The 136,888-nt window shown below is 38.0% G+C and overlaps 3 protein-coding genes and 1 long non-coding RNA gene across 5 annotated transcripts; 1 reads left to right on the top strand and 3 right to left on the bottom strand.

Moving 5' to 3' along the window:
* Positions 1-2,932: 2,932 nt before the first annotated feature.
* LOC5578358 (SET and MYND domain-containing protein 4) lies at positions 2,933-9,927 on the bottom strand. The gene is made up of 6 exons (XM_001656879.2): positions 9,368-9,927; positions 9,094-9,289; positions 4,030-4,608; positions 3,819-3,971; positions 3,244-3,757; positions 2,933-3,187 (listed from the first exon to the last, which is right to left on the bottom strand). Exons 1-6 carry the CDS (start codon positions 9,666-9,668, stop codon positions 2,981-2,983), a joined length of 1,950 nt encoding a protein of 649 aa, XP_001656929.2. The 5' UTR covers positions 9,669-9,927; the 3' UTR covers positions 2,933-2,980.
* A 2,450-nt stretch (positions 9,928-12,377) lies between these two features.
* LOC110675636 lies at positions 12,378-13,399 on the bottom strand. The gene is made up of 2 exons (XR_002499669.1): positions 12,761-13,399; positions 12,378-12,703 (listed from the first exon to the last, which is right to left on the bottom strand). It is a non-coding gene; the product is annotated as an uncharacterized LOC110675636 (long non-coding RNA).
* Positions 13,400-15,298: 1,899 nt separating this feature from the next.
* Positions 15,299-24,391, top strand: LOC5578359 (SET and MYND domain-containing protein 4). The gene is made up of 6 exons (XM_001656880.2): positions 15,299-15,693; positions 17,664-17,859; positions 17,929-18,214; positions 18,271-18,423; positions 23,572-24,085; positions 24,145-24,391. Exons 1-3 carry the CDS (start codon positions 15,381-15,383, stop codon positions 18,068-18,070), a joined length of 651 nt encoding a protein of 216 aa, XP_001656930.2. The 5' UTR covers positions 15,299-15,380; the 3' UTR covers positions 18,071-18,214; positions 18,271-18,423; positions 23,572-24,085; positions 24,145-24,391.
* Positions 24,392-34,415: 10,024 nt separating this feature from the next.
* Positions 34,416-99,933, bottom strand: LOC5578360 (aquaporin AQPAe.a). 2 transcript variants are annotated; one of them, XM_021844839.1, is made up of 5 exons: positions 99,757-99,933; positions 46,917-47,126; positions 46,755-46,835; positions 36,305-36,380; positions 34,416-36,150 (listed from the first exon to the last, which is right to left on the bottom strand). In XM_021844839.1, the coding sequence occupies exons 1-5, from the start codon at positions 99,844-99,846 to the stop codon at positions 36,140-36,142; spliced, it is 468 nt and encodes a 155-aa protein (XP_021700531.1). In that variant the 5' UTR covers positions 99,847-99,933; the 3' UTR covers positions 34,416-36,139. The 2 variants fall into 2 exon arrangements, with proteins under 2 accessions (XP_021700531.1, XP_021700530.1); XM_021844838.1 differs by having other exon boundaries at positions 36,315-36,380.
* Between the last annotated feature and the right edge of the window lie 36,955 nt (positions 99,934-136,888).

The following is a 136,888-nucleotide window of genomic DNA, read 5'->3' as shown; positions in this document are numbered from 1 at the left end:
CGGCCGTAAAAGCTACTAGTGCGACAATAGGGGACTGTCTACTAAGAAAACACCGACCCTACACGAAACACGAATAATTTGAAAAATAAAATTCCACCAAATTTGCTTTATTTTCACGTTTTTCAGAAATTCCCGGGATCCCGGGATTTCCCGGGAAATGGTAATTTTATTTCCTGTTTCCCGGGAAATCGAATCCCGGGAAATTTGAAAACTCTAAAGATTATGGCCATTCGTAGCACACACTTCCAGCACAGCCTTCCATACCGATACACCTGAAGATCACCACAGCAGACACAATCGCAAATCGACCACGTTCTGATTGATGGACGGCACTTCTCTGACATTATTGACGTCAGGACCTATCGTGGCGCTAACATCGACTCTGGCCACTATCTGGTGATGGTCAAACTGTGCCCAAAACTCTCAGTCGTTAACAACGTACGGTACCGACGGCCGCTCCGGTATGACCTAGAGCAACCGGATGTCGCAGTGGCATACGCGCAGCACCTCGAGGCTGCATTACCGGAAGAGGGTGAGCTGGATGAAGCCCCTCTTGAAGACTGCTGGAGAACAGTGAAGGCAACCATCAACAATGCAGCTGAGAGCAACGTCGGGTACGTGGGACGGAACGATTGGTTCGACGAGGAATGTAGGCAGAATCTGGAGGAGAAGAACGCAGCGCGGGCGGTCATGCTGCAGCAAGGGACGAAAACGCCGCCTGGAGGAGACGGAGTGCGAGGAGATGGAACAGCTGTGCTGGTCTCAAGAAAGACGCAAGTTCTATCAGAAGCTCAACGCATCCCGCAACGGCTTCGTGCCGCGAGCCGAGATGTACAGGGATAAGGATGGGAGCATTTTGACGGACGAGCGTGAGGTGATCGAAAAGTGGAAGCAGCACTTCGACGAGCACCTGAATGGCGCTGACAGCACAGGCAATGAAGGTTGAGACAACGCAGGAAATACTTTCGTCAGTACTGCGGAGAATGGAAACCAACCAGCCCCCACTTTGAGGGAGGTTAAGGATGCCATTCATCAGCTCAAAAACAACAAAGCTGCTGGTAAGGATGGTATCGGAGCTGAACTCATAGAGATGGGCCCGGAGAGGCTGGCCATTTGTCTGCACCGGCTGATAGGCACAATCTGGGAAACAGAACAGCTACCGGAGGAGTGGAAGGAAGGGATAATATGCCCCATTTACAAGAATGGCGACAAGTTAGATTGTGAGAACTTTCGAGCGATCACCGTTCTAAATGCGGCCTACAAAGTATTATCCCAGATCATCTTCCATCGTCTGTCACCTGACGGCCGATCGACAACGGACCAGATCTTTACTGTACAGCTAATCCTCCGAAAATGTCGTGAATACCAGGTCCCAACGCATCACCTTTTCATCGATTTCAAGGCGGCATACGACAGTATCGACCACGTAGAGCTATGGCAAATCATGGACGAGAACAGCTTTCCCGGGAAGATCACGAGGCTGATAAGAGTGACGATGGAGGGTGTGCAAAATTGTGGCGGTTTCAGGCGAACATTCCAGTTCGTTTGGATCCCGCCGGGGACTACGACAATGTGATGCACTTTCGTGCCTGTTCAATATTACGCTAGAAGGTGTTATGCGGAGAGCCGGGCTCAACAGCCGGGGTACGATTTTTACGAGATCCAGTCAATTTGTTTGCTTAGCGGATAATATGGACATTGTCGGCCGAACATTTGAAAAGGTGGCAGACCTGTACACCCGCCTGAAACGCGAGGCAGCAAAAGTTGGACTGGTGGCGAATGCGTCTAAGACAAAGTACATGCTAGCTAATGGCGCCGAGCGCGACAGGGCTCGCCTAGGTAGCAGTGTTACCATAGATGGGGGATACGTTTGAGATGGTCGACGAGTTCGTCTACCTTGGATCCTTGCTGACGGCTGACAATAACGTTAGCCGTGAAATACGGAGGTGCACCATCAGTGGAAGTCGGGCCTACTATGGCCTCCAGAAGAAGCTGCGGTCAAAAAAGATTCACACCCGCACCAAATGTACCATGTACAAAACGCTCATAAGGCCGGTAGTCCTCTACGGTCCTGAAACGTGGACGATGCTCGAGGAGGACCTGCAAGCACTTTGAGTCTTCGAACGTCGGGTGCTTAGGACGATCTTCGGCGGTGTGCAGGAGAACGGTGTGTGGCGGCGAAGGATGAACCACGAGCTCGCCCAACTCTACGGCGAACCCAGTATCCAGAAGGTGGCCAAAGTTTGAAGGATACGATGGGCAGGGCATGTTGCTAGAATGCCGGACAGCAACCCTGCAAAGATGGTGTTCGCTTCGGATCCGGTTGCTACAAAAAAGCGTGGAGCGCAGCGAGCTAGGTGGGCGGATCAAGTGCGTATCGATTTGGCGAGCGTGGGGCACAACCGAGGATGGAGAGATGCGACCACGAACCGAGTATTGTTGCGTGAAATTGTTGATTCAGTGTTATCTGTTTAGATGTTAACTAAATAAATGAAATCAACACGATTTCTTCACAAGAAATGATCTACTATTAATTTCAAAGAAACAAGTGAGATTAGAATCTTGAAAAAAGTTGGCAAATTCGTGAATATAACTATCAAAGTTGCCCGCGCGCATTTCTGACTCGCCACTAACTTGGGCCTTAGGGAAAGAATGCTTATTTTTACATACGATTTCCATTTTCTTTCGGCGGTGACTGTTTGTGGAATTTTGAATACCTTATACAGAAATTAACATTCTTTAAGAGAAAGCACTTCACAAATTATGAATATCTTTTGTGCAACGCGTCACGTTGATCAACCAAATTCGAATTTAGGCAAAAATTCAAAATGCTTTAATACTACGTAGGTATTTTAGTGATGTTGTTTTTTTTTTTGATATTACCGTAGACGTTTAAAGCTATACGCACAACGACCAATTCAAACTTTCCAAAAAAATTTTAACGTCTATTTTTTATTCAAACAATTACAAGAGAAAACATTTACTTCTTACTAACCATTCTAATGAAACGGTTTCCGAATTCCAGCATACAAGATCGCAACCCCTGCTGGCACAAATGGTAATCTCGATATGGCGGCACTAAAACTTCATCCAATGTATTCATCATTTCCACGTATTTCTTGAGCGCGAATTCATATTCGCCGGCTTCGTGTAATTTAGTGGCCGATTTGAAGAGCATATCCGTATCCTAAAAATAAAAGTAGCTATTGAAAAAAATCTTCACAAGTAGATGCTTAAACTCACCTGTAACGATTTGAGTCCCTTCATGATGTTCGTGTGTTCGCCACACTCAGTGCACTGTACCATGAACTCGTTGATCTCGGCGGGAATTTCCAGAACGTTGGAGCAGTTCTTGCCTCCGTCGCATTTGAAGCGCAACACATTGGAATCCATGTCGGCAAATTTGAGCCAATCTCCCGCACATGCTCGACAATTGCACGTGAACTTATACTGGTTCAAAAGCGTACTGCGGCGTTCTTCACGGGACACTTGAGTAAACAGGGGTCCGTAATTTTCCGCAACCATCGATCCAGCTGGGATTCCTTTTACGGTTCGAACACATACCGAGTTGCCTCGATAGTAACGGGTTACACCGGGCTCACAGGAGTGATTGAACAAGGCCAGCGTTGGGTAAAGACCACCACCGATGAACGTTGATTTTCCGATATCACGTTCATTCTCGCGCTGAAGTTCGGAGATTTCGTGAGCGTTGTATTGCAGAAATTGCAAGTTATGCAACAGTAGTCCTCCAATGAAGCTGTAGGAATAAGATTAATGCAATTCTCGAGATTTGATTAAGATCTTTCATTTGAACTCACCTTTCTGATTCTTTAGATTTATAGTAACCTCCGAGCGATAGACAAGCGTTCAGCAATGTTGCCATCAGGGTTCGCTGGAAGTAATCTTCAGGTGATCGCTTATCTTCATGAGTCACTAGTTTGTACACTTTTCTATAATCATCGTTGTTCAATCTAGAATATGAGAAATTGCTGAAATGTAAACTTCTTGACCTAAATCTTGTTAACTCACTTGTCGGTAACTTCGCTAGTCAAACCATCAAGTTCATAGCGCAGACCCACGAAATACTCCTCAGTCTTTTGTGTGATCATCCTCAGAGCCATGTGGCAAGTAATCGATGCTCCTGACTTCCAGAAAATCGGCAAGAACCCACATTCATACCGATGATAGCTGGAATTCGCCTTCTTCTCGCACGCTTCAGAACAAAATATGACATCGGAGCATTTTGGACAACAGACTGGTATCGTTACACGCTTGAAGCACGTGCTGCAGTGAGACAAACTGTATTCTTCCAGCAGTACGGAAACGTGAGGCTTCTCCAGCAGGATTATCGTATTGGGCTTGAGGTCCGTATTGGTCTTGGCGAAGCGGCCCTCGTCTTGACTGTAATCAAAGTACAGTCCTTTCTCGACGTAGTGATCGGGATGTGGCGGGTTTTTGGGAGCTGCGGTTGCCTTCTTACTCTTTGCCAGCTTTGCTTCGGCTTCGATGTTCTTCGGGAGCAGTTTGATCATAATTTGGGCATCTCGCTCCAGCTTCTGTCGACGTTCCAGTGGAAGTTTGCATTCGTCCAATGCCGGGAGAGTGTCTCTGAAAAGAAATTTATAGAGTGATTTAGTAATAAGCGTATTAGAATGGTATGCTTTTTTTATTTAAAATATGAAAAGTCACTTGTTAAATGATATATATATATATATATATATATATATATATATATATATATATATATATATATATATATATATATATATATATATATATATATATATATATATATATATATATATATATATATATATATATATATATATATATATATATATATATATATATATATATATATATATATATATATATATATATATATATATAGATATATATATCATTGATAGTTTGTGTGCCTGCAAAGAACTCCATTGAACATGAAACGGTGCAGATGGAAATGGAAAAATCAGACGAAGTGAAGCTCAGTGAGATGAAGCAGCTGTAACGGTCTCTATAAACACGGTAATTCTAGCGGAAGCTCAACGCGTTCGCAAAATCTTAGTATCGCGAGACGAGATGTGCAGCGATATGGATGTAAGCATGTTGATTAGGGTGCGGCTTATTTTTCAAATGTTCTCAAAATCAAAAATTCGTATGCTCTACTGAATTTAAATCACATTGAAAGAGAAACCTCAAAATTTGAGCCAAAAATATTAACATTTAGAGGTAGCGCAAGCGTCTTGAAGGTGAATTTTCAGGTTATAAAAATGACTTTCAGTGAAGTGCACATAACTTTGTTATTTTCCAACCGATTTTAAAACTTTTAGCATCAATCCCTTCAAAATTAAATTTATGAAAACTTTGTAAAACACAAAATTTGTCTCAAATTAGTTTTAGTTTCAGTTATAAGTAATTTACTCCAATTTTTTCCTCATTTTACAAAAAAAATCATCTTTGTTTGACCTTAACTTCATGATTACTCAACCGATTTTAAATCTTTTTACATGCTTTTAAATCTAATTCAATTGTTTTCAAACTGTTCATACATCACATTTCACTAAAAAAATGTCTTGACCAAGTTATTCAGCAATAACTGCACAAGTACATGATTTTCCAACGAAAAATGCATTTTTTTTTCAATTTTTTTCCAGTTAAATATTATGTCTAGAGCTGAAGCTGGTTTTTCTCATTTGTTAAACCTTTGAGTAGCACTTTGCAACAATTTTTAAATAATTTTGAAACAAAAATATGTTTGCATATGGTAAAAAATATATGCACTATTCAACTCGCAATTAAGGCAAGATGCTTTATATATTTAAGTTTTATAGAAAAAATGCAATTTCCGGCGAAAAAACCTATATAATCCAAAGAAATTTGATTTTTTAATTAAAAACTCATGTTTTTGGGTAGTTTTCGTTGAATTACTAAACAATTTTTTAGAAAGATGTGCTGTATGAACAGTTTGAAAACAACTAAATTTTCTTCAAAAATATGTTAAAAGATTCGGAATTGATTGAGTATTTAAAAAGTTATGGTTAAACAAAAATAAATTTTTTAATAATATGAGGAAAAATTTGGATAAAATATTTTTAACTAAGACTAGTTTTGATTTTAGACAAATTTGATGTTCTACTAAGTTTTCATAAATTCAATTTTAAAGATAATAGTGCTAAAAGTTTAAAATTTGTTGGAAAATAACAAAGTTATGATTACTTCACTGATGGTCATTTTTTATAACCTGAAAATTCACCTTCAAGACGTTTGCGCCACATCAAAATGTTAATATTTTTCGCTCAGATTTTGAGGTTTCTTTTTTATGTGATTTAAATTCAGTAGAGCCCACGAATTTTTGGTTTTGAGAACTTTTGAAAAATAAGCCGCACCCTAATGTTGATTGATGAACATTAGGATGTCCCATTTTTTCCTGACCCTCATAGATTTCGCCACCCCCATGAAAAACTGTTGTCTTTTAAGGCTGGTTTGCTACTGACAAGAAAAGGAATCGCCCATCTCGATGCGTGGAAAATTTCTTCCAAGAAATGGTCAAGAATATCACATTTTTCTGATCGCAGTACGCAGTTGAGAAGAAATGTCACTTCAAAGGGGGCTCTCTGTAGGAAATTTCTTGACCCATTCAGTCAAGGAATTTCTTTACTTTTCTTGAGCGAAACAGCATGCTTAGCTTTAGTATCTACATATTGTGTACGAAGTTTCAGCTTATTACATAGCTATTGCGAGAATCGCATTGACTATTGCGAAAAACATAATTTTGCTATTTGAAGAGGAAAAACTTGCATGAAAGTATGTTGTACGCAAGAAAATTACTCTAAGTATGCGGTGGAAAATTGTCGGTTGTCAACAACAAAACATTCGGTACGTATTCAAAGAACAGATTTCGAGAAAATGCATGATTTTTATTGATTTACCTAAACATGGGTATAGGAGCAGCACTTCGTGAATACCTGAATGGTGTTGAGAGCATAGATAATGAGGATCGATAGAATGGAGTCAATTTAGCTAGCGATAGAATATTCAAACGCTCAAGAACAATTGGTCGGTGTTCAGACAGACTTGACTAGATGATATTTTGGCCTTGCAAATATAAGTCAAGGACTCTGTCAATTCTAATTTTTCCGATGATATTTTGATACAGATGTTTTATCAAACAGATAAGTTGCAGTATTGCAGCAAATAATGCCAATATTTTGTTCTTCCGAACGCTTGGGGTACGTTTTTCTGATATCATTCAAAAATCACTTGGTTCAGTCTGCCTGAACACCGACCAATTAAGCAGCTGATACTATTTCTGTTCGGGATGAATTACTACTGCCAGTTATCTTTTGTGGTATATGTACCCGTATCCTTTGTTTTGTGTATGTCGCTCTACTCCATTACTATTGAGAAATAATGAAGAAGTCGTCTTTATCTTTTTGCAAAAAGCCTTTTTAGAAAAATATTCTGCTATTTAAAAAAAAATTGAAGAAAATAGTTTGTCACCATTAAACTCTCATAATCGCGCCGCTTATTCAGGTTTGGCCACTAAGCTGGTTGAATGATACTGATTTTGACCATGCATCGGTTCTCTACCCGAGCAAAGTCCAACATCAAAATGAAAGCAAGTTGAAAACATATATTGTTTTCAGCATCAAGTTGATATCATAATTTGATATCAATTTATTAATGAAATATTCGATATCATATTTTGTTTTCTTTCTGCTATCATTTAAAATTTTTACTTATATTTTCTTTTTATTTATTTATAAATTTATTCGTGCTACATGTTTAAATACTACGAGAATATAAAAATAAAGCATTCATCTAGTCGCAGCCATGTTTCAATATCAATCGAAAATATGTATATCTCAGCGAGTTCTCAATTTGCTTTCAATGACAGCAGAAACTGTTTTCAATTTCCTTTCACTGACAGCAAAAAGAGTTTTCAATTTGATTTCATGGGAACATTTTTCTGCTCTCAGTTTTGATATTTTAACCGTTAAAACGAGCAAAATGACAACAAACTGAGTTATCTAAATCCGCGACAGCACAACATCAAAATTAGTTTTCAATATGATCTCAAGCTTTGCTCGGTAGCTTATCAAATTATAGTTTTCACTTATAAGGTCCTAAGTCGTTTTTACAATAGACGCATCAGACATTTTTGTTCCCTACCTCATTCCAGAAACAAGAAGCTTATTTAAGAAAGAGGAGGTCTACTACTCCACTGATTCGGAATCGTTTACCTCCTAGATATCAAAATATAGGTACTTTAACTCGGAAAAACTTGTCTCATGAATTGAATCCAGCCTCAGATGCTGATTGAGTTAGACCTCCTCATCATTTAGGACGAATAGGTGGGTCCTGGTGGCTTGTTATTCTATCATACTCTTCCGATCGTAACATATAAGTATTAAACATTTGATGAACATTTAGAAATTTTACGACAGGTTTTTGAAATACTGAACAAAAATTTACTAGAATCAAATTTGGAAACATGCAAATTTATGTTTGAAGAAATTGATTATTTAGGAAATACATTAAACAAAAATGTAGAAAACTCAACAATACACATACCGTAAAATGGGGTGAAGTTGATCACTTTGGAGCGATTCTGTTCTATAATTCCTAGTAGGATGCATGTATTCCCATCCATATATGTTTAAAACCTGTACTGGTTGAATAATTATCGAATTATACAAACGCAATTTCAACAAAATGCTAACAGACCTACTAGTTATCTAAAAATTAAATCACCCCAGATTTCTTCGAATAATTCGTCAAGGATTTTCTTCAATGATAGCTCCTCATATCCCTCCAAGAATTTTTCGATTATTTCTCATTATATTCCAATAGAGATTTTTGAATTTTCAAGAAATTTGTCCAATAGTTACTCCAGGAGTTATTACCGAAATTGTTCCTGACGCCACAAATGTTTTATAAATATAAATGCTAAAGGCAATCTTTGAAAAATCCAAACATAAAACTGATCGCTTGAAGACAAACGAATAAGCAAAGCTGCTATTTGCTTAAGCGCCTCAAAAACAGAATATGGGAAACGCAGAATTAGTGTATTCCGTCGATTGTTCTACTTACTTGAAACACTGCAAAGCTTTGACATGGTCCTTCTTGCCCAGATAACACCTAGCTTTGCGTTCCGTAAGTTTGTACATAAGATCCTTCGGGTAGTTGTGATCGATTGCTCGTTGAATGTCTTTCAAAGCTTGATCGTACTTTTCCAAATGATAGAGAGCTGCAGATCTATTCGCCAGTATGATCGCTCTTTCCGCTTCTAAAATTGCATAGAAATGAGTCAAAGAGAATACGATTGTGAGGTTATGGATAGAATTTTGATCGAACAACCACTTACCATTGCCTTCCGGCGTTGCTAGATAACATAAATTGTAATGAGCCAAAGCTTCGGTCCAGCTTTCCTTTTGGAAGGCCTTATTACCGAGATTCTTGAATTCCAACGATCGCTCCAGATTTTTTCCCTTAAACTCACGTGCCAGCTTCAACTCGGTGACGATCGATTTCAGTGCATTTATAAACTCGAAACGCTTCTCGTCGCTTTCTAGTTGGGCAAAATCGTTGAACTCGTTCTGGCCGATGTTTTTGCGCATATTTTCGCAATACTTTTGGAAGAATCCATCCTTCTTGTAGGTTTCCATTTGAGCGGATGAAAATTCAGCACTTTACACAAAAATGGCGACCGGGAAAATCTTCCACGCAGAACCGTATGCGGTGAAAATGTAACTAGGAATGACGAAACAAAACGTTCACCGGATTTCGTGAGTGGTTTCGTGATATTCACGGCTAGCGAAGTTTTCCGAACAGTCACGTGTACGTCCACACGAAGATTTGTTGTAGTTCATTTGGTGCTGTTTGGGATGTTGTTGCATTCTAACGATGATTATGTTTTGACTTGGATGCGCATGCGCTTTTATAAAGTATTAAATAAATTATGAGTAGAATTATTTGAAACAGAATAAAAACAAGAAAAATATTGTAAGATTTTGTTCGTTAATAGCCACATCTTACATAGTTACAGAAATTTCCAAAAATCTAAGCGAAGTAATAAATTAAAATACTTTATATAAATCGCCTCGTAATTCTAAACAAGCGTTTCGTGCATAAATTTGCGTTGCAAACAGTTTATACGCCGGGTGCATTCCAATCGTGAATAACACACGATCACATCTGGTTGCGCGCGCATCCTTTCGCAACAAATCTCATTCACAAGCCCGAAGTGAAAATCAAGTATGTACAAATAACGTAATAAATTACCGTTTTATAAATAGGTAGAGGAAAATAGAATGGGAGCTATGAGCGTAGTCAGGACTGCCACCAGGGAGAGTTTACCCAAGCAATCAATAGTTCGGATTGTACTTAAGCAGTGAACTCTTAAAATTACTTTTGGTATAAATCTAGTTTCAGTGAAACTTTTTCGCTGATTAAGAGTACACTACGGAACTTGATTATCATAAGAGTAATTCGTGAGCTTGTCAACAAATAGAAAGTTCAGAACAAGTTTGAATTGAACTTCTTTCTTACTTGAAAGTACCGTCGAACGGGGTGATCTGCAACACATTGTAATTTACAACCAAATTTCGCAAGAAAATTAATTTCAACTCGGTGCTTCAATACGTTTGACACACAAGTCATATAAGAGACACTATTAAAGCTGTTATCATAAATATTTTTATACATTAAACATAATTTTTTAAAATGTCTTAAAACTGATACTGGATGGATGTTCAAAATCGTGAACTAAAAACATGAGATAGATTTAATTTACAAAAGTAATACTCTACATGGTGTTTCTATAACTAATAAGTGATGATGTGACGAATTTTATTTTACGAAATTGTAGCAACAAGTTTTTAATAAAAATCCTTTTTATAAATATGTACCTATGCGGGGTGACTTGCAACACTTTATTTTCAAGCAATTTAGAGTTTTATAAAAGTGAAAAACTTTTGTGTTAGGTCTACTTTATAACCAAAAGAGTAATAATTCACCAATCAGCAACAAACACTCATTAAGGCCGTACGGGACATCATCATAATCACCCTATCCATTTAAAGAGGCAAATCCCAAGAACCACTTCATATATCTATGCGAAAATGTATCACTATGATTCTATATATGTAGTGCACAACCCAAAAAAATTTCGGCTTCATCGGTTCACTAAAACTCGAGATTTGCTTCTACAAAGTTTTGATGATAATTGTTAGAGTGAGACGAAAGATAGGGAAAATAACACATTGTAAATAAATACATTGTTCAATTAAGATATTGGACCTTGATGATTTAACACATATTTTTCCCATACAAAAATAGCTCAATTATTTTCTTACAAAAAGGTTTTCAAAATGCATATGTACTGTTTCGAATGCTTTAAATAAATGAAAAATAATACTTAACAAGTGTGACTAATAAAAAATATCAACATTTTGTTGGCAAAAACTAAATTAGCATTGAGCGTTGCAAGTCACCCCGCATAAGAACATTTAAAAAAAATCATCCTTTTGATGACTTTTGATATGACAAAATAATTCGATTCAATCTTCTGTCATCCCGTTCTGTAGGTGGGCCGGCCATTAAAAGTTCCAAAAGGAATTTAGATTTTTAGATGATGTTTAGATCATGGTTTTGGTTGATAGAAGTTGAAAAGTGTTGCAAGTCACCCCGTTTGACGGTAAATATATATAGTTTGCTAAGTTAAACGAACTTTATATAAAGTTCGGTTAATTACCTACCGTTTTGTCTCAAATTCCGAATAGACTCATATTCCGAACACTCCGTTTTTGTATGATGATTCGGTTGAAATGTTTCGCTCAAATATGTCATCAAATAACAAGGAAATGGCAGTTATTTCCAATTCAATTTTAACGTCTTACATTCTATTTTATACCTCAGGAGTAGTGATGATTCCTTAGTTCGAGACCAGTTAAACTAGCTTAGATAAATTCATACATTTCCTCCCAAGGATGCTGAAGGGTTCATTGGCACCAAACACATTCCATGTTTTCAAGTTTATAGGTGCCTAATGATTGTTACTATTTGGATGCTAATTGTTCTAATTCATTTAATTCAAGAAAAATAATAAGAAAAAGGAACTACACTAGAAAACTAAAGAAATTAACACTAAGAAAAAACTTCAAAAAACTTCAATTTAAAATTTAAAAAAAAAACTAATTAATCAAGCAAATCTTTGAGAACTATTTACACTTTAGCCCGCTCAGGGTCTATCCGGGAGAATCGTTTAGGGGCAGACTCACAACCCACACTTGCTTCGCGACTTAAATTTAACCACCACGAAAGAGAGAAAAAAAGGGGAATGCGTCCCAAATAATAATGCTGAACCACTAATAAAATTCTAATTTACACATGATTTATTTTAAAGGGTAAGGATTTAAGAAGGTATGAAAGGAATGCACTACAACTTCACCTGCGATTTGTCGTTGCTGATGGGAGTTTCGGTCCAATAAATGGCTAGTGACTTGGCTTCCTTGCCGGCGGTCGATGGATGTCGAGATGCCAGCGAGGCTTTGCGTCTCCGGAATGTCTTCGAGACCCGTCCTGTTCGGTCCTCTCAGGTTCCCTTGAGTTTCTAGTGGGACACTTGGCACTTATCACTTCCTATTTGATCTGCGGTGGGGTACAGGTGTCTTCCACTCGCGATTAACTTTTAACTTTGTACCTGAGGATTTTTAGAAATCTAAAATATCGGACGATTTAAACTGTTAAACTTTGTTACCGAAAAAGATCCTTTCCTGGGCCTGCATATCCTTTTTATAGGACTTGATGATGCAGCAAAACCAAATCTTAGAACATTTCCCGGGAGGGATTTGTTTTCGCACAGTTGGTACCGGGCGCCATGCATCAGTGCATATATGGTTTGGGAAGGATTTTGATGGTGGGATACCAGGGGTATAGTAGGATGGGTATGAAATTCAAATTTAAATTGTTTCTATTTACAAATTCATTTTTTATATAATTCATTTTTTTAATATTAAGGGTAACTGGTATCTTAGGATAAGGATTATAGGAATATTATTTACAAATTAGGTTATTTATATTTAAACTAGAGTTAAAGCATAATTATTTACAAAAAAAGGGAAAAAATATAACAAAACGAAAAAAGAAAAATACAAAATAAGCAAATGCACGATTGTGACCTATCACATAGGTAACATGATGATTTGGAACTATTTCATTTTAATAAGTGTCAGTTTTGCATATAAATATTCACACTTTTTGAAGGTGTAAGCAATACAGTTGGAAATGTCGATGCTAAACACCACTGGTGCCATGCCTACATGTAAACTATAAGTGTTTAAAATGTTGTGTAAACTTTAGTATGAACTGCTGAACTCATTTTTGATATCATACAGCATAAAAAGTATAGTATTTTGCTCATAAAATCGTTTATTCTCAAATAATGTTCTTATTTCAAGGGAAATTGCCTATATTTAGGCGTATTAGACAGATTTTTAAAGTTTGATTTTGCAATAAAATGATCAAATACTAGAGTTGTAAGATTTTTGACATCATATTCTGATTCAGGAGACCCAAATTTAGTAGATAGGGAAATTTTTTACTCTTAAACCTGCTTTTTTATATGGTGATCAATTTCGCCCCAGTGCGTCATTCTAATTTTTTTGATATGGGGTACTTCACTGTTTTCATTTTGCTAGGGATTTTGACGTTTACTGGCCTTGTTGTTTACAAATTTCAAGGTAGAGTGAAAGAGAGAGGAAGACTTTTGTGCAGAGCCCTATTAAAACTATTTTAATAATATGTTAAATATTATTTCATGAAAAATCTATTACATGAACAGATAAAGATCAATGGAGTACTGGTTTTGCCGAAATTTATTTGACAATATTTGAATTCCGAAGAAGAACACAGCAAAAAGTTATAAAATAGTGATCAATTTGCCCCCGGATTACGGTATTCACAATACGCCTAAACGACTGACACCACTAATCGCACGGCCACGAAGCCCACATGAAAGTTTAATAATCATGAGATTACACCGTGTGCACTGAGAAATAAAAATAGTCACAAAATTACTAAAGTTTATGCATTAATGACTATTTTCTATCTGCCTCTCTTTCATTCTGCTGTGAATTTTCACACTAACTGTCATTTCGACTGGGTTCAGGCTTAGCGATGCTTCAACCAGGGTGAATTGACAAATAGGAATAAAATTCCCTGCAGGGTAAAAGAGAGGCAGATAGAAAATAGTCATAAATTACTAAAATTTAGTCATTTTGTGACTTCCCGCGTTTCTGAGTGTGTATACGACTCGTAAAAACTGTTTTTGTCATCCAACAATGTCGAAAACATTATATGGCAAAGATGATTTAAAATCACCTCTAAATTTTCAAGAGCACAAATCTAGAGGACAAAACAGTGGTTTGAAATTAAAATTCTATCGCAACCAACGAGTTATTAATCGATCAAATTTTCAGCGTGATCAAGTGTTTTGTTATTTAGATATGACTTGGTTTCGTATAATTTAAAGCGTATTTTAATGCGAGCATTTGAAATATTTCTAGGCATTGGTACAAATTTTCAAAACTGTCGCGTGGCACCTGATAAGGATTCGCACTTCAACCGCTGATTTAGAGAGTATGTTTGCTTAGATCGATGAGAAAATAGCAGAAATAATCGTCATTTAATTTTCTATAAGGAATTATTGGATAAATATTTGAAGGAATACTAGGCAATGTTTTGTAAGGAATTGCTCCATAGATTCTATGGAGCACTCCGTTGAAGCTTTTCGTGAGGAATCGCTTTATAATTTTGGGAAAAAACTTACAAAATTCTAAGAGAAATCTATTCTGAAGTTTTAGAGGAATCCTTGAAGTAAAATTTTTGAATGAAAGAATGACTTCTTGCAATTACTTTGAAAATAACATTTTGGCAGTGTTTTCTAAACATTTCATTGATGGTAACCTTTATTTCTGAACGAGTTCAAACAGGAATGCATGAACAATTTGGAGCATGAAAAAATCTTGGAGAATATGTATGACAATTCGTAAAGGTGCCATCCTAGAAGAATACTTCAAATAATCTTTAGAATTTCCCCAGTAGGTATGTTCTTCGTCACAATTCCTGAGCTGAAGAAACCTTTGAATAACTCAAATTTCATTTAATTCCTGTTGCAAAATTATTTCCATCGGTCAGGGGGAGCAACGCACTATTCCCCTCTCCGACGCTGCTACCAACTGGCTACGCCCATGCTGGTAGCGGTTTAAAGGGAGGAAAAGCGTGCAGAATTTGCGAAAATTTTCTCATTTCATTCAAGCCAACGCAGCGATCGGAGGCGTGCGGTAGTAAAGTCAAGTCTGTTCAGTTCGTCGAAAAAAATGGAAATTTGCGAGGAAAGCGGATTTTTCCACGAAGATTTTTCAAAGTTTCGCAGCGATATCAGTGATAGTGATATTCGGGCGTTTTCCCAGCTGGAGAATGACGAACAACGCGTTCGATTTGTCCACCAGATAGTTGAAGATCGTTACGGTGGGAAACTGTGGAATCCTGTGCGTGAAATTGGCATTGGCAAAAGCCTGTCCAAGGCCCTGGATGCCAAGGAGCGGGGAAATAGTGCGTTTCAGTACGAAAAATGGCAAGAATCGTTACGGTGCTACAATGACGCGTGTTTGCTGCTGCCATCGAAAAATGGTGAGTGTTATGAATGGCTGACGAGAGGAGTGACCTTGGACGTCGTTCAAACAACAATTTTTGGCACTGACCGCGTATTTGTGGCGTGTGCTAATTTGTGTATCCCCAAGTTTGTAGGGGGATTCAGATGAAATTAATGGTAAATTAACAGATGGGGAATTTGTAAAGAGCCGACAGCTTGGTGCAAGTCGATGATATATGGGATACATACTGAAGATGAAATACGACACACTTGCCTGTTCGATCCGATTTCTGCGACAAGTGCTGATGACTAATAGAGTTGGATTTGTTTTCGTCCTCATTCATAGCTATTTATTATGTGGCAGATGAGGTGCTACACTTTCGTACTGAATGTTGGAGATGATGTTGTAGTGAAGGGAAAAGTTTCTCACCACTTTTTTGTAAAACTGTTTTTTTTTATTCTGTGTTTAAATATGACAACATTAGGAATAATTATTTGATTTTTTATACTTCGCTCTGCTTTGCCGTGAGGTTGCCAATTCCAGTATTCCACCTGTGGCTAGAGTTCACTGGCATGGAGCGAGCAGTTGGTAGCTTCCCCTCCAATCATAGACGAGCAGATAAAAAAGACCTTCCGTAGTGGCGATGACTCTACGGTGCTGTGAACGTCTGTACTGGAACTTCTGCAAACTAAATACCCGGAACGCATACACTGTTACACATACGGCTCTCTTTCACAGCGTGGAGTAGGTATCGGCATCTCTGGCGCTGATCTGAGACTCTGTCAAAGTGTTCGGTTTTCTCTGCCGAAGCAGCGGCCATCTTTTATGCAGCCATCTCACCAGCAAGTGCTCCAATCCTCATCATCACAGGGATACAGGGTATACGAGCCCATACTCCAGAGACAGTTACCTTTACCTGTGTTCCTGGGCATTGCGGTATTCAAGGAAATGTGGCTGCAGACCTGTTAGCAGGTACGGGACACGAAATGTCTCTTTTAACCCTTTCCGTTCCATCCCCAGACGTAAAACGCTGGATCGCTAAATCCGTCAGAGACTATTGGGCCCACGAGTGGCACCAAAATACTGCGGCTCAGCTTCGGAAGGTAAAGGGAGATACTTCTAGTTGGGAAGAGCTCTCTTCGCTCCGCGATCAGAAAATAATTTCGCACCTTAGGACCGGACATACCCGTTTTGCCTATTCTTGTTTACGTTCGAATGCACTTTCGATCGAAAGTCACTTCGCATTCCCGTTCACGCCAGCAAAATCAAGTGGGCCATGGATTCGTTCGAATAGGATTCGATCGAAAGTTGGATCCGCCGCAAACAAGAATAGGGGTGTATAGCTTTGATGGCAGATCTTTCCGTCAAGAGTGTGAACAATGCGGTGTACACAACTCAGCGGAACATGTAATCTGCCACTGCCCTCTGTACGGACACCATAGAAGCACCAATAACATTCCCGGAAGCATCCGCGATGCCCTCGCAAATGACCCCGCATCATTGGCGGCCCTAATTTGCTTCCTAAGGAAGCCAAACTCTACTCTCACACGTGAAGACTCTACAACCTGATCCCAACTCAATCCACGTCAGAGAATACCTAGGTTTGGACGATTGGTGGGCTCCCTGAAGACCTCTTCTTCGGGGGTAAGTTCCATCCAATTAACGTAACTCCTAACGCAACCAGTCAATATTTGATTTTTTTGATAAATTGACTAAAACAAAATGGCGGTCGGATAAATTTTATATGAGGAGTCAAGGTCCGTGAAGAAACATCAGAATACATATCTCTGAAATCAGGTGGCTAGTGATCGAAATCGATACAGATTCTAAAAATAGAAGGGTGTTTTGAAAAAATCGAGCAAAAATATGGAAACCAAAATAACTTAACTAAACATGCTGCCGGTAGAGGGATTAAGACACGTTAAGATATTGTATAACAAATCATTTATGAAAAACGCCATAACCATCAACTAGTAAATAGGATTCATGGAAGCATCGTTTTTGCAGACTTGGAGAAAGCCTTTATTCTGGCCAACCGATCAGCCGCTTTATTTCATCTCAACAAGTTTGACCTGGCCCTATGTGATATCGAACTATCCATTCAGCTAAACTATCCCGAAAACATGCGATACAAGCTTATGGAACGTAAAGCCCAATGTTTTGCAGCACTGAAAGATCTTCCATCGGCCCTAAAGTACTACAGGTTTGTACCAATATCATTTTCATAAATTGAAATTTCAATTCAGTGTCATTGAAACTATTCAAATTGCAGAGAAACATTCACCGCTTTACACGTGAGCAACCTCGGAGGAGAAATGCTTGAAAAACTGATGAAGGAAACGCACAAGATGATTGTCAGCTTGGATGTGCACATTGCCGATGTTAAGAAGTATCTCTGGGCACCATGCTTTTGAATGTGGGTTTTTGTCGTTTCTGAGGAATTCCGGAGCAAATGTAGTTTCCATGCTGGCGCTGAGGATAGTGTCTCAAAAATCGGAGAAATATTTCTATGAACTGCAGGATGAGTTGGACAATCTACAAAATGATTTTGTGGATAGGTTTGTTCGATGAAATTCAAATTATAAATGAATAAAACATTTTACGATCTTTACAGCTTGTTATTTGACGATTATCGTAAAGTTTATAATTTTGTAACACACGGTCAACAAAGGAATGCTGAAGATTACTTGAAATGGACGGTAATGTCAGTATTACTCAACACAGTTTTAGTTGCTGCGGGTTTTAGTATATCCGGATCACTAAAAGGGTAAGGTTTGTCGTAAACTAATAATTACCATAATTTCACTCTTGAGTGTAGATGGCATCGGCATTTGATGGTCTTAGTTAAATAAATGCAGGGCGATCTTGTTTTGCATGTAGACTAACACGTTTTTATATTTCTTCACACATACCAGTTCCTAGCAGACTGACCAACGCGAGAGGATACAGTTTGCTGGAAGCTCTAGCGAAGCTCGACGTAACACTAGAACATTTCGCAAAAACGGTAGGGAATCCATCATCGATGTGACCTTTTGCAGCGCGTCGCTGATCACCAATATGAATTGGAGAGTTAGCGAAGAATACACCCACAGTGACCATCAAGCGATCTACTACTGCGTTGGCCAGAGAAGTTGTGCAGTATGGCAGAGGAGGAATGGAGAACGTAGGTGAAAGACGAAGCATTTCGACAAGGATCTTTTAGTCGAAGGAGGGCTGACAGAAGTGTTGGCGAGTGATTGTGACGCAACTATGCCGAGAAAATTGGAGCCAAGGAATCAGCAGCGTTCTGCATACTGGAGGAACGACAGACTCAGCACCCTTCGTGCAGCCTGCCAGCCAGAAGACGCCGGGAAGGTGGTGCCGGGAAGCTGACGCAAATCCCTAGGGCAACGCCTATCGAGTAGTGATGGCAAATATCAAGGGCCCAGTTACCCCAGCTGAAATGTGCCCCGACAAACCGAAGGCGATAGTGGACGGTCTCTTTCCTACGCATGCTCCCACCACGTGGCCGACCATACCGTACGCTGACATAGATGAAGATAATGCCTGGATCAAAGTGTCTAACTCCGAGCTGATAACAGTTGCGAAAAGATTGAAGCTGAACAAAGCTCCCGGACCAGATGGTATCCCTAACGTAGCGCTAACGGCAGCAATCTTGGCGTTCTCAGACATATTCATGACAGCGTTGCAGAAGTGTCTAGCGGAAGGCTGCTTCCCAGACAGGTGGAAGATGCAGAAGCTGGTGTTGCTGCCAAAACCGGTAAAACCGCCAGGAAATCCTGCTTCATATAGACCAATATGTTTGCTGGATACTCTTGGCAAACTTTTGGAGAAGGTCATCATCGGCAGGTTGACGAAATACACGGAAGGCGAAAACGGATTGTCGGTAAGGCAGTTTGGATTCCGTAAAAAGACTTCGACGGTGGATGCTATTCGGAAAGTCATCGCGTGCGCGGGGAAAGTGTCCAAGCAGAAGAGGAGAGGCAATCGATACTGCGTTCAACAGTGCCAGTTGAGAGGCTATCGCCAAAGCACTACACAGAATGCGGGTTCCCGAATATCTGTGTAAAGTTTTGCAAAGCTACTTTCAGAACCGGGTAGTTGTTTAAGACACAAACCAGGACGGAGGTCAACGAAAGTAACGGTGGGAGCTCCACAGGGATCCATACTTGGTCCAACACTGTGGAACATGATGTACGATCGAGTGCTAACCTTGTTACTGTCGAAAGGAGTCGAGATCATCGGGTTTGCAGATGACGTTGCGATAACTGGCGAGACTGCGGAGGAGGTGGAGATGCTGACTGTGGAATCGCTAGATACCATTGAATCGTTGATGACTAGAGTCAAGCTGCAGTTGGCTCATCACAAAACGGAGGTGGTGCTGGTCAGCAACTGCAAAGCGGTTCAGCAGTTGGAGATCAACGTTGGAGAACACGCAATCCCATCGAAACGCTCTCGAAAGCACCTTGGAGTAACGGTCGACGACAGGCTAAACTTCAACAGCCACGTAGACTATGCCTGCGAAAAGGCAGCGAAAGCAGCTTATATCGTAGCTAGGATCATGCCCAACATTGGAGGAGCAAGAAGCAGCACGAGGCATCTTCTGGCGACCGTATCATCGTTTATACTGAAGTATGGAGTCCCCGGCTTGGGCTGCAGCGTTGGGAACCAAACGTAACCGAGATAAGCTGGCAGGTACGTTTCGGCTCATGGCTATAGGGAGGCAAGTGCCTACCGCACTATATCGTTGGAGGCAGTTTGCGTTATCGACGGAATGATCCCCATCTGCATCACTCTGGCTGAGGACATCGCCAGCTACCAGCAAAGAGACAGTAGGAATGTGAGGAATACTATTGGCTTGGACACTAATGCCAGGTGGAAGCAGGAGTGGAATAACTCGGAGAAAGGAAGGTGGACTTACAGGCTCATTCCTAACGTGTCGGTGTGGACAACCTGGAAACATGTTCGAAACATAAACCACTGCGATCAATATTTGATCTATTGTAGTATATCCCGTGTCCTTTCTATATGTGCATGTCGTGTTACTTTTTTACTATCGAGAAGTGATAAAGTATTCGGGAAAGTATTATGGCGCCATTGCAGGGTTCCGTTTTATAAACCCTTCGAAGAGTGTGGTGGGTACACTTTTCGCAGGCGTGCTCCTTTATCAGTCCAAATTCGGCACCTTGATAAGAAGTGACACCGATATTGTCCATGCATCAGAATCCTAGTCCTTACTTCTTCAAACTAGAGAACTAAATAAATAAAAGATTACAAAACAGATTGATTTTGACTCATTTTTTTTTCTTGTCTCAAGTCTCGGCTACTGGAAAACCGAGACTTGTCATTTTTAACAAGGTTTAAAATGCAACGAGAACTGATAGTGTTCCTTTGATTACTATAGCATTCTGTCCTCTTCGTTTGACGCAATCAGGACTAGGATTCATTGGTTGATTTTTACCCCATATCGCACCACGAAAAGGTGATCTACCTGCGTTATGGGCAAAAGTTAACTTCTTCTTGACCCAGTTTCTGTCAAGCCATGGATGCTTCCGGAAATACCTGCACAGATTCGGACACGCAGAATCTGCACATTGTCCGACCTGTCCAAATATCGAGGAAACACCCGAGAATGTTATATTTGACTGGATTCAGGAAAATACGACGCGAGATGATGCCAGAAACCACAAGCGTCCTAAATCCGGACAACGTCGTGCAGAACATGTGCTAGCACGAAAGCACCTGGAAAGCGGTGAACAGGGAAATAACGGCGATTTTATTGTTGCTTTTAAGGAGATGGCATGAAGACTCAAGAGCTCCGGGTCGCGATCGGAGTACGCTAGATTCTCCGTCGGGGACTAGACCGAGTAGAGTGGGCGAAGCGTAGTATCGGTTAAAAGCCGTCGGGCGCCTCTAATCCGGAAGTTACCCTCCAACCGGAATTGCAGAACCGACCCTGGCACTTGACCGACCACCGTCGAGTCGGAGTAGGCTGAGTCCACCGCCGGGGTCTAGCTGAGTAATTCGCAAAACAGCACCGGTAAATGGTCGTCGGGACGACTGTGAACCGGAAGTTTCCCTCCACCAGAATCGCAGGACCGACATCGGCATCTGCCCGGACAGCTTCGGAGTAGGTTTAGTCCACCGCCAGGGCTAGTTGAGTAGATCGCGTTGTTGCACCGGCAAATGATCGTCGGGGCGCCTGTGAACCGGAAGCTTCCCAGCACCGGAATCACAGGACCGACCTCGGCATTTGCCCGGATAGCATCGGTTCCGGAAGTTCTTCCGCCGCCTGGGAAATTTTTGTCGGAGTAGGATAGATCCACCGTCGGGGTCTAGGCCGAGTAGCATCGATCGTCATAACCCAGTTTTGGGTCGTTGGAGCGCCAGTGAACCGGAAGTCATCCTCCAACCGGAATCGCTGGACCGACCTGGGCATCCAACTGGTCAATCAGGTGAACTCGACCAGCAGCAACGGAGAACGAGTTGTCGTAGAGAAACAAGGTGCATATGAGCGTGCAGAAGAAGTTTAACAGGGCTCTGACGTGAGGTCAGCCCAAGGGAACTATGCGTCGCACAGAAAGATGTTCAAAGCCCCGGCGAGATCTTCAACCGTCAATTGGGCAAAACGAGTAGTCACAGAGACACCGTAGAAATGTTGTAGTGAGCAGCGTTTTTGATGACATTTAGCGGAATTTGGGGCAAGTGTGCCACCTTAAGCAAATTGTTCTCTAACTTTGCTTGAAGCTTATAAAATCCACCAATTTAGCCTCATGATGATAGTTTCACATCTTTTCATAACCACTGTGCCATTTAAAAAGTAAATATCTTCAAAAAGTATTAGTTTTGAAGCTTCTCAAATATCATCCAAAATAACCTATTTTTCGACACTATGGGGCAAGTGTGCCAACCATATGGGGCAAGACGGCCACCGAATGAAAATCGCATGTAATTCTACTTGTAATGGAATTTTCTTTATTTCCTATTAATATTACTTACAAAGCAGACGCTAATCGATAATTTAAAAAATAATTTAAAGTTTACCGTAATAAGGGGATGCTTTATAACAAGGTACAAAACATGCGTAACTCACTATTACTCAATTCTAATAACTAAAATGGTTATTTTTGTCTCCATTCACTACAATATATGTATTATCATTATATTACGGCGATTATGTATAATATTACACTAGATCAGCACTAAATAACGGTAAATATTGATGTAGATATGTAAAACGGTACTCCATAAGCCAAAATAATATGTTATTATTGAATATTTTGAGAAAAAATCATTTTGGGGGCAAAAATGTCAGTTATTCCTCTACTATACTTCAGAAACTACTACTGGTGTCTCATTTTGGTTTATTATTATGATTTTGTTGTTGATGTTCACATTTTTATAAATTTCACTCCATCAATTTGCGTTTACCAAATAGGTGGCACACTTGCCCCAATAAGTATAGATTTCAACCAAACTGAATTTCGTGTGTAAAACTAAATATTTTTTTCGTTCAAATGCCACAATAACTTACACATTTGAATAGTTTCACAATGTACAGTACGTTAGAAAAATCTGTAAATAACTTAATCTGAGGTCAAAACTTCAATGGATTATTATGAGTAACGGTAAAAAACCACGTGTTTTTGGCTGCCAGAAAAACGGACGAAGGCAAAAATTGGAAATGTTCTTGTTTCTACAAATAATTCCTTTGATTTAAAAGAAAATTGTTTCTAGAAATATCACAAAGTCATCAAGTAACGGCATTTTTAACAAAATAAGATCGTCCTGGATATTTACGGGTTAATGATATAGCCATGGTTTTATCCATGGCCTGTATGATTTTATAATATTGTATTATTTAATTTAATCTCCTTGCTTTTTATAAATTATAAATAATAATTTATTCTTTTAGTTTCCTCGGAAAGATTTTGCTGCATAACCTCCAAATCGTAACGTATAATTCTCACGAAATTTCCGAACTGCAGCGCAAAAAACCGAAGGATTCAGGATTTTCGGTCTGCATTGGAGCTGGTTTGTATCCCACGCTGGTGCTGTTCAACCATTCCTGTGATCCTGGGATAACTCGATACTTTGTGAGTAATGCGGTTTACATTCGAACAATCAAAAACATTCCAGCCGGATCGATGGTGGCGGAGAACTACGGGCAGCTGTATACCAGAGCCGGGCGTCGAGAGAGACGAAAACTGCTGGCAGAGAATTACAAGTTCGATTGCTGCTGTCAAGCTTGTGAGGAAGATTGGCCATCTCTGCACGAAATGAATCCTATGATAAGAAGGTTTAAATGCGGCGCAAATGAAGGCTGTAGCAATGAACTGTTATTTAAGCTAAATTCTACAGAAAATGAAATGGAATGTAACAAATGTGGGGGATTGACTGAAGTCAATGCCAGTTTTGAAACATTGAAGGTGAGTTCGATCCACAATATTTTGGTATCATGACAACATTCTAATCTTTTCGCTTTCAGCAAGTGGATTTCCTAAACCGGTACAATGACGCAGCTCGCATGTACTCCCAAGGAGATTTTGAACGGGCACTTTCTAAGTACGCTGCCCTGATTAACTCGCTGGATGAGATATTGGTGCCGCCTTATATGGAATATCATCTCTGCCAGCAAGGAATTCGAAGGTGCTCACTGGAATTGGGGAGTAAATTTACTGATCCGAAGTACACTTAATAAAATTGCTTCAAACTCCAGTCTAAGTTTTTGCCTATTCCTGGTATTATTAGTAATCTGCTTCTTGGCATTACGTACCAACTGGTACAAAGCCTGCTGCTCAGCTCATGAGCACTTCCACAGTTATTAACTGAGTGTTTTATTTGCCAAAGTTGCCATTTTCGCATTCATATCGTGTGGCAGGTACGATGACACTCTGTGCCCAGGGAAGTCAAGGAAATTTCCATTACGAAAAGATTTTGGACCGACCGGGAATCGAACCCAGACACCTTCAGCATGGCTTTGCTTGGTAGCCGCGGACTCTAACCACTCGGCTAAGGAAGGCCCCTCCCTCCTCATCTCACCTGAAATGCTTCGTCATTTATGGACGTCCTCTAATCGATACATCTGAAGGAAACACTGACTTCGAAGAAGGTTCTCTGAAATTATTCTCAAAGATCTATATTCCTAGGAGAGTCGCTGGATTTTTACTTTAAGGAAACCATGCTACACATTTTGAATTTTTGTATCGCTTTTTCCTGAAGGAAATCAATATACCGTTTTGACTTATATTCCGAATACTTAAGGCCAATAGTGACTTCAACTGCACCTGATAGGCAAACATTAGTAGATATTTATGAAAATTTCGATTTGTTCGCAAAACTCAGCTGTTAGCTGTTGGGTGTGCTGATAATAATGTTGATTTAGATAATGTTAGTATTATTTTTACGTTAAATTATGTAACAACGTTTTAATTCAAATGCCAAACACTGTCTCATATTCCGAACACCTTAATTCTAATTTCGAACAACCAGAATAAATGGTATTCAAATTAAAAATTTCGCAAATAAATTTATCTGAGCTAGTATTACTGACCTTGAACTAAGGACTGTTTATTTTATAAAGTGGGCACCTTGTTCAAGCTATATCTTTTTTATTCATTGATAAAATCATAAGCGGTTTTCTATGCATCGTTCAACTATTATTCTACAATGTTATGAAAATATAAAATCTTACAAAATGCTTTTGGTTGAAGAACTAAATAGTTTACCCAAACACTCCTCAGAAATCCTCATTTTTATGAACAAATTGTATGTTGGCATCTTTTATTATTCTACTAAATGTAGAGCTCAAGAAAAATCAATAATATTCCACTAAGTCACTATAGTGATTTATCCTTTATGGCCGAATTTTCTCAACCACGTAGTCTCAATTTGATAAATGTAAGTAACTCTAACACCAATGTACCAGTTCTGTCTGAACCCTCCTGGAATGCTGCTCTTTTGGCTCCCTCTCTACCTGAATCAATTTATGAATCAAAGAGCAAGTTGCATTACTTTGATTATCAGAGTTTGAAATGTTTACTCAAAAAGCATTCAACAAATTTCATCAGTATTGGGGTTCACAATGCTCGGAGTCTGATTTGTAATGTTGAGAATTATCGTGAATTGATAGGAAATTCAAATTTAAGTGTTTTGGCAATTGTTGAAACCTGGCTTAAACCATCTCACACTAATAAATCAGTGGAACTTGAAGGATACACACTGACAAGATCTGATCGAAATAGCAAAACAAAATCTAGAGGTGGAGGTGTTGCGTTCTATTTGAAAAAGAATGTTAAATTCTCAGTCATTGCCAAACCTGAAAATGATAGTGAAATTGATTATTTATTCATAAAATTAAAGCACGTTCATTTGGTTTGTGGAGTTGTTTACAAACCTCCTGATGTGAATGACTCTAAGTTGGAAATAGTATTTAAGCTTCTGTCTGAAATTTCCTCCATTGAGCCTAATGTAATGTTGATGGGAGATCTGAACATAAACCTGGAAGCGAGCAACACATCTAAAACTTTGAATTTCTTTGAAAATTTGAATGCTTTGTCTTTTAAGTTGCTCCCGACGTACCCTACATGTCACAAATCTGATTCTTCATCGACTATTGATCTTTTTTCCGGCAATTGTACACACAACGTGAATAATGTTTATCAATCGTCGGCAGGGGGAATCAGTGACCACGATTTTATCTGTCTTGATTATAAATTCAAAAGTTCAAAAGCAAAATCGGAAGTTTATTATACACGAGAATACCACAAAATAGATACTGATTTGTTCATATCAGATCTCCGTGGTGTTGCATTTGACCAAGTGTATAATTGCACCAACGTTAATGAAAAACTCCGTTGTTTTACCAAACTATTTGTTTCAATTCTTAATTCGCACGCTCCTCTTAGAAGAAAATTAGTTACGAATCCGACTAGTCCTTGGATCAATGGTAACATAAGCCGACTATTCAAAAATCGATCAGACGCATATGAATGCTGGAAGCGGGATAAAAGTGATTCTCAAAAATGGAAAAATTTCACACGCCTTCGCAATCTTACCAATCGTGAAGTTGAACGCACCAAAAAAGAATTTTTCGCCTCAAAGCTTAGTGCTGATCTTCCCGCGAAACAGCTTTGGAAAAATATCAAACGACTGGGGTTGAAACAAACAAACACTACTATTGGAGGTGGTGATGTATGTGCCGATTCATTGAACACATTTTTCGTATCCCATAATGTTCCTATCTCGTTCAATCCGAATAACAATTCTTCTGAACTCGAACCAAACTTTTCCTTCCGATGCGTAAACAATGATGAAGTCCTTAAGGAGTTCATTTCCGCTTCTTGTGATGCTATTGGTGTTGATAACATTCCGTTAAAAATTCTGAAGATGTCCCTCTGCGTTACATTACCTTACATTACAGATATTTTCAACTTTTGCATTATCACTTGTGAGTTTCCTATTGACTGGAAAGTGGCTAAAGTCATACCAATTGGTAAGATTGAAAATCCTGTATCAGTAAATGACTACCGTCCCATAAGCATTCTTCCTGCTCTCTCTAAAGTTTTTGAATCGATTCTTACGAACCAGCTCAACGAGTACTTAAGCCAGGAAAATCTGTTATGTCCATTGCAATCAGGTTATAGGAAAACATGCAGTACTGTAACTGCCTTGATAAAAATTGAAAATGACATTAAAGAAGCTCTAGACAAAAAAAATGATTACCATAATGGCCCTTCTGGATTTTAGTAAGGCATTTGACACCATAGATCATCGACTATTATGCAAAAAGCTGAAAAATATTTTCCTGATAGATAATCTTTCCATTAATCTGTTAAGGTCCTACTTACAGAATCGTGTCCAGTATGTTGAATTTAACTTCCAACAATCTGAAACGATTAATGTAGAAAGTGGAGTCCCTCAAGGGTCAATTCTTGGTCCGATACTTTTTTCAATGTATATAAACGATTTGCCTTCTGTACTATCCTACTGTAAATTTCATTTGTATGCAGACGATTGTCAATTATACAGTTCAGGAAATCATAAAAATATTTCTGACATTGTAAACCTCATTAACATGGATATACGTCGCATCTTGATATGGTGTGAGCAAAACGGATTACAACTAAATGCAAAAAAGACGCAAACTATAATTTTTGCAATTTCTCATCGTAATAGGCTGATTTTCATCACGCCAATCTGTCATGAAACGGCCTACTTTTCTGCACTGAAGTACGCTGTGCGGGAATAGTCATTACCTAACTGAAACCGGTGCTGTAATGATTCATTACGCAACGCTTTCTCATTACGCAACTGTTTTGAGTTGCGTTATGAATCATTACACAACAATTTTTCAGAAATTGTGAAATGATGGTGAATGCATCCCGATATAATTTCTGATACCCTCAAGTGCTCTTCTACGAAATTGCAAAAAATGTTGTACGTAACTCGTTGCAGAACTCGATTTTTACAGCACTCGTCGTAATTATCCTACTCGGCAAGCCTCGTAGGATAAATTTACGACTCGTGCTGTAAAAATCATCATTCTGCAACTTGTTCCGTAAACTACTATTTCCGCACCAAGCGAACAGTTCTAACAGATATTCCACTGATTAGAGTTAATGATAATTTGATTAACTATACAGATGTGGTAAAAAACCTGGGTCTTCTTATGGATTGTAATTTAAACTGGAACGCACAAGTTAATTCCTTGTGCAAAAAAGTTTATAATGCTTTGCACTCTCTAGTTATTTTGAGACATTGCACTCCATTGCATATAAGAGTTCATCTTGCGAGATCACTTTTAGTGCCCTTGTTCGACTATGGTGATGTTCTATTTGGTCTTGTATCTAAGAAAAATTTAAATAAACTAAATCTAGTTTTTAATGCGGTCACCAGATATGCATACAATCTGAAAAAATACGATCATATATCAAACTTTAGGAAGGCAATACTTGGATGTGAATTCACAACTCATCTAAAGTTCAGAATGTGCATTCAAACTTACAAAATATTGAATAATCCTCCACCTTATTTACAAAACTTATTTACTTATGCTCGATCATCACGTGTATCTTTATTGTCAGTCCCTCATTGTTCCACCAATTATTTGAAAGAATCTTTTCGTCATCGCGCTGTAAAAATTTGGAATGAATTGCCAAGAGATTGTAGAACTGAACTAGGATTCTTTTCATTTAGACGAAAAACTAAAATTTACTTGAATTCTGTTTAATATTACATTGGTATTAGAGGTTACTTATATTAAAATACAGGCATATACTTTGAAAATCAATAGATGATTATTTGTGCTACTGTAGTTTGAATAAATAAATAAATAAATAAATTTTTTTTAAAATGAGTAAATAAGCTCTGAAGTACTGAGACGTGAATTAAAATAAACCTTAATAATTGAATAACGAGACGAAATAAATGGGAATAACTGTAGTCTGGGTGTATGACACCTGAATCAATTGAATATGAAGTAACTCAGATACGATTCCCTTGAATATGAAGGTGAATCTTGATATCAGATGAATCGATATGGAACTAATTACCCCTGAAACATTTGAATATGAAGTAAACTAGATCTTAAACCCTAAATGAATTGGTAGATGTGAATCACTTGAAACTGAAATATTTGAAAATGAAGTGAATCGGACCTGAATACCTTGAACATAAAATGAATCAGTACTGCATTCTTCAAAAATGATTTTTGTTATTTGGATATGAAACGAATCATATCTGAATAAATTGAACAAGAAGTTAATCGGTCCTGAATTATCTGTATATGAAGTGAATATTACCGCATAAAGTGAACCTCACCTGAAACACTTGAATACAAAGTGAATTGGACATGAGTCACTTGGATATGGAGCTAATCAAATCTGAAACACTTGAATATAAAGTGAATGAGACCTGAATGCCTAAAATTTATTTCAAAAATCAATTAGGGGCTGTCCATAAATGACGTAGCATTTTTTCACTGATTTTTTACAACCCCCCTCCCCCCTCGTAGCATTTCGTCACAAATGCTGATACTCCCCCTTGGAAAAAAACGTAGCATATCAAGCAACCCCCCCCCCCCCCCCTATTTTTTACATTGTTTTCCTTTAGCAATTGGGTTGAACAAAAAAGAAATGGAACTTCACAACAAAATTTGATATTAATTACTGACTGAAACGTAAAGATAATCTAACGAATAAAAGTTTGATTTGCAGTAGCGCTCAAAAGTAATTTGGAAAACAGTTTTAAATAAACTTTTTCCTGTTTAAGTTGTTGTCTAAATTGTACTACTTTTGCTGTTGTTACCATGAAAAACAAGTTTACAGCTGAAAATAAAGAAAAAGTGGAAAAATCTTTGATTGAATTGATGAAGCTAATAGTAACGAGTTAGGGTACAATAGATTTTTTAAATGTTGAAAAGAAATTTCGTTATATTAGAGGATTGTTTTTTAATTATTCGTGGTTAGGAAATAGATTTCAATGAAAATGATCAACAATATAGCCTAATTTCAAATGAATATTCGTTATTATTATCCAAATTGAAATCCATTTAGCAATCAAGTGCCAGATGTAGAAAAGATTACACTTATAATATTTGGAATTTTCAGAAAATCTTAGCGATTATTATACAAACTATTCATCTTTATTAATATTTCAGCTTAACTTCATTATCGTTTCCCATACTGGAATAATCTAACATAACCTAAAACGAAACAATTGATTACTAAAAATAATCTTTTTTCAAATTACCGAGTTATTAGGAAAATTGAATGATAGAACAATTTCGATAACACTCGAATCTGTTGTCCAGGCTTTTCCACCAAGTTGTATTCAGACTATTCTATCAAAAGCATTGATATATCAAAACAAATCGATTAGTTGATTGAGTGGAGATCTTCTGCAACATTCATGGAATAAATATTTTATTTTGATGTAATATTTGCCAAAACGAACATGTGTTTTTAAGAAAAAAAAACTCTAACAGAAAATATTGATTAAACTAAAACAAAGTTTTCCAATTTGTTAAAGCATTAATTTTTAAATTATTTATTTATTAGGACATGATAATAATGTTCACATAATTATTTAAAGCATTAAAAAATCTGTTTGATTAGACTACAGAAAATCTAAAATTTCTTAGAATTTTTTCAATCTTGTCATATGAATGTTTTGAAGCTGAATCAACATTTTATAACCCAACTTTATAAGTCAAACAAAGAAAAATGAAGTTTGATGAAAAATAATTGAATGTTACAGTCGCCTCTCCACATCTCGATATCGAAGGGACCATCGAGATAGGGAGAGATCGAGACAAAAAGCATTAATTTAATGAACACTAGGTTGAAAATCACTCCGTTACTAGGAATATAATAAACAAACAAACTTCATTTCGAGTTTCCAAATAGTTCTGAATCGCTTAAATCTGGTTTAGTAACCTTTGATAATGTTCATATCGACATACGAAGAGAAAATTGGAAACAAACAATCAACAGGAACACATCGAGATATGGAGATATCGAGATAAGGAGAATATCGAGATATGGAGAGAGAAATCGTATGCAGAATGAAGGGACCGAAGCAATCATCGACATAGGGAGAGATATCGAGATGTAGAACATCGAGATGTGGAGAGTCGACTGTATTTATTTTTCAGCGCCTCTCATTTTACCGACGTGATTCAAAATGCTACGTCCACTAGCTAGGACCCCTCCCTCCCCCTCGTCACACATCGTCACAAATTCGTGAAGACCCCCCTCCCCCCCAAAAAGCTACGTCATTTATGGACGACCCCTTATCAATCACTTGGATATTGAACTAATCAAACCCGAAACACGTACATAAAGTGACTCAAGCATGAATCACTTGAAAATTAAGTGATTAAGTGAATCAGTTTTAACCTGCTTAATCATGAAGTCATACCTGCAAAAATGGGAAATGCATCTACATTCTAGATAAATCAAACCTGTACCACTTGAATATCAAGTAATTTGTACTTGAAACAGGTGAATATGAAGTGCTTAAGACCTGCAGCACTTGAATATAAAGCGAATCAAACCTGAATCACTGGAAATAAATCCTAAATTTCTTGAATATGAAATCAATCAGACCTGAATCACTTGTACATAAAGTTAATCAAGCATGAATCACTTGAAATCATTTGAACATTGAGTTTATCAAATCTGAAACAGTCTAATATGAGTGAATCAGATAAGAATCACTAGGATATGGAGCGAACTGAATCACTTGAATATGAAATGAATAAATTATGAATCACTTCATAATAATCTTAATCTTAACATAATAATAATCTTGAATCTTTTGAATATAAAATGAATCAATCCTGAATCACTTGAACATGGAGTGCGTTTGACATGATTTTTTCAGAAATTATTTTCTTCTGCTCGGGTATGGAGCAGAAGAAAATAATTTCTGAATACCAAACTAAGGTATTCCATACCAGATTATTTCCAATACTTACAACCTGAACGAGGTATGAATGAGCCCTGCATAAGAGGTAAAATACCTCAAATAATATCTCAAGCATATTCTACGAACACCAAACTGATAATTAGATCAGGTATTGTAATACCTCTATAATACTTGATGGATTTTATATTATTTATTTTATATAAAAGTGAAATTTTTCAATAGTAGTTCAATACCTCCAGCAGACCTCAATAGCTGTCTTATACCTCAATGAAGTATTTTCAATTGTTTTAAAGATTTTTTTCAATACCATTATAATACCAAATTGAGGTGTTGACAACTGAATAATACCTAATTTTGGTATGATATCAAAATATGGTATGCATAAGTTATTGGTGAGTTATTTGTTCCTCCTCGGGTATTCAGGTCAAACCTGAATTACTTGAATATAGAGTGAATCAATCCCGAAAGACATAAATATAAAGAGAATCAGACCTCAATCACTTGGATATGAAGTCAATCAAACTTGAACTACTTGTATATGAAGAGATTCTGAGTTGAATAATTTGAATTTGATGAATATGAGTCCTGACTCGAGTGACATGCAGTAAGTCATACCAGAATCACTAGAATATGAATCAGATCTGATACACTTGAATATACAATTGATCAGACCTGGATCTCTTTAATTTAACATGATTCCGTCCCTAATCACTTCAACTTTCAAATGCCAAAGGCTTTCTGAACAGCATTCTGGGGATTCTATCTTATCAAATTCATAATGTTTAGGTACAGTCATCCCTCCAGACCCAGTGTAAACTGTTTCCTGGGTGCCCTTGACTTTCCGAACACCTTTGATGAAGACTCAAACTTTATATCTCATCTGGCTCAAAAGATAGAATTTGTTTAATATATTTAATGAAATATGCGTACTAGTGCAACCTAAAGGCAAAATAAGGAACCAAACGGTTTGCTTTCCGGATATCCTTTACTTTCTGAACAACTTTGCCGAAGACTCGAACTTTCTATCTTTTGTGGATCACAAGCTAGAACTAGTTTGAAATGCTCAATTTTACATGCTTACTAGCGCCGTCCAGCGGCAAAATCGCGAACCAAATTGTTTGATTTCCAGATGTCCTTGACCTTCTGAACAATATATTTTACGTCAAACTTAGTATTGTGTACCTTAACAGTGAGATAAATTACCACCTAGTACGATCAGCAGCCCAAGAAGAATTCCATCACGTGCAGCAGAACGCTAGGATTGTCGCGATCACAGTTAGCAATCTTATATGAGCAGACTGAATTGTAAGTTATAAGAAAATATTCCCACTGTCGCGATTCTAAGTATTGCCACTATTATAGTTTTGAAGCACTTCCCAATAAAGCTCTCAAATCTCAGTTCCGTGCTCTTACTCGATCCGACAGAGATAGTGGCATAAGGTAAGGATCTGGGAGTCACTTCATGATATTCACGCCTAAAAAGATTCGCGATATTTTATTTTATTTTATTTTATTTTATTTATTTGATTAATTCATCTGACAGTTGTCTACATGAATATACTTAATAGTTATTGTAGTATCCTTGAACTAGTCACCCTCCGTTTAAAGCATCCAGTAGTCTCTCCGAAGTCAAACAGCTCTTCAACTAAAGAAAAGGTTCGCAAACATGCGGTCAGTGGTTCGTTACAGCCATAAGAAGTGCGGTGAAATCTTGTTGTCAACATAGTTGAAGACCTCAATTGCCTGCCCATTGTACGGAAGTTGACACGAGTTAGAAGCGCAGGTGCATCGATCTCTCCATTCAGCATTCAATTCAATAATCGCATTATACGCCGCACAAGTGTTTGTCGCCCACCCCCGTAGGAGCAAGTGACTCGATAAAAGAATCAAACACTACTCACTTCTCGATTAAATTAACATATGTATATGTCTTAGAAATCATTTGCCAATTGCATATTTTGTAACAGACGCTTCAATTAAGTTTCACCAAGCGTTTTTCAAATGTTCAGTAAGATGTGTCATTGAAAAATAGACAAAGTTTCGAATACCTCAAAAGCAGTTTATAGCCATCTCGTTATTTATCATCATGCCAAACATATGTAGTTACTGGAGATTCTTTGTAGAAATCTCATATAGAATTGTTTCCCTGCAGAGTTACAGCCGCACTTAGAACAGGGGATCAACCAGAGACAAATATCAACTCCCTTCAGTTTCCCCTACTGATCTTATTGACGCCTACACTGAAAACAATCGATAGCAATAGAAAGTACCTAATGAAAAACGGAATATTTGTGATATCCACTAAGGCAAAGAAAAATATTCAAAATCTATAATTTATTTCCATAATTTATTTAACGTACCTGTTTACAGTAAAATTTGATGTAAATTCCAATGTATATAATACATCAAAGAAGATACAAATACGGGAGTTTTTTTTTTACTTATCGACATTTTTTTTTGCAAATAATTCTCACCACAGCGGTGCAATGCAGGGTGTATAATTTGATACAATAAACAACATTTTCTGTTCGATTACGGCTGTCGGGTTAACACATATCCGTTATAGTATTAAACGGCTAGACTTGCTTGGCCTTGCAATTTTGTATTATGTAGCACTCCTTAGGTTAACCTTCTATACACACTACCCAAACTATTCAGAAAAACTTACAACAGTCCTCAGAAAGTTGCCTTGATTGATGCTGAGTTTGCTCATTCGTCACAAACACTGCATCAATTAGAGCAAGTTTCCTGGGTGATGGCGGAGTTGATCAGTCAGTCTGGAGGGATTGTTAGGAAGGCTACCTCCACAATATGCTTCGGGCGATGCATATGTTACAATATGCTTCGGGCAATGCATATGTTGCAACACAGATAACAAGCTCTTTGTGTTTACTAATTGCTCACGGCCAATCTCAGCTTACAATTAAAACAAGTACAATAGAAGCCGTTCGATTCCACAGTTTTGTAAGAGATTTAAATAGGTGATGGAACAAAATATAATAACATTTTTAAGATAACAATTTAAATCATTCGCTTATAATCTAACAAAACTAAATCCTAAAAGCACTTTTCTTCGATTGGAGTGCGTGGGAGATGACAAGTTAACAATTTCAGATTTTCTGGTCGTTAGTGTGGTTCGAAAAAAGGAAAGGATTTTGACAGACAAAGGGAAGCGCCAGAAGAGAGTTCAATATGATTAACCCGTGATCTCGACAAAACGGTTAAAATTCTATCGATTTCTATTTATGTTCAACCCAGCACCATAAATATTAGCCTAAGCATAACAGTGTAGTGTAGGAGGAAGTTTGGTTTGGTTTGTTAGAAGGATGTATGTACACGAGAAGTAAGTGGTTTTCTTAGGGCAGGGAGGAACTGTACAAGAGCCAAGAACTGGGGATAGCAGATCTTATTCCATATAGTGGCTATTAGTAGATGATTTGTGCAGAAAAAAGTCGCTTTCTTATTTGGTTTCAGAATCGATGGATCGTGCATCATTGACGAGAAATGTTTGCAAGTGTGAAATGTATAGACTGTAAATAGAGTTTACTCTACAAAGTAAGGCACCAATGATATTTTTTTGTATAAAGTTTGAATTGTACTAAATTTATCCGATAATGCAAGGAAGCCTGCTGTTTGATGTGTTGTGCAAATGTATAAGATCTAGTTTTGTTCCATTACATAAACATGCTTATCATATATGTGAAAAACAGTTTTAAATATCTTTCTGCTCGGATTTGGCGTTTCGTGTTTATTATGTTTATCGATTTGGTGGAATTCGTTCAAGCACTGCAATCGCTTCTCCTTTCTGATGCCGGTTGTGTTAAATGTTTGCCTCAACAATCCAAACATGCACACAGTCGTTTGTTAGTACGTTTAGTCCCCACATGGCAGATTGGTTTTGAACTTTTGCATGGTAGTGGCCGATGTATGATAGGCTCAAGATGGAGAATCACATAAGGTAGCTTATGGTGTTATCGGCTATTACATAGGTAGGAGATGGGCTAGCCTGCGACTATATGTACTGAACGTCGTTAGTCACTTGTCCTACTTTGTTAGTGTTCATCTAGAATCAAAAGGGGAAAAATCAAGCACAAACAAGGATAGTTTTGGTTAGTGGGGGATGCGATCGGGAGACACAGTACAAAAAGTTGCTAGACGAAGTTTTGAGATTTGAAATTTTTAACACTAGATTTAAAAATCGTAAGATTCCTCGTCACCTTTTCTTACTTTGAAGAACAGACGATAGACAGCACCGGCCAGGATACCTCCGACGATCGGACCAACCCAGTAGACCTGAAAGAACATAAAATAATTATTTGAATAAACTTGGAAAAATGTGCTATAAATTGATTTGAGCTCAAATTATTCAGTTTGAGTTTATTGTAAAAATTGATGGATGAAACATTTATTTTTTTATTTTTGGCCTATATATTTAAAAACACGGATAAAAATCTGATCCCCAAATCATGATTTACAAATCATGAAATTCATACCAGGGTCACAAATAATGGTTCCTTGAGTTATAATCATAATTCTTCATAAGCGTAACATCCAGTGTGAAAACACTAAGCGGTGCACTTTGCTTCAGCTCATTCGTATCGATCACGCTTAATTCAAGAATACGCAGTGGTTGGGTGGTAGGGTACGTGGCTACCAATCGGAAGGTTTTTGGCTCGAATCTCAGTGAATGCTATTTTTTTTATTTTTTCGATCATAAACGGATGCGCGACTCAGCATTTTTGGCATTTGAATCATGATTCCGAGCAATCAGAACAAAAACCTAACGCGTGTGTTGCGTTACGGCAATCTGACTCGTGATATCATAAGTCCAAATCATGGTGTATTTTCATAAACTGAAAAAACTCTGGAATCATGTTATCATTACTACTACAAAACTAGTTTTATCGCCTTAACCGGTGAAATATGTAATCTGAATATGTTATTTGGCGCTTTCGTTGTTTTTGAAGGGGGTTTTCACATATTACGTAACTTTTTTTAAATCAGGTTTTTTTTTATTAGAAAAGCAATCAAATTTGGCTAAAAAGTACAAATTTTGTTTGTATTTTACCGAATTAGATAAAAATATGTATGAAGAGTGGTTAAATATATTTTAAATCAACTTCGTATGAAAAATATCGTCAAAATGTATGAAAATATTGAATTATTCAAATAGCTCTAACTTGAAAATCAGCAAATTTCTGCAAAAAATTTGAACGTTTTTTGTAAGATGTAATGATGCTTTTTGATCTGCAATATTCGAAATGGCGGCGACATGACGCGACAAGAGTTGTTTCAAAATTATTAAAAATACTTAAGTTGTTCAAAATTATTAAAATTACTAAAGCGTTATATTGAATAGTTTTAAAGCTTTTACAAAATATGTTTTTCCATCCTCATGCTCGATAAACGTGTTGAACCATAAGCTTTCAGACAGTGCGTAACTTCGGGGAAATATTTCATTCCTTAAATATGAGTTTTGAATTCTATTTTATTGGCACATTTTTCAATTTTTTGACTTCAGCTAATTTGACGTTATAAAAGTCCAAGAAATTTAAATTTTAGATCTATTTCAATTAAGAATCATAACAATACATGAGGTATACTTTAAAATGATAAAAACCATAAAAATCTCAAAAAAAGTTTTGGCCGCCCCTTTATATGTGCCGTGTAGAATATGCTTGAAGGATGCTTTCATAAAACTTAAACTATAAGAAAAACATTTGCTGTGACTTAACATTTTCATGTTGTATCCGTTTCGAAGTATATAGTATTCAGTAATGAATTAAGTTTCGTTTGAGTAGCAAATTATCACAATTATTTGGCAATACATGTGTAATTATTAAAAGCAAAACGAGTAGATGTTTTTCAAAACATGAAGTAGGTATAGCACAATTGACGACCTTCAGAATAATTTCAATTGTACATTTATAATGTTTAATCATTGCATGACTTTATTATTATGAACATTTCGGTGAAAGCGAAACCTATACTCAGAGTGAAAGGGAGTAACGAAAGTAATGAAATGACAAGATGGATAGAAACTCAAGCGACCGACGAGAGAAATTAATAGAAGTTAAAAGTTTGTTTCAACAGAAGACGGATTTGTTTCTTGTCCTGCCGAAAGATTAAATAGAAATGGTCCACGATACTAATCTCTAATTCACTGTTGAACGAGAACATGAAAATCGATTGCCATTCCTCGACATGGTGATCATTGGAAACCAAAATGGAACAATATCCAGGAATTACTATAGGGAATCGACAAAAAAGATTTTTCAAAAATTATAACAAGCATTCCTGAAAAATTGAAGGTATTTGTCAACTATATACTGAGAGTAATCTGTGATGAAACTCCTTAAAAAGGAAATCTTGTAAGATTCTTTCAATTAGTTTATACAATGAATATTGGAATAATTTTCTATCAGAACCTTTGATAAAATCCTGATGACAACCCTGTGTCATTAAGCATCGCGCGTTAATCGAGTGTAGAAGGAGCTGACTGAATGAAGCTCAAAAGTAAATGGAATGAAAAGAAATGAATAAAGCTCATTCAAGTTTTTTGCCTCGATCTGTAAAGACGTTTTTTTCTGTTCTCTCTGCTATTTTACCCTTCCAATAGGTCATGGGCCTGTGAAGAAGTAGCCATTTTGTTTCTGTGCAGAGTGAACACGTCCAGATAAGTTGTGGGTAGAGTTATAACATATACATGGTGTACATATATCTCAGGAGCAATAAATGTACTGACGAGCCTCCAACCAAACCGTGTCTCAGCTCACCGGAATGCTACACGGAAAAATCAGTTTACCTAATTTTTGAGTTGACTTTACCCAAAATTAAGTATATCGATTATTCTCTCAACCCAAAATCTCTCGGTATTCTCTCTCTTCCCCACCAATGTTGTCAAAAACAGAGAAGGCTGCACCTACTCAATGGGGGTAGTTTGGTCCAATAAGCCAAATTTGGGTGAAATGCATTATTCTCAAACTTGGGTTGAATGAACTAAATTTTGCGTTGAATCAAACCAAATTTAAGTAAATTTTTCTTATGGCTTTAAAGGCAAAGTACCTAATGGAGGCCTTGGAAATTTAGGAAAATTTGGGTTATTGGGCTCAACTACGGTTTTGCGTTGAAACAACTCAGATTTGAGTAGATCCGCGTTGCCGTGTAGTGTGCTGCGCTAGCCAAAAGCTCACGACAATTTTAAAAGCGCGCGCTAGGTGATGTGCTCCCGGGGAGTCTCGTCTCATGCGCTGCTCGGCGCTACGGCTCGCCATCGGTATTGTCTGTTTCATTGACAACAAAACGCGCCGCCAACTTTCAAACAGACTGACAAAATCGTCGCCAGCAAACGAATCAAAGTGGGTTATTTGCCGTTATGTTGGTAAGACTGGTGAAACGCCAGATTCTCATCAGCTGATTGGTTGGCGACGATTTTGGCGACGGTTTCACCGGCGACGATTACAAATAATCGCGTTCGATAAGGTGCAAAACTTACAATATCTAAATTGTAAAACAACTGTTTAGTAACGAAGAGCATCTACATATATTTTCGCCTCATTATGCAGATATCTAGATGGTCTACATGCAATGGTCGCGATCCGATAGTTACAATTTTGATCCTCGTTGAACAATTTTGTCATCACTTCAAGTATTGCGCTGACTTTTAAACAGCACATGTGACATAACGCATGAGACAGCATTGAGACACATCTCAAGAAAAATGAGGCTCATCAAAAACGCGCGAAGATCGGTTTAATGCTGACAAAAAGTCAACACGGGCACATCCGGAATACGAATTCCGCGAAAGCAGTGAGGGACAGTTTTGAAAAGCTGCACCAGTAGAAGACGCTTAGTGCATTTGCTCAAGCGAATCTGCGACATGGAGTACCACGAGGGGGGCAACATCGAAGAACACCTGATGGAGTTTGAGCAGGGACGAAAATACTCAATCTACCCTCGCCTACATTGATACTTGCTGGGTGGAATCTTCATTGATATTTATTTGTTTTTATCCTCACCTTGACAGCACAACAAAGATTGGCAAAGCGCTTGCGCAAGATTTTCAGTTTCCTTTTAACCTGCTGCTACTCAACCGCTTTGTGATAATCGGAAACAAAAAATGATATTCATTCTAACTAGCTTGACTTTTTTGCATTCCGCTTCGGGAAATTGTAATTTTTGCACGAGGCACACTAAATACGCGTCAATATAATCGATTACGTGCATCAGATCGTTCATTATCCGTATAGCAGCATATTTTTTAATTAATATGAACCTCATTGATACTCAATTTTCTAAAAATGACACTCTTCTGCTTCTGATTATCAAAAACACCAACGACATACGGGCATCGTTGTTTGTTTTGCCAATCTACTTTTGTGCATCTTCATTGGTACAATCATATTGGTGGTGGTGCGGTTACTTTGATGGTGGCATAAATGTCGGTGAATTGAGTATAGTGAGCATGATTTTTTTCGTCCCTGAGTTTGAGGATTGATTCGAGAAGCTGGCTAATGCTGGAACAAATCTAGACGAAGATCTCCAGCTGGTTTTAGTGATTCGAAGTTTGCCTAGTTCGTTCGATCCCTTGACGACGACGCTAGAGAACTAGAGATGGGCGACTCACTCACGAATCATTCAAAAGAGTCGACTCTCAAAAATGAGTGAACGAATCACGGTTCTTTTCAAAAGAGTCATGATTCACTAGCACTGCAGTTTATGGAAGGTCAGTTCAAAAAAATAACAAGGAAAGCATTTTTAATTACACTTAACATAGTCAAGTACACCAGACATGTATAAGTAATTAAAGTATTTAGTTATATAAAGCGTGATCTTATTCAAAAATTGTCGTATTCTAGGTTCGATTTTTTTTTCAATGAGTCACTGAATCGGTCAAAAGAGTCGATTCACTTTTGTGAGTGAGTCACCTACGATTCGCTCCTGAATTTCGACCATTTTGCCCATCTCTATAGAGAACCGAGCCGATGATGAACTGACGATGCATCTCGTGAAAGGGAAGATCAGTAACGAAGTACAAGCATCGCGATCAGTGTTGCCACATTTTTTTTCCAATTCCCATCTGTGTTTTTGGCTGAAAACAATCTTTTTTATCTTAAGTCAAGCTCCAAAAATCTTGGTAAAAATCAGTGATGCAAAAAATTCAAATTTTTAATGTATTTGATCAAAAAGAACCTTTGCAAACGTATTTCTTGGCGCTGTTCTTGGCATGTCAAAAAATTTTAATTTGAACTTATTCTTCTAGATGTGAAATTAAGATGCATAATTGTTTCTAAAATATTAAAATTGTTAAGTTTTTAGGGAAACTAATAGTATTTCTGATTTAAATCTTCCAAAAGACACGGTTAACTCGTGAAATACCTTGAAACCTTAAAAATCTTTTTATCTAAAAAATCTGTGATCTGTGATCACAGATATCTGTAGGCAAGAACATGACAAAATCTGTGTAATTACAGATAAATCTGTGTATGTGGCATCACTGATCGCGATCCGTCGGTGGTGGATTCGGTTGTTCTCAAAGCGGAAGACAAGAAGAAAAACTTAGTGTGTTTTTTTCTGTGAGAAACCCGGTCATAAGAAAACAAACTGGAACTTGTGGCTGACGCAGAAGCTCGGCGACGGACGGGCACAGCGAATTGAAAAAGTGTCGAAAAAGCTTGCGTCTTCGCGATCGGAAGCATTTACTTTTCTTGCCAGTGAGTGCGTGACGAAAGGTTGTATCGTCAATTCCGATGTTAATGTTAAACCGAGAAGGATGCAGGATTGTGAACGGCGATAGAATTGCTGCTATTGCGCCGTTAAGCATGAGTCTGTCCCATCTTCAATTGGTTGATCGAGCTAGTGCAGTTTCAGATCAGTGCCATACGAAGAACTGCATACACGAGTAGCACATGAAGCTGGGGCTTCGTGATACTCAAGCTATGCTGGATCTGTAGCGGAACGGTTTTGCATCAAGATACGTAACTACTCTGTTCGTTTTTCTTGTAAACCCTGCTTGGAAGGAAAAATGGCAAGGCGGCCATTTCTGAAGAAAGTTAAGCGCAAGTCGAATGCGGTGTTTAATTTGATCCACAGTGACTTGTGTGGGCCGATGAAAACAGCCACACGTGGAGGTCGTCGGTATTTTCTTTCGCTGATCGACGACTGCAGCCGCTATACCACTCTTTACATTCTCGAGAAGAAATCGGATACCGTGGACGCTGTCCGAGATTTCGTGCATCTGATGAAAACGCAGTTTGGTAGACCTCCAAAGATCATCAGATCGGATCAAGGAGGAGAATATCGAAGCGCAGAGTTGGTAGAGTTTCTCAAGCGGGAAGGTATTCAGCAGCAGTTTACGACAGCATACTCGCCACAGCAAAATTGATAAGAAACTATGTGTAAAAATAATTCTGTGATATTTTGTGACAAGTTTGATAATAATTTTGTCTTTTGAAATCAGCTGATTCATAAATTGTGGGTGATTCAAATGCGTGGGGTCACTGTATGATCTTGAAATGCACATCATCTTGCATTCGTAGGTTTCACAGATGGTCTGTTGATACAATATATAATTATGATATTTTTAAAGCCACTTTGTAATTGTTATGAAAAAGGTCATCATTAATAAGCAGCAAAGTGTATTAAAAATGCAATACATGATTTCCCGTAGAAATATTCCTCTCCATCTCATTGGAAATGGGCAAAGGAACGACTAGCCTGTCCAAATTATATGCATGTCCAAGTTATATACGTTACCCTATCATGGGAAAACGATGTCAACTTTGATGTTTTGAACGGTATTTTGAGGTTTCTGTAGAAATTTTGATCTTTCGAAAAAAAATTTGAGAATTCGGTAAGGAATTTGGAATTTATTTAAGAGACCAGGTATTCTTTCTGGCGTTACGTCCCAACTAGTACAGAGCCTATTTTTCAGCTTACGATAATTATGTTGTTTCTTAGGAATTCTTGGATGGGTTTTAGCTAATTATAAAGTAATTCTTAATTTTATGTAAGAATGACTGACTGACTGACATCCCAGATTCTCTGATTTCCTTTGAAATTTTGGAATCCCTATAGTATTTCTGGGTTTCCGATAGGCATTCTAGATTTGTTATAACAATTCTGGGATTCTGGAAGCCATTCTGGGATTCTTTTGGGAATATTGTAAATCCGGTATTTGATCAGGCTATTAATCATTTGAAATTATTCGGGTATCTTCAAGAAGGTATTTCTGTAAACATCTCTGAGATTTCAGTGAGATTCCTACAAACTCTGGTCCGAATCTTTGGAATTCTTGTAAACTTCAGATCCCTTTGATTTCCAGTTCCGTTGGAATTTCAGAGGAAATCTGTAATTATAGTATACACCTTTGAATATCTGAATGTAAAAATGTTAGAGAAAATCTTTAATTCAACCACTATTGTGAGAATTTTTTTTTTCTAAGAATTCCATGGAAACTACCAGGAAACCTACCGAAATAACGAGAATACCACAGAAATACTAAGAATCCCATATCAATCCTCGGAGTTCAACATGCTGTTTTTTTAAATTCACAGCGGTAGCTCAAAATTCTACCGCTATTTCAGCAAATTATCAGTACTCGAATCTTGAATATGTTAGGAACTTTAAAATTCCACAATTGCTGTAATTCCAAGATTCCTTCATATAATACAGATTTCTAGATGAAATTCTCAAAAAAATCCTTGTTGTCAAATCATAATAAAATGCATTTGCTACTAAAAATGCATTTGGTACTAAAAATGCAACATGCACATAAAGGGCTGGTTATTTCAAATTTACACTTCGTGTAAATCGTGTAAAGTTACATAACCTACATGAATATTTTATAATAAATATTTGAACACATAACTTCCCTTTAATGAGCGGAATCTGGTGCACTGATGGTATAATAGAGCTTGATTGTGCGTAAACTTTAGTAATTAACGTCAGATATGTCACTGGCTACGTTTATAGATCTAAAGGTCTTTACTTGAAGGATTTCAATGGTAGCCCGAAAACGTTAAACTTGATTTACTATAATCGTGTGAGCCCGCATAAATGTTAATCTTGTTGATTTATTTTCAAGAGTTTATTGGTTAAGTTTGTTGATCTGATGACCAGGACTCAACAGATTTCTTGGATTACTCGTTGGATCCCTCCAAACTTGATAGAATATGTTTGTTTGAGTCTGCTTGAGTATGAACCTTATTCATAAATCTCCGAAAGATCTCTAGTTAAGCAAAGGCTTTCACTCAACCTAGTTCATTAACGTCAGAAATGTCACCGGTTACCCGAGCAAAGTTGGGTAACAAAATGATATCAAGTTGTGTTATCCAATAACAAGCATTTGATAATATATTGTGTTATCATTTTGGTTGAATAAGCAGGCAACATAACAAACGTGATAACAAAAGTTTATCTGAGGATATCATATAAATATCTCATTCTGTTATCATTTGAAACACATTGATAACAAATTCTGTTATCCAGCCCATTTTTCTCATTGATAACTAATTATGTTATCAATTAGTTATAAATATCGAATTATGATAACAAACATTTGACGTCATTCACCCGTCGGTGGTATCCTCGATCTGACAGCTCAAAATTCGTTGATAACAAGATTCTTCGTATTGATAACAAAAAATATTAAAAAGAAATCATGCTGCACATCTTGTTGTCACTTTGTTATGTGGTTGTTATTCAACTTTGCTTGGGTATGCGTGTAAATTTAAAGTTCTAAATTCAAACGATTACTTGGATAACCCTAGACCAGGCGTTGAACTCAAAACATAATAGATCGTAATTATATCAATGAAAACCCGAATTTAGTACTACAGTTACTTCTCCATAACTCGATATTGAAGGGACCATCGAGTTAGAGAGGTACCGTTTTGATTCATATTACGGACAGCTTAAAATTCAAGACACTCTACTTTGTATGGGAAACATTTCACTCGAAATGTTTCAAATTTTACCGTCCAAGAGTTCTCACTTTCGAGGCTCTTGTTAATGAACATTTTCCATTCATATCTATGAAAATTTGTAATACCCAACTACCTTAGACGTCTCTTAAGTAGTTTGACGATTTCAATTGATGATTTGGCTTTTCTATTTATGATTGCTTTATTTATTTATTTGCGGAAATCGAATCAAAGTGTCCAGAATATGAGGCAAAAGTAAGGAAGCGTCCGGAATAAGAATCATGAAAAGTACACACATTTCTTTTTATTTTAAATTATTCGTGCTGCAGAATTGAAATCTTTACTCACCCTTTGAAAGTTAAGTGTGTTGAAGGCTCTTCAACGCGAAGGAATCATATAGAATGATTTGCTGTTTGATGAGTTATACTTCACTGAGGCGCCTTAAGTGTTCGTAATATGATTCAAAACGGTATCGAGTTACAGAACGCAAAAACCAGTGCAAATTCTATCCAAGGGATCGAGGTAGCCATGAAAACCAACTTTTACTATGGTTCTCTAACTCGATATATGAGACACGGAACATCGAGTAAGGGAGAGTTGACTGTATATCATTTAAATCCACTAGAGTTTGTTTCCTTTGATAGATACGCGTATTTCGAACTCAACTGTAAGGCCATCTTCATGAGAGGGGTTCCAGTAAATTGGTCAGATGAAGTTAAGTATTTAGGGCTCATGCTAGATAAGAATTTAACTTTCAAAAATCACATTGAGGGCATTCAAGCCAAATGTAATAAATATGTTAAATGTCTCTATCCCCTTATTAATAAAAAATCAAAACTTTGTCTTAAGAACAAGCTTTTGATATTCGAACAAATTTTCAGGCCAGCCATATTGTATGCTGCACCAATATGGACTAGCTGTTATAATACCATGAAGAAAGCTCTGCAGAGAATTCAAAATAAAATATTGAAAATGATTCTGAAGCTTTCTCCAATGAGTACCAATGAGTTACATAGAATATCCAATGTTGAAACATTGGAACAAATGTCAAATATAATAATTAATAATTTCAGGACAAAATCATCGTTACAATCTTGTATTGCCACAATTAATGCGTTATATATTTAGGTTAAGGTTATTCAAAGCGTTTTTTTCTCTTATAAGCAGGTGAAATCAACTCACCTGTAAAAAATCTGAACTGCTACGGCAAATGAACTGTAATATGTTGTTAACAAAATGTTAATAAAATCTTAGATTTGTTTTACCAAATTAGGATGATAGTGTTGTCTAATAATACAGAACACATAGATATAAGAAATGAATGTAATGTTTGAAATGATACTAATAAAAAAATTAAAAAAATCTAGTGCACGACACTGAAGAAGGCCTTACAGTTGAAGTCGAAACTCTAGAGGAATTACATGGTATAAAACTACATTCCAGTTTTTTTATAGGAATTTATTAAGATCATAAGGCAATCTGACGTTTAATCACCCTTCTTTTTCCTGCTTACGTACGCATATAGATTGTTTTCACACGGAAACCGTTTCCGTATGAAAATAACAAACAGAAAATCCCATTTGATCTTGTTGCTGGAAAGAGAAGGGTGCGAGAGCCTTACAGCTGTTTGATGTGTAAGTGTAAGATACAGTTTTGAGTGATTGATAATAGATAATTTGAAATTGCAATGTTGGAAATACCAAAATATGATTTCTTATTAATTCTGAGAAACTCTAATACTTACCCACTGATCAGTCCAGTTACCCATAACGACGGCTGGTCCGAAAGAGCGAGCTGGATTCATGCTAGCGCCGGTATATTTAATCTGCAAAAGGTGGATTCTCCCGTCATTAAGTCATCAAATCGTTCCCCTGGTGCATTTTTTTAATAGCTGAAAGCTACTTACCGCGCTCAAATGACCGGCAGTGATGGACAGCCCGATGGCCAACGGAGCAGATCCTTTGATGTCCGAGCGACGATTGTCACAAACGCCATGGACGACAAACACCAGAATGAAGGTGATAAGAGCCTCAATCATCACGCCCTGGCCGGCGGTAAGTCGTGGGTCGATGCCAGTAACTCCCAGTCCTCCGATGACATCCGATGGAGTGGCCGCCTGCAAACGAACAAAGGATACAACGTCAACACCCGGAGGATAATTTGATATTTGCATGTTGCGTGCACTGGAAGATAATCGGTAATTGTTCGAGTGTGGAAAGGTGATGTCGTCGGTAGCATAGCATCGGGTACCAATCGTAATACTGCAAGTGGAGGCTATTAAAAGCCGTTTTATGGCCCATTGGGTTGAAGCTGTTGTCATTTTGCAAAAAAAAAAAAAAAGATAAACCCTATGTATAGTAAAAAAAGTATACGATTCACCATCGAATGACAAACAAATCGCTGCGGAACGGTTATAAATGTTATTACTTGCAAATACCTATTTTACTACTCTTTGGCTTGCGAACAAAATTGAGTTGCAATCTGATGCAATAAACTTGAACAATTTGAAATAATAAAACAAATGAAGATTATAGTGTAATGATTAACCAAGCGATCGAATAGTTTACGCTTAACAGTTATGTTCACAATGTTCTTCAACATAGGTTCCCAAACTTTTTTAATGTTCAACTCAACAAGTAAACGAGCATGATGTTCGCGACTCATCCGTGAAAAACTATAAGAAAAGGGTTAAGAATAAGGTCGTGAAAAGCTGTAATATACTCTGGTATTTGGCTTGTATCTATGAAAACCCTAGATTTCCATCCAATTGTACAAAATATAAAAAAAGATTGCTGCTCCAGCTCTATTCAATCAAGCCTCTAATTGATTTTGCGAAATTTCATGATTATGATAGGAGATTTTTATGATTCCGAAATTAACTCCAGTATGAACAAGTTTTTTTTTACAGAATTCAAAGAACCGTAATACGGGGTCAAACGAAAAAAAAGATTCTTTTCAGTGCTACAAAAACAGTAATTTTCAGTACTATTTTTCTACTAATGATCCCTTTATGATCCTTGTTTGGAACCGTGCCTTCGATTTTTCGTTGGACCCGTTAGTGAAAACTGGACACCGTTTTGGAAAAAAGAAACTTCTTAGAAGGTCTTTTCTTCTTCCGTTTATTCACAAAATATGGTTGCAACCACGAACAAAAGGAAGAGTGAACCTCTGAATTCACAACTTCGTTCCAAAAGAGCGGGATAAAAAAACTGCCACTAAACGTAGCAATAATGGAGGACTCCGGAATGCGGGTGAAATAGTTAATGTTGATAATTGTATCGAAATGTGCAATCAGTTCGATGTATTGGAAGTAGAATAGTGTCTGACCCTCAGAAACTAGTCGTGTAAAGTAGGAAGTGTTCGACCCCTCACTGAAGTTTTGTTTGTGCGATCACAACAGTGTTTTTGTTACGCTCTGTAGGCAGCTTATGTTTATATGCGTTTAAGTTCTTAAATATATTATTGTTAAAGTATTACGGTATCACTTCCTCTTCTTTTGTACGCGAAAGTCCCGTTGCGTTGAGTGAGAGGACGGGTGTTCCACTGGTAGAATCTGTTTTGTTTGCTCTGTTCCAACACGATGCTCTAGACAAATTTTCCGAACGCCAAATCGAAGCAGCCTCTAGCCCAGGCTCTTTTATTCTAGTGAGGAAATAAAGAGCGTCGCCTATCATGGTGAGTTGTTCCGAATTTGGATAATTTAGACAGAAGATCTTGAACTCCAGTGGGGGGAATCAAGGCTTCCTTCCAAGTTGCAAAGAATGGGAGCTGTCGCGTTTTGCCGGAAACTTTTAAAGATCGCGAACTTTTTCTCAAACATCTTGAAGAGAAGAAGCACATTTTTTTTACTTATGACGACAAAACTGAACGTTTATTCAAAGTCGTCTTGAAAGGTCTCTCAAGTGACTATAAGTCACCTAAAGAGATCAAAAATGGATTAAATGATTTACTTGGATTTACTTTACATTATGAAAAGGGAACCCAATCTGGCATTGTTCGGAAAGGGCTTTCTCAAGAATATTATTTAGTTCACTTTAACAAAAAAGATCTAAATAATATTAAAGCTTTAGAGAAAAGCTAGACTTATGTTCGATATCCCTGTGACATGGGAATATTTCCAGAAACCTGGAGGAAATTACCAGAACCCCACTCAGTGCGGTTGGTGCCAAAAGTGGGGTCATGGTACAAAAAAATGCCGCATGGATGCTAAATGCATGATTCGCGGAGGTTCTTCTCACGCTAAGGACGTCTGTCCAGTGAAGGAAGATACCACCAAGTTTATATGCTCGAATTGGGGGGGCAATCATGAGTCTAATTTTTGGGCTTGCCCTTCCTGAAGGAGAGTCGTCGAGGCTCGTGCCAGGCAGATGAAAGATAATATCCGTTACGATAACGGTCCTTTCCGGAATTTTCCTGGTAGAGAATCGAGCATTGCTCATTTTTCAGTTAACGATCACTTGATCATGAATCATACCCAATAGGGAGATAATAAACATGCTCATTCACAAACTAATTTCAATCCATCGGGTAGCCGTTCGAATCATCAGATAATGTACCTACTTCAAGTGATATGTCTACCTCTGATTTTAATTTTCTAACTGAACAATCGAATCTAATGATTGATGCAATGTTCAAAGCCACCACTATGACTGAAGCAGTCCAATTTGGTGCAAAATTTACTAATCAAATTGTTATTGTATTACGTTTTTCTAATGGATCGTAATCTAATTATTTATAATTTGAATATTTTAAATTGGAATGCTCGTTCTTTCAATGGTAAAGAGGACGAGCTGTTTAATTTTCTCACAGCTAATAACGTGCATATAGCAGTTATTACTGAAACGTATTTAATACCTTGATCTGAATCTGTTGAAACACAGTTTGGTAAATATACTTTCATAGCTGCCTATTTGCCTTTTCAATGCTCTGGACAGCAAGTTAATTTGACAAACAAATCGCTGCGGAACGGTTATAAATGTTATTACTTGCAAAGATAGGTATTTTACTACTCTTTGGCTTGTGGACAAAATTGAGTTGCAATATGATACAATAAACTTGAACAATTTGGAATAATAAAACAAATGAAGATTATAGTGTAATGATTAACCAAGCGATCGAATAGTTTACGCTTAACAGTTATGTTCACAATGTTCTTCAACATAGGTTCCCAAACTTTTTTAATGTTCAACTCAACAAGCAATCGAGCATGATGTTCGCGACTCATCCGTAAAAAACGATAAGAAAAGGGTTAAGAATAAGGTCGTGAAAAAATGTAACATACTCTGGTATTTGGCTTATCCCGCTATTTTGGAACGAAGTTGTGAATTCAGAGATTCACTCTTCCTTTTGTTCGTGGTTGCAACCATATTTTGTGAATAAACGGAAGAAAAAAAAGACCTTCTAAGAAGTTTCTTTTTTTCCAAAATGGTGTCCAGTTTTCACTAACGGGTCCAACGAAAAATCGAAGGCACGGTTCCAAACAAGGATCGTAAAGAGAGCATTAGTAGAAAAATAGTACTGAAAATTACTGTTTTTGTAGCACTGAAAAGATTTTTTTTTCAGTTTGACCACGGATTACGGTTCTTTGAATTCTGTAAAAAAAAACTTGTTCATACTGGAGTTAATTTCGGAATCATAAAAATCGCCTGTCTTAATCATGAAATTTCGCAAAATCAATTAGAGGCTTGATTGAATGGAGCAATCTTTTTTATATATTTTGTACAATTGGATGGAAATCTAGGGTTTTCATAGATACACTGCCACTAAACGTAGCAATAATGGAAGAGAGGACTCCGGAATGCGCACTTTCTTCCAAGGGTGAAATGGTTAATGTTGATAATTGTATCGAAATCAATCAGTTCGGTGCTCTAGATAAATATTCCGAACACCTAATCGAGGTAGCCTCTAGCCCAGGCTCTTTTATTCTAGTGAGGAAACAAAGAGCGTCGCCTATCATGGTGAGTTGTTCCGGATTTGGATAATTTAGACAGAAGATCTTGAACTCCAGTGGGGGAATCAAGGCTTCCTTCCAAGTTGCAAAGAAAGGGAACTGTCGCGTTTTGCCGGAAACTCTTAAAGATCGCGAACTTTTTCTCAAACATCTTGAAGAGAAGAAGCACAATTTTTTTACTTATGACGACAAAACTAAACGTTTATTCAAAGTCGTCTTGAAAGGTCTTCATGTGAGATCAAAAATGGATTAAATGATTTACTTGGATTTACTTTACATTACGAAAAGGGAACCCGATCTGGCATTGTTCGGAATGGGCTTTCTTAAGAATATTATTTACTTCACTTTAACAAAAAAGATCTAAATAATATTAAAGCTTTAGAAAAAGTTAGACTTGGGAACATTTTCTAAAGCTTTATGGGAATATTTCCAGAAACCTGGAGGAAATTACCAGAACCCTACTCAGTGCCGTCGGTGCCAAAAGTGGGGTCATGGTACAAAAAATTGCCGCATGGATGCTAAATGCATGATTTGCGAAGGTTCTTCTCACGCTAAGGACGTCTGCCCTGTGAAGGAAGATACCACCAAGTTTATTTGCTCGAATTGCGGAGGCAATCATGAGTCCAATTTTTGGGCTTGCCCATCCCGAAGGAGAGTCGTCGAGGCTCGTGCCAGGCAGATGAAAGATGATATGTCTACCTCAGATTTTAATTTTCTAACTGAACAATCGAATCTAATGATTGATGCAATGTTCAAAGCCACCAATATGACTGAAGCAATCCAATTTGGTGTAAAATTTACTAATCAAATTGTTATTGTATTACGTTTTTCTAATGGATCCTTATCTAATTATTTATAATTTGAATATTTTAAATTGGAATGCTCGTTCTTTCAATGGTAAAGAGGACGAGCTGTTCAATTTTCTCACAGCTAATAACGTGCATATAGCAGTTATTACTGAAACGTATATGATACCTTGATCTGAATCTGTTGAAACACAGTTTGGTAAATATACTTTCATAGCTGCCTATTTGCCTTTTCAATGCTCTGGACAGCAAGTTAATTTGCTCCAAACTGACTTACGAAAATTGACTCGCAAAAAGTCAACATTGTTTGTCATTGGTGACTTTAATGTCATGGAATAATTATCAAAGTAGGGTAAAAGCACCGGTTTTGGCCAGTCTAAGCGAAAATGTCCATAAAAATTAAATGGGAAGCCGTATTGATACTACAAATATGTCAAATGCAAGATTTCAATCCATATTATGTGTGTAAAATATCAAAACTGATCTAAAACCACTTTTCGCTTTGAAAATTCCGTTGGTTAATATATGCCAACGGAACCAGTTTCGGCCAGAGATTTAACTTCGGTTCCTAAATTGGCCAATTGCATTGATTTCTCACAAAAGTGGCCAAATTAGGATAACCCTAGCCAAATGGTGTATGGGAGTTAAAATTATAAGGAAAATGAATTGTTTTTCTTATTTTTTGAATCATTTTGGACGACTAAATAAATGTAGCTTTATCATATGAATGTGATCTGCTGAACACAAAAGGTTTCATACTGATTGGCTATGTAAAACGGTATATAATCCGCTATGACTACAACTGGCGTATGGCCAAAATCGGTGCTTCTACCCTAATTCCAACGGCAGAATTTAATTTGATGAGTGCTCTTCAGGATATTTCAGGAGATTCCGCTAATGCTTCCTTAACTCAACTAATAATAGGGGGAGGGGTGGTAAAATGAACACCTTAAGGAAATCATCTTGTTTCTGATAAAAAAAACGAGGAATTTGTACAGTTCAATCGCACAACATCAAAAATAGGGATGTAATCTATAGCAGCTACATGGATTCAGACTAAGATAGCTAAATTTTCACATATTTTCATCGCTATCAAAAAGCGATGCAAATGTTCATTTTACCTGCACTATGTGGGTAAAATGAACAGCGGTTGGTGGTAAAATTAACACCACGCAAAAAACTTGAGCAAAACAAATATATCTGAAAATTTTCATTGCCCCACCGAAAATACATCCAATAATAATTATAACCCATTCAAAAAGAATTCTAAAGGTATCAGATTTGACATCATATCATAACGATATTCAACTCACTGAAAAACCTCAAATCTTCCGAGCTAAAAGTTACGTCAGTTGTAATTTTCAAACGCGGTTTTCTATTCTATTTTCACTTCAATTGACCTACGTATCAACTCGAACACTCAGATTTATGCTTTAAATCGTCCGTGCGTGATAAAAATTCATCGAAATTTGTTTTTTCTCGGTAAAAGGCACGGTGTTCATTTTACCACCCCTGTTCATTTTACCACCACTTCCCCTAGGGGTTCCTGGGGTAATATGCACTGTTGAAGCAAAACGTACCTTTTAAATTTCTCTGAAAAAAAAAAACGAGTTTCAAGTGAAAACACTATGCAGATTGATGGAACGTTGCAAATTAATGACACCCTGAGAATTTGATACATTTTGGAACACTTAAGAGGAAGATAGAACAATTAATTCGAAAAGCACGATTCTGATGTAACTTTCCCGATCATTTCACTTGTTGTTTTACAACCTTGAATCATAAAATAGATGGACTCTATGACACTACCCCGAACGCCACTACCCTGAAAGTCATTACCCGAATGGGTCATTATCCCGAACGCCACTACCCCGAATGGGTCACTACCCCGAACGCCATTACCCCGAATGTATAACATTTTGAGACTTATTCTAGTTAGAGAGTGGGAAGATAATTGTACGATTCCTTATGAGCATTTAACGAGTTTGGCTCAATAATGGATTTTTGAAATATTAGAAGATAAAAAAGCAGCTAGTTTTTCAGCAAATAATTGTCACATACTAAGTTTTGTATGGATTTGTCCTCTAATTTTGGTGAGATTCTCACAGCCACTTTGCAATGCTCTGAAGAACAGCCTATTTTGAAAAGAAGGGTGAACTTATTATGAAAAGGATAGATATAATAGGCACAAAATTATGATGTAGTAATGTCTCTTATTGGACACCGATACCCACTTCATTTACTCATTTTTGTCGGTGCCAGGCTACTAGCATTAAGAGATCTTGTTAAAGATTTTGTTTCGTAAACGGTGGTTATGGAAGATCACCCCGACATAGTCACTGCAAGTGTTGTTCTATGAAACCCGCTTAGAGACCAACTTGATGAACAACCGTTCCGCTATAGCAAGGAAACGTTAATACATTTGTACAAGTTAGAAAAACGGCGGCCTCTGATTGCCGCTACAGTAAAAACTTTCGTTGGTTTGTTGGATCATTATTTTGAATTTTGATGAGATAATCACAAAAATAGTTTTCAATTATTCACGACATTGAAGAAATGATGATGGCAGAAAAATGGTGAGCAAATCCATAAGAGACCTGTCTGTTTTTATGCAAGAAGATTATAGCAGGATTCACTTTAGTGAATGCCTTCAGGATATATTCTTTAAAAAAAGCTGTTCTATATGGTGACTATAGTAACTAGCTTATCCAACGAAAACTTGAAAGAACAGCCTATTTAAGAAAGAAGGTCAAATTTCTGGTAAAATGTTTGCAGCTATGACGTGAATGATCACTGTAACAACGTGATGCTATGGCACAACCTATATTCATATGAAACGAACATATGTGTTTAAAAACAAAATTGAAATATGAACACCACCAAGAAGTCCAAATGACGGTGATCACGCAGCTGTTCAGCAAGACCATATTGAGGGTTATGGGTTCGAATTCCTCCGAGGTGGATCTTATGCATTGAACTTTTCCTTGACGTCCCTGGGGATAGAGGCACACGTACAAGAATGGAAAATTGACAAGGAAAGCTCTCAGTCAATAAAACGCTTATTTTATTAAAAGCCCATTCACAAATTTTGTAACGCTGAAGGGTGCAAAAAAATGTTGTTGGTAGTTGTCTGCAAATTGTTACAGCTCATACACAATATGTAGAATTTCCATACAAAAAATTGTACGAGGGGGTGGGAAGGTGTCAACAATGGCTATTTTTGGCGTTATGAAAATTGTGAACGGATCCTTGAACTGCGAAACTGCCTACTGAGCTAATAAACAGGCACACTCTCAGAGAGAGAGTGAGAAGAAGATATTTGCCAACAAGATATTTCAAAAGAATGGCTGACATATAAAAGAAGGGAAAATAAATGATGAACATTTTACCGACGAATTTTACGTGCTATTAATTACCAGTTTTCGTTAGACACGCATGTTTGTCCGCAAAACAAGATACTGCACTGTATCTCATACTATTCGGGGTAATGGCTCATTCGGGGTAGTGGCGTTCGGGGTAATGACCCATTTGGGGTAACGGATTTCGGGGCAGTGACCCATTCGGGGTAGTGACATTCGGGGTAATGGCGTTCGGGGTAATGGGATGGAGCCAATAGATGATTAGAGACTGGGTTAGTTGTTGATAAGATGATTTGGTGAAATAACACAAAGATTTATATTTTACATCACATTTTCTGTTGAGCTTCCGGTTGGCGCAATATGCACTCCATTGGTCGGGGCAGAACGATCCACTTCAAAGCTCTGCAGAGAATTCAAAATAAAATCTTGAAAATTATTCTGAAGGTTCCTCTGTTGCGTAGTACTAATGAATTACATAAAATATCCAATGTTGAAACACTGGAACAAATGTCTACTAATAATTTTATACAAAAATCTTCTATTGCCACGATTAATGCGTTATATATTTAGGTTAAGTAAGCTTTTGTAAATTGAAGGCGCTTTTTTCCTTCATAAGTAGGCGAAATGAACTCACCTGTAAAAATTCTGAACTGCTGTGGCAAATGAAATGTAATATGTTGTTAACAAAATGTTAATAAAAGCTTAATTTTGTTTTACCAATTTAGGATGATAGTGTTGTCTAACATAGAACACCTAGATATAATAAATGAATGTAATGTTTGCAATGATAATAATAAAGGAATTTAAAAAACGGATCGGAGGTCAAATACTATCCAATATATTGTATTGCGATTCTCTATGCATATACTATTTTCTAGAAAAAGACAAAACCCAAGCCACGATACTTGCACTGCAATTTACAAAACAGGCCTTATTGTTTCTGCCGAGGGCTGTATGTTTTGCTCATACATGAAAATTGAACGTCAAGTGTCATCCTTGACTCGTAAAATCTTTTATCTCAAACCCGCTATACAAATCGACGAGTTGTGTGACAGATGAACCTAGGTTTGGCTGATGTGAACTAAATAACGTTGTGCATCATCAGCGAACGACGAAGGGCTCTTTTGTTCATTCACCTGTTGAAGTCTCTTTCTAATGTTCTGACGGGTCGCTTGACGGAGGTTTCCCCTCGGTTACAGTCGGATAAATTCAATGGGTTTCAATGACTGAAACCCAACCAACATTATTATTGCATGGTTCGCACATATAATGGAAATCGGTCACAGGGCTTGCTGGCAGACTTGGAGAGACTGTGTGGCCCAATCAACAGTTATTATCATGTGATTTTATGATGTTTGTCAAATCACTGCACCATACGGTTCCAAAGTCGTGTATGCCGCAAACCCTTAGTTTATGGATTATATTATTCATAGAAGGTTTCATCGGTTGACATGCATGATAATTACACTTGAATGAAATTTTAATTGTGTATTTCCCAGAGCATCTGCTTTAGCTGTAGAAAACGGTATCATGTGAGTGTAATTGAGGTGGACAATGATAGTGAAAAACTTAATATTATACCTGCATGTTTTATTTTATAGAAGAATATATGTATTATTATATAAATCAGGATAGCATGAATTGAAACACAGAAAATCTTCGTCTTCTTCTTTTTAGCATTACGTCCTCACTGGGACAAAGCCTGCTTCACAGCTTATTGTTTTGATGAGCATTTCCACAGTTATTAACTGAGAGCTTCCTTTGCCAATGTTGCCATTTTCGCATTCGTATATCGTTTGGCAAGTACGATGATACTCTATGCCCATAGAAGTCAAGGAAATTTCCTTTTACGAAAAGATCCTAGACTGACTGGGAATCGGACCCAGATACCTTTGCCGAAGCGGGCTCTAACCAGTCGGCAAAGGAAGGCCCATGGTGTTCTCATGATTAAATGGGGCATCTTGGGAATTTTTTTTAAAAAGGTGACCTGGAACAACCCAATACAATCTGTTTAACATGGTGTGCTTTTTCTGTGACGATTCATCCAACCAGGAAAACTCAAATCTGTAAGTGAAATATCTGCAGGAAAAAATCAACATTAAATAGTTAGCATGTCCGACAAATTTTGTACATTCCCATAATGTCAAACCGCGTGACCGCAATGTGTCTGCTCATGAGTAAGCATAACTCGTACACAGCTACTCTCCTGATTGTGTTCTGATATATTCACACGATTTATTGAGTATGACGATATTCCATCATGTTTCTTGTATACCTACGCTTCGAAGGTACGGGGCACCTCTTGAATGATGTCTTTCTAGGTGTCATGTTGAGTAGAAATCGAAGGGTGCCAACCATACAAGTAACGCCAAACCGTGCCACAAGACAATATAAGTATGTAAATATGCACTAGGATCATTCAGACAATAATGTAGTAAAATTCCACTCGAAAGGCCAAGGTGGGTCTGGTTTTTAACACTACTGACACGGTTGTACTGCGAGAGCCGTCACTGTTGGTGCAAATGAAATGTGACCCTTTTGCACCCCGAAATCACACCATTCTACGTGTTTAACGACTACGATTCGAATTCGAATCAAAAGCTTTTTGGCTGACAATCCATTTCCATCTGATAAAACATGCGCCATCAAATAATCATCATAAATAATAATTAGTTGTGGCTCACCGAATGGAACCGGTATCTTAATGCGACGGATTCAGAGTTCCGACTTTCGGCGACCTACCACCAACGCTCGCGCAGCGCTTAGGAGTAACAGGACCAATTTCTCGGCCAAAATTCTTAAAGGCATTTATATTACCGCTTACTTGTAACTTCTTCGATTTCACATAAAAAATTGTCAGTTATGGAAAATGTTAATGGATCGATTTGAATAAAATTTGCACAGCAGCCATAACTTGAGGTTTGACTTTTATTGTCTACTGTTTATTTTTTTACGTGTGGATTGAGTTCAAAAGTAATTACGATTTAACTAAAGTGAATGTTTTGATAAATATTAATGTTTGACATAACTTAAATAATTGAAGAAATAATTTCATAGTACATTCAGCAAAGTTGTTCATTAATATTAGACAAACGAGTTTAATGAAGCCAATGTTTGTGCGGGTCTTTCATATTTGGACAAAAAGCGTTTATAATTGTTTATCAAAATTTTCACTTTTGTCGAATTGATTTTGCTTTTGAACTCGTGGGTCGAAATTCAAGTAATATCTGATGTGTTGTGTAAATTTCATTCAAATCCGTTCATAAATTACTGAGATTAAGTTGACCTTTTTTCTGAAAAATCGAATAAAATGCGGTTGCGATCATACTTAGCAAACACATCATCGTATAGGGTGTAACAGTACAAATTTATTTATTTCAATCCATCTGACATCGATGTCCTAATGAATAAATAAAATATAATCATAAATTATAACAACGATGTACGACAAATTTTGTGTTTGAAGCGCAGCGATGTTACATCAAAGCCTTACAGATCCCAAGACAGATCCTCAACCTGAGCAAAAGAACGAATCATCGAACATAGAGTAAAGTGGGGCAAAAGTTCGAGTGGGGCAAGAGTTTCTTTTTAAGATTTCTAGCTCAATTCATAACAAAACTTATAAATGTCATGGTGGCTCGAATGCTATTCAAGTAAGAGACTTTTACTCCAAATATCATAAAAATCGATTGAGATTTGGAAAAGTTATGGCTATTTGTTGTTATTCTACGTGAATATTGTAATTTTTGGTCAAACTTTCGTTGCATGGAACTAATTGAAGATAAAATCTTTTTCAATATTTTATCTAAGGGCGTTTCTAGGCCTATCATAAGGATGCTTTGAGGTGCATTAGTTTTTGAATAAATGCTTGGAAACAATTTTTAGCCCATAGTGGGGCAAAAGTTCGAATCAGCGAGGCAAAAGTTCGACCTATGCATAAACTCACGGGAAAATTTGCAAATCAAGTTTAGCAAAATTTGTCTGATCGTGCGAAAATGTCACCAAAATTTTACATTTGCACTCAGTTTTGCGAAAAACTGTTATTTTTGAGTATATTTCAATTAACCCTGTTTTGGGCAACTTTTTGCTGAAAATTTAGTGTGTATTTTTCGTCAAACTTAAGTTTACGGCTGGTGTAAAGTATGACTGTCATTAAAGTATCGATATTTTGTGTTTTAGCCAGCGAACTTTTGCCCCACACTAGATTCGAACTCTTGCCCCACCAGTGGGGCAAAAGTTCGTTTAAGACAATCAATTTTGAAACTGTTATAGATAAAAATGGGTAAATATTTTGACACAAGTATGTTCAGCCAAATTTTAGCCAATATGTTGAAGGTTCACTGTATGGTATTTGTTTTGTTTCAACTGCTCTTGTTTTCCTGGAAACTTTGATTATACCACTAAGGTCGAACTTTTGCCCCACCTTACTCTACTGGATCGTCATATCCAGACGTTGTTCGGTAAAACCTGCTCTGCAGAAAAGAACGCTGCCGAAGAGGGAAGCTCACTTTTGTTCACATACTGTATAACTTAATTTGTTTGTTTTGAACTGATTTTAGATACACAATCATATTTCAAAGCAGGTCATTTACTTATATTACAATGGAAAATATCTAACGTTGCTTATTGACCTTCATTATTGTTTTAATTGTGCCGTACTGTTCTGAATAACAGCAGCGCATGTCTCAACTTTAGCATGCTCTAGTTTTGTTCCATTTCATATTTTTAGGAGCCAATTTACCATGGCCAATAGCCATATTTCGGATGATTTCCAACACATCCTATACAACTTCACACATCGTTCTTGTGTCAATTCGATGCATGTAATCTTCCTATAATGCCACAAAGATCAAAACGTAACTATTATTAGTGTTTTAGCTACCTGATCTGCAGCGCGTGTAGTTTGAGTTCATTTACGTGCGGCTTGATTCTGTGTGTGTGTGTGTGTGTGTATAATCCATCTAACCCCCACTGTCCGGCAGTGGTATTATGGAAAAAAGTTTTCAGCAAAACTGCTTTGGTACTACAGTTTTGCAAAAAGCTTCAGTCCGGGAGTTAGAAGGTGATAGCTCTATTGCAGATCCGGTGACCCATTTCAGAATGGCTGGAGAGACACGTCCATTCAGAAGTCACTTTCACTTACAACAAGCCCCGCATATATGCATTACCGTTATCAAATGGATAATGATAATGCATACACACTTCCTGTTTCAAAGATGGTTACTTTGAAACTGGCGCGTATTTAATGTTCAAGTACAAATAATTATATAATCAGAACATTCTCACCAAAATTCATCCAAGGCAGCGTTGTCACCAAATCAAATCAGCAACTAATTTGGTATGCATTTTCTTCTCCTTGTGACGCACTTACCACTTGTCATTTCTAGACCACATTTTTTACTCCTACCTTCACCCATTTTTCACAATTATCACAATAATGTGTTATTTTTTATTGTTGAAACCATCCGGTGGCGTAGTATACTGTCAGCCAAATTATCAACACAGCAACAACAACAAAAAAATCACGTTGAAATTCATTAACAAAACCAACTAGAACCTGTCTTAAACCATCACATTGAAGAAGTCTTTGGTCACACGAAACGCGCTGATATTTTTTCACTATTCTATATCGAGGTTTTTTTTTTTTCAATATTCACATCCGAAATACAATCCGGATGGCGTAGCACCAGGCAAATCATCGGCAAAGTCGCGAAAAAAGAGAGCACAAAAAAAGTGTAGCAGGAAAACAAAACACGACCGTTCGCGGCAACGCCTACTGCGATTTACGTGCGGCTTGATTCTGATACCGGAAAATATACACAATTAATTTTACACTGATCCATCTTCTGATAACTCACAACGCTGTTTATGAATATCGTTCAACTCTTCTCTTATTTTATCTTAAAAAAACATTTACACTTGTTCAAAGTAGGTTTTCCATGTGATGTCCGGATTTGCAATCTCTGGCTCATAATTCCGGCAGTCTCTTTTTACACCGTTTGAATACACAATTGTATTATTCTCACATCAGTAGTGTTATCGAACATTAAAAGTATCATTCTAGACTTAATTCTGGTCAAACAATCCACAAAAATATGCTTCACACACTTTTTATTCACTAAACGTTGTTCGTGCCCTAGTTTGTGCGTTCACAGTTCGTCTAACTTGAATCAAAACGGACCGCGATGAAATGACGTTCGACAGAAACAACAAACTTATTTTTATTTCTAGTAATTATTTGGCAATGTTAACTAGATTGAAAATGGTAGTAGGTAATATTAAATATTTAAAGTCAAAAGTATGAATAAAATCCAATTCTTTAACGGCCAAAATAATTGAATATTATCAGAGTGTCCGGATATTGGTACCGTCCGGATTTCGATTCACCACGGTATATTGGGTATATGAATCTCCCTAAATCAGTAGTGTCATTGAAGGCTCTACCGTGGTGCATCAATACCCGGACGCTTAAGGTGCCACAAATGTTCTTACTTCAATATGAGCGTGTTGTTTTAGAAAATTCTCGATATAATATAGCTCGATAGATTGCTTAAAGCCAGATCTTCATGGAATTGATGAAATTTTTGATAAAAATCATGATTTCAACACAAAAATTAATCAAATATTGAAGCATGTCTTGTCTTAAAATCCGGACACCTTAGACAAATGATGGCTTTAATTCCGGACACTTTTGATTCGAAATCCGGACAAAGGTGTTATAGCATGGAATATTCATTAAATTTCAATGAAAATAATATCAACACGCAATTAAATAATAATCTTAAATAAACTTGATGTCCAAGATTGCCAATGGCAAAACAAATAACAGGTTTGTAATAAAACTGGTTTGATTACCTGAGCTGAAGCACACGTAGCTTGAACTGCATTCGATGCAGCTCGAACAGCTATTATTGAAGATAAATACAATTTATCCAATAATCAATTTCATTCTGAATACTCACTACACTATCCACAGTTGTTTTCAAATTTTCACATATTTTTTCTTTCGGGAATTTCTCTTTTACACTAGTAAAACGGGGGTCCGTTACGCGATGTCCGGATCTGAAAACACTGGCTCATAATCCCGGACAGTTTTTTTGCACACCGATAAATGTATATTTCCAATTTATTTAATGATAGTGGAGTCACCGAATTTCCAAAATATCTTCTTTTGAACAGTTTTGGATAAAAATTCTATAAAGATATATTTTACTAACTTTTACATCAAACAAACGTTGTTCGTTCATCGTTCATCGATCGTTCAACTCGAGTTGAAGTTAAATCGCGACGAAATGACGTCCAACATGAACAAATAATTTGTTTTTATATTTATTAATTATTTAGCAGTGGTTACTAGATTAGAAATAAGTGTAAAATGATCAGCATTGTTCATTTAAAGGGGAATGAACAAAACCAGACATATAATCACTCAATTTTAACTGTAATTTATTAATATAATTAAAGTGTCCGGATATTGGTATCGTCCGGATTTTGATTCACCACGGTAAATGCGGGAAATGCAGCGGGAAATAGAACATTTTTCTACAGTAATTTCGGGTTGCCCTTAGCAACGGGTGTTTTGCAATTTTCAAGGCTTTTTGCCTACAGCAGCGATGGGCGTGAGTTTCACTGGCTTCGCTGACTGTGATTGGCTTTGTTTGACTACTGTAGAGTGAATTTCAGATTTTTTCCCAACCCTGCTAATAGCCAATATCCATGACCAAGCAAATTACTGAAACTAGATCAAATTTGCCGTCGCTGTCGAATGCATCCATTTTTCGAAAAGTCAAAAATAAAAAATGGTTCATAAGGTCATTAAAACAAATATATGTTTTGGCTAGATTACACTGCATTGCTCTAAAAATGTTTAAAGAATAACATTCCCTCATGCCTATACTGTCTACCGGTAATTTATTTCCATGATATTTCCTGCCAATTACACAATACTTGGAATGATCGAATGTCATGAGCATTTGCTTAAATCAAATTTATCAGATTTGGAAGCCAACAATAAAATGTCAACCGTTCGGTTCAGCCGTCCAGGCCGTTAGACAATTGCGTCGTCTTTCAATCACCGCCCGTCATGATCACGTACGAAACTCGTTATTCAAAGCGTTCCGTGTCGTAGATCACCGGCCACCGCATCCTTTCTTATCACGTATTGTTTATTGGCCACAGGTTTTGCATACACTTTTCTCACGTCAAATGGCCGCTTTCAACCAACGATTGCTGCCGCGTTCTCCATGTTAAGAGATATAGGTACACCGAAAGGTACAGTTCAAGTTCAATGTGAACCGTTTTCTGACTGCGGCGCACAGAGGAGTAACTGGAACAAATATCTGGCCATAAGTTGTTTTTTTAGATTTTGACGTGCCTTTTATTCTTGGAGATACTTAAAAATGTGCTACATTACGTTGCAAAATTATCAATACTCCTTAACTAAATGTTTTTCTGAGACAGTTGGTCAAAACTTACGTTCATTTTAATAGTATTATTTCATTTACTGTATGTATAATCAGGCATTGCAGAATTCGATCTCATTTGATTTTGAAGCACGATCAAAGCAAGCGAAGAAAAACATCCCATCTGTTGCGGTCTATGATCGGCAATGCATCGCAAGTTGTAACAAGTCTGATAAATAGGAGCAGCGAACGAGAGCCCCAAAGAAAGAGAGCGATAATAAAATCCATTTCTCTCGCTTGTTTTCCGTTGGGGCACCGGTACTGGCACGATAAACAATCCTCGAATTTCCTATAGCAATACTGTCCCCTAGATTTGGAATCATGTTTAGAGGGGTTTAAGCATGCACTGTTGCCCCCACGATCTAATCAAAGTTGTAGTAGTATAAGATAAACAGTCTCTCATAATGTGCTGCAGATTATGATAGTTACCGAGAGATATACGTGAGATATTCTCTCAATTTTCTCAGGACTCAATCCCTGTGTATAATACATTGCAAACATGACGAAACAGAAGATGATAATTTCTAAACAAATCATTGCATAAGAGAGTTTTTTTTCACCTACGATGACACATAGGGTTCTTACTTCAGTGATAGTAATTTCATTACTAATCTAAAGCATTTGTAACATTCACATGAGCAATTTGAGTTCTTCTTACCCTGCAAGATGTCAATCCAAAAACATCTTCATAATTGATGGAAAATAAACTTTTTACATTATTGTTCGAAAGTTCATTCTTATTATTTTTCTTGCATGTTTGATACCATGATCGTTGATATCCATAATAATTGATTTTATTTTGAAACTCTTGTGTGGAACAAGAATTGAAAAAAATCATTCAAAGGCATATTCCAGCTGAATAAACTGTTGTTCAGCTATTAATGTTTCTAGGGATTGTTTTATACAACTTTGGTGATGTGTATTTAAAAATTGTGACATGCTGAAATATTTCTGAGAACGGCATCAGATTCAGCAACCCAAAATCTACTAGTGACACATAATCCTTGTGACATGCGAAAATGTCATATATGTTACGCTGTGTAATTTAAACATGGTACAAAATACATTGTTACAATTCTTATCATTATGATGGTTTTCTATTGTGTTTGCGAGATTCAAATCATTTTTCCATATTCAAAATCATTATTAATTAAATTCGAATTGAGGGCGATACGTCAACTTTTCACTGTCAAAAATTTCTGTTTTTCCAAAAAAGCGTGCATATTTCTAGGATGACTCTATCACACTATCTCGAATGCCATTACTCCGAACGCCATTACCCCGAAAGCCACTACCCCAAATGGGTTACTATTCCGAAAGCATAACATTTTGAGATCAGTTTTGATTAGAAGGTGGGGACACACGAGTAAAAATGCGGCACTCTAAAACAGAAGAAAGAGTCATGTTTTCCGGAGGAAGGTGTGTTTTCATGTTATGAAAATACACCATGACCAAAAGTCATGAAATCATGAAGCATTTTACCGTAACGCCGACTGACGTTACGTTTTCAACTTTTGGCGAAGAAAACTGTCAATTGAAATCCTCAAATCATGAAGCATGTATACTGAAACCATGAATAAAATTCATGGAAACATGCACTATTCATGGATTTAGTCATCTGTCATTTATGATTCCTATTTTTGATACGAAAAGTGGCAATTTTGGTCATGAAATCATGAAGCAGGATCTGATATCATGAACACAGGTCATGAAAACATAAGCACATTTCATGTATTCAGATGCCTGTCATTTATGATTCCAATTTTGGTGCTGAAAAGTGGCAAGTTGAGTCATGAAATCATGAAGCAGAATCCCTGAACCATGAATTGAAAGTCGATTCATGAAAACGAAACATTATACGTCAATTAAGATCCCAGTTTATGTTTGCCATTGGTAAACAAATAATTTTAAGAATAAAATTGTTACTGCTTTTGTGCCGGTAGGTTTGTAATAACCCGTGAAAACATTCCACAAATGTCAACCTAACTTTAGAACGCAAACATTCGGTGGTTAGGTTTGTACGCAAAATGTTGTTTCGAGCATCAATTGAATTGGCAAATGGTCCCTGAGCTGGTGGATTGCATGAGTGATGGAAGACTCCTTAACGACTCTGCGGATGTGGAAAGTGGAACTGGAACATTCGGCTGCCGAAGGCCTTTTGTGAGCTGCTCTTTTATAAAACGTGGGGAATGCATCACTTCCGAACACTTTAAATCGCCGATGAGCTTGTCAAGCAAAATCTCCGCTGGAAGCCTTACATTGCCCGGTTCTGCATAGTCAGGATGAAGTAAGTACCGTAATCCGGGGGCAAATTGATCACTGGGGTGAATTTGATCAGGTCGGTTCCAAATAGCATTTCCTTTCAAGGGTGCTTAATACTTCGACCTTAATACCATCATAGACATTCCATGTTTTCTAGTTTAAATATGTCTAATGATGGTTATAAATATTTTATTTTTTTTAAGGTCAGTTTTGCATAGAAATATACACAGTTTTTGAAGGTGTTAGCAATACTGTTGGACATGTCGGTACTAAACAATCCGCTGGTGCTAAGCATGCATGTAAACTTTGAGTGCTAAAAATGTTGTGTTAGCTTCAGTGTGAACTGTTGAACTCATTTTTGAAATCGTACAGCATTACAATAATAGTTTTTTGTTCGTAAAACCATTTTTTCTTGAATAACGTGCTTTGTTTCAAGCGAAATTGCATACATTTAGGCGTATTATGCAGATTTACAAAGTTTAATTTTGCAATAAAATGATGATATACAAGAGTTGTAAGAATTTTGACATCATTTTCAGATTCAGGAGACCCAAATTTAGAAGATAGGGAAATTTTACATTCTAGAATATGCTTTATTATAAAGTGATCAATTTCGCCCCAATGTGTTAATTTCAATTTTTGATATTCAAACTAATGTTATGAAATGTTAAATTTTATTTCCTTAGAAATCGATAACGTAAACTGATAGAGATTACTGAAGTACTGATTTTACCGAAATAAATTTGACAATTTTTGGACTCCAAAGGAAATCATGAGAAAAAGTTGTGAAAAAGTGATCAATTACGGTTTACGGTACATAATGGAACATCCAACAGCTCCGGCAGAATAATTGTGTCGTGAAACTCACGGGAATTCGCCAAGAATGTCATCGATATGATGTCAAGGTTCAGAAGAATTCAAACTTTTTCAAAAACAAAACTATTTTTATTTCACTAGAAAAAATCACCGATCGCCATGAGGCACTTTGAATAAGGTGGAAAAAGTGACAGTTGGATTTGTATAACGCCCTGAGCATACGAATTCTTGCATAATAGTCACGATTTCATGACTTTTAGTCATGATATCATGAAACATAAAATTTTATGAATTCATGACTTTTTGTTCATGAATCCGGCAATGGATTTTTTCCGTGCAGCATAATAATTGAATAACTCCTTATGAGCAGTAAACTGCTTGATATTGATAATGCGTATATTTCAAATATCTGATGAAGCATTTAATCAACTAGGTAATGTTTGTTAGTCGGTCTTAAGATATTGCGGCGCTCATTTTAAATCCACATCCAGCGGTGGCGGTAACGCGCAGAAGATATGTGCGCAATTCAAACGCAAGGTCAAAATTCAAGTAGGCTCGGTTTTTTTCGTTGTTTATGGACGCAAATGTTTTAAATTTGCTAAATCTGAAACATTTGGTGATTTTTATTATCATTGCGACGGTATATCGACATTTTCAGATAATCGCATTACGTGGATTTATCTTGCAGAGCACAATATATGTAGGAGAGAACTAAGGCGAAGTAACCCGTCATTCGTTTTGGCAGCACTTTGCTGCGTGCAATTTCAAAGCGATAAAACTCATTCTTGATAGTTTATGTTTACTTGAAAAAGTATCACTGTGTGCGCCAACATACATAAAGTAAACTGATACTTTTTCAGCTGCGTCTGTGCAAAACCAACTGATTTTCTTTGATTTGAAATCGTGAGATGAATTAGCAACAATCATCAACGGTGCTAACAAATTTCAATGACGGCCTACTTCGCCTTAATGTTAATATGTTCAGTTGATCCATATGGTCGCCAAACTATCATCTAAACGGATAATAATAAGGACTCCATCAATTTTAATTTTCGCTATGCTGTTTTGATACAGATGTATCATAAAATAGATAAGTTACATTATTACAGCGAATGATGCCAATATTTCTACATTTCAAATGTTTGGGGTACGTTTTCCTGAAACCATCAGAAAGCACTTGGATCAGTTTGTCGGAATACCGACCATATGGTAGTTAAATATAGTAGCTCACTGAAAAAGTGGAAAAAGTAATGTGGAAAAATAATTGCTAGCTCTTTATCAAATAGTTCGTATTTGAGTTTCGTTTGTTTTTTTTTTATTTAATTTGTTGAGTTTGAAAACCGCACAGCTATGCTCCGAAGTACAGATTATTTTGAAAATAAGGGAGAATCTTTAATGAAAATTAGAGCAAACCATATGCCAAAATAAGGATATTTTCCGGGTACCTCTTAGAGGTTACTATCCACTTTCTTCACTCACAATGTTTTATATGTCAGTTCACTGACATCCAAAAGATGTTGTTTTTGATACTATGGTAACGGATGGTCGCCATGTTATATTGCTGGAAGCACCCCACTAACCCGATATGGAATCGTTGCACAAGGGCAAAGAAATACTAGTAGGGGGATTGAGGGGCATAATGAACACACGAGGCGAAATGGACACCCCCTTAAACTCAGAGTTTGATCTTTTTTTTGCTTCAATTGCACTTTAAATTAACTTTAACTTTTTCTCAGTTTCAAATTTACATATAAGCAAGGCGGTGTAAGAATGTAATTTTCGATGAAAGTAATGAACCCAGAAAGGTTTGTTTTAACTGTTATGATTGAGGGTGAGCCCTTTTATATATCGGAACGATTGACAGTCATTATATATTTTGGAATCACTGAATTTCACGCAAGTGTTCATTTTGCTCCGATGGCTTATTATCAGCCTTGTTTCCGTCCCAATTTTCTACCTTACTTTTTCGACATACGATATGATTAATATAATCGTGAATGAATGTAGCACGTAGTACTAATATCAAACTTGAAATTTAGCCAGGGGTTAGTTAAAAACATTGGCATTATATGTTCCTAAAAAAAACATTTCTCGATTACTTTTTCAAATCGACGTAAGTAACTTCCATACGGTTTTGAGAAAATTAATTCAGAAGAATCACAACCTGTCTTCTAAAACTGTTTTAAAATGAATCACCTTTTTAACATTTTTTCGCCGTGTACATTGCTTAAATTTTCCATATAATAAGCTCGCGATAAAAAACTAGGGAGTTCCTGTTATTTCCCACAACAATTTTATTACAAAATGATAAGCCGAATTATTCAGTTACTTTCGACGTTTTTGTATCAGTGTAAAATCGGCTCAAGTAGTGTTTTGTTTTGAATCGTGGATAAGTCACTTTGTCTTTCCATACAGCAGAGCGGCGAAAGTAGTGGTTAGGTAGCGAAAGTTGAAAATCTTACTTTCGTCGTTTTGTAAATCCGGAAAGTAAACGCTCTAAAAGTGAAAAATCGAGTTGGTTTAGAGCGAAATGTGTAGAATTTTGTCTGCGAACCACGTAGAATCGATAAAGTAAGTTTGTATACTTTTTTGACTTGAGTCGGTTTGAATAACTTTTCTAGATTTGCTCAATAAATACAATTCCCCTACACTTCTGCACGCATCGACGCATTTAGTCTAAAAGCACACATTTACTCAATTTTTAAATGTTTCTTGTTGATTTGAATCAAAATATATGTTTTTTCTGTTTTTTTTTCTTTAATTTTGTCGCATCCTTTGATTTAAGCTCAAATTTTGGGTGTATTCTGTTTTCCGTGTCCCTTCCGCAATGTCAGATAGGAACAATCCCAGTGTTAAAAAGTAAAATCTCTGTGGCGTTTTTTGTCGACTACTGAACGTCAAACATGGTCAAAAGTGTCAAGGTTTTTGGACCCATAATTTGAACATAAGATTAAATATGATTTAGCCGTTATTTGAGCGGGAAACGTTGTTAAAGTAGTAGCCAGAGCACGCTCTATTGTATTACTCAATAAAAACATGGTTTTATCAAAAAATTTAGGACTCTATTCACAAAAAAAAACAGCTGATATCTGGAAGAAGGAAAAATTTAAAATGAAAATTCCGCCAGATGGACTTCTGTACTTTTCGGGGTATTGGGTTTATTCTTATTAAGTGTATCTCGTCTAAATCTATAACTTTGCTGAAGATATCAAGAAGTAATTTTTTTTAAATATGTCAATTATTTGAATTTGTTATAAATGTTGTGGCAGCAAAAGCATGTCCATAAAAGGAAAGCTTTTTTTACACTTCGTTTATATGGAGGCTACATTCCGAATAAGGAACTTTTGTTTGATCACTTTGAAAAGCCATATAAAACATGCAATAGAATTGTTGGAGAGCATCCAAAAATTACGAAACATTGTAAGAAGAAGGGGATTTCAGGAAATAAGACGGTCCACACAAATGTTTTGAAAGTGTGATACTAAAGGTATGATATAGGAATGTTTGCTTTAAAATTGTCAAATTTTACGTGATGTTCAAATCGCGCCATTCATGGCTACTAGGATTGCAATGCACGTGTTAGCGTATCACAGGACTGTTATTATTCCATTAGAATTGCGCTCCGTATGCCTTCAAACGTGTGAAAAGCGGTCAATCGCAAGTTTTTTGTAAAATAGATTGTATCCTTGAAAACTCTTGTTTAATCGAATGAACTTATTCTCATCGTGGGCACGGCCGATCAGGGCCCCTTCTCCAATACTATTGACGTTTTATTTTTTTTAAAGGATAGACATTACGTCTTCAATAAAAATACTGAATCCGTTGATTTTTTTAACTATAATATTCTCATGTTTTATTGAACTCCCGTTATTTGGGTTTGGATATAATATAGTGCACAAGATGTATTCAAAAGGGGGCCTTTTCCTTAGCCGAGTGGTTATAGTCGGTGGCTACAAAGCAAAGCCATGCTGAAGGTGTCTGGATTCGACTCCCGGTTGGCCCAGGACCTTTCATAATGTAAATTTCCTTGACTTCCCTGGACATTAAGTATCATCGTACCTGCCATACGATATAGGAATGCGAAAATGGCAACTTTGGCAAAGAAAGCTCTGTGGAAGTGCTCTTAAGAACACTAAGCTGAGATGCAGTCTCTATCCCAGTGAGGACGTAATGCCAAGAAGAAGAAGTATTCAAAACATAAAAATGATGTTTTTTTCCGAAGTGTGATGTGAGTATCAATATCAATGAGTATACGTTTCGGAAAATCCGAATCCATTTTTTTTTGAACAGCTGCGGCTATAAAACATAGCGCTTGAAACGCTTGATCATTCGCCGCTATGAAAGTGCTGTTAGAACACTGCACAATGGACCGAATCGACAATTTAGCTGGAAAAAAGTGTTTCTCTGACGCTTTTGATCTAACTCTTCATTTCTTAGCTCAAATGAAGAGTTAGATCACCTTAGTTAGATTACGTTCTCACAGTTTTTGCAGCAAAAATTGTTTATTGTATGGCCTTTCGAATGCCACTAAAAGAAAAATTTTATTGAACCAACTCCATGAGTTATGGGCATCTAAATATTTCATAGTTTTTCACTTAAATTTGCTTATAACTTCAAAATCACAAGAATTACAAACTTGCGATGTTCAGCAAAAATGTGTATCTTTACTTCCTCTGCAACTCTTCTCAAGACCACATTCACGTAACACTGAAAATAAAAAAGTTAGACCAAAAAAACTGTTTTTTGGGTCCACCCTATGTCAAAACTTTCAAAATCAATTTACTTAGTTCAAATAAAGAGTTAGATCAAAAGTGTCTTCGACTAAGTTGTTCAAAATAACATTTTCTAGAAGTTTGCAGAAGAGTGCAGCCACGAATTTCATCAAACAAAAAAGTTTGAGTCAAAATTTTAACTTAAATAAGGGCCACCCTATTCAACTTTTTTCTTAAAAGATGCAAAACTCAATTACAAATAACTTCTTTGAAGACATCTAAAATCGTCTAAAATCGACGAGAACAGAGAAAACACATTTTCCCGCTAAATTGTCGATTCGGTCCAATGTGCACTGAGTTGAGAAGAAGTTTATATGAGGGATGACCCACAATAAGAAAAAGAAGAAGATGCTGTTGAAGTTGAGGTGCAAAATACTTCCGTTTTCTTCGTCTTTTTTATGATTTTTTACCCAAACTGGGACAGAGCTTTAATGTTTAATGTACTATGAGCATTTTTACAGTTATTAGCTGTGAGCTTTATTTGCCAACTGTGTGTTTCAGTATCCGTATATTATATGACAAGCAATGCTCTGGGAAGTCGAGGAAAATGTCCAACCCAAACAATACAGAATTCTAACCATCCATTCCTAACGGGTAAAATGCGAATAAATGTGCGTTTTTTGGTCTGGCTATTTGCGTCCAGGAAATAAATTAAAAACTATATTCATCACACATTTAGTTTAACAAAAATTGGGTACATGGCTCACACTATCGTTTCGGATCGCATCATCAAAAATTCCCCCACTAAATAAAGTGTAGTTCACGATAGAGTAGTGATTTAAAACTTTAAAAAAATACCTCAATTCTAACGCAATTCACATGGTAATGCACGCACTAAGCGACTAAGCCAAAGTTATGTCCGGCGGAAAATTAACCTTTCCGCTGTTAATCGGCCACGAACTTCCATCTTGGGAGTCACAAATCCACTTAATGGCAGCGCTCCTTCGAACGACATAGTAATTATAACCTTTTCGATAAACTCCGATGCCAGTCTCCAAGCAGAGCGCCGGTCAGTTTGATTCCGATTGGGTCGGAGCTTCAAACGAGCCCACTAAAGGATCGTTGGGCTCCAAGCATGAATCGATGTGGCACACCATTTGTGAACTGCGAAGGAAATTGAATTTAATCGCTTAATATGAGCTCTACATTGGTTGGCAGCTAGCAAGTGGGCTCCGCTCTCCTGTCCATAATGGTCTATAATTTTTTCGAGGCATTAGATTTTGACGGTGATCGGATCGTATACCACTAGATATATGCCGCTCAGTTGCAGGATGACAGGTGCGTATGAATCAAAGCTACAATTTGACGCCGGTAGGTGTTAAAAATGCCACTTAAAGCCCCCCAAATGATGATTAAGGGCTCTTGAGATGTGTTCGGTTATTGGTAGTTTACACTTCGTCACTCATTTTATCACAACTGTTGCTGCTTTTGATAAAATAAGTCGATTGATTGATTTGTACTTCTATATCAGTGTGTATATTTGGCAGAGCATAGGAGATAATGCTGAACCGACATGACTGTTTTTAACTTTTGGAGTTCATCAATCTTGGTTTCAGCGTCCATTGCTCATAACTAGTGACAAATGTCAATCAATTCTCGCCAGTCAGTAAACTCATCATCGTTATACGTCTAGGGAAGACGACACCTCTTTTTTATCAATCAGCTCTAAGTTGTTGAATGGCACCACTTGACACGGCATAAGTCAAATGATTGTCGGCTGCCAAAGTAAATTATCACCGCTTCAGTGTTCCGCTTGATGATCAGTACGGTGCCACCCAGCATAGCCAAAGGTGGGAGGGCAAAATATGAAGGGCGGTGCCTTCTCAGTATGGGCCCTAACTCGCTGAGACTAACTATCTGAAATTAATCCTCACTGTCGCGCACTTCAATTATCTGCGGCTTTTTAAACTGTACGGAATGATGGAGCTTTTTTTCGTTATTTTCAACGATGCATGATGATTAGCGCTGAGTCTGGTTGCTTTTCTGGTAGTAAATTAGTTACCGTCATCATAAGTTATAAGTCACACATTCGTGCAGTGGCCGGCATTTGATTGAATCGTGAGAAAGCCCTCGCCAGCAGTTCTCAATTCTGTTTTGAGAAGGTGCTATAAAATGATCCATCGTTAGTTCTCAGGAGTTGAAATAAAGTTTCTTCATTTAAAATCTAGACTATGCCAATTGAATTTAGTGCGCAAAGTACTCTCAAGGGGGCCCTCCTTAGCCAAGAGGTTAAAGTCCACGGCTACAAAGCAAAGCCATGCTGAAGGTGTCTGGGTCCCGGTCGGTCCAGGATTTTCTCTTAATGGAAATTACCTTGACTTCCATGGACATAGAGTATCATCGTTCCTGCCACACGATATACGAATCCGAAAATGGCAACTTTGACAAAGAAAGCTCTCAGTTAATAACTGTGGAAGTGCTCATAAAAACACTAAGCTAAGAAGCAGGCTCTGTCTCAGTGAACACGCAATGCCACGAAGAACAAGAAGAAGTACTCTCATGCTGTACGTACACAAATATTGAGGCTTCTTCTTCTTCCTGGCGTTACGTTCCCACTGGGACAGAGCCTACTTCAAATATTGAGGCTACCTAAAGCAATGAAATAGAACTTCCCATTGATTCTTTTTGTATCAATCCATCTCTTTTTATTCCTTTTGAGACCCGTGCCTTCAGTTTTTGTTGCACCGGCTGGCTGAAATGAAATTTCGTTAGCGGTGATAATCTTTCTTGAATATCGTCTTGGATCACCTTTCTAGAGAGCCACATTTGAACATTTATTGATTGTTGAATTGAATGGTTGCTACCACAAAGAAAGAAAGAGTGAATATCTGAACTCAAAACTTCGTTTCAAAGAGTTGGTTTTGAAATGATTACTTATCGTGGCAAAAACGAAATATTAGTCTACGGAACAGCATTCATACCCTGAAGTGGTCTTCTATAAAAATGCAAAAATGTTGTACGTAACTCGTTGTAGAACTCGATTTTTACAGTGTAGGAAAGTAGGCCGTTTCATGACAGATGAAAAACAGCCTATTACGATGAGAAATAGCAAAAAAGGATTTTTTTTCATCACGCCAATCTGTCATGAAACGGCCTACTTTCCTGCACTAAATTATCACACTGCATAATAATAATCATTACGCAACTGACACCAGTGTGGTAATGATTCATTACGCAACGCTATCTCATTACGCAACTGTTTTGAGTTGCGTAACAAATCATTACACATTGGTTTCTACAGTTTTTTTCCGAGTAGGATAATTACGACGAAGGCTGTAAGAATCATCATTCTGCGACGAGTTACGTACAACATTTTTTGCAATTTCGTAGAAGACCACTTGAGGCATAGTTTTGGGAACTTGCAATCAGAAGACACAGTGTGTTTGTTTGACAAATTGAGACATGAATTTGTGAAAAAATATGCGTTCTGGTGAGACTCGAACTCACGACTCCGTGTACGCTAGACCGGCGCTTTAACCAACTAAGCTACAGAACACCTTATGATTCTGCGGAATAGAAAGCCAAACTGAATCCGAGTACTAACTATGAACACATCTCTTTTCGCAAATCCATGTCTCTTACGGACTTAGATGCCAAACCCCCAACACGCTCACGTTTGTATCTCCCGATCGCAAGTGAGAGCGAATTGTTTATGGATACTGAGTTCTTACGCTCTACAGCCGCATACCTATAAGCCGAATACTTGCCGGCACGAAATTCAGTATGCGTTGAGCTCTCAGTGCGGTCGCACGCTCTACGACCAACTGCGCCAGGAGGACGCAACTTGGGGTATCAGAAATAATATGGGAATGCATTCATCATCATTTTATAATTTCTGAAAAATGGTTGTATAATGATTCATTACGCAACTCAAAACAGTTGCGTAATGAAAAAGCGTTGCGTAATGAACCATTACAGCACTGGTTTCAGTTGCGTAATGACTAATCCCACACTGCATACTTCAGTGCATGAAAGTAAGCTGTTTCATGACAGATTGGCGTGATGAAAATCAGCCTATTACGATGAAAGATTGCAAAAACTACTATTCCAATACTAATATTAATATCGAAAAGTAATAGTTTTCAGTACTGATTCGGGAGTTATCAAAATGACGTCGGATTGCATCCATATGTCATTTATTCAATTGTTCTGCATTTCTTAATGACTTAGTCAACTAGTTTCTGATTCTACATCCGTTTGACGAACCGAATTGAGTCGAATTCAAATCGTAGATTCGTATCTAGAACTAGGAGCTAGTTGACTGTGAGGGATTCTGAGTTGAAATAGGACGTAGAGGAGGCAGTAGAATATGTAAGTTTACAACAAAAACAGATATGAGCTTTATGATTCGTGTATACATATTTACAGCACACGAAAGACTAATAATATGACTAAAAACTGGAACGGCGTCTTACTTGATCTTTCTTTGAAAAATTAATGAGCAATGCAAGTGCAATGATTGAGAGTTTCGGCGTTTTACTACGTATGAATGCCCGTGTGGGGTTTCATGAAATATGTTTATTCTCCTAGAAATACTCCAACTGTAACGGCATTTTCGTAATTGTAAAAAATGTTGTATGCTGCAACTCGATTTTAAGCACTCTTTGTATTCATCCAACTCAGCAAGCCTCATTGGATAAATGTACGACTCTTTTTAAATAAATCATCACTTTGCAACTTGTTGCATAAATAACTGTTTAGAGATGCATGTTTTCCTGCATGGATGAAATAGATATGTGATATAGAAAATGAGCATTCAATTTGACGAGTTAAACATTTTCTCTGAACAGCAAAACGAAGGCTCTTCGATGATACACTGGGTACGCAACGTAGCATGTATTCATTAAATTTCTGGATTTAGACAGGAAAGCTTGAGATTCATTTGGAAACTAGGTTTCTTTCTAAATCACAAAGAAAGGAGACTGCCACGTTTTTGAGCATGAAAACGAGGAATGATGACCGGACAATTCGTAGTTGCTACTTCCTGATTACTATCAAAATAATCGAAATGACACAAGGAACACGTTCCCACTTTTTTCCTACAAAAAACAAATGTTTTATCATGCGTCTAGAGCAAAAAGATGTAAAAATATCAAATAACGGATTTTTGACGGATTTTCTAAGGCATTAAATATCTGATCACGTCTTTTTTTGGAAGAGAAGCAAAGCCGTTACACTAGAACCTCAATTTACGAAGTCTTTTTTTACGCTACCTCAATTTAAGTCCCTTTTTTACGCAGTGCGTAAATTGAGTTTTGACAATTCTGTGGGAAGTTATTGACCTCCGGTTGGGGAAAATCGTTGGAAACCCATACAATATGGGTATTTTCGGAATGGACACGATGAGGGGATCACGAAAGTCGATGTCCGACGCCATTTTGGAATCCAAGATGGTGACCTCTGGTTTGGGAAAATCTTTGGAAACCCATACAATATGGGTATTTTTGAAATGGGCGCGAAGAGGGGATAACGAAAATCGATGTCCGACGCCATTTTGGAATCCAAGATGGCGACCTCTGATTTAGGAAAACCGTTGTAAAGCCATACAATATTGGTATTTTCGGAATAGGCACGATGAGGAGATGACGAAAATCGATGTCCAACGCCATTTTGGAATCCAAGATGGCGACCTCTGGTTTGGGAAAATCTTTGGAAACCCATACAATATGGATATTTTCGGAATGGGCACGATGAGGGGATGGCGAAAATCGATGCACGACGCCATTTTGGAATACAAGATGGCGACCTCTGGTTTAGGAAAATCTTTGGAAACCCAAACAATATGGGTATTTTCGGAATAGGCAAGATGAGGAGATGACAAAAATCGATGTCCGACGTCATTTTGGAATCCAAGATGGCGACCTCTGATTTGGGAAAACCGTTGGAAACCCATACAATATGGGTATTTTCGGAATGGGCACGATGAGGGGATAACGAAAATCGATGTCCGACGCCATTTTGGAATCCAAGATGGCGACCTCTGATTTAGGAAAACCGTTGAAAACCCATACAATATGGGTATTTTCGGAATAGGCACGATGAGGAGATGACGAAAATCGATGTCCGACGCCATTTTGGAATCCAAGATGGCGACCTCTGGTTTGGGAAAACCGTTGGAAACCCATACAATATGGGTATTTTCGGAATGGGCACGATGAGAGGATGACGAAAATCGATGTCCGACGCCATTTTGGAATCCAAGATTGCGACCTCTGGTTTGGGAAAACCGTTGGAAACCCATACAATATGGGTACTTTCGGAATAGGCACGATGAGGAGATGACGAAAATCGATGTCCGACGCCATTTTGGAATCCAGGATGGCGACCTCTGGTTTGGGAAAACCGTTGGAAACTCATACAATATGGGTATTTTCAAAATGGGCACGATGAAAAGATGACGAAAATCGATGTCCGACGCCATTTTGGAATCCAAGATTGCGACCTCTGGTTTCGTAGATCCCAAGGCCTTTATTCAATGGAGTCCTTGGAGGACCTAGGACATCGGCACAAATTATTACAATACACCGTCTACTCACATGAATGGTTAGGGGCCCGTGGAGTATTTGAAAACTAAACTCTAATCTCCTATTACGGTCGTAGATCCTAAGGCCTATATTCAATGGAGTCCTTGGAGGACCTAGGACATCGGCACAAATTATTACAATACACCGTCTACTCACATGAATGGTTAGGGGCCTGTGGAGTATTTGAAAACTAAACTCTAATCTCCTATTACGGTCGTAGATCCTAAGGCCTATATTCAATGGAGTCCTTGGAGGACCTAGGACATCGGCACAAATTATTACAATACACCGTTTACTCACATGAATGGTTAGGGGCCTGCGGAGTATTTGAAAACTAACCTCTAATCTTCTATTACGGTCGTAGATCCCAAGGCCTATATTTAATGGATTCCTTGGAGGACCTAGGATATCGGCACAAATTATTACAATACACCGTTTACTCACATGAATGGTTAGGGGCCTGTGGAGTATTTGAAAACTAACCTCTAATCTCCTATTACGGTCGTAGATCCCAAGGCCTATATTCAATGGATTCCTTGGAGGACCTAGGATATCGGCACAAATTATTACAATACACCGTTTACTCACATGTATGGTTAGGGGCCTGTGGAGTATTTGAAAACTAACCTCTAATCTCCTATTACGGTCGTAGATCCCAAGGCCTATATTCAATGGAGTCCTTGGAGGACCTAGGACATCGGCACAAATTATTAAAATACTCATTTTACTACTATGAATAGATAAGGACCTGTGCCATATCGAAAAAACACCAAAGGATCGCTAAATATGCCAGTACATTGCAGGTATATATTCCAGGAAGTTTTTGGATGAACTAGAACACCTGTTGTACTCACTTTATTACCAAAACTTGGATCTGACAATACAAACGCTTCTTGGAAATATAACAATGTTCTAGGGTCCGGTATTGTGAGATATTCTTCTACATAAAAATGATAAATTGATCTCCGTTAACTCATGTAGAGTTATATGCCCAAACTACAAAGAGTTCTTGGAAGACCTTAACTTGCACACGTTTTGGCCTGATTTAGAACCCAATGTATTAATAATATTTTAATGGTGCTAAAAGAGTATATTTTTTTCTAAATAATATAAATTAATTTCATACAAGTAGACTCTAAACGGCACAACCTCGTTTTACGAACCGAGCTCCCTCGTTTTACGCACTGATTCAATTTACGCACCAACTCAATTTACGCACCCCCGATCTAGTTCGTAAATTGAGGTTATAGTGTAGTTCCATGTGTTGATGAGTTCGATATGTAGGGTCCCAGGTGTGTTTGAATGCCTTCCTGGGCGCCTGTGTTTGGGCTTAGTATCAGTAATAGGCGGAAGTAAAACTACAACTTAGGGGCCTTCCTTAGCCGAGTGGTTAGAGTCTGCGGTTACAAAGCAAAGCCATGCTGAAGGTGTCTGGGTTCGATTCTCGGTCGGTCCAGTATCTTTTCGTAATGGAAATTTCCTTGACTACCCTGGGCATAGAGTATAATCGTACTTGCCACACGATATACGAATGCAAAATGGCAACATTGGCAAAGGAAGCTCTCAGTTAATAACTGCGAAAGTGCTCATAAGAACACTAAGCTGAGAAGCAGGCTCTGTCCCAGTGAGGACGTAATGCCAAGAAGAAGAAAACTACAACTGATGCCAAAGGGTATCAGTTGATCAGAAAAAAAGAAGAAGAAAAGCAAATGCGTCCATTTGAACGGCAAAGCTAGGCCGAGTATGTCATGAGTTTCTGGGAAAGAATGTAAGAAAAATTAGAGAGCGAAAGATACGACGCATGTCGCGCAGCAGCAAGTGATCTGCTCTTTTTATCGTTCGCTCGTTTCGATTCGCTCTTCCTTTGTGAGCCGTTGAGCTACTGAACCGTTTAAAAGATACGGTTCACTAAAATGAGTGATCGGAATCGTATCCGTTCACTAAAATGAGCCGTTTTGCCTATCTGCAGTTCCGAATTCGGTGAGTTATTTTTGGTCTTCAGCCAATATCATGTCAGGGATTAGTCTCATATATCTGGTTTTGGTGACGGACGGGAATGAGGCAATCCTCATACAATGGTCTAGGACTGTACTAAAGAAACTATAGGCAAAGAAACGAAATGTTCCAATTGGAATTCCAAATTTACTGTCAATGTCATTCCAATCGAGCAAGAGACTTGTCAAACACATATTCTTACACGCTGAAAACGGCTCACACAAAATAGTTACTGTCCACGAAAATTTTTCTTCTTCTGAAGTAGCATTTCTTCTAAATACACGAGTGTCGGTTGCAATTTTCATGTTTTGCATAAACTATGCTCTATTGTTTACATTGGTTTTCCACACATTCAGTCAATGTTTCATTCGTTACCCAAACCTGTGAACCACTTTTAGCGTGGTGTTAGAGCAAGAAAGATAGTTTAGTTCGACAGCAATATTTAAATGATCACCCCTAGTCAGGTAGAAAGTGCGAAGGTTTCTCTCGCTGGCCCGTCTGCTCTTTTTGGATACATGCAGCTGATATGATCGTGCCGATCTGAGCAGCTGCTATGTACATAGATAGGTATGTTAGAGAAGTAAGCTAGTGTTAATCAGTATAGTAATAAACCGCCGCGGAGGAAACATCTCCTCTTTCGTTTTGTTAAACGGGAATAAAATTTTCAATTTAGTGTTCGCGTAATAAAGTTGTTTTCGTTTGTAATCGCGAGTTTCTTACTAAGGGTCTGTCTCATTTGCGTTGTTAAAACGAGTCCGAACTTATATTTGACAGTTCGGGAATTATTTCGCCTCTGATTTCGATCTGTCAAAAATAAGTCTGCTCCAGAGGAGACTTATTTTTGACAGATCGATAATTATTTCTCTAGTTCGTGTTTGTTGTTATGGATGTCGTCCACATTTTTCGTCCCGCTTCGATTGCCGATGTGGCTATCGGTCTGACCTCCCAGCTGCACCATGGAACTATTGTAAGTTAGAAAATGCAATTCGCCGGATTTATCTCGGTATCCATGCAAGATACCCTACTTCGGAAGCAGGGCGCATTAGAGCAAATCCGGATGCGAATCGAATGCTCCACTTCCGAAGTTAGGTATCTAGCATAGATTCCGAGAGAAATCCAACTTCGGAAAAAAACCGTTTCTAACTTTTGCCGCGTCCAAAATATAAAGCTTCCGTGTGTGTTGTGTAGGTTGTTCAATCCGGATGGTCAATCAGAAAATTTCTGTGTTGGCCAAGAGGAATAGTTGCAGGGCTGTTAGCGAGTAACTTTTGACCTGGTAACTAAAAAGTCACTATTTGCAACTAAAATTGAAAGGCCTAGGCTTAGGTAGGGATTTTTGCCTCTTTCTGGAAAGTTTCAGGTGAATAGTCCTCAAACATTTTTGTCGAGAAGTCCGAATATTTGGTCGGGGCTCTTTGAGGAATTTTTTATGCCAATGCGGATAAATTCTTGAAAACAATTATAACATCCATTTTCGTTTTTAGGCATTCTTTTGAGTGAAAACTCGTAGTTTTGAAATCACTTATTAATATCTATCTTGATCATTTAAGTCCAGGTCTTTGCATACCCCTAACAAAATCTAGTTTATTTCAACCAAAATTCTACGTCGAATATTGCACAAACAAAAAAATAGTTTGCTTTCACAATGTTACTTGGTTGAAACAAACTAAAAAACTGTTTTGATAGTTTTGCGATAATCAAATTAAATTCAAAAATTTTTTGTTAGCAACAACCAATAATTTGGTTATTTCATTTGACAGTTCTCTATATTTTCATATTCTTTTTGTTTCATTGGAGAGGTGACAAATGTTTATCATTGTTCAAATATTGTATAATTACAGTGCATTTTTTGTCCAATAGAACTATATCGTTCAAAATGTGCTGCGATCTTTGTCATCAGCATCATGAGCTTGAAGCGCCATATTTTGGGTAGTATTTAGCAAGCGGAAATCATCAGAACCTGTGTGGGAGACAATTTTTGTTTGTTTTTGTATCGATTTATAACAGTTGTATTTTAATTACCTAATTAGTTGTATTATAACTACCTACGTTTCAAGCCTTAACCTTCCAGTCGTCGCGCGGTTTGCCACCGTCAGAACCACTTCGCTACTGTTGGGCACGAAAAGCGAGGTTTTTTCAACAGTATTGTACAAAATACAACAGCGCGACGACTGAAGTGTTAAGTTACATACATAGAACAGGCAATTCAGAGAGACATTCAATACCCTACACAAAACCATTGATGAGGCTCGCATCCATCGTTCATTGTCTGAAAAAAGATTATTTACCTTATTAAAGCTGGGTCACTCAATAAAAAAAAATATGTGCATCACTTACCGTACAAAATCTTATGCATGAGGTTTCTAAGAAAAATGTAACAGTTTGTTTAGTTTGATATTCAAAATTGTTTGAATCTATTTAAAGCTTTGGTTTGAATCTCAAATATCCAAACAAAAATGAACAACCTAATAAATGATACCAATAAACCATAACTTAGTTGACATAAACTGACAAATTGGTTTAAAACTATCAGAATTATTGTTAGATTTTACTAAAACCAAAGATAGAAACAACAATGTTATTAGTTTATTTCAAATGCATTCATGAGTTTGAAACAATTAAATTAAAAAAATTGATATTTCACACTTTGCTTTTGTCAAGAGTTGTAGTGCTTCGTGGTTTTCTATAATGTTCTTCATCATAATACAGGTCGGACTCGATTATCCGGAGACTCGATTATCCGGGGACTCGATTATCCGGGATTCGATTATCAGGAATTTTAGACTCGATTATCCGGAATTTGTTTTTTTTGATGTTCTTGTTTTTCAATTTTTATGCATAAATCTGAGATAATTTGGTATTGCAATATACAATATGAATGGTTTTGCAGTTTTGAACGTATTTAAGAAGAGGGGGGGTTGAAAAAGTGGTTTTTTGTGTATGCTGGTCAAAAAAAAATATTTTTCTCGTAAAGACCCCTACTGTTCCTAAAAATATTTTCTGGCTACGCCACCGCATTGTATAAACAAAACAACAAAAAGAGATAATATTTAAGTTCTTTTATCGAAGATTTTTTTCTTAATGATTCGATTATCCGGAGGATTCGATTATCCGGAGTGAAAAAAAAATCGATGCTCCGGATAATCGAGTCCGACCTGTACCGTTTTGATTCATATTATGGACAGCTTCAAATTCCGGACACTGTACTTTGTATGGGAAAAATTTCAAACGAAATGTTTCAATTTTTGCCGTTCAAAAGTTCTCACTTTCGAGGCTCGTTTTAGTCAACATTTTCCATAAATATCTATGAAAATTTATAATGTTCAGCTGCCTTAGACGCCTCTTTAGTGGTTTGCCGATCTCAATCAATGATTTGACATTTCTATCCATGAATTTCATAAGCTGTCCGGAATTCGAATCAAAATGTCTGGAATATGAGGCAAAAGTAAGGAAGCGCCCGGAATAAGAATCATGAAAAGTCCACACATTTCCATTTATTTAAACTTATTCATGTTGCGGAATCAAAATCTTCATCCACCATTCGAAAGTTAATTGTTTTGAAGGCTCGGTAACGCGGAGGAATCCTACAGAATGATTCATTTTATATGCTTTCTGATGAGTTATACTTCACTGAGTCCTTAAATGTCCGTAATATGAATCAAAACGTTATTACATATCGTGGTCTGCGTTCAAATTTTTTTTTTATAGTAGTCAATGAGCGTCCTCTGACGATTTTTATTTGCAAAAGTGGAATTAATGCGTTCGTATTGCGATAATCGTTCCACCTTTCATAAGGCAAAATGTATGAATTTCGATAGTCCAGTTCGCTGCGTGTAGTAAATCCCATTCAAACTTTTAACGGCTTGCGCTAAATTATAGTTTCACCGATCGAGATGAAATTTTACACAGTTGTTATAGGACCCAAACAGGACCTGAAAAGTGGGCTGGATTGAGAATCAGAATTTCATCCCACACTAATAATTCATTCGAAAAAATCGTAAGGCTTTTATGGGGAGAGGGTGTATCAAAATTCAAAATATTTCTTTCGAGGGAGGGAGGACATGAAATCTTACGTAAAACTCCCTAGAAAATTAAAAAAAGCAATAATTTTGTTCCTCAAATTGAAAAATCCTTTGTGAAAAACTTTTCACTGTATCCAGTAAGTGTCGTGCAGTGATAGATTTTCAAGATGTAAAACGTTGACGTTTGTTTTCCTCTTTAGGGTATTAAATATATTCGCTCTAATAAATGTTGCGCTCACGCTGGCTATGCAATAGTACAAACGTAGAAAACTTTATTTCACGGTCTCTTCTTCGGTATCTCACTAATGTCATTATGGTAAACCATTACGAAAAAAACTCTCCTTCAAACGATTTTTTTTTTGATGATGTTGTGAATCCGGTATAAAGAAAGATAAACACGTTTTTTTAATTGTTTAATTCTCATTGTCTGAGCGTCACACTAATATGTGATAAGTGCACTGTGTTCATAAAAAATCGTTAGAATGCAGCGCCACGCTTGAATCATTTGATTTCGAAGCGCGGCGAGTGTGAGTTGTGCGCTGTCCGGTTTAGTGTCGGTGCGACAATATTTTGTTTTGAAATTTCCTGAATCGACAACGATTGCGAATTGGACCAGAAAAAAATTAAATTTGACAGTCCATTGATTATTTGGAGGGGAACTAATTTCCGAACTGTCAAATTTAAGTTCGGACTCGTTTTAACAACGCAATTGAGACAGACCCTAAGTGTCCGAACAATCTAATCCGCGGCGGGCGCGAACATTTGGTCCTTCGAGCCGGATTTTGTGCAACTTGGACACTTAAGAACCTTCCTGTGTGGTGCGAGCTGCTGGAGTGGTGCAGCAATTTAGATAGCAAGGAACTTAAAGTGCGCGAAAGCCGTCGGCAATTAATTTGCACGGCTCGGAAGATTGCCGTTCAGTGCAGTTTCCCTTCGGTGTTTGGATTCCGGAGCGTCAGTGAAGGCCATCGGTACGACTGCAAGTAATTGGCGCACTTTCGTTCAGCGTTCCTGCTTTGTGTTGCGGCGCCATCGAGAGGAGGACATTTTGGACGACAATCAACAAGGATCCAAGGCGCCATCGTCAAGATTGGAGCTGTTCAGCAGAAGACAGACATCTTGGGAATTGGGAAGTATTTGGTGCATGTTGGGTGGAATTTTGCATGTGGCTAATAAGTGGCAATTACAATACATTGATCAAGGTGCATGCGAGTTGCTTCTTATTTTGGAGCTTAGCCCTGAGGTGTCCGCTAGTTGCTTTTGGTCTCGGCGTTCGCTGGATTTGTTGATTGTTTGGTCTTGTTTGGTTGATACCCCCTCGCTGCTGTCTAAATCGTCGTAGAACAGTCAATCTGTCTCGCGAGGTCGCGATTATTGTGGAACGTCGAGTTGATTGCGCGTTTCGACGCTAGTGGAAGTGCTGTGCAGTGTGTGATTTAACGATTAGTTGCGCTTCTCGCAGTTAATCGCAGTTCAGTGAAGTGATCAAATCTCTAGCAATGGGTGATCTTCGCACCCTTGCTAAAAGTGAGCGACGTCTGATGAACACGTTGGATGGATTGGAGAATTTCGTAAGGAAGTATGACCCCGCCAAGGACGAAATTCAAATTTCGGTGCGTCTGGAATCCTTGGAGACGATTTGTAAGGAGTTTTACACTATTCGTGAACGAATGGAGTTGTTGACCGACGAAGCCGCTGATTTGGAGGACGACAAGGATGTTCAAGAGCGTGAGGAGGCCAATTTACAGGCGTTGAGTGACTTCGAGGAACGATATTTCCGTCTCAAGGCCAGTTTAACTTCGAAGCGAGCATTACCACCAACAACCTCGGCGATTATCGAAAACGGTCAACTAGGCGACCGATCCGAATCGTCGTTTTCGAAAGTTAAATTGCCCGAGATTCGCCTTCCGTCGTTTGAAGGAAAGTTAAAAGAGTGGGTATCATTTCGAGACAGCTTTTGCAGCTTGATTCACGAGAATAGACAGCTGACTGATATAGACAGGTTCAGCTACTTGAAGTCCGCCTTATCTGGAGAGGCCTTGCTGGAAATCGAGTCAGTAGAGCTCTCGTCGGCAAACTACAGTGTAGCGTGGAAGGCCTTAGAATCCCGTTACGAGAATAAAAAGTTGATAGTAAAGGCCCACCTTGATGCACTGTTCGCTGTAGAAGGATTAAAGCGTGAAAGCTACGATGGCTTAAATAATCTTATTAGCACATTTGAGATTATTTAAGCCATCGTAGCTTTCACGCTTTAATCCTTCTACAGCGAACAGTGCATCAAGGTGGGCCTTTACTATCAACTTTTTATTCTCGTAACGGGATTCTAAGGCCTTCCACGCTACACTGTAGTTTGCCGACGAGAGCTCTACTGACTCGATTTCCAGCAAGGCCTCTCCAGATAAGGCGGACTTCAAGTAGCTGAACCTGTCTATATCAGTCAGCTGTCTATTCTCGTGAATCAAGCTGCAAAAGCTGTCTCGAAATGATACCCACTCTTTTAACTTTCCTTCAAACGACGGAAGGCGAATCTCGGGCAATTTAACTTTCGAAAACGACGATTCGGATCGGTCGCCTAGTTGACCGTTTTCGATAATCGCCGAGGTTGTTGGTGGTAATGCTCGCTTCGAAGTTAAATTGCCCGAGATTCGCCTTCCGTCGTTTGAAGGAAAGTTAAAAGAGTGGGTATCATTTCGAGACAGCTTTTGCAGCTTGATTCACGAGAATAGACAGCTGACTGATATAGACAGGTTCAGCTACTTGAAGTCCGCCTTATCTGGAGAGGCCTTGCTGGAAATCGAGTAGCTGAACCTGTCTATATCAGTCAGCTGTCTATTCTCGTGAATCAAGCTGCAAAAGCTGTCTCGAAATGATACCCACTCTTTTAACTTTCCTTCAAACGACGGAAGGCGAATCTCGGGCAATTTAACTTCGAAGCGAGCATTACCACCAACAACCTCGGCGATTATCGAAAACGGTCAACTAGGCGACCGATCCGAATCGTCGTTTTCGAAAGTTAAATTGCCCGAGATTCGCCTTCCGTCGTTTGAAGGAAAGTTAAAAGAGTGGGTATCATTTCGAGACAGCTTTTGCAGCTTGATTCACGAGAATAGACAGCTGACTGATATAGACAGGTTCAGCTACTTGAAGTCCGCCTTATCTGGAGAGGCCTTGCTGGAAATCGAGTCAGTAGAGCTCTCGTCGGCAAACTTCTATACTCAATCCTCATGCCCCAGTGACACGTTTCACTGGGCTGTTGGCAGAATGCTCATGAGGCACCAACGGTCTTGCACGTTGGCTCGGAGATTGCTGGCCCTGGATGGCCAACACCGTATAGATGTATTCACACTGATACCTTGCCTTTTACTACAAATCCTCATGCCCCAGTGACATCCCACTGGACTGATGGCGGCTGCTCATGAGGCACCAACGGTCTTTCACGCTGGCTCGGAAGGACACCAGTTCTTGCTATAACATGGACACGCCGGTCCGGAGGAGGCTTCTCTGGTCCATGGCTTGACACGCTGGTCCGGAGGATTTTCCGTTTAACCGGTAGGCCGTTGTTCTGTTGGTTCGTGATCGCTGGCAGTGCGATCACTCCTGGGTTTGGTCGATCCATTGGAAGGTTCTTGTTGTCTCGAGCAACAACTTGGCCTGACTTCGCCGAGTTGAAGGCCAGAATTTCCGAGTGCCAGCGGATACGGCCGTTGGGTCGAATCGGATGAGAAGGAACACCTTCGGAATTTCCACAACGCCGATGGAAGGAGCAGCCAATTGATTCGACCATTTGGAAGATGGATTTGTCGTCGGACTAGATGCCATCATAGCCCGAAAGTGGACGCGCCGGTCCGGAGGATGGATGTAGCGGTTTGGAGATGAACATGCCGGTTTGGAATTTGGACACTGATGAAGAACGCGCCGGTTCGAAGGATTAGATGGTTACCGGTGTGATATTTGGACGTACCACTTTTGATGGAGAGCACGCCAGCTCGTTAAAGTTAGAAGTTCAAATCGTAGCCGTTGTTCTTCGTCGTCGTCCCCGTCATCCTCACCACACAACGTAGGGCTCCATCTCCAATCAAACATTGGTGCCGTGACCAGGATTGGCCGCCAAGGAGCGACCACGCTACCGACGGCGAGTTGTGACATCAGTGGATGGAACCTTCCCGAATCAACATTCCTTGCTGATCCTCGATTTCACGAACCAGGTCCTGTAGATGTCATTATCGGAGCAGAGTACTACATGGATCTTTTGAGAACCGAACAACGTAAAGCAACTGAAAATGGACCTACCCTCCAGAACACTGACTTCGGCTGGATCGTATCTGGCAAGATTCATAATCACCCAAGCCAAGCGCAAATTGAACCATTCAATTTTTGCCCATTGTTTGGTTCTTTTGCTTCATCGCATCGTCAGCCCAACGCAACGATAGGCAGCATCCAGTGCGCTGCTGTGCGCACGGGCTACATTGGTTCGTCTCCGTACTGTGTCGCCTATAAAAGGCGACAGTAGTTTGTATGTAATATATAGTTTCTTTCTCTCCCCACCGAGTAGGCACGCTGCCTCTCGGTGGCAATAAAGTTCCAATTAGTAAAGTTTGAAAAAAAAGGATTTCTACGTTGATGACATGCTTACCGGAATTGACACGGTTGAAGAAGGTCAGCAGTTGGTAAAGGAAATCATTGATCTGTCAGATTCAGCAGGTTTCACGCTGCGAAAGTGGAATTCCAATAGTAGAGAGCTTCTCCAAGTCGTCCCTGAGAAACTGAGAGATGAACGAACCGTTCTTACGTTAGACTCATCCGAAGCCACAATCAAAACGTTAGGCTTAGTTTGGGAACCTGGTTCGGATGTCTTCCGTTTTACATTTCCTTCGTTCAACTGGGCAGCAACAGTAACGAAACGCGTTGTAGTATCCGATGTATCTCGCCTATTTGATCCACTGGGTTTAGTTGGACCGGTCATCATTCAGGCCAAGATATTCATCCAGGAATTGTGGAGGCAGAGCAGCGAATGGGACGAGCCCTTGAGTCCTGAATTGCAAGCTCAATGGAAGGAGTACAGACGCAATCTAACGGGGCTAGAAAACTTAACTGTTCCTCGGTGGGTAGGAACTGGCGGTCACATCGTTACCACCGAGCTTCACGGCTTCTGTGACGCATCGAATAAAGCATACGGCGCATGTTTTTACATACGCACAATCTCCGAAACGGGGGAGGTGTGTGTGAGGTTATTAACGACGAAGTCAAGAGTAGCCCCACTCGATAATTTGAGGAAAGGAAACAAACGACTCTCCACTCCACGCTTGGAGCTATCATCTGCGTTATTATTAGCCCATCTACTTGAAAAGGTAATAAGCAGTATCGGCATAGCTATGAGGTGCTTCTTCTGGACGGATTCTACCATTGTCAAATGTTGGCTTTCGTCTTCGCCGTCAAAATGGAAACAGTTTGTAGCGAATAGAGTTTCGGAGATTCAGCACATTACAAGGGATGGCGTCTGGAATCACGTTGCTGGACTGGAAAATCCAGCGGACATTATTTCTCGCGGAATGACTCCCGCGCAGCTACAGTATGAATCACTTTGGTTCAGTGGACCTTATTGGCTAAGGTCTGATGACTGCAACTGGCCTTCAGCGCCGCCAATCAGCGAAGACGATTTCGATCCGATTGATATTGAAGCACAAAGCGTGTCAGCAGCATTTCCAACAATTCAACCAAGCGATATCTTCAGCCTCCGATCATCGTTCAGCGATCTTCAAAGACTCACTGCATGGATGCTCAGATTCCGTCACAACTCGCAAATAGCAAACCGTAACATGCGACGCCATGGTATTCTCACGAAAATCGAACTTGATGAAGCATTGAAGACATTGATTCGTCTCTCACAACGAGAAAGCTTTCCGCAGGAGATAGCAGACCTAACGAGCAGCGGAGAGGTTAGAGAATCGTCGAAGATTGTAGCGTTAAATCCGCAGCTAAAGGACGGAATGTTGTGCGTTGGCGGCCGGCTTCGCCACGCTTCGATTGCGACAAGTCGCAAACATCCGTACATTCTCGATCATCGTCATCCGTTTGCATATGTCGTCGTAGTCCATTATCATCTGAAAATGTTGCATGCTGGGCAGCAGTTGATCATTTCGTCCATTCGGGAGTGTTTCTGGCCGACATGTGTCCGGAATCTCGTTCGGAAAGTGCTCCATGAATGTGTGCCCTGCTTTCGAGCAAGGCCCAAAATCCAGGATCAGATTATGGCTGACCTCCCTCCTGAGAGAGTCATTCCTTGTCCACCGTTCCAGCGAGTGGGTGTCGACTACTGCGGTCCTTTCAATGTTGCTTATCTACATCGACGCAATCGTCCGGTGAAGATCTTCATCGCCGTATACATCTGCCTAGTGACCAAGGCTGTTCACTTGGAGCTAGCTTCTGACTTGTCCGCTCAAGGATTCATTGCGACCCTTAAGCGTTTCACTTCACGGCGTGGAAAACCGCAAATAATAATGTGCGATAATGGAAGAAACTTCGTCGGAGCGAGGCGCCAATTAGATGAACTGTGTCGACTGTTTAACGATCAGAATTTCCAGTCATCCGTGTCCAGGCAAGCAAACGAGGAGCAAATAGAGTTTCGCTTCATTCCCGCACGCTCGCCAAACTTCGGTGGCCTGTGGGAGTCAGCAGTCAAGTCATTCAAACTACTATTCAAACGAACAATCGGCTTGCGCACCCTCTTATTCGACGAGATGTCTACGATTTTAACTCAGTTGGAAGCTGTTTTGAATTCGAGGCCACTTACACCACTAAGTAACGATCCAGATGATTTTGAAGCCTTAACTCCCGGGCATTTTTTGATTCAACGGCCCCTTACGGCTATCCCAGAACCCGATTTGGATGGGATTCCTGAGAATCGCCTTTCAGCCTTCCAAAAGGCGCAAAGGTACACGCAGCTACTGTGGAAAAAGTGGTCTAAGCTGTACTTGTCGGATCTTCACAATCGAACAAAATGGACTGTCAGACGGAATAATATCACGATAGGAACTATGGTGGTTCTGAAAGACGAAGAACAACCTCCTTTGAAATGGCTTCTCGGGCGTGTGACAGAAGTACACGCGGGGCGACGACGGGAATGTGCGGGTCGTAACCGTCACTACTAAAGACGGCAGCTACCGTAGAGCAATCTCAAAGATTTGCATACTACCGATTCGGGACAATCCTGTTCCAACAAATGGGGAGATGTAGATCTCCCCCACCGGCGGAGGTCGAATTTCGGCCTCCGCAAACCAGTTAAGTTTTTAGCATATTGTATTTTTCTGAAAAAATAACCCGCTCATTTTTCTCAGTCACGATTCGCCCTTGTCTTCCGTTACCCGGAACAATCTCCAAACGTATACAAAGTCTGGCTTTTCTCCTATCAATTGAGGTAATCCGTACAGTTTCGGTGGTGGTCACAGGTCGCATGGCAGTCCAAGCATGAAATCAGCGGCGTCCAACGCCAGCGCAACGGCGCCCCGTTCATTTCATATAACATTCTGCATCACGTTGGATTACTTTGAGGTCATCTGTAGCAATGGAGGAAAAGGGATAAGAAGGCGCAATACAAGTGATCATCATAGAAGAAAATCAGTCTAAACGGCGTTCACAGAAACGTCGCGGCTCCAACCCAATAACGGCATGCAGTCATAATAATATCCACCTGTGGCGATCTAGAGAGGGAACCAATGCCAACTGGCATTCGTGGAGGCCGCGGTGGCCTCCGTTTCAGGGAAGTCGTTTTTAACTTGATTATCATGATAAAAAAGCACCCTCTCATCTGTTACAGCAACCATCCATCCTCATCACCATCACCGAAGAGCGTCAATCCAATAAACACCACTTCCGACGGCATTTCCAGCACGATATTCCGTTCCAGCAGTCTGGCAGTCTACTTCTTCCATCAGTTCCATCTCGTAATCATCTCAACCCGATAACGATCGAAATGCATCGTTCATACGATCAGTACCAGCAATACATCTTCTTTACAACAACCAAATTTCTCAAAACACCAACCCAGCAAGAAATGGAGAGGAACATCAGTGCCATCCGGCACTCACGGAGGCCAAGTAGGCCTCCGTTCCAGGGAAGTCTTTTCTTACTGTGATTAAAATGATCAAAAAGCATCCTCTCATCTCTTCCAGCAACCATATATTCGAACCATTATCAAATAATTGTTTCAATCGAGTGATAATAAGTCGTCTCATCAATCCGTCCAAGATTTGAAGAATGTCCAAGATTGATTAGCAGTACCAGTCCGGCGGTCAAGCAGCACCTAAAATTAAGCAGTGGTTTATTCCGAATTCAATCTGCACATCATCATTGCCAACCGGCACTTGCGGAGGCCACGGAGGCCTCCGTTCCAGGCAAGTCGCTTTATTTTTGGATTAAAAAGGTAAAAAAGCACCCTTTATATGTTTCAGCGACTTTGCCTCAAAACCGTGCTACAGAAACATCAAGGCAGTTGGCATAATGGAATTTCTACAACTCACTTACCTGCAGCAGCCGATGGAGTAGAAGTTGAATTACAACGTGAAGCAAATCAGTCATCCACATCCTACTACGAGCAACAAGAACTGATCTCCTTCAAATGTAGGTCAGAATATCGATGCCCGTTGTATGTAAACAGCACGAATGTGGGTCAGTAGGACTAGCATATAGCAGCAGCCTGAGAACTGTGATGAACTCCACAGCTAATACAATGTGATTGTCTGAAATGTTTAGTATATAAAAGTAGAATAACCGTAGCAAAACAGAAATTCATAAACACACGTGCCAGAGCAAGACAGGTAAATTGAAATCAAGATTTCAAGGCGGCCGGCAAATGTTAGAGCAAGAAAGATAGTTTAGTTCGACAGCAATATTTAAATGATCACCCCTAGTCAGGTAGAAAGTGCGAAGGTTTCTCTCGCTGGCCCGTCTGCTCTTTTTGGATACATGCAGCTGATATGATCGTGCCGATCTGAGCAGCTGCTATGTACATAGATAGGTATGTTAGAGAAGTAAGCTAGTGTTAATCAGTATAGTAATAAACCGCCGCGGAGGAAACATCTCCTCTTTCGTTTTGTTAAACGGGAATAAAATTTTCAATTTAGTGTTCGCGTAATAAAGTTGTTTTCGTTTGTAATCGCGAGTTTCTTACTAAGTGTCCGAACAATCTAATCCGCGGCGGGCGCGAACACGTGGGATTCAACATTGGCAGTGCTGCTTCTTAGATTCGGCATAGTTGCTAGCTGATTTATTTTCAATATGATCAGATTTCGCCTCTTTGTATTTTAGACTCTTTAGACTGTACCACCTACGAATTTGTGCAAATTGTTTAATGCCATGAACATATTTATGACAATTTTAGCAATGGAATCGTTTTTTGGTAATTCCTGTTTCGGAATAAAAAATCAGCATTATTCTTACTTGTATTATTTGCAGAACTGATGTGAGGCGTGGCATCCATAATCAATCAAATCATTTTTTTTGCGAAGATGAAAAATTTACTCACGAACAAAACTCAATTTTCGCGAAAATCCCTATTTTTATGATAATTCATGCCGGTATCACTATCATTGAACATGTTCTTATGCTGGAAGTAGTGGTTTTTCAAACATACTAAACGTAAAGGTAAACGATTACGACATCAAGATCATTATAGGAGATTTAAACGCCCAGGTTGGTCACGAGCAGGAGTTCAGACCGACGATTGGAATGTGTGTGCCCGTCTGAAGCCCCTCTTTGGGTACGTGGAAAGGAGGACATGTAACGATTGTTTCGACGAAGAATGCAGGTAGGTTTTGGAAGATAAGAACGCAACGCGGGCTGCAATGCTGCAGTAAGGAACGCGACAAAACGTGAAACGAAAACAACAAACCCGTCTATTCTGGTACAAAAAGCGCCGCATGAAGGAAGCGGAATGTACATTTACAAGAAATGCGAAAGTTCTACAAGAAGCTTAACGCATCCCTAAACCCCGTGTCGTGAGCAGAAATGTATAGGGATAACGATGGAAGCATATTGACGGGCGGACGTGAGGTGATTGAAAGGTGGAAGCAGTACTAAAACAAACACCTGAATGGCATTACAGCGGAAGAAATGACTACGTCAGCACTGCGGATGAAGGAAACCAACCCTTCCCACATTGAAGAGAGTTATGGATGCCATCAACCAAGTCAAGAACAACAAGGTGGCTGGTAAGGATGGTATTAAAGCTGAACAAATTAAAATTTTCCCAGAGAAGTTGGTCTGCACCAGCCGATTGTCAGAATCTGGGAAACGGAACAGCTACCGGAGGAGTGGGAGCAAGGCGTCAAATGCCCCATCAACAAAATGGCCGACAAACTGGAATGTGAAAATTATTGTGCGATCACTATCCTGATTTCCACCAGCAAAATACTATCTCAGATTGTCTTCCATCGTCTATCACCAATAGCAAATTAATCTGTGGGAAGTTTTCAAGCTGGTTTCATCAACGGAAGCTCAACGGTGGACCAAATCTTCACTGTACGGCGAATCTTCTAGAAGTGCCGTTAATATCCAATTCCAACGCATGACCTGTTTATCGATTTTAAAGCGGTTTATGTCGATGTTATGACCTTAAAGAGCTATGAATAATCAAGGACGAGTTCTGCTTTCCCGGAAAGCTCACAAGGCTAGTAAGAGCAACGATGGACAGTTTGCAGAATAGAAGATTTCGGGAGAACATTCCAGTTCATTCGAATACCGCCAGGGACTTCGACATGGTGATAAACTCTCGTGTCTGCTGTTCAACATCGTGCTAGAAGGTGTCATGTGGAGAGTCAGGTGTAACAACTGAGGTACGATTTTCACAATATCCAGCCAATCTGTTTACTTCGCGTAAAAATAAACTACTTGCTGATAGGCGGAACCGAGTGCGATAGAATCCGCCTAGGAAGCAGTGTTATGATAGACGGGGATAATTTCGAAGTGGTTGATGAGTTCGTCTACCTCGGATCCTCATAACAACGTTAGTCGTGAAATATGGAGACGCATTATCAGTGGAACTCGCGCCTACTATGGGCTCCAGAATCAAATGTACCATGTACAAAACGCTTATAAGACCGGTGCTCCTCTATGGACATAAAGCATGGACCATGTTGGAAGAGGACCTGCAAGCACTTGGAGTATTCGAACGAAAGGTGCTTAGGACTATCTTTGGCGGAGTGCATGAGAACGGTGTGTGGCGGCGGAGAATGAACCACGAGCTTGCTAGGCTCTACGGCGAACCAGAAGGTTGCGAAAGCTGGAAGGGTGCGCTGGGCAGGGCATGTTGCAAGACTACCGGACAACAATCCTGCAAAGATGGTGTTCGCGTCGAATCCGGTTGGCACGAGAAGGCGGGGAACACAGTGAGCGAGGTGGCTTGATCAGGTGCAACAAGATATGGAGAACGTGAGCCAAAATCGAAGTTGGAGAGACACAGCCATGGATCGAGTAAATTGGCGTAACATCAGGGATTGAATCCTGAGAAAATTGAGAGAATCTCTCACGTATCGCTCTCTGTAACTATCATAACATGCTGCACATTATGAGAGACTGCTACAACTTTGATCAGATTGGGGGGATAGTAGTGCATGATAAAACCCCTCTAAACATGATCCAAGCCTGAGGGACACTATTGCTATTGGAAGTTCGTGGATTGTTTATCGTGTCTGTAAAGAAAAACACCTACCCCCAACGGTAAACAAGCGAGGAAAATGGATTTTATCATCGCTCTATCTTTGGGGCTCTCGCTCGCTGCTTCCATTTATCAGACTTGTTAAATCTTGCGATACAATGACGATCGTGGACCGCAGTAGATGGGATGTTTTTCTTTCCTTGCTTTGATCGTGCTTCATACTCAAATGAGAGCGAATTCTGCAATGCCTGCGTAATATCGTTAACGAGGTTTTATCAAATTAATTGATGTAACACCAACTAAATAAATCATAATGACATCAACTTGATGCTGAAAACAATATATGTTTTCGACTTGCTTTCTTTTTGATGTTGGACTTTGCTCGGGATCTTTGGCGGTGTGCTGGAGAACGATGTGTGGCGCCGAGAACGAACCACGAGCTCGCCAGGCATGGGGAGCGACCTCAAATGTTCATGCACGAACTTTACGCAAAACGATCAGTATACAGAACTTCAGCATCTTTTTTGCATGCAACGCACTCGTTTTCTCACAATGGGCGTGGTGTAATCCGTAACGTAATGAGTAACAAGTCCAACTAATGCCCTGAAAAATTACAAATTGGAGAAAGTCTGTTGATAGAATTCATATTGCACGGTGTGCCAGACACCGTTATAACCATAAAAAAATGTCCAAGTATTTGGCACCTACCATTCGAAAGATATAGCATTCAAGCATCTTCTCCGTGAATTTGAAAATATTCTTACGAGGGAATCGAAAGTTATCATGATTTGAAGTACTTGTTTTTAATTATGAATCGTGGTTTACGGCCAACCAGCCGAGTGGAAGTTTAACAACTACCGAAAAGCTAAACATTACATATAATTTGCAATTGCAATTTAAACTTCATAGATATGGTGAATATACAAATCACTGTAACTTCTGATTTTCTCGACGAAATGATTTCAAACTTTCAGAGAAGATGCTTGGATATCACATGTTTTGACTTAATGCAAAGTTTATGGTTAGTTGGTTCGTTTACAAATTAATAATGATGCACCGTTGGAGAATATTGTGAAGCGTGTGAATATCCTTTGCAAAATAGCACAAAACCTTCAAATCATCAAAAAGCTAAACATTACATATAATTTGCAATTGGATTAAATGGACAAATTGATGTGAAGATTTGCGAAAAAGTTACACGTCTTCTCAGTAAGAATCGAACTCACGACTCCCTGATCTCTAGTTGGGGCGCGTTACCACTACGCCATGAGAGGACTCATGAACGCAGAAGTTAACCTGAATTCGATTTCAGCTCAACAATCACATGGTCCTTTTTCGCAAAGTGCACCTCTGTCGGAAGAATTAGATGCCCATCCAAACACAACGCTTTCTATATATTTCCAATGCCTAGCCCGAGAGCGCATTGTTTTTTAGGAATAGGAATAGCACACTACACTAGCCAGCAACTGCGCTGGCTGAGGTTTCTATTGTGTGGGCTTCCAATGGGTCGCGGCGTTCTCAAACGACCGGTTACGGAACATGAGTCCGTTGCTTGATAAATACTTGTTTTTAATTATGAATCGTGGTTTACGGCCAACCAGCCGTTGCTGGCTAGTGTAGTGTGCTATTCATATACCTAAAAACAATGCGCTCTCGGGCTAGGCATTGGATATATGTAGAAAGCGTTGTGTTTGGATGGGCATCTAATTTCACCGAACGTGGTGCACTTTGCAAAAAAGCACCACGTGATTATTGAGCTGAAATCGAATTCAGGTTAACTTCTGCGGTCATGAGTCCTCTCATGACGTAGGGGTAACGCGCCCTAACTAGAGATCAGGGAGTCGTGAGTTCGATTCTCACTGAGAAGACGTGTAACTTTTTCGCAAATCTTCACAGCAATTTGTCCATCTAATCCAATTGCAAATTATATGTAATGTTTAGCTTTTCGATGATTTGAAGGTTTTGTGCTATTTTGCAAAGGATATTCACACGCTTCACAATATTCTCCAACGGTGCATCATTATTAATTTGTAAACCAACCAACTAACTATCAACTTTGCATTAAGTTAAAACATGTGATATTCAAGCATCTTCTCTGAAAGTTTGAAATCATTTTGTCGAGAAAATCAGAAGTTACAGTGATTTGTATATTCACCATATCTATGAAGTTTAAATTAAAACTCATTTATTTATATGCCTTTGTTATTAAAGTGTACATAGTTTACAAATAAAAATGTCTATAGGACTGGCACTTGGCATTCAAAAGATATAGTAGTCAAACATCTTCGCAGTTAGTTGGAGAATACTTTATCAACAGACAACATTACTAGAGTACTTTGAAGTTTTGGAGTCATTCAGATTTTTTTTGTATTATCTAAAATAGTGTTCGCAACACGCATTTTACCATTGCGACACAAATTAATTTAACAAATTTGCATTAAACTTGTATCTTTCATTGAAGCACACTGCCTATCTTCGTTAAAAACACAAGCAATTGTGGGCTTCGTAGCCGTGCGGTTAGTGTCACCGAGGCATTTAGCCGCATCGTGCTAAGGAGTGTGGGTTCGATTCCCGCCTCAGGCCGAAAACTTTTCGAGAGGAATGTTTTCCGACTGTGCCACTGGGCGTTGCATGCTAGTCCGTTGTCTAGTGTGGTGCTTCCTTCAAAGGGCAAACAGCCCACTGGAAGCATTAACGTGTAGTGTCTTTAAAAAAAAAAATAAAAAAATGGTTTCATTTTTTTCAAAATTTTGTCTTCTTTTTCGCGCGTTTTCCTGGTCAGTGTTTCATTATGGTCCAAATAAGCGTATTGGTGAACCTGAATAATTTGAAAGGCTCCTTGTTGCTCAGTCGAGGTTAGATTATCAACTGGTAAGATCGTTTTATGCTACTGTTCTAAATAGTATTATTATGATGGTTCGGTCAACAGAAAGGTAATTTTTTAAACTTTCTTGACGTTTGTAAGAACTATAAGTGTTATGTCTTGTCTCGCGTCGCGTTTCGTGAATGTCGTGTTTTTCTTACGTTAGCACAAATCACACAAATTGTTAGTGCAATACACTAGATCTGTATGATTTCCGTTGTCTTATCAAATTCCCGAACGAATAATAGATTTTCCAAAATTTGACATTTTTTGAGTCGATTTTTTACCGATGGGGTGAAATGAGCTTTTTTGGTTGTAAAATTATTTCATATAATCTAAAAAAATAATTATTTTTTTCACTACACTTGAAAGTTATTAGTATTTATAAACACTCCGTACAGAAAGATTAAACTTTAAAAAAAATCTATCAGTAAAATTTCATCATTCTAAAATGATGAAATTTGAATGAGCCATTCGGGGCAATATGGGCAGTTTTTCCGAACTTCTTTTATTTATTTTTCTTTGAGTTTGAACACTGACTTGTAGCATGTCTATTGCTTCATTTGCTTGCCAGCTTTAGGGTTGCATGTTATTTCAGATGAAATTTCAAGAATTTATGCAGTTTTCAAGGGGTGCTCATTTCACCCCATTGGCCAAATCGCCCCGACTACCCCTACTTACAGTAAATGCATTTTTATTGAAAAAAAAAACAGTCACAAAATTTCAACGATCACATCGGTTATTATGGGAGGTTGTTCCACCTTAAGTTTCAAGCATAGTTTGGAAACCACTGTATGTCTGACCGCCACGTTATCTGACGATACACTGCAATCATGTGCATTACTATTGAAGGAAGTGTTTTCCTCCCAAGCATGGGATGTGTGAGCAATATTGATTCAATTGGAAAGATTAAGTTGTTTATCAAGATCGTTGCGGTGATTGTTTCCAGCGAACCAATTCCAGGTGCCCCGTAATGCGCGAGGCGAAAAAAGGGCCTTAATCTGATGTTTATTGCGCGGTGGGAAGTTGTTTCATAAATTATCGAAAAAAAAGTCGATTGCCCCTGGGGGCGATTTTGGCAGATAAACCTGCAATTGAAAGTGGGGCACATTATCGGCCGGCGATGGGAACGAAAGTGAATGTCTCGAGCCGATTGAATTCATCTTTCGAAAACAAAACCGGAATGCACCGTAGATCATATAAAATCGATGTGCAGTGTGCCCAACAGCATTTTAATGTGCTATTGTTTTGCAGTTTCAACTTACCTTAATAAGAGCAGCACCAGCGATTGCTCCCACACACTGTGATACGATGTAGAAGGCTCCCTTCAGTATGCTGATATCGGCCGTAATCATCAGGCCAATTGTGACCGCCGGGTTGATGTGGCAACCACTTACGTGGCCAAATGCCTGAAACGAGCAAAAAACGGGGAGATGGAATAAAAATAATGCAATAATTCATATGTGAACATGTAACTATATTGTTAGTTGAGATTAATATCGCAATACTCAACTTCTATGAAAACACACCGGAACCAGTATTGTCTGCCATAATACTTTTACAACACAAAATAGGGGCCCAGATAGCCGTAGTGGTAAGCTATTAGGTAAGGCCTAGCTAGGTTCGAATTTCACCAGTCGATGATCTTTTGATAATGGAAATTTTCTAGACATCCCAGAGCATACAGCATCTTCGTGCTTGCCACACGATACACGAATGCAAAAAAGTCATTTGACAAAGAAAGCTCTCAGTTAAGAACTGTGGAAGTGCTCAGAAGAACACAAAGCTGACAAGCAGGCTGTGTTCCAGTTGGGGCGTACCACCAGAAAAAATAGAAGAACACACAATATTTACATCCTTTTGAAAGTATTTGAAATAAGCAACCAGAGTCATTTAAGCTTGCGTAGGATTTCGATTACGTTAGTCTTTCTTTTTCTTTTTTTATACTACTTCTTCATCTGTTACGTCCTTTTTGGGCAGACGTTACACAATTAAGGACAAAACCCCTCCTACTGCAACTTATTCGAGGATGGTTTTCAACGGTTATGCTGCAATTGCCAGCAAGCGAGTGCAAAGTTCTAGTTTTATGAAAAGCTGGCAAAAATTGAATTTCAATAAACTATGCTTTTATTTGAAAACAAAGTTATTTTCATCAAAAATATTAGATAGTTTAAACACAATCAAAAATTTCAAAAGAAATTGTTGATTCGATTTGCCGGTCACAACGAAATCCGGACAGTGGCATTTTTCGCGGTCTTTTTGGACTTAATCCGATTTTGTACGTCTAAAATCAATAATTGTGACGTTTTCTACATTCTCCATGCATAAAAGTTGTCAAAATAATAATTTTTGGATGAATGAAGGTCGGTGTCCAGGATTCGTACCGTCTGGGCAATTCAAAATATAGATTGATTATAACGCTCTACCGAAAAGTGAGCTTTTATTGTTGCTCTGTAACCCCATTCCTAACTCACATCCTAAAACAAATTTCAATTTAAATCCTCTAAATCTTCGGGAATTCCCTTCAACGTCATTGACCTCATGACCAAAATATCCCAAATGCATTGATGCTGTGGTTCATCCTAAAAAAATCAACTGATTATACACCCATCAATCAAACTCATTCAATGCTCATGGCAAGTAATAAATAGTTCCTGACGCTCGACAGGAATATCCTCACCATGACAAGCAGAAAACAGCTAAATCACGGTGACCAATTGATTTCGTGGCCTCAAACACTTGGCAGCTAATGGTACAGGTGAAATTGAATGGTCAATCATAAGTGATTAAACGAGTATGCAAAAAATGAATCGTTTGTTGGAGAAACCTCTTGGAACTAGTCCATCTCGTTTCCATCTTTCTATTCAAACCTGATTTCTTGATACTTGGCTTTGCGTGTGTCATTCCTTCAAATTTCCCAAATAAATAAAGGTCATTCAACAATTGCGTGCAATTGATCAACGTCGATTTTGACAAAATTTTGGTCAAATGTTCATCAACTAGAAACATGAAAAAAGACAAAATTGAATGCCTATCGAATTACCATTTGGACCCTCCGAGATTACAAATTGGACAAAACCTATAATTTTTTTATCTACGTTAATGTATATGTTTAAAACTATTTGACGTTGAGGAAAAACACATTTAGGATTTCTGAAGAAAATCGAATCGTTTTTTTTTCGAAGAAAATTGAATCAATTTTTCGATTTTATTTTAATTCTAATTTTTTGATTGCCGTATGTTTATCAGCCATTTTTCTGACGAAAACACTTAACTGAGAAATAGCGTTTATAAATAAAAATGGCCGAGTTTCCCATATAAAACAACATGGAATATTGGACTTTTGATCAAAATTTGAGGCTCTAAGCAAAGTGAATATATTCAGGAACGTTTTTAAAATCATATAATAAACAAATAGTGCCAAAAATTGAACAGTGGTGCCAGATTACCTACCTTTAATAGAATTCTTGGAAATAATATCAAACTCGGAATACAACAACTTTAATTGAAAAATTGCAATTTTAAAAATGTTTAAATTATCAATCTATGTGATAATTTTCATGTGAGCCATCAGAGGCGTTCGAAACCATAGGTAGGACAAACGTTGGCAAATATTTTTTGCACAGAGAAGCTAAGAAAAAAATTTACCCTATGGAATCCTTGACTGGAAATTTTAAGCTACTATATTTGAGGGGCTCAAACGCAAACGGCTGTATGTGGCGTTTTGGTCAGTTTTGACTTGAGTATAATTAAGGAAATTATAATGTTTCCAAGCAAACAGATTGTTTTTTGACTCCCATACAATTTGTAAAGAATAAAATGTTGCTAAAAGCAAGCATAAGCATAGATGACCGTACAATTCGTAGTTGCTACTCCGTGATTGACCAGAACAATCAAAGTTGCACAGGGAATTAATGAATGGGGCTTGGGATTAGCTTACCATTCTTCAATGTGCACAAATCGAGAGCTCAAATTTAAAAGTCAATAACGGCGCCGGCCACGTATTTACGGTCATCGGGGAAGGGAAGGAATGTTAGTGTGATTACCGTTGTTACTAGAGACCGAGATCACCTCTGCATCTCCACGGTTGTCATGGAAAGGATATTGGGTTAGTGGGATAAGGTAGAGATCTGGGAGTCACCAATGTTTGGTGATGCAATCCATGATATAATCACGCCTAACCGGATTCGCGAAATAGTTCGATAATCGCATTGTACTTCGAACAAGTATTCGTCACTCGCCCACGCAGGAGCAAGCGACGCCATCATTAGATCAAACACTACTAACGATCCGCGGCGTTTTTTTTTTTTGTTTCTATGAGAGAACGACGTGCGACCAGTTTGATCCAGCCCTCATCGCCCGCCCCCGCAGGAGCAAGCGTCAAGGTCGAAGGATCAAACACTACTCTGTAATGAATAAAATATTGCTATAAAACTTTAAAGTAGATTTCCTCAAAACTAGGATTTTATTACTGACAGCATTTTTACTTCTAACCCCCTCATTTGTATACCAGTCGTTCCCACGAGACTAAGACAACTTTTTTTTTATAGAGCTGGTAGCGACTGAGTGCCTTAAAAATAGGAAATAAAACACATGTTTCCAGAAAAATAAAGACCAAAATTAGATCTTAAAGGAACCGAAAAGAGACTGACTAGGAAAAAAAACAAAACGAAACCAAGTAGCCAGGAGATAAAAGTTTGATACACCAGAGCACACTCTAAGAGTTGCTGAACAACAGTTTATTCAGCTCAAATATGCTCTAGAGTGATTTGTTCAACTCTCATACCACTTAAATGTTTGTTAGGACATTTTTCTAATATCCAAGATTTCTTTTGAAAATTCCTCGTGACATTACATCAAGTTTATTACTATTACTTGGGGTTTCATGATTTTCTCAAGGAATTTCATCAGAAATTTATTCAGGTATTTACTCCGGCAATATCTAAAGGAGTTCATTTAATGATTATTTTCATAGAAACTTCTCCACGAATATTCCTAGGTAATTTATTCAAGAATTTTATTTAGGACACCTCAAGAATTCAACCTGAATTTTCCCAAGGAGAATCACAGAAATGGAATTTCTCCAAAGATTATTTCAGGAATCATCTAAATTCCTCCAAAAAATCTTTGAGAAATTTGTTAAGAAAGTTCTAATGCCTCCAAGATTTTATCCGGTGATTCATCCATCGATACACCTGGGACATCCTCCAAAATTCTTGATCAAAACGTCTTCTTAAATCAATCAATAACTTCTCCAGATTTTTTTGTATAACATTACAACCAGAGATTTCGCTAGATACCTTCAGTAATTGCTTTAGAGATCCCTTCTGAGATTTCTACAGAAATTCCTCCAATAATTCTTTGAGATTTTCTCAAGAAAGTCTTGAATTTGTTTGTTCAAGAATCCTTCCAGAAATGTCTCCAGGTAAATTCCAAGAAAATTTCTCTGAAAAATAAATCCGTAAGGCATTTTAAAAGCAAATCCTAGGGTAACCTTTGATAAAAATTGTGTAAGTTTGTGTAAGACTCCTGGAAGTTTTATAAGATTTCCTTGATAATGGCTAATATAACCGAAGAAAAAAAATCAATCGAGTCTCGGGATTGCGTTCCGCATTATTTTCTAACGAAATATCTCGAAAAACATTTGCCAGAATCTCTACAGAAATTTCGGATCGGAGGAATTATTGAAAAATTGCTATACAGGTATGTTCCGTTTTTATCAACACGATCGGTAATTTTCAGTTGACAAAAACGGAACCGTGACAAAAACGGAATAATTTTCTTAGACAGAATATTTTATAAATTTTGAAATAAAATTGCAGTTTTGCCAGGATAATACACAATTTCATCATAATAAAGGACAGTATTTATGTTTAGGAGCTATGATTAGCATTAAGATTGTTCATTCGTATAAGTTCGTAAATAAGGTGGATTGCATACTCTAATCAATCAATATGATAAATTAATGAGATATATCAATAATAGTTTAAGTTTTCTTGGTTAGAATTTAAATGTATTAAATATGAAATAATAAAACAATAATCGCATGAGATAGGTCATATTTATATAAATAACTACAAGGAAGTGGGTCACGCTTATCATTGTTTTTTTTTTCAAGAAAGATTTAACAAGAAACAACTTATTTTTCTTCTCTTTATTATCATCCTTCGGCTTCTTCTTCTTCCTATTTATGGTATTACATCCCAACTGAGGAAGAGTCTTTTTCTCAGCTTGCTGTTCTTATAAACACTTCCGCAGTTATCAACTGAGAGCTTTTTTGCCAAGGTACATTTTTTGCATTCTTGACACTCGATTAGCGATTAAATGTGTGGTTATGTTGCAAGAGTTTTGCTAGCTTAAATTAATATTTACGGCTTCCTGTGTTTTGAATTGTCAAAATAGCCGAGGGCTGAAAGTCTCGATAATGAAGACAATTCATTCATTCATTGTCAAAATCTATTCTGTAAAATGATTGTGGTGATTTTCCTTCTAAAGTTATCACTACCAACTTCGATTGAGGTGCACTAATAGCCATTCTAGAACAGTGCTACCTTCACTTTTTAGCTATGCGTTAGATCACGAATAGGCTAGCACTAAACTGATCTAAAGTTCTGGTATTTTTGGTAAAACAATATTGAATAGGTTTATGAAAAACACAAAAGTGTATGAACTCCAGAACAAGTATAAGCAAATTAGAACTTTTTGGTTAGAATTTCTTTTGTTAAGTTTAATGAATGAGCGTATAGCAGTTGGTATAAGCTCTTAATTAAACTTTTGGTCCTCACGTGAAGAAGAGACACGTGTATGCTGAATGATCAAGATCCCAATAAATTTGAGATAGGAACGTGCATGACGGACCATCCAGTATTAACAGTTTCTCAAATTGTCACCCATTTCAGTCCTTTTCCCTCTTTCTTGGTGCAATTTTTTGTATGGAGATTTCAAATATTTCAATGAATTGTTAAGTTTTGCTGGACCTTTTCCCCTATCCTTGCAACAGGACCTAATCAATGGCTGTTGCTATAATCTGTGCAATGTTATAGAGTTTGAAGAATAACAGATAATGTACCAAATATGACAAGGTCGATTATCAAAAATAAAATGAACTCGATCATGTCCCTTGCCATTACTAAAACATTCTTGAATTCATTAGCAGGTACATTCCTAATAACAAAAAGCTGAACATTCTCATTGATATATGTCTGTCACATTCACATCGAAAATTCTATTATGTCATTTTATATAAGAAAAAGGAGAGGTCTCAGCAAATCTCTTAAGTACGTATCTCAAATTCCAGTTGTTGCTACACACCAAATTTTTGATCTATTTTCCAGCAATTTCGTTTGCTGGAACCAATTCAACAATACACCATTTTACTGATATTCAGCACTTATGAAATTGTTTACTGGAATTCAGCAATCTTACTTGCTGGATACTTGTCAATACCATCGGAATTACTGATTTTCAGTAATTTACATGACAGATGATTGATGACCAGCAATCGATATGAAATTTTGCCGTAAACCAGCAAACATAATTACTAAACTTGCATCAGCAATTATTTTATTTGCTGAAAAACAGCAAACAGTTTTACTTGTCAACCGATAAACTTTAAACGAGAAAAAAAAAATGTCCCGTTGGTTTCATTGGCCTAACTGGCATGAAGTACTACGGAAAATTTAACCAACCAACACATTTTTACATCCTTCCAAGTGACGTATTTGGTACCGTAAAACGGGGTAACTTTGATAATGCGGGTAACTTTGATAATGCGAGACTCTCAACATACTAAACGAAATAACAAAGTTCCTATTAATCTGTTAAGCAAAACGAATGCAAAAATAAAGAGTATTAGTATGACACTTCATGTTAAAGCTATTTCCGTTGGAATCAAATACATTTGAGGATTTATATGCAAATATGGAAAATTTATAAGATTTTAGCAATTTTGAAATGCTCTCAAACAATCTGTTCTACGATCACTATTTGATGAAGTCATAATGAATTCGTCATTTATTCTTGACAGCCTAGTTATAGTAGAACTCAAATTCGGTCTCAAAACTCTTAGCGAATACTATTTTTACAAACTGGGGCCATTTTTTCCATATAGCGTTAACCGCTAAAGATATGCAACGCCCTACAAATGTTCTGTAATTCATTCAATTTTGTTCGAGTGATGCTCCATTATCAAAGTTACCCCAAAACAGAAAACCGACTTTCGATTATATGAAAAATTATATATCCATTAAGAATTAATCTTTTGGGAATCTATCAACTGGAATCGATAGTTAGGATACCAGTACTTGTTTTAAAAATATTATTAAATTATTAAAATTCTTTGAAACAGTTTGCATAAATATTGAAGTTTTCTTCGAAAAAACTATCAAAGTTACCCCGTTTTACGGTATGTATTATATTCACTAAAATACTAAAATAAAAGTATTGTAGAATTACTTAAGTGTTTATTTATAGGATACCAACAATATCGGAATGGCAGACGGTACTTTGCCTCTACCTATAGGACCTAACCCTTTCCCCAACGGCGCAGAAACATGGTGTTGATGTTTGGTTTTGTTAAATAAATTCTAATGGCATGTTACGCAATTGAATTTTTTGTAATTTCCATAAAAATGATGTTGAAATGAACAATACCTATATTTTACACCAGCCAAGTGCTGGCGGCTCGGAATTTCTGGAAAGCAGCAAGAAATACCATTAAAATAACAGATAATCAAATACAAGTTAATCCCTCTACCGGCAATGATTGTTTTTCAAACGCTAAAAAATGAAACTGCCGGTAGAGGGGTTAATCAGCAAATTCAAACATATATTGCTGGATGGTCAGCAAACCAACCTTGATGAAAATTTGAATTGCTGAATGATCCAGAAAATTTTGTATAGCTGGATCGATTGCTGAATTTACTGCACAAAATAAAAATCAGCAAAAATTTGCTGGTTTACAGTATTGAAAATTTGATGTGTAGCAGGCTTAATACTTCTCAACATCATCAGAGTTCGGTGACATACTCTAAAATAGCGTGCTGCTCTTGCCTCTTTGTGAGGGAGCGAAACAATTATAAACAGAGAGGCAACGAAAAATGAGCGACGAAGATGCAGAACAGAGAAAAATTTCATAAAAAGAGTGCCATCACAACTCTGCGAGGGCTATGTTGTTCGGGCGGGACACTCAAGAGTTCTTTCAAAGTATGAGTTAATGTGAGCATAGCAACAAGAGAGAAAGAGTAGCCGAAAAAATCCTCTTATTTTTTTGCTCTCTCTCTCTCTCTCGAATCGTTTGAGGATCTGTGTTGAATCATCAAGATCTGTGTTAAAACATCAAAATCGCTTCATTTTTGTATCGCAGATGAGAGCCTGATTGCTAGGACGTGGCCAGAGCAACTCTCGACTGTTGAAAGATACGTCAATCTTGTCCAACAGCCCATGCTTAGTTTGAAAACTCTAATTGATTAGCGGATAGGAAGGAGTCAAACCTTATTGAATCGTATATGATTTAACATCTATTATGTATCGTAGGTGACACGCTACCACTAACATAATGCTGAAAATTCAACCCTGAGGCTATTGAAAAACATTTAATAGCTTCAAAATAAGTTTTTAATTTATATTTCAAGCATTTAAAAATATAAAAAAAACATATTTTTTTTGTGTTGATAAAAACGGAATAATTTGTTGACGAAATCGGAACGTGACAAAATCGGAGCGTGACAAAATCGGAACGTGATAAAAACGGAACATACCTGTAGTATAAACTGAAGTGAAACCTTAAATAAACTTTTGAAGATTGCATGCGATTTTTGGAGAAACATCTAAGGAAATGTTTGATAGAACGGCAGGAGTAACACATGGATAAAATGCTGGATAGGTTCTTAAAACAAAAAAAAAGAAGTACAGGCAGAGGAATTCTTGAAAAAAAAAACCTTTATTTTATTTATCTCGTAGAGCAACAACTAAAGAATTCGGTTGAAGGATTAGTGAAAAAAATATCTGAAGAAACTTCTACAATAGTTTGGGAAAATAATATCAAAGTAATACCTGAGGACATTACTGGACGTAGTTTCTTTGGAATTCCCAAAGATTTACTGGAACAAATTCTTGAAAAAAAAAATACTTCTAAGCATCCATTAAAAAATCACTGGAAGAATTTTTGGGGGAATTGGTAGAGAAATCGCTTAAAGAATTCCTGGCGAGATATCTGTAGGGCAGGGAATGTATATTTTCTAGAATGATAATCATGAATCTAGAATGACTATGATAATTCCTGAAGCTTTTCCTCGGGTAATCTGACACGAAATTTTTGAAAAGCATGTTGAACCCGCTATAGTCTCTGAAAGTTTCTTTGGAGCCTGTAAAATTTTGCATCAGTATTCAATGCAAATAGAATAAGAAAACTAGAGACTTTCGAGACCATTTTGATTAAAATAAATAGTTCTAATACCTTCTTTTAAAACTAGAGACTTGCATAAAAATATAGTTCAAGACACTAACAAGAAACCTACTACCAGTCCTGTCTTTAGAATCAATCATTGGATCAACTTTTGATATCATTCATAACGGTTGTTCAGTAAAATATGAGAATGACTTCAATACCTATCTGTAATTCACGTAAAGAGTGTAATTTTTTTCTCTCTCCAAGAGAATTTCTCTCTGGATTCTTCTAAAAATGGGAGGTATATTTCATTTCGCTCGGGTGCTGACAGTTCTATCGAAGATGGTGTCGAAACAGCAAGCACTCCGCGAGCGTGTTGTACGGTTTTACGAAACGCATGGTCATCGTGAAATAGTAGTTTACGGAACAAGTTGCAGAATGATGACGAGTCGTAAATGGCTTGCCGAGTAGGATAATTGCGACGAGTGCTGTAAAAATCGCGTTCTGCAACGAGTTACGTACAACATTTTTTGCAATTTCGTAGAAGACCACTTGAGGGTATCAGAAATTATATCGGAATGCCTTCACCATTATTTTACAATTTCTGAAAAATGTTGTGTTATGATTCATTACGAAACTCAAAACAGTTGCGTAATGAGAAAGCTTTGCGTAATGGATCATTGCAGCACTGGTTTCAGTTTCGTGATGACTATTCCCGCACTGCATACTTCATTGCAGGAAAGTAGGTTTTTCATGACAGGTTGGCGTGATGAAAAATAGCCTATTACGATGAGAAATTGCAAAAATGAGTTTACGGTAGACCATTTTAGAGACGGAAACCCGATGCTTGTGCATGTCAGGAGTTAATCATCAATATTAACCTCCTTTTCCTGAGCAGCCTAGATAGCCGCGTAGTGTCGGTAGCGGTTGTTTCAACTGGCTAAGAATTAATACTACGGACTGCCTGTTCCGGTGGTAAAAGTTCACCTCACAGGTGACCCCCAATTCATGGTGTGATGCGTACCGTGAATGGTTAGGGGGTTTAAATAAAATTTAACCGCTGACGTAGCCTGTGGGGTACCAGGGCGCCCTCCACAGTATTGAGCCCTTCCTGTGCTACCCGGAGCAATGGTGCAGGTGACCTTGTGTTTCTCCGAGATAATCGGCTGCCCTTCTTCAGTCTCTATCCTGAGGCTTAATAAGAATGGGATTATGAATATGTTGACATTTAATTTAAATTATCACCTATATGGATTCGCATTATGCGTTTTACACAGTGTATTCTGTGCTCTTTCGCCTTTGGCGACTTTAAATAGATATCGATCTCAGATCTCAGATCAGATCTCAGATCAATCTTCAGCATAAAAGAACAGCAACGATCAATCTTTGCAGACTCATGCAAAATGGTGCAGCCCAAGTGGCGCTAGTTTAAGAACCCTACTTTCGTAGAGGGAACTTCTATCTAGGTAACCTTGTGGGCCCAGTATTTGCTACTTTCAGCAAGCTTGAAATGGCAAACTCGCGCTCCATGCCCCGCGCATGTGTGCTCGTTAATAAAGCAATCGTTGCTACACTCATTTCGGAGTTAACTACCAGAGATGTATTGCTGTCACAATTGATGTTTCTGTTGGTGACCTCAACAGGAAATACGTCTATTGTTCGGTATATTTACCATATGATGAACCATCCCCAACGGATGACTTCAAACGAGTTGTCGTACACTGCGTAACAAAAAGCCTTCCGCTGATTGTGGGCAGTGATGCCAATGCTCATCACATCATCTGGGGCAGCTCGGATATCAATATGAGAGGCTCCAGTCTGATGGAATACTTAAGTACCGTTTTGATTCATATTACGGACAGCTTCAAATTCCGGACACTCTACTTTGTATGAGAAACATTTCACATGAAATGTTTCAATTTTTGCCTTTCAAAAGTTCTCACTTCTGAGGCTTGTTTTAATAAGCTTTTTCCATAGAAATGTATGCAAATTTATAATGCCTAACTGCTTTAGACGTCTCTTTAGTGGTTCAAGGAATTTTATTGATGATTTGACTTTTCTATTAATGGTTTTAATGAGCTGTCCGGAATTCGAATCAAAAGGTCCGGAATATGAGGCAAAAGTGAGCAAGTGAAAAGGCCGAACATTTTGATTTATTTAAAATTATTCAACTTGCGGAAACATATTCTTCACCCATCATTCGAAAGTTAAGGGTTTCCTACGCTCGATAACGCTGAGGAATCATATAGAATGATTTATTTTGTATGCTCTATGTTCAGTTATACTTCACTGAGGCCTTAAGTGTCCGTAATATGAATCAAAACGGTAGTACAGATCTTGGATTACTTAACATAAGCAATCGCCCAACTTTCATGGTATCTAATAGAGAAGAAGTGTTAGACATAACGCTCTGCTCGAAAAAAATTAGTCACGAGTTGACGAATTGGCATGTATCAGATGAGGAATCATTATCAGATCATCGCTACATCTTCTTTGAACATTCAAATGTAACTGCGCAGACTTTGCGTTTCAGGGATCCCCGGTCAACAAACTGGGAACTCTATATTGAATATGTTGCGACCAAATTTCATGGATATTCTCCGTCCATTGAAAATCCAAGTGATTTGGATGATGCAGTTGATACTACAACATCCTGCATTATGGAAGCTTTTGAAGAAGCATGTCCTCTGCGGTCTGTGAAGACTACACGAGGGACCCCATGGTGGAATTCCGATCTGACTAGACTCAGGATACAATGTTGAAGGAGTTGGAACAGACGCCATTCAGCTGGATCAGGATCGTTCAAGTCGGCTCGCAAGGCTTACAAGAAGGCTATTCGTTCTGCTGAACGATCCGTCTGGAAAAACCTTTGTACAAATGTTTCCAGTTTGAGTGAAGTCGGTCGGCTGAACAAAATCCTTGCAAAATCCTTGCGAAATTCGCTTACCTAATGGTGACTTTACTTCTTCTGATGAAGAAGTTTTAGAATGTTTATTCGATACACACTTTCCCGGATGTGTGGACATAGCATCTACGGATGAACCAAATGTCTTTTCATGTAGTTACGAGTCTCTGACCTCGCAGTATCGTAACTACTGAATCGATTCAATGGGCACTTAATAGTTTTACGCCTTTCAAATCTCCAGGAGCGGATGGGATTTATCCTGTTCTGCTTCAAAAGGGATTTGAGTATATCAAACATGTTTTGAAAAAGATACTTATCAGCAGTTTTGCTACCGGGTACATTCCCAGATCCTGGCGTGATATTACTGTAAAGTTTATCCCGAAAGGAGGACGTGCGTCGTCCTCTTTTCTTCTGAAATGTCTGGAACGCATTATCGATCATCACATCCGTGATGTTTATTTGGCAAACATGCCTCTTCATGTGAATCAACATGCTTACCAATCTGGAAAGTCCACTGTGATTCTTTTACACAAAGTTGTATACGATATAGAGAAAGCATTCGCTCAGAAGCAATCCTGCTTGGGTGTTTTCTTGGATATTGAGAGTGCCTTTGATAACGTGTATTTCGATGCCATATTGGAAGCCGCACGAAACCATGGGCTACCTACAATGATTACCAATTGGATTAATCAAATGCTCAAAAACCGACACCTCTTCTCGATATTGCGTCAAGCAGCGATTCGAAAATTTAGTGTTTGCGGATGCCCCCAAGGGGGAGTCTTATCCCCACTTTTGTGGAATCTCGTAGCAGATACGCTATCGAGGCAACTCAATAATTGCGGTTATATAACTTATGGATTTGCCGACGACTATCTAGCTTTGATAGTTGGTATGTGCATAAGCACCTTTTCGACCTGATGCAAAGTGCTCTTCAGGTAGTCGAGAGTTGGTGTCGCCAATATGGCCTTTATGTTAACCCGAATAAAACATCTATTGTTCTTTACTTTTTACGGAAAGACGAAACCGCGATGGAATTCGACCAATACGTCTTTTTGGCACTGAGATTAATGTAACCGATCAGGTAAAGTATGTCGGAGTCGTTCTTGGACACCTCACATTGATTTCATAGTCAAAAAAGCTTGCATGGCCTTCGATCAATGGCGGCGAACCTTTGATAAAACTTGGGGCCTCAAACCCAAATATATCAAATGGATTTACACAACAGTTGTTCGACCAATATTGGCATATGGATGTCTTGTGTGGTGGCAAAAGGGCGAAGTGAGAACAATCCAATCAAAATTTGGCCATCTAAAAAAGAATGTGCTCAATGGCGATGTCTGGTGCGTTTTCTACAACTCCCACAGCAGCACTCGAGGCCCTTTTCAACGTTGCGCCACTACTTATAATTCTCAACAAGAATCACTTTCTTGCTCTTACCGTTTATGGGTACTGGATCTACCTACTGGAGAAAAATCCAGTGAATCGTAGATCTACACACACTTCGTTGCTTCCACTTTTGGTGAATAGGGACAAAATTGTCCTTGCTCCAAGTGATCTTACAATTGCTTGTCACTTTCCTTACAGGACATTTACCACACAATTCCCTTCACAGGAAGAGTGGACGTCTGGCTAATTGGAAAGAAGTATATCAAACAATATAGTATGTTACACTGATGGCTCCTTTCTTGAAGGTAGAGCTGGTGCAGGTGTATATTCTCGTGAGCTAAGGCTGAACCAGTTTTACTCACTTGGTAGAAACGGCACCGTTTTTCAGGCGGAAATATTTGCTCTCATGTGTGGAGTGCAATCAGCACTTCAACAGCGCGTAATGGGTAAAGTCATATACTTTTGTTCAGATAGTCAGCCTGCTATAAAAGCTCTTGTTTCGGCCAACTCAAGGTCGAAGCATGACAAACTCAAATTGAGGAACTGAATTCAGTCAACTCTGTAAATTTTGTATGGGTACCTGGACCCATAACGCGGGTAGATCACCTTTTCGTTGTGCGTTATGGGGTAAAGATCTACCAGTGAACCCTAGTCCTGACTGCTTCAAACGAAGAGAACAGGATGTTATAGTAATCAAAGGAACACTTTTAGTCCTTGTTACATTTTAAACCTTGTTGAAAGTGACAAGTCTCGGTTTTCCCAGTTGCCGAGAATGATCTAGAGACAAGGAAAAAAATGAGCCGAATTCAACAATTTGTTTTCTAATCTTTTATTTATTTCGTTCTCTAGTTTGAAGAAGTAAGGACTAGGATTCTGATGCATGGACAATATCGGTGTAATTTCTTGGCTTTATCGAGGGATCCGATTTTGCCTGATAAAGTGGCGCGCTTGTAGAGAGTGCTTGCACCACACTCTTCGAAAGGTAGGAACCTTTCAGTTAGAATCCTTACCTGTGATCAAGTTAGGAATTACAACTGTAAGAAAACCGAATGCTTTATCACTTCTCGATAGTGACAAAGTAAAACGACATGCACTACACAAAGGACACGGGATATACTACAATAGATCAAATATTGGTCGCAGTGGTTCATGTTCCGAACAGAAAAAAAAAATGGGTACCTGGCCATTCTTCCATCGCTGGAAATTAATTGGCTGATGAGCTAGCTCGCGATGGAGGATCGTATGACTTCATCGGCCCTGAGCCGGCTATTCCAATTTCGAAGCGCTGGGTAAAGTTTCAGATAAATTCTTGGGCGGCAACTCAGCACAAACAATATTGGAATAATTTGGAGTCGTGTCGTCAAACAAAACTGTACATTACTGAGCCATCTCCAAGGGTGGCGAAGTATTTAACAAATTTGTCAAAGCAGAATTGCAGTCTCTTGGTCAGAGCGTTGACAGGCCACTGCCGGCTCAACTATCACATGGCAAATATTCGGCGTGCTGACTCATTTGTGTGTGATAATTGTGACTCCGATTATGGAACTTCGTATCACCTGATATGTAACTGTCCAGTTTTTGCGCAAATGCGATTCCAATTACTTGGTAACCACTTATTAAGTGAAACTGAATTCAGAAGCCTGAATCTTCAGGACATTTTGTTATTCTTAACCCGCTGTGGTAATGAGCTATAGGCTCTCTTTACGCTCATGCGTTCTGCAGTGCCCTTTTTAGGGCGCTGTTCGAACCCATTGTGGTATGGAGCTATATGCTCTCAATTCGCTTATGGGATCTTCCATCTTCAAGGGATCCCACTGCTATTTCCTCCAATTCTTCCCTTCCCTTTCCTCTCCCATCGGGTAGATGATGAAATAGGCTCAAATATGGCGATGGCACAATTCTTCCAACTGGCGGGGAACGTGCCTTTGGTGCCGGCCTTCTGATACCTGATACCCCTAAAAATTGGAGGTATATTTCATTTCGCTCGGGTGCTGACAGTTCAATCGAAGATGGTGTCGAAACAGCAAGCACTCCGCGAGCGTGTTGTACGGTTTTACGAAACGCATGGTCATCGTGAAAATAAGTTTACGGTAGACCATTTCAGAGACGGAAACGTGCCCGTGAGTCCAGTTTACCGGATCCTGGCATCCCTGAGCGTGGAGCGGAAGGCCGGTAGCAACCATCCGGCGGAGATAATGACGACGAAGAAGAATAAAGTGTTGAAAAAGCTGTTTGACAAGGACGGAACAAGTTTGCGTGAGTTAGTTTTGGCATTAATTTGGAAAAAGTTAACTGTACATCGCCATATCGGACAGAGGGATTTCAAATTCGTGGTTCAAGCCGAGCGGTCTCAGTACATTGAGAACTTTTTCGGCTGCATCAGTGCCCTAGTGTACAAAAATAATTGGCGGGCTAATGGAAGCAGTTGACCACGAGGATCCAGAAGATGCTGTCAAGCGCTTTTGGGAGAACATCGCGATTAAGTTGTGTCGTACGGCTGATCAGGGCTCCTGCTTCAATATTTATAAATTTGTTTTTGGATAATAAACATTATGTTTTTTTTTTTTTAATACAAAACTCAATTTCTCATAACTCACGCTTGAGATTTTTCATGCGTGAGTTGTCAATAACAAAACTCAGCAGTCAAAAAATCATGGATGAGTTAGCTCACCATTTTGACTCATTGTCCCGTATTTGCGACTGAATCATTTTTTACGGTTTGAGTTGATTGAGTGATTTTGCATCAAAATCTTAAGTGTGAGATTTGTGAAGCAGATTTGGTAATGAGTTTGTTCTCACGGGAGAGCGTATTGATTGAGATTTGAGTGTGAGTCTATCAACACTGTTCGTTGATTTTTTTGACTGTGTGATTGAAAAAGTTCCCATTTTCTTATTGAACATCCGTTATAACGCAAATGGTGATTTCGTTATATATTCACTCTAGTTGTCTGGCATAAAATTTGTATTTCAGCATGTTTCTATTATCAAACGATTAGAGAAATAAATCATTTTTTAAACTGTGAACGATAAGAAGTGAACTTATATGCTTCCTTCAATGAACACATCTATAATGTCGTTGCTGAAAAATCGCCCCCATATGCCAACAACCTGTTTCGCTCGTGCTCAGCGTTGGACTTCCCCAAAGTCGAATCCAATTGTTTACAAACGTTCACCTTTCCGGACAAAATGACGTAGCAGATTGAAGATTATTGCAGCAGCATCCCACTGAGCCCATTCAATTCAATTGCTTGGTGGTTCACTCACCTTTTGCTCTCATCGATGGATGACGACGACATAATTTATGGACAGAGAAATTGAGAAGCGCAATAAATTTCACTGCCATGTTTGTTAAACATTTGAATGGTAATCGATCTTCGGTTTGCGTCATTGGGTGGTCTCAATCGTTGTGATCTAATGGATGACTGGCGAAGAAGGTGTCTCGCTCACATAACAATCGATTCAATTGGTTGAATATTTTCGCAAAATGTCTGGAAAATGGCTCACGGAAGCATTTTGGACCGACGGATCGAAAACCCTTCTACGGCGTGAACTTGAACTTTCAACCCATATTAAAATTCCTCTGGAAATCCCAGTGCCCCCAGACGGCCATTAGCTCACAGCGTATGGGTAGCATTAACGTGTTAACAAATAATTAGACAAATCACCACCGAGTTTTCCAATATCCGCTCATTAGCGCGTGGTACGGAATGGACTTGAATGAGGCACTCATGCTGATGGTTCACGTGGAGAGCTGAGGCAAACTGCTGCCCAACCATTTGGCATCATTGATCGTTCCATCAAACCACCGACTGATCGTGATCTGATGAGAAGGTGTTTATAGGGTTTACCTCCACGAGAGACTTTAGCTTCTGTAACCAAATATGCGTCCTAAATTGCCGTCATTAGAAACCAGTCGGATTTCAAAGGGCAATTTATTGCGATCATAGAATTCCACGGAGTCATCCGACGCCGGAAAGTTGGCACTGCTGATCAGATCAAATAGTTCACGGGATTAAAAATCGTGTGAACAACAACTTTGGGAACGCCGAATCAATACCTATTTTATTAAATAATTGCTTTTTATCTCTCAAACTACAGGTCAATGTGTTTGACCTTTAGTTTTATAATTGTTGAATAGTTTCAATCGTTTGAACTGATGTTAGATAACCATAAAGCTTTTCCAGCTAATTATTCAACTATAATTTTGATTTATTATGAAAAACAAAGTGAAACTTTATGATTTAATCACTTGGATTTTTGAATATTAATGAGAAAAACGAAATTATTGGTTGGATGACCGGTACAGTCCAGAAGCGAGCAATCAGTTCGATGCTTGAGACAAATTTTTCAAGCGGTAATTCAAAACAGCTTCTATCCTAGCCTGGCTCTTCGATTCAATTGAGCAAGCAAAAGTTGCTGCCAAACGTGATGGTCTGTTGTTCCGAATTTGGAGGATTTAGGCACAATATTTTGACAACAAAGATTCCTTCCGAATCCCAAAAAAGATGAGTGCCGCTTTTTGACCGAAAGATTGCGAACTTTTTCTCAAACAACTTGAAAGCACATTTTTTACTTATAACGAAAAAATTAAACTTATGTTCAGGGTCGTCTGAAAGGTCACACAAGTGTCACCTGAGGAGATCAAAAATGGAATAAATAGTTTACCTAGTTTTTTTTCCCAGTTCATATAATCATTATGAAAAAGAGAACCCTGGTACTCGTCGGAAAGGGTTTTCTCAAAAATATTATTTAGTTCACTTTAACAAAAGTGATTTAAATAATATTAAAGCTTTAGAAAAAGCAAGACTTATATTCGATGGCCGTGTGACATGGGAACATTTCCAAAAACCTGGATGAAATTATTACCCAGCTCAGTGCCCTCAATGCCAAAAGTGGGTCTTGGTACCAAACATTGCCGCATGGATGCTAAATGCATAGTCTGCGGAGGTTGTACTTACGCTTAGAACGTCTGTCCAGTGATGGAAAATACCTGTAAGTCAGTCTTCAAAAACTCTCACTCCAAGAGCTGCTAAGATCCAAAACCCACAGATCCAGATCGATCGCATGCGCTTATTATATTCCAATCCAGACATGCATTGAATCTTGCGTCTTGTATGGGAGGATCGAATCCCAAGATTCAATCCTTGATTGATGAGTATAATGAGACAAACGCAGTGCGAATGTCAAATACCAATTCATACAACTCAGTCCGCAACAACAACAACAACAACAACGGAAACAACAATGACGACAGATCCCAGAACAAATATAAAGGGATACTCAACAACAATAAATCGGTCTTGAATAAAACCAACATAGGCAGCAAACCCACATGTAGCTATTACAACTACAACAATAACAACAAATGCAATAGTCAACAAGCAGCACCAAGCTTTCTTCCTCCGGATAAGGATCTTTTGACAGAAGTGAAGGTGAAATTCTCTGGTCACTCTACTGCAAATCAACGAGGTATCAAGTTTCAACGAGGAGAAACACTAAACCCGTATCCGGTGGATCACCAGTTTCCTCAAACAAGCTCCTCTTCTTCCCCAAATTGGACTCTCGGGCCCGCTCTGAGAAACTCTTTTTCTCAGCATTGTTCATCGTGTTCATGTGAACGTTCGTGTTTTCGTCCGACCTGACGCACTCTACAGAGGCAGACCATGACGAAGCTGGTAACGTTTCAATAGATATAGTTTTAAGAATGACGAACTACCATCAATTTCTTCAGAAAATCGTTCTACTGAAATTCTGGTATACTGGCAGAATTTCAATCGCATGACGAGCGCATCAAAAATGAGTATAATTAGTAAAAATATATTAAGCTCCTCGTTTTCAGTTATTTTGGGCACTGAAACAAGTTGGAACGATATCATTAGAAACGAAGAAATTTTTGGTAGCAACTATAATGTATTAAGGAATGATCGGGATTTAGTTTTAACCCAAAGGAAGTCAGGTGGTGGAGTTCTAGTTTGCAATTTCTTCAAAATTTAATTCTGAGCTTATTGCTTCACCAAAATTTAAGGATTTTGAGCACGTTTGGGTAAAAACAGAGATCATTGGAGAGACTCATATATTCGCGTCAGTTTACTTTCCTCCTGATCGAGCTACTAAGTCGACATATGAAGTGTTCTTTAAAGCAGCCGAAGAAATCGTTTCATACTTTCCTCCTGAATATAGAATTCATATCAATATATTCAATCAACGAAATGTAGATTTTATTCCAGATTATGATAATAAGGCATTCTTCTTTCAGTTGTTGGTGAAAATGAAATATTATAATTTATATTTGAGAAAATTGCATTCCTAGTACTCAACCAAATTAATCATGTCAAAAACCAACAGAATTGTTTCTTAGATTTACTTCTAACGAATATATATGAGGATTTTTGTGTTGTGGAATCTGTTTCTCCGTTATGGAAAAATGAAGCGTTCCATACAGCGATCGAATATTCCATATTTGTACACAGTAACCTTAATCCCAACGACTGTAATTATGAGTATGTTTTTGATTACAATATGGCTAATTATGACGATATCAGGTACAAAATAAATAGAGTAAACTGGCAATCCAATCTGAAAGAAGAAGTAAATATTGAAAGTCCGTACAAAACTTCTACAAAATATTGTAGGAGGTAATTCCTTCCACTCAAACGTAAAAGACGAGGTTTTGGCTCAAAAAATCCAGTCGGTTCAATGAGCAAATCAATAATTTGAAAAATCGAAAACAAAAAGCACACAAAACCTACAAGGCACATAATAGTCAAGCAAATTTAGAAAAGTATCTGAGTATTTGTAATTAACTAAATTTAACTATTTCTAATGCACTTACAGATTATAACATAAAAACCGAAAATGAAGTCAAGTCATGTCCAACGAATTTCTTCAACTATGTCAAATCAAAGATTAATTCAAACAATTTACCATCAAAAATGACATTAGACGACAAAGAAGGAAATAACTCAGAAGATATTTGTAACCTTTTTGCAACTTTTTTTCAAGAGACTAACACGAACTTCTCTGATAATGATCGTGATTTTGGATATTTTTCATACCTTCCAGAGATTTCAAGGGATGTTGGAGTAAATCAAATTCATGTTCAAGACATTACGACAGGTCTGCATGATTTAGATGCTACTAAAGGATCAGGGCCAGATGGAATCCCACCAATATTTATTAAAAATTTAGCGGTAGAACTTACAACTCCACTATTCTGGCTTTTCAATATGTCACTTGAATCTGGTGAATTTCCAAAGGAATGGAAAAAGTCTTTCTTGGTACCTATTTACAAATCAAGCAAAAAATCAGATATCAGGAACTATCGTGGGATTGCCATCATGGGAATCAATGATTAACAAATGTATTTTTGGTCAAATTAAACACAGAATAACTAATTCACAACATGGCTTCTTCAAAGGCCGTTCAACTACTACAAACCTCCTGGAGTTTGTTGATTATTCCCTAACGGCAATGGATAAAGGTAACCACGTAGAGGCTCTCTACACTGATTTTAGTAAAGCATTTGATAGACTTGACATTTCAATGTTAATTTTCAAACTGAGTAAAATAGGTATCGAGAAAAAGCTTCTCAAATGGATTGAATCATATCTAACTGACCGATAGCAAATAGTAAGATTTAATTACAAAAAATCTAAACCAATTCAAGTCACATCGGGTGTTCCTCAAGGATCCCACTTAGGACCTCTCCTTTTTATTTTATATGTTAACGGCGTATCTTTTATTCTTAAAAAACTACGGATTCTTATATATGCAGATGACATGAAATTGTTTTTAGAAATCATGAAAGACGACGATTATGAAACATTTCATAATGAAATACTTTTATTTAATACCTGGTGTTTAAAAGTTTGTTGAAGTTGAATGTTGAAAAATGTAATCTAATAACTTATAGCAGAAAACAAAACACTCCGAATTTAACAATAAGGTTAGAAAACCAACATGTTAAAAAATGTGATAAAATTAGAGATTTAGGAGTAATTTTGGATTCCAAATTAACGTTCGTTGAACATTACAACACAATAACTCATAAAGCGGGCACTGTGCTTAACTTCATAAAACGTTTCGGATATTTATTTTCAAGACCCTTATACGATCAAAACCCTTTACGTTGCTTATGTGAGATCCATATTAGAGTATTGTAGTGTTGTCTGGTCCCCATATTTGAAATCACATGAAGAACGAATAGAGTCGATTCAAAAGCAGTTTTTACTATACGCACTCCGCAAATTAGGATGGACTGTATTTTCTCTTCCGTCATATAAAGCACGATGTATGTTGATAAACATTCAGACATTAAAACAGCGACGAGAATATGCCATGGTCGCATTTGTTAACGAAATCGTTTCACAATGTATTGACTCAACAAAGCTATTATCCAAATTAAACTTTTATGCTCCTAATCAACAATTGCGTCACAGAAATTTGTCTACTTTAGATCGTTATCGTACAAACTACGCCAAATTTAGTCCTCTAAATCAAATGATGTCTGTTTACAATGTGCACTGTGAAATGATTGATTTAAGTATGCCCCGGACCAAATTGAAATCATATTTTAACTCGCTAGGAAATCTTAGAATATAAGAAACTATGTAACTATGTAGTCTACAAATGATTGACGAAATAAATAAATAAATAAATAAAATAAAAATAGTCAACCTTGTCAATTTATCAAATATTAAAAAAATTGTCATTGACAGGACACACGGGATTCTTTTGACCCGTTTGACCAAGTGTTTCTCAGAGTCGTTATACTTTCGGTGTCATTATTTTTCTCATTATTTTACATAGCTGTAGCTTTTGAACTGGCTAATGGCATAAGTTTGTGTTAGGTAAACCATATTATTCCTGCCGGGATCATTGTTCCGACCTTTTAAAAACTCCCTTATTACAGTGAATTCCTTTCCCTTGTCCACCTGAACATCAGTAAAACAAGTAAACCTCAGTAAACAGCAGCTTAAAATATGGATTTGGAGCGTATGTGACGATCACACAGGCCGCATCCTTTATTACATGAAGAGTATGTTTATATGAAATAAGTATCAAACTAACGCCAGTTCTTGTAAAAAGTAAACATCATCGATTTTTAAAAATTATGGAAAATATGTGTACAAAAATATGAAATAGCACAATCTCTCTTCTCAGTGTCTTCTTTTAAACTATTTCAAACTGTAATACAGCTCTAATACAGAGGCAGTGTTGGATTCCGACTTCGAGAGGCCCTGGTGAAATCTCATGAAGGTAACTCCAAACACAAAAAGCGCAATTGCTTACTCCTCAACAGGTGTACATATTGAACTTGGAATATGATAAGGCGGCATCCACAAATTACGTAACGATCTAGGGGGAGGGGGGAGTAGGCTCAAGCGTTACGGCTCATACAAAAATTTGAAATTTTTCATGTAAAAAACGTTACGGGGTTGGGGGGAGGTTGATCCAAAATTTCAAATTTTAGCGTTACGTAGTAAATGGACGCTGCCTAATAGGGTCAAACATGCAAGAAAATGTCTCTACTTTCACTCTTCAAATTGATTCCTAGCAGGTCAAGACGAACATTTTATTTATGTTTCATGTGAAATGAAGCGATTTTATTGGGACTGTCAGGCATATCAATTACGTTTCAGACGGATTATTGCCGGACATGACGTCTCTACATTCTTTATTCATAAAAGTTGACGAAATAATCATTTTTGAATGAACTTAGGCCGGTATCTTGAATTTGAAGCGTCCGGGTAATTCTATTCAACGTGATACCTATGAAGAAGATGCTTTTCATAGAAAAAAGAAACAGCACTGTTTTACTTAATGTCCGTTACGATAACGGTCGTTTCCGGAGTTTACCTGGTAGAGTATCGAAAAATGCTCATTTTTCAGTTAACGATCGCTTGGTCAAAAATCATACCCATCAGGAAGATTATAATCACGCTCATTCACAAACTAATTTTAATACGTCGGGTAGCCGTTCGAATCTTTTAATTTCGAATGTATCTACCCAAGTAAAATCCTTTGCTGATATCGTAACAGGTAATTTGAACTCCTCCTCTTTTCATACTATGAGTACCCATTCTAATTGTTTAAAATCAAATAGAAAAACTCTGCGCCATTGGAAACTTCTACTCCGCCTCTTCGTCTACCGAAAATTCTAATGGTAAATCATCAGATAATGTACTCACTTCAAGTGATATGTCTGCCTCTGATTTTAATTTTCTAACTGAACAATTGAATCTAATGATTGATGCAATGTTCAAAGCCACCACTATGACGTATAATATCCCCACATAAACCAAAAGCTTATTATTTGAAATTGGTCAGATGATGGCATTCAAGCCGAATGTAACAAATATATAAAATGTATGTATCCACTTAGGGCTTATTCACAAATTTCATAACGCTGAAGGGGGTGGGTGGGTGTCCTCGCGATGTTACGGCTCATACAAAATTTGTAGAATATTCATACAAAAAGCGTTACGAAGGGGTGGGTGGGTGTCAAAAATGGTCATTTTCAGCGTGAAATAAATGAATGAGCCCTTATTAACAAAAAATCGAAACTTTGTCTTAAGAACAAGCTTTTGATCTTCAAACAAATTTTCAGGCAAGTCATGTTGTATGCTGTACCAATATGGACTAGCTGTTGTAATACCAGGAAAAAGCTTTGCAGAGGATTCACAATAAAATTTGAAAATGCGTCTGAAGCTCGCTCCCTGATACCAATGATTTACCTAGAATATCCAATGTTGAAACATTGGAAAAAATATCAAATCAAATTATTAATAATTTTAGACAAAAAACGTTGCAATCTTATATTGCCACGATAAATGCGTTATATATCTAGGTTAAGTGAGGTTAAGTTTTTTTTTCTTTTATACAGGGTGTCCGCAAATTATCCGTACAAACTTTGAAGACATGGCTCTATACAATCAAACATAATAAATTAAATATTCTTGTATGGTTTTAAACATTGGCTTATTATATACTTAAGAAGTAAATTTGAAACATTTCCGATTTCAAATATTTGCAAAACCAAGCCAAATGTATTGAGGTGTCTTAAAAAGAGTTGTTTTTCAAGCTTTATGGCAGAAGAGAAATGTCCATAGAACTCACTGGATTTGAACCGTATAATTTTCTATTTCCAATCTTACTTGAAGCCACTAAACTGCAGGTAACTTCAAATAATAATAGGACATTTGGATTCATCTCTTCAAGATTTCAGGGATAAAACATCTCCAGTATGACTAGCGGCCCTCAGGAAAAACGTTTCCGAAAAAATTAAATTTGCCTGTCTCAGCAACAAGCAATCACTTCGAAATTATTTGAAGTTGTGTTTTGTGTAAACATATAGATGTATTATAAAAGGCACATGAACATTGATTTTCATTGTTTTCAACGTGAGATCATCTTTCCAATATTTTGCTGTTCGGATAATTTGCGGACATCCTGTAAGCAGATGAAATCAACTCATCCGTAAAAAATCTGAACTGCTACCGCATATGAAATGTAATATGTTGTTAACAAAATGTTAATACATGCTTAATTAAGTTTTACCAAATCAGGATGATAGTGTCTTCTAACACAGAATACCTGGATATAAGAAATGAATGTAATGTTTGGAATGACACTAATAAAGAATTAAAAAAGTTTTTGAGGGGGATTTTACACGAAGGTTATTCATCCCTTACACATATACTCTTTGTCTCCACTTTCCACAAAATCGGCGATAATGAGAAGCAAAGAGAGAATAGTAGTTTTTTTTTTGCGAAAAATAAACAAAGTAGGTATGGATCCAAAAACATAAATTGAATTCGTATGATCTTACTAATGAAAAGAAAGGCAGCGAAGTATAAAGGGGAATGTTGATGTACATTCTTGATTTACTTTGATTATCTGAACAGTTACATTAATTGATCTTGCGAAGGCAATTCTGAACATGCTCTTAATCCGGGAATGATGAATGATTATGCATTGGTGTCAGTATACGTGGAGCATATGATTTGCGAGTCATAATTAATCACAAGTCAGAAGCTTATGCGGTTGAACATAGCTGTTTCATCAGTTATGAATTATGCTTTGTATTTCTATAAATAAAATATAGGTCAGAACTTTTTATTTCTTCTTGTATCAGTCAAGGTAATCTCAATCTATAGCATCTTATTTTCTGATCTCATGCATATGTAATGCTTGAATTAGCATGGCTACATACCAGCCACTCTGCCAGACAAATCCCATTCACACTTTAACGGCAATAAATACAAAAAAACTTGTTGAACCAATTAATCAATGAACTCGCGCCAAGTACAGACGCTACCATTCAATGCATGCAAAAAACATGGCACCAACAATGCTAATGAAATATTTAAACAAATAAACAAATTGTTAATTTTCATTAATTTGCATCTTCTTGACAGGCGTAAGTGAGCAAAAAAAGACTATCCCAGGTGCACTCGTGGCTGTCATACCAAAGCCCAAACCCGTGCTGATTCACGCATTGAACCGCACAGAAATAACTGTGGTAAACTACTAATTTCCAAATCATTTACGCTATAATTGGCATGTTTCGGGCTCTTCATCATCTGCTTTGTGAAAAAGCATTTTGGCTGTTTGCCGCCTTCACGATTTCAATCATTAGCACACCGCACAATTGGCTGTCGATTTTTTACAACTTTTTGCTGCTGATTGAATGTAAATTCAACCGTTTGTTAGAGAGTAGGTCGGTTTGGAAGAAGAAAAAAAAAATCGTGACCAGCTTTGATTCATTTCAAGTAAGTACTTACTGTCCTGCCAGACGTTACGTTTCCGACGAGTGTCTTCTTCGTCAAATTAGAAGGCCGACCAAGGAAACTGTAAGAATTAAGTTGATGCTATGATCTAGTGGTCATTTGTCATTTAAAAATGTGTCATAAGTTGCAAGCTGCTTCTCTTAACCAATAACTTAACCAGAAATCATTCAGAATTAATTTAAACTGTAGGGAAAACATATATCTCTTCATGTTGAGAAATTGACAACTTTATTGAAAATATCATCTTTAGCGTTAGAATATGCCTAAACAGAATGTGATATAGCTATCTCATCAAATATTTGGTATATTGAAATAGAACATTCAAGTGTGTATTCTTTCTTGATGTCAGAAGTTTTAAACATGAAAATTGATCTCTGGAACAAGTACAGTCCCGTGCATAAGTTTGGGTTCACCCCCTAAAAAACATGCAAAAGTGTTCAGTCCATATCTCTGTGATTACACGTCCAATTGATACTCTCTAAGTCGCGTTTGAAAGGCTAAGAGTTATTCTTACTTCGTATGTATTTTTCCAAAAACATTCTTTGAACTTTGTATACTAAATTTTTACATAAAGTTGTGACATTTTTCAAAAAACACACTGAAAAATCATATCTAATTTCCACAGCATTAGGTCGACCAAAATTTTAAATCAAAGTGTCATTAGAATCGTAATCTTATATTCTTTGAAGAGACCCCACGAAATTTTGGCGGAAAAATCTGAAAAGTATTCAAAATCAATGAAACAGTTAGTCAAGTCATCGTGCAAAAGTTTGGGTTCACCCTCAGTATGGTGTATCGTGCAAAAGTTTGGTATAGTAAAGTAAATAAAAATAGAGTGGTGTTTGTATGTCACGAAATGACTTGAGAACGGGTCAACGGATTTTTACAGTTCTTTTACTGTTGTATTCAACAAGAGATGCGACCTGTTCGTGCATAGAGAAAGTTTAGAAAAGTAGGGTAAACATGTATAATACGCCCTCCTTAAGGAAAAACTGCTCTATCGCAGTGGCAAATGCATTACTTCTATAGTTTTTTGGTGTCAAAGTGTTATTTACTTAGTTGGTCATGCTCTACATGCAACTTTCTCTTGCCAGGTAGCTTCTTAAAAAAGTACAAGACGTTTTCTATGAACGGTCCAAATCTTGACGTTTCAAAACAAACCGGGCAATATGCCCCTCCCGTAGAAAAAGTTCCGCAGCGTTGTAGAAATGTTTCCAAGGATAATTCCACCACTTGCTATGCTTAAAAGGTTCCATTAGCAGTCGTCTTCCGGTAAAAGTTTTTGTAATAAGTACAATAGTAAATGATGGGCTTCATTTACAACGAGGCTTGCCTATCAGACCCAAAATTTTACGCCAAAAAGCTGATTTTCGATATTTTGGTATTTCTATTGGTTGTTTATACTTCCCAAAGATCTTATATGCGCAACATATTTTTTTCGCGGATATTTAAGATATGTAATCAAATTCACGTGTTAAAGAAGCCTCAATCCCTTGAAAAAGAATTGGGGCGTATTGCCCGGTTGGAGCGCATTATACCAATTTACCCTATTTGGAAAAGTCGTAAAAACGGGGGAAAATTATTGTGTCGTTTTGTATGGGATTTTGCATGTCATTTGTCAACAGCCTATTTGATGGCAAGACGAAGTTTGCCGGGACCACTAGTTATTAATAAATTTCTAGAAGAAAGATTGAAAATAATGCCTTTTTTAATATAAGGTAGAATGGGGGAAAGTGAACCAGCGGGATAAACAGTTAATTTGTCGTTTAGGTTATATGCTCACGTTCACACTGATACGTATATACTACTGCAAAACTGGCACTACACGAGCATGAGCATGATTCACCGCCCACAGTTGCTACTCTGTTATTGTAAGAACAGCTGTACTTACCCAGGGAATCAATTATGCTTCTCAGGATCAGTAGCATCCTCAATGTGTAAGTACTGGTGCTCTCATTATTATAACAAACAATACCGGAGCCGGCTGCGTCCGAATGCAGGTCAATTTGAGGATGGGAGGGAAATTGCTTTATGGAAGCTGAGTACTTCTCTGAACTTTGAACACTGGGAGTTTGGGTATGGGAATGGGATGGGTAAAGGATTCGTTTTGGTAAGCAGTAAATATATAATTTGAAATGAATGCGTCTATCCGGATTCGCGAGATTACTTGATAAACGCATTGAACGCCGAACAAGTGTTCGTCGCCCGCCCCTCAGGAGCAAGCGACAAGATCAAAGGATCTAACACTACTAAATAACCACGGTACTTTTTCATTTCACTTCGCGAATGTCTATGTTAGAATCCAACTGGAAAGCAAAAAGGTTTGTAAGGCCCAGTGCACAATGGTTCGAAGGCGGCTAAAACCTCAAAAATCAAAGTTGATATCTCTGAACGGTAATATTTTTCCCGACTTCCTTAACATATTGATGATTTCAATTCAAAGTTTGAAGCAGATTCATTGCATTTTGAGTTTTATACAGCTGTTTGAGTGGACCGTGGACATGATTTAAAAAAAAAATCATAATTACGATCCATACTTCACAACCTATTAACGAATTTAAAGAGAGTTAAAATCACAATGCTATATTCAGAGAAGTTGCTGCATATCTTGCTAGATCTTCTCCTCGCCGCCCTAATAGTTTACCGTGGTGGAACGCTGATCTTCGTCGCCGGCGAAATGTCCTCCGCAAAGTGCGTCGCCGTTTCCTGCAACACCGTTCCGAAGAAAACAGATCCCTGCTACGTAGACTCGAGGCTGAATACAACGAGTGCGTCTCTTCATCATTCCGTGAGTACATTTTCCGCATCGAAGATGAGGTTAAGGCGGATCCTTCCGTGTTTTGGCGTTTCTTCAAAGAAAGGAAAGGGGCACAATCACCCCCATCGGAAATGTCTTTTGGTGGCATAACAAGTCACAGCCCTACGGAATCAGTCGAACTTTTTGCTGATTTTTTTTAAATCAGTGTACAATCCCTCGTCTCCTTTGATATCTGCGGATGCGTTGGATTTGTTACCATCTTTCGATATTCATTTTCCGTGTCCGACGTTTTCAATAGCAGATGTCACCGAAGCCCTGAACGCCATCGACTCATCGAAAGGTCCAGGATCAGATAAACTTCCTCCTGTTTTTATCAAACGTTGTGCTGAGGTACTCGCAATACCTGTTTGTCGGTTATTCAACTTATCCTTGACTGAAGCAATTTTCCCAGACGCATGGAAGTTATCTGCAATTACACCGATACATAAAGCTGGAAACCTTCACAAGATTGAGAACTATCGACCGATTTCGATCCTCTGCTGCTTAGCGAAGACTTTCGAACGCTTGATTCACGACAGAATGTATTCGGCTGCCAAGCCCCTAATTTCACAGTATCAGCATGGCTTCATGAAGAATCGCTCTACTACTACCAACTTGATGGCGTATGTTAGTTCGCTGAACCTCAGTATGGAAAAACGCTTCCAAGTGGATAGTATTTACGTGGACTTTTCTAAAGCGTTCGACAAGGTACCGCACGACTTAACCCTAAGAAAGCTCGATAGACTAGGTTTTCCTGATTGGTTCATTAACTGGTTGAGATCGTACCTGCGTGATAGAACCGCTTATGTTAATTTAAAGTCTGTTGAGTCTACGCGCTTTCCAACTCCTTCGGGTGTCCCACAAGGTAGCCACCTGGGACCCTTGATATTTATAATTTTCGTCAATGACTTAATCGATCGAATCAATTCACATCGTCTCATGTATGCGGATGATTTGAAAATATATCGAATTATAAGCTCGTCGATCGATTGTGCCGCGCTACAGCAAGACATCGACACCGTATCTAGTTGGTGTGTATTGAACGGTATGGAGATGAATGCGATAAAGTGTAAAGTGATTAGTTTCACCAAATCGCGGGCGCAAATGAGATTCGACTATAGCGCGAATGGAACGTTGTTGGACCGCGTAAAATCTATTAAAGATCTTGGAGTTGTTATGGACGAAAAGTTGAATTTCAACGAGCACGTTGCTGCGACCACTGCCAAGGCCTTTGCTGTACTAGGATTTATTCGACGAAACGCATCCGAATTCCGTGATCCATATGCTTTAAAATCCGCTTACTGCTCGCTCGTAAGAAGCATCCTGGAATATGCTGTTCAAGTATGGGCTCCTTACCACGAAACTCAAATCGCTCGTATAGAAAGAGTGCAACGATGCTTCGTCCGATATGCCCTGAGGAGATTACCGTGGTCAAACCCGATCGTGCTGCCTGCGTATGATAGTCGGCGCCAACTAATAGGGCTGGAGTCACTACGCCATCGAAGAGTTTACCTTCAAAGGATGTTCGCATATGACGTAATAAGTAGCCGGATCGACTGCCCAGAGCTTCTGCAACAGGCGAATTTCTTTGTCCCAGCGCGTCTTTTACGTCAACGTTCTTTAATCAGGATAAGTCGACACCGTACTGTTTTCGGCCAAAATCATCCACTCGAAAAATGTTTTAATCTTTTAAATGATGTAGATATTTTTGATTTTACTATTGATAGAAATCGTTTTAAGAATATTGTGAGACAAATTTATTAGTAAGATAAGGGGTATTCAGTCTGTACAGCAAAGCTGAAGACGGTGTTAAATAAATAAATAAATATATACATATAGTAGACCTGAATTGAATAAAATTTTTCATTCAATTTATACAAAGTAAATTAAGGCAAAAAACTCTTAAAAAAACCATTTTTTCATATAAAAGTACCCTAAGATACTAGTAGCCCGCGAATGCCCGCGATGAGAATAAGCTCATTCGGAAGCTTAAAACAAGAGTTTTCAAGTAGGGTACAAATTATTTTGCGAAAACTTGCGATAGACTACTTTCAACGCGTTTGAAGGTGTACGGAGTGCAATTTTAACTAAATAATTAAAATCCTGTGATACGCTAGTACGTGCATTGCAATCATAGTAGCCATGAACAGCATCCCGAGAAGGAACGAATAACTCGCACCTATCCACTTCTTCATCTTCTTGCTGGCGTTACAAAAAACACGAAAAAAACGCGAATGCTTGGGCTTCCACGAAGCACTCCGCATTGCCCAGCAAAACGCGAAGATCGAAAAACAAACAAACATTCACTCCGGCAGTGGAAAAAGGAAACTGCCTCCTTGGACATTCGAAACGAACTCGGTTGAGAAGGAATTGGTCATGATTAAGTACAGAAACTGCAATTTGCATACCACAACATTCACGAAATTTGAAAAAAATCAAAAGGGTCAATTTCAGCTAACATCTCTTTAGGTCACATGCTGTGAAAAATCAAAATATACACCGATCGAAATATTGGAAAATTCTTATTCAATACAGTAAAAATCAAAAAAAAACATATTCGAGTAGGAATTTGAAAAAAATATTTTTTAACTTTTGGCCATTTTTTGGGCCGCTGTACGCTGTTTGTGTCTATTTTATAATTGTGTATCAGCTAATGGTGTAACAACGCTATAGTCATACTCACCAATCCTTAAGACATCTAAGTTTATAGCTTCAAAGCTTTTCAGAAACTCACCTGAAATTATAAAAAAATGAAATTAAAAGTTTAAAATATCATACAAAAACAGCTTTTAATTTTATTTTTAATATATCATTTCGTGTTTATTGTTGCATTTGTTGTTGACAGTGGCCGAACCTGAGCATTTAAGTATCTAAAGACAAATCAACAAAATTTCAGGTATATTGGTCTTATTTAACAGATTGTTTCCAGTTTTCATTTGGCATCAAGCAGAAGCAATTGCAACTCACAAATGTGGCATAACGTTTTGCTTCGAATTGCCGGACGCTTCGAAAGCCAGACACGATGACTATTTTTACATTTTTAACAGTATAAATTCAATTTTTTTAATGATACTTATGTACAAAACTGTTCTCTAGCTTTAATTGTATATCATAGTTGTAAATGTATCGCAGTAGGCTGCAATATTTAAAAAAAAAATAAAAAAACAAAATGCGTATCTATACTTCACACATTTCCGTTCTTGTTAGCCTACATCTTACAGTTGCCGTTGAAGCAAGGCTCGATTTGAATTGAATTGGATACAGTGTAATTGTGCCAATTTATGTTTGAAATGAAGAGCCAACTATTGTGTCCTACTGCTGTGATGTGTAAATAACCGAAAATGCTCGAATTAATAATTATATGTGATAAATTCTCGGACTAAGAAGCGTATCTGCCTGGTAGCTTCAGCGTTTTTCCCGACTTGATAGTTTTGTGAATACATTAGAAAACTGTTTAAAATTTTGAAATTTAGAGTTGGTGTGTTGAATTTTATACACAATTAGCGAATATTTCGTCAAAAATAATTGTCCGGAATTCGAAGCAAAAGTGTCCGGAATTTGGAGCAACCCATTGATAGTGTCCGGATTTCGAATCAAGACACATCTCATGTTTTGCATATTTTAACATTTTTGTATAATGAATCGCTATTTTTATTATATCTTGCCACAGAATAAACATTTAACTACATAATAAACCACAGAAACTTAAGAAAATGTATATCATGAATTATAAAAATGGTGCTTGAAGTTAACCAGGTGATTAAGTGTCCGGATTTCGAGTCAAAACGGTAGTTCCCCATGCATTGAAGTTCTAAATGAGATATCACAAAAACGAGGATTACTACGCTGACAGCTTGGCTACTGCGAATCTCAATTAACACTCGACTTAACATTCAATTCATTCGATAAGCCGCTGACTGTGTTTCAGCCAACTCGGAGTGAATGGAAGTCAGATCGCCTCAGCCTCAGCGTGTCAGATTCCGTATGCCTACGCAGGATTCCACCTGTTGGCGGTCACATATCCGCAGGATTCCGCACAAATATTGCAAGCTCATGGACACTACCTATCGAGTGGCAAACTTTTTTTTTCAGTTTCTTAATTCGCACAGTTCCTCGGAGCGGTTCCAAAGCTCTAATGCTCTGATCGCGTTCCAAATCTGCTCATTTATGAATGTCAACTCGTTCATTCATTACTAAGTTGATGAAGCAGTAGGACGTAGGCGCAGTATTCAGTGGGGTGCCGCTTTGATTGGAAAATGCATTAATGCGTAACGTTGCTAATTACTATACTCCATCGCATCGGTGCGGCAAAATTTGAACCCTGTCGCAGCCCTCCGGCATACCTTCGAGACGATCGTTCAAGTGCGTTCTGGGCTTACGTTTAGCGATCAACAGCATCATTTGTTACACACCTCCTCTATAAAGCAACAGCTGCAACAGCTTAGGGCGATTCAAATTAAAAAACAAAATGAAACTCAAATCTCCTATGTTTTCCTTATACTCCTTTTGGTAAAAATACTGATGAACATTTTGTTAAAAGCATATTACAATACATTTGCCGTAGCAGTTTTGGTAAATTGGACGTCGTAACAGCATGTATACTTAAAAGTTCCAGATAAAGAGTTTTCGGTTTATGAGGGAACATAATAAGATATTTTTTGGAAGCATTAGAAGAAACCTTCTTTATCGCAAGTAGATAAAAAATATCCAAACCCTTTTGCAGATAACCGATCCTTTTGCAGATAACCGACAAACAAACAAACATTGGTTTTTGTCATCCCTGCCTTTAGGAATACCTGTAAAAACTTCCAGCCTTGGAGTTCTAATAATTCACCTGTAGTGTGTGATTTGACAGATAGTTTTGAATTATTCCAACAGCGTTTATTTTTGAAAATTGAAGTTTGTTAAATTTAACAATCAAATGTCCAAGCCAAACTCTGTCGAATGCTTTTTCTATGTCTAAAAAAGCAAGACCAGTTGAGTAGTTTCCAGATTTGTTGGAACTAATCAAATTTGTTGCACGTAGAAGTCGATTAATGGTCGAATTCCCATGTCGGAATCTGAACTGTTCATAGGCAAAAATTGAATTTTCGTCGATGTGGACTATCATTTTTTTTTCCAAAATAACAAACTCTTTTAAACAGTTAACTGATTGAATTTGTCCTGTTCAAAATTTGGTATAACTTTGGCATTCCAGACAAATATGTCAGGAAAATGTGCCAACTGAAAACATTTGTATAAATATATCAACCAAGAATGTCTGGAAGCTTTTTAATTTCGATATTTTTGAAAACGTTTGAAAACGATAATGAAAATTGCAGAAGAAAGCCACTCAATTGACGGAAAATTTGACAGAAGTTTATTTCTATCCAAAGGACTGTTATAAAGACATGGGAGATGGAATTGTCAAACTTTTTTTATAATTTAACGCACCCTACTCTGCCTGCCTCATACTTAGAGAACCACCCGTCAGATTAGAATGGAAATGACTTCAGCCACGAACGATATAAAAAGTCAAGTTGAATGAACCCCACCGCGTCACATACCTCTGACGAAGACCACGTTGTCTCATATGCTGTGGTGCACAACGCTTAAGCATACATATGTCAATGCACCGGAGTTACATCAGGTACTGTTCGGTGCCCTTAAGGTCTAGAATAACTTGATCGAGTCAACCAACACCAGGTGTCTCCTCCTCCTCCTACGGGCCGGTCACTACGAGTCTAGACCGAGTAATTGTGCGTCTTGTACACGTCAAAGTGTATTAATTATTTATTAAACCGTTTGACAACCACCAGGTTAGCTGGGTTTGATGGCAAACAGAACGGAATGGATAATGTTTTATCGCATATGAAAGGATGCAATTCATTTATCACAAAGCGGTGGCAGCTATAATCAATCGTACGTCCGTTCTGAGTGATCTAGATAGTTTAAAAATAGGCGAGTTTGGATAAAAAGTGCATTAAAAATTGAAGTGATATTGTGAAAAATAAATATAGGTATCAAATGATCTTGATTCCTTGATCGCATTTGATTTTGAGCCCTCTATTGAAAGATGATTTGACATTTTGATTTTTGCAGTATTACATTGCGTGTTGGTGCACTCAAATAATTTTCAAAACCATCCAAGAATTGAAGTTATTTGTAGTCCGTCACATAAAAACGGAATAAAGGTGAACATTTCACATAATGAGATTTATATGCTTTCTTTTACCTAAGTGTCGAAGACACCGAAGTTCTAGGAATTCACATAACAAAGTTTGGGTAAAAAATGTAAATGTAAATGTAAAATGTAATTCACTTAAATTTTATGTTTTTAATACTTTTTACGTCAAAATCGCAAAATGTTTCTTTCTAAACACCATGCGTCGTTTAAATTCGATACTATGCATGTACTGTATGAATAGAAAGCTTGTTTTTGTTTAAATATTTCAATGTTAGAGCAAATTAAATATTGTAAAAATATCATGATTTTTAACATAACTTTACTCAAAAAGTTGCAAGTTTTTGCAAAAACTTATCAATGTTCCGAAATACGCTATACAGTTAACTCTCCCTTACTCGATATCAAAGGGACCATCGAGTTTGGGAGGTATCGAGTTACAGAACACAAAAAAAGTGCAACTGTGATCTAAGGGACCATCGAGTTAGCCATGAAAACCTACTTTTACTATAGTTCTCTAACTTGATATCGAGATACGGAATATCGAGTAAGGGAGAGTTCTGTATTTCATCTACCAAATGTCAAAGTTTGTCGGATGTATATTTAGATACGTTTAAGATATCTGAATTCAAAATAATAATCTTTTGCATTTATAAATAGAATAGATTTAATGTTATGTTGTTTTCTTGGTTTATGGACAAAAGGTCGAAAGACAAAACATCGAAAGGACAAAACGTCGAAAGACAAAAGGTCGAAAGGACAAAAGGTCGAAAGGACAAAAGGTCGAAAGTGATTTGTTTGGTGGGAAATTTTTCCTTCTTTGAAAAAAGATTTTCGACCTTTTGTCCCTTCTGTTTTGTTCTTCGACCTTTTGTCCTTTCGACCTCTTGTCTTTCGACCTTCTGTCCTTTCGACCTTTTGTCTTTCGACCTTTTGTCATAGATTCTGTTTTGTTACTTGATTTATTATAAGCATGGGCATGAGCATGATTGACTCTACCCAGATGCTATTTAGTTATTGCAAGAACAGCTGCAATTACACAGGGAACCAAGAGACGCTACTCTGGATCAGTAGCATCCTCAATGTGTAAGTACTGGTGCTCTCATTATTATAACAAACAATAACGGCGCCAGCTGCATCTAAATGCAGGTCGATTTCCAAGGGAGAGAAATGTTGACATGTTGTACAGAGAAACCTCTATGAGTCGATATTGAAGGGACCATCGAATCATGGAAATATCGAGCCAAGGAATAGAAATCCTTTGGAAAGCTGTTTCAAAGGACCATCATAGTAACCATGAAATTTTGTTTCAAGTATGGTTCCATGAGTCGATATCGAGTCATGGAACATCGACTCATGGAGGCTTAACTGTATGCTGGAAGCCGAGGAGCCCTCTGCACTTCCGAAATAGAACACTGGGAGTTTGGATATAGGAAAGGATTCGTTTTGGTAAATGATAAAGATATAATTTGGAATAAATACGTCAAACTTTGAAATAAGATAGATAAAATATAACAAAATTTGGAACATTGATAAGTTTTTGCAAAAACTTGCAATTTTTTGAGTAAAGTACTGTTAGAAATTATGATATTTTTACAATAATTTGATCAAAAATTCAAATATTTAAATAAAAACAAGATTTTTTTTTCATACTCTATATGCATGTAATCGAATCTAAGTGACGCATGGTGTTTAAAATGAAACATTTTACGATATTGACGTAAAAAGTATTGAAAAACATAAAATTTAAGTGGTTTACACACTTTTTTCCATACGTTTGTAATTTAAAGTCTTAGAACTTTGGTGTCTACGCATCAATTTATTAACATATAATAAGGATGGAAACAATGGTAACTAAGGAATGTATTATGTATCGAATATAACAAATGTATAATATATAAACACATATTAAGAACACAATGTAATTTAGAATGGTGTACAAATGCTTGACGGCAAATAAAAAATAAA

Source organism: Aedes aegypti, chromosome 2 (assembly GCF_002204515.2).
Source record: "Aedes aegypti strain LVP_AGWG chromosome 2, AaegL5.0 Primary Assembly, whole genome shotgun sequence".
In the NCBI taxonomy this organism is placed as follows: Eukaryota; Metazoa; Arthropoda; class Insecta; order Diptera; family Culicidae; genus Aedes; species Aedes aegypti.
The sequence above is the reverse complement of the archived record's forward strand: the minus strand, read 5'-3'. Positions and strand labels throughout refer to the sequence as shown.

What these genes read in the sequence shown, in the direction of transcription:
- LOC5578358 (XM_001656879.2), bottom strand. Translation starts at nt 9,668, where the DNA reads ATGGAAACCTACAAGAAGGATGGATTCTTCCAAAAGTATTGCGAAAAT. An exon ending in ACTAGCGAAGTTACCGACAA is followed by an intron (nt 3,972 to 4,029) that starts GTGAGTTAACAA and finishes CTCATATTCTAG; the next exon opens with ATTGAACAACGATGATTATA. An exon ending in AAATCTAAAGAATCAGAAAG is followed by an intron (nt 3,758 to 3,818) that starts GTGAGTTCAAAT and finishes TTATTCCTACAG; the next exon opens with CTTCATTGGAGGACTACTGT.
- LOC5578359 (XM_001656880.2), top strand. Translation starts at nt 15,381, where the DNA reads ATGGAAATTTGCGAGGAAAGCGGATTTTTCCACGAAGATTTTTCAAAG. An exon ending in GCTGCTGCCATCGAAAAATG is followed by an intron (nt 15,694 to 17,663) that starts GTGAGTGTTATG and finishes TCGTTTTTGCAG; the next exon opens with ACTTGGAGAAAGCCTTTATT. An exon ending in TCGGCCCTAAAGTACTACAG is followed by an intron (nt 17,860 to 17,928) that starts GTTTGTACCAAT and finishes TTCAAATTGCAG; the next exon opens with AGAAACATTCACCGCTTTAC.
- LOC5578360 (XM_021844838.1), bottom strand. Translation starts at nt 99,846, where the DNA reads ATGATTACGGCCGATATCAGCATACTGAAGGGAGCCTTCTACATCGTA. An exon ending in CTGGTGCTGCTCTTATTAAG is followed by an intron (nt 47,127 to 99,756) that starts GTAAGTTGAAAC and finishes GTTCGTTTGCAG; the next exon opens with GCGGCCACTCCATCGGATGT. An exon ending in CTGCCGGTCATTTGAGCGCG is followed by an intron (nt 46,836 to 46,916) that starts GTAAGTAGCTTT and finishes CACCTTTTGCAG; the next exon opens with ATTAAATATACCGGCGCTAG.